This window comes from Malaclemys terrapin, chromosome 7 (genome assembly GCF_027887155.1).
Source record: "Malaclemys terrapin pileata isolate rMalTer1 chromosome 7, rMalTer1.hap1, whole genome shotgun sequence".
NCBI lineage: Eukaryota > Metazoa > Chordata > Testudines > Emydidae > Malaclemys > Malaclemys terrapin.
This window is the reverse complement of record NC_071511.1, coordinates 23,558,489-23,680,384: the sequence shown is the minus strand read 5'-3', so window position 1 is coordinate 23,680,384 and position 121,896 is coordinate 23,558,489. Positions and strand designations below refer to the sequence as shown.

At 45.7% G+C, this 121,896-nt stretch overlaps 5 protein-coding genes across 10 annotated transcripts; 3 read left to right on the top strand and 2 right to left on the bottom strand.

Annotated features, from left to right (window-relative positions):
• Positions 1–518: 518 nt before the first annotated feature.
• On the top strand, positions 519–35,949 carry COPG1 (COPI coat complex subunit gamma 1). Of its 2 annotated transcripts, none has more exons than XM_054033755.1 (24): positions 519–570; positions 5,754–5,806; positions 6,699–6,779; positions 8,076–8,147; positions 9,846–9,925; positions 10,919–10,994; positions 11,199–11,291; positions 12,292–12,378; positions 12,543–12,700; positions 13,390–13,523; positions 14,462–14,529; positions 15,143–15,331; positions 15,816–15,911; positions 21,136–21,379; positions 22,821–22,896; positions 24,580–24,683; positions 25,256–25,381; positions 25,859–25,927; positions 26,659–26,801; positions 28,155–28,326; positions 29,767–29,864; positions 31,826–31,964; positions 33,820–33,918; positions 34,708–35,949. In XM_054033755.1, exons 1-24 carry the CDS (start codon positions 543–545, stop codon positions 34,836–34,838), a joined length of 2,616 nt encoding a protein of 871 aa, XP_053889730.1. In that variant the 5' UTR covers positions 519–542; the 3' UTR covers positions 34,839–35,949. The 2 variants fall into 2 exon arrangements, with proteins under 2 accessions (XP_053889730.1, XP_053889729.1); XM_054033754.1 differs by lacking the exon at positions 519–570 and adding an exon at positions 3,293–3,399.
• Positions 35,950–37,091: 1,142 nt separating this feature from the next.
• HMCES (5-hydroxymethylcytosine binding, ES cell specific) lies at positions 37,092–48,167 on the top strand. The gene is made up of 7 exons (XM_054035182.1): positions 37,092–37,225; positions 39,333–39,529; positions 41,512–41,655; positions 42,841–42,960; positions 43,878–44,038; positions 44,683–44,875; positions 46,304–48,167. Exons 2-7 carry the CDS (start codon positions 39,347–39,349, stop codon positions 46,523–46,525), a joined length of 1,023 nt encoding a protein of 340 aa, XP_053891157.1. The 5' UTR covers positions 37,092–37,225; positions 39,333–39,346; the 3' UTR covers positions 46,526–48,167.
• A 3,464-nt stretch (positions 48,168–51,631) lies between these two features.
• Positions 51,632–54,734, top strand: LOC128840184 (histone H2A type 2-B). Its single transcript, XM_054033854.1, has 2 exons — positions 51,632–51,666; positions 51,948–54,734. The coding sequence occupies exon 2, from the start codon at positions 52,027–52,029 to the stop codon at positions 52,405–52,407; it is 381 nt and encodes a 126-aa protein (XP_053889829.1). The 5' UTR covers positions 51,632–51,666; positions 51,948–52,026; the 3' UTR covers positions 52,408–54,734.
• An 8,157-nt stretch (positions 54,735–62,891) lies between these two features.
• Positions 62,892–64,580, bottom strand: LOC128840142 (histone H1.10). The gene has a single exon (XM_054033756.1). The coding sequence runs from the start codon at positions 64,392–64,394 to the stop codon at positions 63,741–63,743; it is 654 nt and encodes a 217-aa protein (XP_053889731.1). The 5' UTR covers positions 64,395–64,580; the 3' UTR covers positions 62,892–63,740.
• A 14,151-nt stretch (positions 64,581–78,731) lies between these two features.
• Positions 78,732–111,141, bottom strand: RAB7A (RAB7A, member RAS oncogene family). Of its 5 annotated transcripts, none has more exons than XM_054034264.1 (7): positions 111,014–111,132; positions 99,131–99,211; positions 86,593–86,653; positions 84,705–84,831; positions 81,472–81,690; positions 80,393–80,521; positions 78,732–80,049 (listed from the first exon to the last, which is right to left on the bottom strand). In XM_054034264.1, the coding sequence occupies exons 3-7, from the start codon at positions 86,643–86,645 to the stop codon at positions 79,954–79,956; spliced, it is 624 nt and encodes a 207-aa protein (XP_053890239.1). In that variant the 5' UTR covers positions 86,646–86,653; positions 99,131–99,211; positions 111,014–111,132; the 3' UTR covers positions 78,732–79,953. The 5 variants fall into 5 exon arrangements, with proteins under 5 accessions (XP_053890239.1, XP_053890240.1, XP_053890238.1 ...); XM_054034265.1 differs by having other exon boundaries at positions 111,037–111,118; XM_054034263.1 differs by lacking the exon at positions 99,131–99,211 and having other exon boundaries at positions 111,037–111,141.
• Positions 111,142–121,896: the final 10,755 nt, after the last annotated feature.

Below are 121,896 nucleotides of genomic sequence, written 5' to 3'. Positions count from 1 at the left end.
TGCTAAGTATCCCATTGAGTGTGTTTTCTTTCCAGATGGATAAACCACTGCTCTCTGGCTGAGCCAGGCACAGCATTGATGGGCTCTAAAAGCAGCTGTGCCCAGCCTTCCTTGACCAGATTCAGGGGTCAGTGTAGGGAAATAAAAATGAAAGTCAGGGTAATTAAAAGAGAGGGATCATCTAAAAAATGAGACAACAAAACACTGGTCCATTGAAAGAAATGAAGTTACACCAGTTTTCATCAGCAATGGATCTGACTCCCTGCCTCTGGTATTTTGTCTGGGTCCCCTCACCAGCAAGAGATCTAGCAGAATTGCTGGCTTTTACAAGTCATGAATGCAACTGTGTGTAAGTGTGAAGTGTCAGCTTTCCCTGTTGGACCCTGACTCCAACTCCTTCAGTGAGGTTTTGAGATAACAGCAAAGAGCTGGGGCTGACACACTGGTACAAAGTACACAAGCCATTTACACAGAACAAGTAAAGGACAGACCAGAATGAGAAGCTGCCCTCAAACTAGCTGGAGTTTATCCCAGACATTACCATGTTCTCTGAGGACTACTTACTCTACAGTAAGTACATTTCTTATTACATATTTTCCCAGCAGGCATTAAAGCAGAGCTACCGTGTCAGGCTACATTCCCTTGAACAGACCGCCTATGCACTTCTTGATTTAGGGGATCAGGCAGGTGAACAAAACAGTATGCTATTAGCAGGCAACTTTAGGTAAAACACCACTAACTTTGACAATAATAAGATCTGTGGATAGATTCATAACATACCAGGTTTCTTTTTGCAAGCACTTTGAATCCAAGTTGGGATAACTACGGAAGATGATGATGCAATCCACAGCTCAGTGGCAGTATAGGGTGGCTGACCACCCCATTTGTTAAAAGGACTAAATGATCCCACCCAGCACTGAGTGATTTACAGCCATACCAGCTGGTGCTGTGACCAGTCAAATCTTGAATCTCACAAGTTAAGTAGGGCTGGGCTGGATCAGAACTAGTCCTTGATGGCTCACTTGTAAAAGGTAGTGTAGAGTTTCAGTGGTTCGGTAAGTAATGCCCTTCTCCCTGAGTCAGTACTGAACAAATGTGCCATCATGATGATAGGGGGTGCTGTGCTGTGTGGCTGGAGGTGCCATCTGTTAGAATGAGATGTCAAAATTGTCATGATTTCATTTGGTCATTAGCAATCCCATGGTGTTTTTTTACAAGAGCCAGTCTGCTAACCCCAGTGTCTTGGCCAAATTGGACTCGATTAATTCCATTCTGCTTTCCTTAATTTCCCCTGTAGTTTATATAGGATATAGTATGTTTTCTCATATTCCTAAATTGTGTAGTGTTACTGTGCTCTCAACAGCTGTCATGTATCCCAGTATATAACCTAGTATCTGCTTTGGGGGAAAGGAGCAATATAAACCAACTGTGAGATATTACTAGTTATTCCTTGCTTGCCTGAAACAATCCTGACACAATCCAGAAGACTGTTAGAGCTATTCAAGAGGTAGATAAGAGGAGCAAAGTCACCTGTGGGATGCATTACTGCTATTTTGGGGGGTGGGCAGTAGATGGGTTCATGATGCCAGGGAACAGCTGTGGTGTTTCTGGGGGCAAGGCAGGAATGGAAAAGCTTTTAGTTGGGGTTGAACTAGAGCCTAGTTTTTAGAAAGACATCCACTTCTGATTAAAAGATTTCAAATGATGGAGAATCCACCACATCCCCTGATACATTCTTCCAATAGTTAATTACTCTCACTTTTAAAAATTTGCACTTTATTTCCAGTTTGGAGTGTCTAGCTATGAGCACCACCTTCTGTCATAGCTGAGTATTCTATTTTTCTATATTATGCTCACTTACAGTTCTTGTGAGCTCTGCGGGACAGGAACCCTTTACTGCTTTGGTGTGGCTCATGCACTGGACTACAACTTTCAACACGAGGGAAGGGATTCATTTTTTTTAAAGGTTTCAGAGTAGCAGCCCTGTTAGTCTGTATCCGCAAAAAAAACAGGAGTATTTGTGGCACCTTAGAGGCTAACACATTTATTGGAGCATTTGTTAGTCTCCAAGGTGCCACAAGTACTCCTATTTAAAAAAAAAATACACATCAACAGTGGGAAACATTTATTTTTCCTCCTTTAAGCTTTGACTGGGAATGCAAGCTCTACTCAGAGGGGAACTGCACCCCCTGAAATGATGCCTTTAAATATAACCGTGTGAAATCAGCAGCTGGCTTTTAAGCCTAGAATAACAGAACAGTGTATGATTGTAAAGAGCACTCAGGGTGTCCCAATGGCCTATATAGAAAGAAAATAGGCACTGGCCACAATAGGACTGCAGAAATGACCCCAGCAGCCATCCTGGCCTCAGTGATAGCTCACATGTGGCAGCAGGTGTATTATCGCAGAAGGGAACGTGAGCCAAGACCCCTTCAATAATCCCATCAGATTCTCAAAGAACGTCCTGTGATCTTTAATACTCTCCTCCAACAGACCCCTCTAGATATGGGCAGAAAAGACTTTTGTGAAATGTTAAACCAAATCCTAGGTTCAATAAACCTTACAGGTCTCTCACATCCTTCACTATAGGCTGTAAATGTCACCCACTTTTGAGCCCTGCTGCCAATGGAAGGCCCCAGGAAACTGGTGGGGCAGGACCATGGTGCAGTAGGTAAAGGAGATGCCTTGGCCCGACCCTATCAATTATATGTTGCCAGGTCCCACATTTGGCAGGAGTTATTCTCCCTCTAATAGCACTGAGCTTCCCCAGGAAATAGTATTCCTGTCTCCCAAACCCGCTGCAGAGGGGCAGGAGATTAACAAATACAGCATCTGAAATAACCTAGGTCCAGAGAAACTTTTAACTACTCAGGTCATTGCCCCATAGGCTATGTGCCCGCTTCAGTCACTGCCTCACAGGCTCTGTACCCCCCCAGTCACTGCCCCGCCCCAATCACTGTCCCCAGGTTCTGTCCCCCCCCCGTCACTGCCCCCACCCCAATCACTGCCCCCAGGCTCTGGGCCCCTCAGTCACTGCCCCGCCCCCGTCACTGCCCCCAGGCTCTGGGCCCCTCAGTCACTGCCCCGCCCCCGTCACTGCCCCCAGGCTCTGGGCCCCCCTCAGTCACTGCCCCCCCCCCCGCACAGCGCCAACGCCGCCTCCCCTTGTCGGGCGTTGGGCCAGGCAGCCACGTCAGCCCGACCAGCCTCCAGGCCTGAACGCGCGTGCGCGGCGCTGTCCGGCTGAGCTGTCCCAGTGACAGGCTGGCAGGAAGCGGCGCCGCAGCCGGAAGTGGAGGTGCTGGGCTAGAGACCCCCCCGCCCCGCGCGCCCCAGGCCCCGCGCCCCCAGCCCGGGGCAGGATGCTGAAGAAGTTTGATAAGAAGGATGAGGAGGCCGGTGAGTGTGTGACGGGCCCGTCCCGGGGGAATGTGCCGACGTGGGACCCTCTGTCTGTCCCCGTCAGCGCTGCCCGCCTCGGGTCTCCTTCTGAGCTGGGCTCCGGGCCCGGCCTCGCGGCTCCAGGGGTGGGCGCTGCCTTGCCGTGTCCGTTCAGCCCTTTGTCCCGGGTCTCGGCCCCTTCCCGGCTCGGCTGGTGAGGTGCCCCCGGCTAGTGACCTTTCCAGGCGATCTCCTTAACTCTGCCCACAGCGCTCCCCAGGGCTCTGGCTGCCCACGCCAACTTTGCAGACCCAGCCACTTGAAGTTGTGGGGTCCTTTATTTCCTGGGCTGCTCACCTCACCTAGCGCCCCACTGATTTATAGAAGTCCTTATTTACCCGCTGCACTGCAGAGATGTCCCAAAGCCAGCTGCACAGGGAGGGGCAGGTGATTAAAGAGGATGCTCCTGAAATGACATCTAGAGAAAACCTGACTACTCTGTCCCCTCATGCTCTGCCTCCTCTTCTCTCCCTGCCTTGTCTCCTGGCTCTTTGTCCCCCAAATCAGTCACTGGCCTACCTGGCATATATGTGGATAGCTTTTAAAAATAGATGGCTGATATTTCTGATGTCCCAATTGCAAGTTTATAAAGCAGACTTCTTATGTGGTCTGGGTCAAGTGATTTAAGGACATATTTTCAAAAGTGGACTCTAATTTTGGGGGGCCAACTTTAGACATGTAACGGTTCTGAGCACCCCCAACACAAATTGAAGTCAATTTAGAGCACATCTGAAAATCGGACCCAAAGCATATCAAGTTGGTCACCCCAAAACAGAGGCCATGTTTGAAAGTGTAGCCCTTAACTTCTCTGTGCCTCAGTTTTCGCCATCTCTAAAATAGGGATAATTGTTTAGATCAAAATATGTAAAGTGCTTTGAGCTGCTTAGATGGAAGGTGCTAGAGAAGGGTGAAATAATTGCTGGTGATTGTTGCTGTTAATGGCAGATTTTAGAATCACAAATGGAGGTCAGAGTGGCTGTCAGGATGCAGAGTTAGTTGTACGTAGTTGCCAGTAAAATTACTAGGATTTGCTTTTTCAGATCCCTCTTTGGCACATGTGCACATGCACACTCTGGGATTTTATGCTAACCTACTCACTTCTCATTCTTATTTTCCCACTCCAACATATAAGCGTCCAAGCTTTGCCCAGCCAGGTACTGTCTTTATAACTTATTCTGAGCCTAATGGCTGCATCTTACTTCCCTAAGAATCAGCAGAATGCAATGCTCCATTATGATCTGGACTTGAAGCATCACAAACTAGGACCAGTAGTTGTAAGAATCATCCCTATACTAATGCATTTTATGTTACTTTGAGCATTTTGGAGCCCCTGCTGCAGGCAAACACCACAGGAAACTTGTCTTTAGGGATGATTCTTACCAAGACTGTTGAGCCCAGCATGTGATGTTTCAAGTCTAGATCATTGCATGTCAGGAGCTCTACTCTTTCCAGGCAGCATCTCTGTATTAAATATGACCCGGCCATAGGCTGCAGTGTGGAGTTCCATGGGCTGTATCTAGCCTGTGGGCCACACTGAGGTTAGGCACTAATTACATTTGCTTATCAAGAGCTATCATTTTATGAAAGTCTGCAGCTCACTAATAAACACTTAAAGAGGACTAGATACTAATCATAATTGTAGTTCTTGCCTTCTGCTCATTCCAGATCCATTTTTTCCTGTTTTTCATCAGAAAGTAGCATGCAGTCTACTAAATGGAATGATTAAATGCACCTTTTCCAGGCTCTCCAGTCCACTTTTGGCTTTTGTAATTAGCTGCATATCAAAAAATATAGTTTACTGATTAATTCTCTGATTGTTTTTATAATGCAAAGTATAAAGTAGTCCAGATTCGCACAGTCTGGTGTTTAGTGTTTTCTATGGCAGTTGCTACACTGGGTTTAATTTCTGGGCCTGATCATTTGCTCCCATAGCTGGCAGTGCTCTCAGACCTGGAGACTGAAAGTGGGAGCTCTTTATATTCAGCAACCTCCTCTGGCCCATCTAGGAGTAACATTGATTAGCTCTGAAGAAAGTCTCATACAGTTTTCCTTAACTGATGGATAATTGCTGCAGGGTGGGGAGAACCTATTGGACACCCCCAATGAGGAGGGGATAAGGTTGATTAATTAGTAATGCCAAGAAAAACAACAACAATCACTTGATGTTTTTGGAAAATTCTCTGAAAAGTGAGTTCATGTTTAAGCTATTTTAAGATATAGGCATAAAAGGTATGATCAAAAGGGAGGTTTTCTAGTGTCTTTTCACACAGCACAATTCCTGGATTACCGTTATTAATTATCTTATTTTATAGGTGGAGGTTCCAATCCATTCCAGCACCTGGAGAAGAGTGCAGTGTTGCAAGAGGTAAATTGTAAAAATCCTGTCTTTTATGGACATCCTCAGTGGTATAGTTTCCTCTCTGGGGCAGGAAGTTAGAGATCTTTAGAAATTAACTACACTTTTGTCCCAATCCTGCTGGTATTTAAATAAATAGCAAAGGGGAAGTTCACATTGATTTTTTTTGGAGGGGGCACAATTGGATCCTGTTTGTATAACAATGAAAAGAGTTAGTAAACTGTAAATGTGAGTAAATGGATGTATTTTTGTCTGTAGGAAGAATAGATTTTCCGTTTTTCCCAACTCTTCTTACTAGGGGGGAATCTGCCTTGGGCGCCCTAAAATTCTAGTAGGATAGGGAAATTAAAAAACAGGATGTGGTTGTCTATTGGACAATCTTTGCCTTTAAAGGGTGGGTCTGCTCTGAAAAATTACTTTTTGTTTTTAAAAAGGCCTTTTTTTTTTTGGTCCGCAAACCTGCTCCTTGAAATTCAGAGTTATATCTGTTCATTTCAGTGACAGAAATAACATTTTTAGTACTGTTTGCTCTTGTTAGCCCTGCAGAAACAGCTCCGCTCTGAGAGAGGGAGTTAGATTCTATTCTGGTTTGTGCATCGTCACCAGAATTGTTCCTCTTACAGTGGGGTTGCATGAGTGTAGCTGAGATTGAAATTTGGCCTATAGAACCTTTATCACAGTGTGGCTTTCAGATCCCATGGTGAATTAGTAGAGATAGTTGTTGGGAAGGTGCGGGCATCTCTTTTGTCTCAAACTGAGAAAGTCTGATCTGAAGTCATCGAGAGAATCCTAAAATATCCATCTGTAACTTGCATCAGTGGCTCAGTTCACACAATGTGTTAGATAAACTGTCACAGAGACTGTCTTCTGGGCTCTTCTTCATGCTTTTGTTTGTTTCTAGGCTCGGGTATTTAATGAGACGCCAATAAACCCTCGGAAATGTGCTCACATCCTCACCAAGATTCTGTACCTCATAAACCAGGTAATGGAGAGAACAAGAGCTAGGAGTTCTTTAGATTTTAAACGTTTTTCTTTTATAAACTAGTTTGGCCTGCTAATTTTAGCTAGTGCCTTATGAAATGTTACTTAAACAGCTGTTCCAGTAAGTTACCACTTTCTCCAGGCCCAAAGAGTTCTGGAGTGATAGAATGGGCAATTTAAAAAACAAAATGCACAGATTGGTAGCAACTGGAAGTTATTGTCTTACAGCTGTTTGATGACCACCTTGGTTCTAAATCCAATTCCTAGTGATCAGGTATTCACATAGCAGTGGTTACTAAGAACCAGATTTATAAAGGTATTTAGGCACCTAAAGAAGCAGGTAGGCGCCTAGTGGTATTTTATAAATCCCACTCAGTGTCTAATCTGCATCTTTAGGTACCTAACTACTTTTAAAAATCTGGACCTAACTGGCCCCTTATTAGCCATCTCAGATGAGATGGAGTGTTGAATGGGCTACGTAGTCTGAACTCCTCTCTCATCCTTCAGGACATTGGCTTGTTGCTGACAGATGTTGTAATGCTTCTGTAACAGTGCTGAGTAAGGTTTTCTTCCATCTACGCCAGCAATTAAACCACTTTCAGCGCCACATCAGGGGGCCACGCAGGCCAATTTCTAGTGTCGATGGGTAGGGCCCTACCAAATTCACGGTCCATTTTGGCCAATTTCAGAGTCATAGGATTTTTTAAATCGTAAATGTCATGATTTCAGATGTTTAAATCTGAAAGTTCACGGTGTTGTAACTGTGGGGGTCCTGACCCAACTCTGAAGGCAGCAGCGCATAAGGATAGCATGGTATGGTAATGCTGCACTGCTACTGGTGGGGCGCTGCCTTTAGAGCTGAGCGCCTGGCCAGCAGCCACCGCTCTCCGGCCATCCAGCTCTGAAGGCAGCGCAGAAGGAAGGGTGGCAATACCGCGACTCCCCACAATAACCATGCGAATCCCCCCCATGCTTTTTTGGGTTGGGACCCCAGTTTGAGAAATGCTGGTTTCCCCTATGAAATCTGTATATTATAGGGTAAAAGCACACAAAAGACCAGATTTCATGGTCCATGATGCATTTTTCACGGCTGTGAATTTGGTAGGGCCCTATCGATGGGCATTGGAGGTGGTTCCTCCCTGCCAGTGTTGAGGCAAACTTGGGGGGAACTCACCTTGTCATAACCGAAGCTGTACCTGTTCTTTGGATAAATAATCTGTTGTCCTGGAACTTTTAACCTGTACAAAAACTGCTTTTTTGTAAATAAGAATTTCTGTCCCTATTTTGCCCGTTCTAGGGGGAGCACCTGGGTGTGATGGAAGCTACGGAATCCTTCTTTGCCATGACCAAGCTGTTCCAGTCCAATGATGTAAGTCCTATACTTATGCATTTTGTGTGTACATCTGTCTAGCAGGATGTGATGCTGGTGAGAGCCTCACATTCAGCCCTGAGCTATCTCTTTATGTGACAAGCTGCTCTCCCCTGGGTAAAATCACTTGATCCATACCCCCCCACATGCACATGACTGTTATGAAGTGCATCTGTTTCTAGTTACTGACATCTTAGTAGTGCCTCATTTTTTCCTGTTGCTCTTTGGTGACTTGGGGCTTGTCTACATGAAGACTTTGTATGTGGCAAGATGGGGTGTGAATCTAGAGCACACTAGCTTATGGGGGGAGGGATCGCTCAGTGGTTTGAGCATTGGCCTGCTAAACCCAGGGTTGTGAGTTCAATCCTTGAGGATCTGGGGCAAAATCAGTACTTGGTCCTGCTAGTGAAGGCAGGGGGCTGGACTCGATGACCTTTCAGGGTCCCTTCCAGTTCTATGAGATAGGTATATTTCCATATATTATTATTATTTAGCTTGCCACACACACACTGCTCTGTGGACCCTGCTACTGCACATTAAAAGTTCCATAGTGTGCTTTGATTTCCACAAAGTCTGTGTGTAGAGAAGCACTTCTTTGGGAGATTCCTACAGAGGGTGAGAACCTGCACAAAGGTTCTGAAGCTGCATATCAAGGTAGATAGCACTTTAGCTAATGCTAATACAACCTACAGACAAATATATTGAAGGGAAAGGGTGACTCCATTTCCTGGCTGGGAACCTTCCCATTCAAAAATAAAAAGCAAATGAACTTTTTAATTGCTAGTGGTATCAAATAAAGTATTCAGAGAGTCACCGTGTGCAAATGGCTTTCTTCACCATCCCTTCATTCCCAGCTCTTCCAAATGTGTGCTATCTGCATAACCAAACCATCTGATAAGACACACTCATCAGGCTTCACCATCCATCTGGGCTTTTCCATCTTAAGTGCCTTTACTATTTAACATTTATACTGTGGGAATCCTTAAAAGTTATGACCAGCTTGGGCCCCATTGTGCTAAGCACTGTACACTGTAATAGATAATGGTCTGCCTTGCTGTGTGCCCCATGATAAAGTGACCTTCCTCCCTGCCCATAGCAGTACCTGAAGGAGGCAAAGAAGTAGTACCACTTCAGTAACCAACTAGACAAGTGGTGCTGCAGTTCCGGGCAGTCCAGCAGCAAACACTCTGTTGATGCCTCCCTACAGAGTATAATGAGCAGCGGAGTACCCAGTATTGCCAGACCCATGTGTTCAAAATCATGAGTCAGGACTCAAAATCATGAAATTGGCTTAAAAATCTGATCATTTAAAAAAAAAAAAAAAAAGTCTGGTTCTTGTTATTGGCATTCTGGTGTCTGAGCCTTGAGAGTTCCCTCTGGTCACACTTTCAAGCTTTTCTCTGTAACCGTGAGCACCACAAAGCACAGGATGAAATCCTGCCCCCATTTAAGTCAGTGTCAAAATTTCCATTGACTTCAATGGGGGCAGGATTTCACCCTTCCTTTTATTTTTATTTTTATTTTTTAAATGAAAGTTGAGATTCTCACATAGTCACTTGGCTCCAGGACCTGGGATTTAAAGGAAAACGACAAATATCAGATTTTCAATAATAAATCATGAGAGTTGACAACTCTGGCCACCCTGCCAGGGTTGGTGTGCTGCCAGCTAATGCTTGTGTTGCCTGTTTTCCCTGCCAGCCGACTCTTCGCAGGATGTGTTACCTGACCATCAAAGAGATGTCCTCCATCTCTGAGGATGTCATCATTGTGACCAGTAGGTGAGTCCTGCTGGGGTGCCCCCTTCCTTTCACTGCTATTTGCATGTTCCTTGCAACAAGTCTTCTCCGTCCATCTAGATAGCTGTGATCCCTGCAGGGAGGTATGAAGCTGAGGAAATGCTCTTGTTTAAAGGGGGCCATTGAAAGATAGGCACTGAAATCCCAACAATATATGTGAACTGACATGACAGTGCAGCAAATACCATATGCCAGGCCCTTGTGTGTTTGGTTTGTCTCTCTTGGTTCCCATGCTGTGCCCACACTATGGTATCTGATCACCTTCTTTTGTAAAGGGCTATTTTTTAACTCTTGCTTTTCTGTCTGAGCACTTTGACATTTCTCAGGATCTTGAAGTGTTCTCTGGGGGATACATTGTCAAATAAGTAGGCAGGGATTTGGTCATGTGACTTCTGTTCTAACCTCATTGGGCGCTGCTTAACGTACCCCACTACTTGAGCCCAAGCCTTCTCTGACACATCATCTCTGAACCACTGATTTCCCAATGGGAAGTCCTGACCTAAAAGGAGGCTGCTGCAGTGGGAGACAGCAATGATAGAGTTGATGGGGAATTGCAAAGGTACATCCCCACATATAGCATTTAGAAATCAGCCCCCACGTATAGGGACTGTCAGTCCCCTGCCCCACACGTAGAATTGCATCAAACACAGTCCATTGCCTTGGGTAAGGGCAGGATGTTCAGGAAGGAATCCAGACATTACTCTATCCTTTAAGGAGCTGCATTGGTGTTTTGGTCTCTTGAGGTGATCTGAATGGCATAAGGGCTCCTGTCATTCCTCTTGTGACCAAACTTTCCCAATTGGAGCAGGACTAGGCTGAAGGCAGCATTGTCGTATCCTCTTACCCTCTTATTGTGGATTTTGGCTGTGAAATCCAGTGCCCGTGTGTTGGTATGTGCAACACTGTTTGTGTGCTTTTTATAGCACTAGTGGGTAAAATACACAATACTAAAAAACTTCCTTCACGTTTATACAGTTTAACCAAAGACATGACTGGGAAGGACGACAATTACCGAGGCCCTGCTGTGAGAGCACTCTGCCAAATCACTGATGTAAGTGCCACCTGCTACTCAGGCGATTGCGTGTTGCGGGGCCTTTCTCTTCTTGGTCCTGTCTGCCTGCTCCTCCCAACTCTGCCCTTCCATCCCATACCTGGCCTCGCTTTTCCTTTTTCTCTCCCCCCGCCCCCCTTGCAGTCTTGTCAGCTTTCCTTGTAACTCCTCAAAGTAGTTGGTTCTCATTTTCCCTCTCTGCAGAGTACTATGCTGCAGGCCATTGAGCGCTACATGAAGCAGGCGATTGTGGACAAGGTGCCCAGTGTGTCCAGCTCTGCCCTGGTGTCATCATTGGTACGTATGCACCTGCAGGGATTTGTGTGAGGGCCAGTTAAACCAGGAAACAAATATCTGTGTTGGGAGCTGAGCAGCACGTTCTCCAGTCTCCAGTATTTTCACATGTTAAAATAGGAGCCCTCTTTTCAGTAGAGAAAATTTTTTTTAAAATATGAAATATGTTTGACTAGGACCCACACTTGACAACACTGAGTCACATCCTCTGTGGGTCTGCATTGGTCCATTTGGGAAATAGGCATGATAGGAGGAGGAAGCTTACAGGGCTTACTCATATTGGACTAGCTTTTTGACCCATGTTCCTTTGTAATGCTCACATCTCCCATGGACAGCATTTACCCTGAATGTCAGTCTGCAGAATTTGGTCTTGGATTTAAAACTGGACTTGGATCAGAACCCGATGAGAAATAGCATTTGTGCGGGAACAGCCTGGCCGCCAGGAAATCTCCCACTTGTGGTCACTCTGGCAGGAAGTTTACATGGTGCTTTGTGGAGGTGTCATGATATCAGACACAGGGCTTCTCCTCCATTGTGGTGTGTATAATTCTTCCTCTCATTAATGAGAGCTGTAAGACTGGAGCCAGGGGAAAGCAGAAATCACTTCAGGTCTGGTGATTTGTTTTTCTGTAAAAGTAGATTTGAAATTGCTTAACTGAGTCAATGTTGGAATTAGATGGCAAGCTCTTTTGGGCAGGGACTGAGGTTTTATTTGGTGGGGGGTGTTGGTCACCCAGCACAGTGAGGCTTCAATCTTGATTGGGGCCTCAGGGAATTACTGGAATATAAATCCATCATTATCAAGATTCTCCCTTTGTCCTCCATGTACTAATGTTGATGAATAGTGCTCACAACACCCCTATGAAGTAGGTCTATATCATTCTCTTCAGAACTCAAGTTGGAAAAGATGGGGGTTGTTGCTGTTTTTGTGATTCACTGATTCATATTAGTTTATTCTGGACCTTGATGGGCTCTTTTCTTATGAGTTATTCTGTGCCCACAGCACCTGCTGAAGACCAGCTTTGATGTGGTAAAACGCTGGGTGAACGAAGCGCAGGAGGCAGCTTCCAGTGACAATATCATGGTGCAGGTAAGAAACCCTCAGGCGCTTGCAGCAGATCAAAGAGCAGATCAGGGGTTCTGGTATTCTCTAAGCTCAGTTGTACATCTCTGGGCCATAGATGAGTAAATGCATAAATAACATAGCATGTGGTTTGTGAATCCCTTTCTTTTCTCCTTTGCTAATCTGCGCAGTATCATGCTCTCGGCTTACTCTACCACGTGCGTAAGAATGACCGTCTGGCAGTCAACAAGATGCTCAGCAAGTTCATGCGTCATGGCCTGAAGTCGCCCTTTGCCTACTGCATGATGATCCGAGTGGCCAGCAAATTGCTGGAGGAAGAGGCTGGAAGGTGAGGAAGTTATTTTGCCACATTGGAAGACTTACAAAGTGGGATCTGAGGAATCTCCTCTTACAGGCTTGTCCTGTTATCTGGTTTTGTTTAAACCTTTAAGAAATAACATGCAACATGATGCAACCCCTTTCCTTTTATTAATAGTTAAAACATAGCACAGAAAAGGGAGTGGGAGGTGATTCCCTGTCACTTTTATTTTGTAACTGGACAATCTATGTGAGTCTAATCCAGGTGTTAGGATCTGGCACTTTGCTTCCATGTTTATGCTGTCCCCTTGTGTACGGTTCTCACACTTCATTGAAATCTTTCATTTGATTTTCCATAGCCTATTGTAATTAAGTGGCTAGTGTGTATGTATCATTGCCCTCTGCTGGATAGCACCAGAACTGCACTATTGATTGTCATGAGCCCTATATGTCTAACAGCTAATGGAAATTCCCCTTTAGTTCATCAGGGAGGGGTCTATGCTTTTGGAGTAGGAGGGTCTCAGTTCTATCCCTGCAATGCAAATTAGTGAAGCATAGTGACAATCACAAAGCCTTAACTGAACACAAACTGATTACAATCATATTTCTTTTTCATAAAATGCAACTTCCAGTAGCTCTGAGAGCCATTCCTTCTCTGCCAGCCCAGTCTGTCCTCCTAGTGCCTAAGGCTCCTTTTAATTTCTTGACTTTGTCTCCTAGCCATGACAGCCCCTTGTTTGATTTCATTGAGAACTGCTTAAGAAACAAACACGAGATGGTGGTCTATGAAGCTGCTTCTGCCATTGTTAACCTGCCTAGCTGCACTGCCAAAGAGCTGGCACCTGCCGTGTCTGGTAAGTCTAGTGCTATTTAAGGGTGTATCTGGGGGATTGTGGGCCTATGATAATTGCATTTGCTGACTACCCTGCGATGTAAGGCCTTTATCAGTACTGAAGCTTGTTGAGATGTCATTATTGCCTATATATGTCTTTGCTCGTGCTAGAAGGTATTTCTCTGCTGCATTTAGTGTGGATTGTTCTAGGGTCTGTGTCTCTACGATGCAGTCTCATTTTAATTTAGCAACAGCAACAAAAATCCTTTTGCCTTGTGACCTGCCAGCAGCTCTGTGAGAGACCTGGATTCTGAAGCAACCAGGGGGCTCTAGCTTCCCAGCCCTATGGAGTTCAGATGCTCACTGAGGTGTTGCATTTGGGCTCTGGGGAAGGTGTGTGTAGGAGACCTCCATCTGCAATAACAATGCTCTCTGTTGGCCAACATCACATGGAATAGAATGGGATTTAAATTGTAACAAGAAAAAATGGGTTTAAGTAGCAGTCGAAATAAAGGTTCAATGGGAAGATCAACTAGGGGATGGAGATAGAAATTTCTGAATCATGGCTTGATGAGCACCTTTTAGTGATGTTAGGGAAAGGAGGGAGATGGACTCGCTCAGTGATTTTCAATTTCAAATGGAAACGTGGTCCCCTTTGGAAATCTTAGATATAGTCCATGGACCACATGTTGAAAACCACTGTTCTATGGTAACGACAACCTTTCGCAGACCCCTTAGGCATTGTCTGTGGGCCCCCAGGTGTCCGCAGACCGCTTGTTGAAAACCACCGGACTAGCTAACCTTCCATGGGTCCCTATGATTCTGAGAGAGTAAATCCAGAGAGCTTCCAATTATTCCCTGCTCACCATTGCTCTTACAGTGAATCAGAATCTTTTGTGCGGGGTGTGGGGCACTCCTGGTTCATCAATTTCTAAATGTCTGCATTTGATGCTGTTTCAGTGTTACAGTTGTTCTGCAGCTCCCCGAAAGCAGCTCTTAGATATGCAGCTGTCCGCACCCTCAACAAGGTAAGATTGTGTTCTAGGAGTTGGAATAGCTTTCGCCTCCCCTGGATGGTGAGTTCCAGACTCTCCCCCCCGCCCCCCAGGTCCAGGGTCCAGAGAGGAAAAAGGGAGCCAGGCTATGTAAAGATTTGATTTCTATCACTCTTCCCCTCCTTCCTCCCTGTCCCACACACCTTTAATAGCCTTTACTTTGCTCCCTTCAATTCCAAAGGGAAGAGCTACAGAGTCTGTGTAGTGGCTGATCTGAGCCTGGCTCCAAAGACACTGCAGAGCTGAGGTCCATGGAGAACTGAAGTTCAGACCTCCTGCAGGGACTTCTGGCTTCCTGTGTGGCAATGGATAGGGTCTGAGCCTTAATAAATAGAGGGTGGGAAAACGGACACACAGCATTTAAAGGCCATGTTACCAATGTCTGTCTTTCAGAAGGGGGTATATTTCTTTGGGAGAACAAAGCTGATAACTCACCTGAGGGTAAAGTTATCTGGGATGGCCTCTTAGAACCTGTTATTTGGTTTGGTAGACAGGCTTGAGTCTGTATAGGGTCTGTATAGCACTTGGTTCTGTCAGCTGTGCCCTTTCCATGTATTCAGTGAATTCCATTGTTTCTCCTCACTAGGTTGCCATGAAGCATCCATCTGCTGTGACTGCCTGTAACCTGGACCTGGAGAACCTAGTGACCGATTCCAACCGCAGCATTGCTACGCTGGCTATCACCACGCTGCTGAAAACTGGCAGTGAGAGCAGCATTGACCGGCTCATGAAGCAGATCTCCTCCTTCATGTCGGAAATCTCAGATGAGTTCAAGGTATGGAAGGTGTCCCCTGGTGAGAACTGTACTGGGCCTTTGTCTTTCTCTGTGTACACTTGCCTTCTGAAGTCTCGGTCAGGTTACACCACTTTCACTTCCAGAGACTGGTCTTCAAATCTGCTGGAGACATGAGTGCAAGGGGATGATGGTATTGACCTATCCCCAAAGTATCCCACAGTCTCTATAACTTGCCACCATTAGTAGGCTCTGTTCTGGAGACTACCCATAGTAATGAAATCCCTATTCCAATGGGCCCCATTACCAGCCACTCCAGGGACTAACTAGTGCCTGGAGAGAGGAGTCCCCTCTCATCCCTATGGCTGCTTCTCCAGTGCATGCTACCCATCTTGTAGATGAAGGGAGAGCTATGGTCTCCTGGGCTTCTCAGTCTAGTTTAAAATTCATGTAGAGGGGAGAAAAAAACAAATTGAAATTAGACAGAATTCTCACTGTTAAATGCACTGTTTCTAAACCTGGTCAGGTCGTGGTGGTGCAGGCTATCAGTGCCTTGTGTCAGAAGTACCCACGTAAGCATGCAGTCCTCATGAATTTCCTCTTCACTATGCTCCGGGAAGAGGTAAGGCTACTGGCCAGCTACTTTGTATTATTATTATTATTATTATTATTTATTTGTATTGCAGTAAGAACGAGGCCCTGTAGCGTTAAGTGCTGTATAGCAAGTGAATCATAGACTATCAGGGTTGGAAAAGACCTCAGAAGATCATCTAGTCCAACCCCCTGCTCAAAGCAGGACCAATCCCCAGACAGATTTTTGCCCCAGATCCCTAAATGGCCCCTTCAAGGATTGAACTCACAACCCTGGGTTTAGCAGGCCAATGCTCAAACCACTGAACTATCCAGCAGGTGAAAAGCTTGCAATCCCAATGTAAGTGTGGTTAGTAGAAATGACAAGCTTGATATGTGACAATTGTCTCCAAAGTGACATCAAAAAACTATTTATCAATGTGTTTCCGTAATCTGATTTGCAGCATGAGTGGGATTCTGCTGCTGGGCTTTATTAACTTTCAAAGCAAATGCACGTAACAGGAGATCCACTGGCAATACGTGTCTGCATAACATTGAACCAGCTTCTGTTGCTGCCCATTGTATTTTGACATTAAATTCTAAAAAGCCTTGTCTTGTGTCAAAAATCCATTATCAGATGACCTAAAACTATTTTAGTTCTGCTCCCCCTGCTGTTGCAATGAGGGATCGTACCTGAAGCCATTCTCTGTGTGCCTTCAGATACAGAATTTCATAAAGGCACTGTTTGAGATTTTCTGAAACCCTTTCTAAATAATCTCCTATAGCACTCAGGACTCCACATATGCCTGCTACCCAGCTGGCATTAACATTGTCAGTTATGACATCATGTTCTGCCTATTAAAACTTCCCATTTTGGATCATACCAAGACCTCTTATCTTGTACTTTGAAAATAGAATATTCCATTTTTGCAGATTCTGCCTGCGTGGTTGGTATAATTTTGAAATATGGTTTCAGAGTTCAGACCACTTAATTTTATGGCTCTTTCATCCAATGTAGCTCCTAATATATTCAGAGCACCCACAATTGTGCACGTAAATTATAAGAGGACATCACTCTGTTTAATCCCCCATTGTTCAGAATGAACACAAGTAAGTAACATCTGAAGGTAATCTTATGTGTATTTAGTAGCCAGTTGCAGGGTATGCCAGGGTAGGGTTACCATACGTCCTCTTTTTCCCGGACATGTCCGGCTTTTCAGCAATCAAACCCCCGTCCGGGGGGAATTGCTGAAAAGCCACACATGTCCGGGAAAATGGCCGGCACTTCCTCTCCCCCTGTGGCTCTGCTCCACTCCTCCTCTCTCAGATTTACAGAGCCAAGCTGCCCGAGCAAGCGCTACTGGCTTCAGGCAGCCTCCGGACCCCGAGCCCCCAGCCAGGCACTTCTCCTACCCGGCTCCAGCTGAGCTGCTCCCACGGTGCAAGGTCCAGAGGCAGGGGGGGTGCTGCCTGAAGCCGGTAACACTGGCTCCTGCAGCTCTGCTCTGTAAGTCTGAGGGGGCGGAGCCGAGCAGCTCGGCTGGAGCTGGGGAAGGGACGTGTCCAGCCAGCTCTGGGTCCTGAGGTAGGGGAGGGCTGCCAGAAGCCAGCAGCTCGGCTCTTACAGTCTGAGCTGGGAGGAGCAGCTCAGCTGGAGCCCAGGTAGGAGAAGTGCCTGAAGCCGGTAGCACTAGGGCAGCTCGGCTCTTAAACAGAGCCGAAGAGTCAGGGAGCAGCAGCAGTCGCCAGAGCCTGCTCTAAGGTAAGCCAGGGATGCCAGCAAAGCTGGGAGTACCATGCGCTGCTGATTGCACAGGTGGGGGGCAGCGCTGGGGGAGCTGCTCCGGGGAGTCGCCAAAAAGCACTGACTGGTGGGGGAGGAAGGGAGGGCAGTGTGAAAAAGGCAGGAGTGTGCAGAGGGATCAGAGCTCTGGCTGCGATGGGCATCGGGCTGCCTTGCCTGCAAGTGGATCAGAGCTCCTGGGGCTGGGGTGTGCTGTATGGCACTCAGCTCCCCATTTGTGATGAGACACAGCAGTGTGGTGGATCACTGCGAAATACCTGCCCAATCAGAGCTGTGGGGGCAGGACTTGCAGGGGCTGGCTCCGACAGCTCCTATTGGAGCTTTTCCCAGCCAATGGGAGCCACTGAGCTTGCCTTGTGGCGGGCCCAGCACGTGGAGACCCTGGCTGCCCCTGGTCCTAGGAGCAAACACAATGCCAAAACGAAAGTGTAAATTTACTGCAGAACTAAAGACAAAGTTCCCATGTTTTCGAAGTGGTAGAGATGAATGGGAAGCTGAGTGCATGGTATGTAGACCTGGTACTTACATCTCTGTGAAAAATAAAGGTGCTAATGATTTACAAACTCATGTGGACTCAGACAAGCACAAAAAAGCAGTTCAAGGAGAGAGCTCATCAACAAAATTGACAGATTATTTTGTAAAACCAGGCAGCGAATCAGAGGATGCTGTTACTGCAGCAGAGGGTGCGTTTGCATTTCACACTGTTAAGCATCATAATAGCTTTAAGTCAATGGATTGCACATCTGTCTTGTTGAAGAAGACATTCCCTGATTCTGAAGTGGCACGGAAATTTTCAAGTGCTAGAACCAAGACAGAAGCAATTGTTATCTCCGTGCTTGCACCACATTCTGTTGATGTTGTTCTGAAAACATTTGAAGAAAATGACATAGCTTACTGTGGAGTTGCTACAGATGGAAGCAATCACGGTTCAGTGAAAATATTTCCAGTAATTATTCAGTATTTCAACTGGAAGAATGGCGGTTTGCAGTCAAGTTTGATTGAGGTCCAGAACACACCTAATGGGACTGCCGACACAATTGCTCATTACGTAAAAGAAACGCTTGAAAAAAATGGTTTGTTCGAGAAGTGTATTGCATTTACAGGTGACAACTGCAATACAATGTTTGGAGGACTCCGGCGTGATGAAGATGGAAAGAACGTGTTTGCAAACTTAAAGAAGTTGTTGCAGAAGAGAACATTAATTGGTGTGGGTTGCCCAGCACACATTTTGAACAACTGTGTTCACCATGCAGCAGAAAGAATGAACATTGACATTGAGAACATTATTTTTAAAATTTACCAGTACTTTCATATCTACACTGTCCGAACTGAGCGACTGAAGGAGTACTGTGAGTTTGTTGATGTTGAATACAGAAAGCTGCTTTCTCATAGCAAGACACGATGGCTGTCATTATTTCCGGGCATTACAAGGCTGATACAGATGTTTCCAGCCTTGAAGTCATTCTTTCTGTCACAGGACAAACCACCCATAGTGCTTAAGACATTTTTTGAGTATGAATTAAGTGAGATTTACCTCTGGCACATGCATTCACTCATGAGTGTATTCCAAACTTACATCCAAGAAATCGAAAGGGAAAGCAATTCTGTTGTGGAAGTGCTGAACAGTTTGAACTCGGTTCAGACTATCCTTCTTGAACGCAAGACTCACAACTTTATGTCCCTGAAAGTTAAGGGACTACTGGCACAAAAGCGCATGGAAGGAATTGATGAAGAGTGTGACAAATTCTGTGCTGAAGTGAATAATATGTACAGCAGATGCTTAGAATATTTGGAGATGTGGCTTAGACCCCTTGAAGACTTCTCTTGTTTCAGGTGGATTACCCTGAGTGAGACACCGAATTGGAGTGATGTGGAACCTTGTATCAAGTACCTGACCGATAAGGGGATGCAAATTGATGACGTGAAGTGTTTTGATCAGTTCAGCAACCTGAAGAAGTTTACAGAAAGTTGCAACAGTGATGAAGAGTTCAGTAATTTGCTAGCACACCAGAAGTGGACCAAATATTTTGAGAAATCCAAAAACATTGAGTGTCATTCAGAACTGTTAAAGATTGCACAGTTTTTCTTTGCTATTCCTTCTCACAATGCAAATGTAGAGCGAATTTTTTCACTGATGCAAAGCCAGTGGACAAAGGAAAGGACCAACTTGAATGTTGAGTCGTTGAAAGGAATTCTACTTGTACAGTACAACTTCAGACAAACTTCTTGTAAAGACTTTCATGCCTTCTTAAAGAGCAATCAACCACTGCTGAGAAAAATGCGATCTGCAGAGAAGTATGCGTGGGCACATGAGGAGAAAGAAAACTGAAGAACTGTTGAAAGGAAAGGACTCACTACATATAAAGAATTACGTTTTAGAATTAAAGAATTAAATAGCTCAAAATGTCCGGGATTTTACCCGGCAGGGAGGAGAACTGGGTGCTCCAAGGCATCTGGGGAGCTGGGAAACAGAACAGTGTGAGCTGCGTGTCCTGACCGCTCCCAAAAACGGAGCGCTGGGGCAGATCCTCCACTGAGCAGCTTCATTAAAGTCATGGGAGTCTATACTAGTGGAGTGCCTGACTTTAGAATTGGTGCAGTTGTTTCGTGTGGCTGGGAGGGAGGAGGGGGAATGTGGGGTGCTCAGGGGAAGGGGCGGAGACTTTGGGGAAGGGGTTGGAATGGGGGCAGGGAAGGGGCGGAGTTGGGCGGGGCCAGGGGCGGGGAAAGGGGTGGGGCGGGGGAGGGGAAGGGGCGGAGTTGGGGCGGGGCCGGGGCCCCGTGGAGTGTCCTCTTTTTTCAATGTTCAAATATGGTAACCCTATGCCAGGGGAGATACTGATCTTTCATCTTCCCACTCTAATGTATTGTATTTGATTGGCCCTGCATGGTTGATTTGATACCTAATGTATTGCTTTTGTGATTCATACTTGGATGTCTGGTGTGGGAAGAGGGATTATTCCCCTCCCCCCCCCCCCACACCCATATGGTTGTTTTATGTAATGTTTCTACCAGCAGAGTGGCTCAAAATGGGGCCTTTCTTAAGAGATGTAAACCCTTCAGCTGCAGACCCTTCTTTAAGGCTTGCTTTTTAATTGGTGTGTTTGTAATTGTTCTCTGTTTGGAGTGAGCTGCACAGAGACCTTGAATATTAGCAGGTCCTAAGTAAGCACAGAAGTAACTCCAAAGTCCCATTGAAAAACTAAGGGTTGTGATGTGCTTCCAATTCCTGTCATGTTTATAAGAGCTGGACCCAGTATGGTTCTGTCAGTGCAATTTTTTTGAGGTGCAGAACACATATAGAAGTAGCTGAGCAGACCTGACAGAGTAGGGCAGTGTTGCTACCCAAACACAGGTTAAAAGTCAGCAGTTGCAGATGTCTCTTTTAACTAAATCCCTCCCTGGCTGGTTAACATTCCCATTGAGAACTTCTGGCCTCCTTTGAATTTTCTCACTGGCCTTTGCTGCATAGGGTGGTTTTGAATACAAGCGAGCCATCGTGGACTGCATCATCAGCATCATTGAGGAAAACTCTGAGAGCAAAGAGACTGGCCTGTCTCACCTGTGCGAGTTCATTGAGGACTGCGAATTCACTGTTCTGGCCACCCGTATTCTCCACCTGCTGGGGCAGGAAGGGCCCAAGACCAATAACCCTTCAAAATACATTCGCTTCATCTACAACAGGGTCGTCTTGGAGCATGAGGAGGTCCGTGCAGGTAAGGTGCAGGCCTAGAAAGATGCATGTCCTTCAAGGTTGAGTAAATTTCTGTGACTGAACTTCAAGTAAAGGGTTTCTCAGTGGGCTAATCCGCTTGCTTTTTACCTTCTGTGGAATGAGTTCAAATACGATTTGGCACTCGGCTTAGTCCCTAAAAACCCTTTGTCCATAGTAAGAAAACTCCAACATCCCTTAGCAGGAGTGCTGGTCTCCATGTAGAGGAATACACAGTGGGAGGTTTTGATGTTTTGGTTGAGATGGATGGAGGAAGATTTGCTGGCACTTTGCTGCATTATGCCTGGCTCTGTGTTCTACATAAGAATGGCCACAGTGGATCAGAGCAATGGTCCATCTAGCTCATTATCCTGTCTTCCGACAGTGGCTGATGCCAGATGCTTCAGTGAATAGAACAGGGCAGTTTATCGAGTGATCCATCCCAGTCCCAGATTCTAGTAGTTAGGGGCTTAGGGAAACCCAGAGCGTGGGGTTGCATCCCTGAGCATCTTGGCTAATAATCATTGATAGACCTATCCTCCATGAACTTATCTAATTCTTTTTTTAACCCTGTTCTACTTTTGGCTTATACAACATCCCCTGGTAACAGGTTGTTTGTGCATTGTGTGGCGAAGTACTTCCTTATGTTTGTTAAACCTGCTGCATGTTAATTTCATTGGGTGACCACAGGTTCTTGTGTTACATAAAGGGGTAAATAACACTTCCCTATTCACTTTCACCACACCATTCATGATTTTATAGACCTCTATCATGTCCCTCCTCAGTTATCCCTTTTACAAGCTGAACAGTCTTGGTCTTTTTTATCTCTCCTCACAGAGTCATTTTTGTTGCCCTTCTCTATACCTTTTTTCAATTCGAATGTATCTTTTTTTAGATGGATAGACCAGAACTGCACGCAGTATTCCAAGTATGGGCGTAGCATGGATTTATATAGTGGCATTATAATATTTTCTCTTATGAGCCATTAGGAAAGGGATAGATAATAACATTAGCTTTTTTGACAGCTGCTACACGCTGAGCAGATGTTTTCAGAGACCTATCCATGATGACTCCAAGATCTTTCCTGAGTGATAACAGCTAATTTAGATCCCATAATTTTGTATGTATAGTTGGCATTATGATTTCCAATGTGCATTACTTTGCATTTATCACCATTGAATTCCATCTGCCATTTTGTTGCCCTCACCCAGTTTTGTGAGATCCCTTTGTAACTTCACAGTCTGTTTTGGACTTAACTTGAGTAATTTGTATCGTCTGATTGTTTGGCAGGCTTCCTGCTTCTGATTAACTTAAAAAAAAATTTTTTGCTGTTAGTTTTGTCTTTTGTCTCTAAAATGGTTGCATTAAAGTAAGATCACAAAACAGAGGGAACTTTCAGTTGCTAACTTTGCCAGCTGATCCTGTTTTCCTTGCTGTTGCTACAGGTGCAGTAAGTGCTCTGGCTAAATTTGGAGCCCAGAATGAGGATGTGTTACCCAGCATCTTAGTGTTATTGAAAAGGTGAGCTATATAGTCTGCCCTCTGTCCCAGCAGACATTTCAGAGATTTTTCCTAAGAACTTTAAATGTTTGGACAAACCTGGGATTTTCTTGACATATTGGCGCTCCTGACCCACTTGGTAGAATATAATGAGACCTCTGGACTTGCACAGTATTTTGGGTGCAGAGTCCTTGTCATGGTTCCCTCCCCACTCTGAACTCTGGGGTACAGATGTGGGGACCCGCATGAAAGACCCCCTAATCTTATATTCCACCAGTTTAGGTTAAAAACTTCCCCAAGGCACAAATTCCTTTCCTTGTCCTTGGACGGTATTGCTGCCACCAAGTGATTTAAACAAACGTTCAGGGAGTGGCCACTTGGAGCCTTATCCTCACCAAAATATCTCCCAAGCCCCTTCACCCCCTTTCCTGGGGAAGCTTGAGAATAAGATACCAACCAATAGGTTAACAAGGTGAGCACAGACCAGACCCTGGGGTTTTTAGGACACTAAAAACCAATCAGGTTCTTAAAAGAAGAACTTTATTATAAAGAAAAAAGTAAAAGAAGCACCTCTGTAAAATCAGGATGGAAGGTAATTTTACAGGGTAATAAAAAGATTTAAAACACAGAGGATTCACCTCTAGGCTCAACTTCAAAGTTACAAAACAGGAATAAACCTCCCTCTTAGCATAGGGAAAGTTCACAAGCTAAAACAAAAGATAATCTAACACATTTCCTTGCTATTACTTACAATTTCTGTAATTTTAGATGTATCATTTCAGTAGGAGCTGGATTACCGGCTTGGTCTCTCTCTTTGTCCTAAGAGAGAACACTTTCAAATCTCGGGGGGGGGGGAGGGGGGGGGGAGGTTTTGTTTATCTTATTTTCTTATTGGTCCTTTTGGTCAAGTGCCAACCAGGTTATTTGAGCTTCTTAACCCCTTACAGGTAAAGGAGGGATTTGATGCTACCCTTAGCTGTATGTTTATGACAGTCCTAAAGCCACTATTGGGTATATAGAACACTGCCTCCCATGACAGATTGTAATATTGCTGGTTTCAGAGTGGTAGCCGTGTTACTCTGTATCAGCAAAAAAACCGAGGAGTACTTGTGGCACCTTAGAGACTAACAAATTTATTTGAGCATAAGCTTTCGTGGGCTAAAACCCACTTCATTGCATGCAGTGGAGAATACAGTAGGAAGATATATATACACAGAGAACATGAAAAAATGGGTATTGCCATACTAACTATAAGGAGACTAATCAATTAAGGTGGGCTATTATCAGCAGGAGAAAAAAAACTTTTGTAGTGATAATCAGGATGGCCCATTTCCAACAGTTGACAAGAAGGTGTGAATAACAGTAGGGGAAAAAATTAGCATGGGGAAATAGCTTTTAGTTTGTGTAATGACCCATCCATTCCCAGTGTTTATTCAAGCCTAATTTAATGGTGTCCAGTTTGCAAATTAATTCCAATTCTGCAATTTCTCGTTGGAGTCTGTTTTTGAAGTTTTTTTGCCCAGGATGGCTGTCGGAAGGAGGTGAACTATTGATTTATTTATTGCCATATTAGTATGATCACCAGTGCCTCAACTCGCCCTATTCTACAGCGCAGATTTTCAGTTTCTTTAGGCCACCACCAAGTTAGATCAGTCATCTGCATACATTCACAATGCTCACAGCTGGGTTTTGTCTTGCCTTCAGGTGCGTGATGGATGATGATAATGAAGTGAGAGACAGAGCCACGTTCTACCTAAATGTTCTGGAGCAGAAGCAGAAAGCTCTCAATGCTGGCTACATCCTGAATGGTAATGTGGAGGCTTTTCAGAATAAAGATGCATTTTTTTACCCAGGGTCCCTAGGGAACAGATTGGTTCCAGGGAGCTTGAACATCCTTCAGACTGTCACAAATCTGTCAATTGGTCTGTAATTGCATGAATGGTAAGGGCAGGTAAAGACATTTGGTAGGTTACCTCTTGATGTGAAGGACACATGCATTTCTGCTATCCTTTCCAAATCTGCTCATATGTATGCAGTAGGATGGCTGACTTCTCAGGCTGTAGTGCAGTGATGGCTGTGCATCAGAGACCCAGATTCAGGCCCTGAGGAATGTGGTTACAATAGAATTGTCAAATGCATTCCAGATGTTTGCAGCCTACAGGTTTGCTCTGGGGATGATAATCATTTGAATAAATGTCATCATAGTATTTTCAGAAATACTGGATTCAGTGTGTCCAGAACATGAACACTGGGTACATATGCTTTCTACTGCACTAGCCAATTAAGAAGAGCAGAGATGGAGATTTTAGTTGGACTCTGACTCAATGGCTCACAGAGTTGGTGTTTGCTCTGACTTCAGTGATCTCCCTTCTTTCCTCAGGCTTGACAGTATCCATCCCTGGCCTGGAGAGGGCGCTGCAGCAGTATACCCTGGAACCCTCTGAGAAACCCTTTGACCTGAAATCTGTTCCTTTGGCAACTGCTCCCATCACAGAACAAAGATCAGGTACCCATGGAATAACGGGGCACTCCTCTCCAGTATTAAAGCTGATTGCTTCCAACATTCCCTCAGGAGATGGGCTGGATGGGACCTCATGAGCATCTTTATCTCCAGTTTGTGTGATGCTATGAATTGTTAAGATCCATCTTGTTTGAATTTGGGGGTGTTTATTTTCTGTAAAGTCCATGCTGGTAAATTCAGTTGCTCCCAGATTAGGATTCTGTTGTAAACCTCCTGCTAATAATAATAATCGCTCATAATCCTCACTGTAGCTGCTGTTGTTCCAAAGCTATTTTGAAAGTAAAGGTTAGGATTTTGAGTACAATAGGATGCATTACTTGGGTGAGAGTAATGGAGTCTGTAGCAAGACAAAAAATGGGCTTCCTTCATTTCTGAAGGAGTCCCTATCAAGAGGTTTTATGTATGTGAGCTAGTGATCTTCTTAATTAATTTCTCTGTCCCGTTTTGCTTCTGCCCCTGCAGAAAGTATTCCTATCACTGTGGTCAAACAGCCAGAGAAAGTGGCAGCGACAAGGCAAGAAATATTCCAAGGTAAGCAGAATGTGGAGCATCTCTCATTAACCCTGTGTAGGCGGAAGAGGTGCGGATGTAGCGGTCATGTGATTTGTTGGGCCTGCCTAAATCCTGTAGCCTTTCACCATCTGAGTTGACCCTCATGAAAGGGAAATAGACCGTTGTGCTTCAAGCCAACTTCTAACTAGTGGAGTAATGGTTAGGGGAACTTCTCCTGGGGGCAGGTTATCTCACAAGTGCCCACAGCAGTGTTTCTTGCATATCTGCTGAAATTTCCGATACTAGCCACTGATAGAATACAGGGACTAGATGTGCCATTAGATATAACCAATATGGCAATTTCTATATTCCTCATCTGGAGGGGATTCCAAACTTGAAGGGCCAACAATGCTTCTGATTTTGCAGGTTATAAATGCAGCAGGAATGGTGAATGTGTGCACTCAATAACCGATCAATACCAGGCCCAGGAGATTGGCTGATCTAAGCCCCTAATTCCTGTATGTGTGTGGTGTTTTTCTTTCTTTCTTTCATGTTCCCCCTGCTCATGCACACCGTGGGACCAGGTTTGGGGCTTTTCATTGCTCCTGTCAGTGTGGTCACATTCACCCTGACTCTATCTCTGTGCACAGTGTTGGATCAGTGATTTATTACAGAGATGAATAGGAGTTAATTGAGCTTTGAAATCTCTCTCTGTTCTGGGCACTTTCACTCATATGATATTTGGGTTCTTTCTGTTAACTCTGTTTTAGAGCAACTGGCAGCTATCCCAGAGTTCCGAGGGCTGGGCCCACTCTTCAAGTCCTCTCCAGAGCCTGTGGCTCTTACAGAATCTGAGACTGAATACGTGATCCGTTGCACCAAGCACACATTTGTCAACCACATGGTGTTCCAGGTGCGTAGGCTGCTGCTACAGGGTTGTAAAAATAATCTCCTAATTGTTAATTACCCACTGGGCTGTTTCTTCCCAGTGGTGTGTCTTGTTTAGTTCACAATATGTAGCAGAGGTGAATGGTATTGAGACCACTTCTTCCATACTCTGGGCCCAAGTAATCTGAATTTAACCTAAGCGTGTGTGCCTATTGTACATCTAAAGCATGTACACAGTCACTAGGTGCTGTTCTCATTCATAGTGTGTGTGTGAGCAGCGGAGGGCTACTTTGTTTATGGGGTGGGAGGGAAAGGTTCCTCAACCAGAGGCCTCAGAGTCAGGGTCAAGAAAGGATGGAGCTTCCTTAATTTGACAGTGTGAGAAGGTTACAATAGAAAGACAGGCCAAGAGGAGAGAAGACTTAGACTCATTTAAGCCATGAATAATATTTATACTCCCTCTGTATTGCTTGGCTATGCCCCCAGCATGCTCGTGCTATGTCTAAGAGACATTCTTTCTGATGCATGTGCAGCTTTTCACCTGGGCATCTGAGACTGCAAGTGGCCCAGGGCACGAGGAATTTTGCAGCTAGTTAGTTTATGAAGAGTATGACTATTTTATGCTTACCTAACTCCTTTTACAGAGGCTCTCAAAATTCTTTACAGAGACACACATGCATTATCTACATCCATTTTACACCCAGATGAACAGAGAGATGAAGTGACTTGCCTGAGGTCATATAATGAGTCAGTGGCAGAGCCTAAATAGAAGCCAGGTGTCCTGATTCCCCCTCCTCTGCTCTAGCCATTAGAAGGGCCACCTCCAACTCAACTGCACTTGTATGAAATTGAGGAAGGAAAATGTAGGCTATATATATGTCAGTCTAGCCTTCCTTATAGTGAAGATCTTAGAATACTTTCCCTGGGGAAGTGATGGAAAGCTGTCTTTCTGGAGACATTTAAAACTGCCCTGCACAAAGCACTAAGACACAATACTGCACTGAAAGAGAACAACTGCCCTCTGATTTCTCTCAGGCAGAAGGCTAAGATCGAGCCACTGCGCCATTGTGTCTTTATTTATTTTAAATTTCTTTTCCTCTTAAATATTTACAGAGGTCTCTGCATTAATTGGGGTTTTTAACTTCTCAGCTGAAAAAGTAGAAATGCCAACTTCTCTGTGGTACATGTCTCTAACTAAACCTTTGACTACACAAGTTGATATCCAGTAGAACAGAGTTTGTATTTAGGTAGCAGATATTGCAAAAAGGGGTCAGCGTTAAAAATCACACTGAGCAAGTCCTCTGCCTGAAACACTATCTCCTTATATGTCCATCATTAATGGCTTCAAGCTGTTGCTTCCCTTTCCTTCCCTGCATAGTTTGATTGTACAAATACACTGAATGATCAGATCCTGGAGAACGTCACGGTACAGATGGAGCCGACAGAGGGGTATGAGGTCATTAGCTACATACCTGCCAAAAGCCTACTGTATAACCAGCCTGGTATCTGCTACACGCTGGTGGCACTGCCTGAAGAGGACCCCACAGCAGGTAAGCAGTTTGTCCTCGTAAATTGCCATTCCCTTCAAATAACCCAAACTGTATTCCCTACACCCTCCGCCCCATGTACAAGCCATTTACTATCGCTGGTAAGTGAACACACCATCCAACAGCACCGAGTACAGTTTCTCTTTGCTACTCTGTGCAATATAGCCTCTCAAGGCTCCCCTCCTGGAAGAATTCTTCACACTTCTTCTCCTAGGTTAACTTGCTTCAGAGCATTTCAGAGTGAGGCTGTGCACAGCCCTTTGTCTCCCTTCTTTTCAGACACTAGGAAGACTGCTTGGCGTGAATTTAACAATTAATGTGATGCTGGCTACTGATGAGGTCTGTGGGGTGGGCCTGGGAGCTACATTTGGAGGGTCCCACACTAACAGAGCCTAAATTCCTTCCTTGCCTAATCTTACCTCTTAAAAGTAGTCGTCTTTCCCCTGCAGCATAGGCCTGGGACACCCGTTGCACTGGAAGTACCCTTACCAGTACCCTTATGGATTTTATGACTGAAAGCTGAGATTTCTCAGGCAACTTGTAAATAAAGGAAGGTTGGTCTGGTGGTGAGGGCAGTAGCCTGGGACTCAGAAGACGGGGATTTAGTTCCCTGCTCTGCCACCGATATCACTTAGTCTCTCTGTGCTTCAGTTCTCCATGTGTGAAACTGGGATAATAATACTGCTCTGTCTCCCGGGGATGTTATGAGATGTTTGTAGTGCACTCAGACACTGTGGGAATGGGAGCCATGTAAGTGCCTACAGTAAGTGGATAGAAGTTGAAATGCCTACTAGAATGGGTACAGCTGAGTCTCCGGCTCACTTATGCCCTCACCAATCAGCAAGTGAAATGGCCTTTCTCCACGCTTCAGTCTCATTTGGTTTTCTTTGTAGTAACACAACTGATGACTGCTATATCTCTTTTATTGTTCACTGCATAGTTTCTGTTTCATCTGGGATGGTTCATCACTGCCTGTCTTCATTTGTAATGAAGTATTAATCAGCTGCTGTGTTACAATGCAGAAGTGACAACATTTCAGTGGTAGGTGAAGTGACTCCTAGATAATATCTTGAGTATCTCGCAGGGGCAGAGAGGCTTATTTTAACGAGCATTCCTAAAATTATTTGATCCTCTCATGAAGAATAATATAACTTAATCTAAGGATCTCAGTGTTTTACAAACAATTCTCACAACCCCCTGTATCTTTAATCATTTACTAAATCTAAATAAATAGAATGTACACATTTCACATTTGGGAGACTGAAGCACAGAGAGGGGAAGTGACTTGTCCAAGTTCACACAGCAAGTCAGTGGCAGAACTGAGGATAGAACCCAGGACTCTTCCAGTCCCCTATTTTGAACGCTGTACCACGGTCCCCCCCATGAAGATAAATGCATGTCAGATGGTAACATGAGCCTTTCCTTTGCCACCTCCCTCCCCAGTGGCCTGTACATTCAGCTGCATGATGAAATTCACCGTCAAGGATTGTGACCTAAACACTGGTGAAGCGGACGATGAGGGCTATGAGGATGAGTATGTGGTAAGGATCTGATAACTGGAGCTTCAGAGGGTCCAGGGGCTTTTGTTTCCCTTGTATTTTCTGTGCACCAATAGCCTGTTCCTCTGAAATGTAATCTGGCCACAGAAGTTTTGGGCACTTTCTGTGAAGAGGGGTGTGGGGTTCCTCCCATGGAGAGACAGAAGTTCCTTGTCCTGAATTTCCCCAGTCTCTGCAGCTGGTCTTCTGATTTTGGGCCAAGACACACATTTAATGCAGCTCTGCGCTTCACAAGCTGTAAAATCTCAGCATGTACAGGTGGTTTACTCTACCTAACCTGGAGTAACTTCCTATGAGTACTCTTCATGCACATACCTGGCTACACTGGACATCTGTCTTTATGGAGGCTGTGGTGTCTCCCTCAGATTGGGTTGCCCTGGGTTAGCATGCTGTGTCACGCGTCAGGAATGAAAGGTGTTGGCAAAGCTGTGTGGAAAAGCTGGCATGGTTCCTATCCACACCTTAGGCAGCATGGGCAGCCCTCCTGTGAATTAGAACTCTCTGTTGGAGGGTAAATAAAGCTCCTTCTGTTCTTGAACAAGTGCTTTTACTTTAAAAATAACCTGTCGGTGCTCAGGACAGTGGGCTCCACCAACGCAGTAGCTGCTTTAGTGAATGGAGGCTGTTTGGTCAGCTCTGGCACTGAATGAGTTTCACTTTATAGGCCAGAGTCTGACTCTGGTACCAGGAAAATTCCATTCCTGGCTCTTGAGCCTGGAAGGGAACCTTGGCTCCTTCCTCTTGGCAGTGAGACAAGGGCTGTATTAGGGTTCTGTGTAAGGGCTTCTGTCTGAGGCCATTGCTATATCCAAACAGAGCTTTTGAGCACAAAACCAATCTTCGTGCTGAGGTCTCTCTTGCTCATTGGGAGTGAAAAGTTACCTTGAGCTTAACCAACAGCTTTGGGCGCTTCACACAGGGTGGCTTTGTTTCCCTTTTGGAGTAGACGATATGATGTGTCTGAACCTTAACCTGTTCTATTGGCTCCTGTATTTCCTGCCCCTTTCTCATCAGACACTCATGAGTATCTGACTGTAGAAACGACTTGGCAGTAAGTCAGCATGAGCTGTAGTAAGAGCCGGTAGAGCTTTGTCCAAGCAGAGGGAATAGAGGGGATTTTCCAAAAGACACTGCGCGGCTAAACCCTCCTCTGTGCCAAGTTATACGAGACACTCCTCCCTCTCTGCTACGGCACTTGAGCAATTTTAAATAACAACCATAGTCCATCCATTAATTTAAACTAGAATGATGAGGAGATTTTGATCATGCCCCTTCAGAGGAGTGTTTCCAGGTGTATATGCACTGGAGAGATGGGCTTATCCAGGGAGGCAAGTTCCACCTCCCATAAATGTGGCCACAACAACAGCTCAGCTCACTGAACATTCAGTGGTGGATGGTATCAGATATGATACTTCCAGAGAAGGTCTCAAATGTAGGCATGTACCCTTCTCCATTATGGACTCCGATGTCAGTCCTCCTTGGACCTGGGGTTCTCACTGTACATTATTGATCTCAGAAATGATGAGCTGGGATGCAGAATATAGAGAAGTTTCTCAGTATTCCAGAAATGCAAATCTTGCATTAGTCCAAGCCCCTGCCTCTATTTTGTTAAAATTTATTTTTGTGTTGTCCCCTCTTTTGGATCTTTCTCAGACATTTTGATCTTTGGCAGGTTGAGAGCTGTGCTCGGAATGGGAAATACCGTCATAAAACTCTGGGCATGGAAGAGCTGAAGGCTCTTCCAACTCCAATACCCAATCAAAACAGATTGTACCAAAATATCATTGCTCAAATAAATCAGAAGGGAGACAAGAAGCTAATTCTGAGAAAATCCATGATCAAAAGTAAATGTCACCATCTTTACTTGATTGCAGTGAGCCAAGTCTATAGCTTTCCCCCAACAAGAACTATCTTATTTATGTAAAACTTTCTTTCCCTATCAGCTTGAAGACATTGAGGTAACGGTAGCTGATCACATCCAGAGGGTTCTGAAGCCAAACTTTGGAGCAGCCTGGGACGAGGTGGGTGATGAGTTTGAAAAGGAAGAGACCTTCACTTTATCCACCATTAAAACATTGGAAGGTAAGGAAGTCTCTGACCCCCACAGAACTCCCAGCATTTCCCTGCTTGCAAGAGGCAGAGTCTGAACTCTGGCCTTTTAGAATATGTCTGCACTGCAGCAGGGAGGTGTGATTCCCAGCACAGGTAGACAGACTCGCACTAGCTCAGCTCAAGTTAGCATGCTAAAACTAGCAGCGTGGATGTTGCAGCACTAGTGGTGGCTTGGGCTAGCCGCCCAAGTCCAGGCCCCCTGGGTCTGAGCTTGGGAGGCTAGCCCAAGCCATGGCCACTGTTGCAACATCCATACTGCTAGTTTTTGCGCACTAGCTTGAGCTGAGCTAGCAAAAGTCTGGCTGCCCATGCAGGGAATCACACCTCCCAGCTGCAGTGTAGATATACCCTTAGAGCTGTGGCTCCCTATGGTCTGCTGAGGCTCCTTTGGGCCTCTAGTTCTACACTCTGAAATTGGAGTCACAGTTCAGGTCTAAGGTCCAATACAAACCTCTTTCTGAGTGAGCTTGTGACGGGCCAAATTCATCTCCGGCGTAGAATTGGATTTGTCCTGTTGTGCACGGTATTGGCCTTTGGTGACTTTTAATTTCAAAAGAAACCATGTTGGTTTGGTCATTGTTGTGATGGAAACACATCCTAAATTCTGAGTATCCTGAGCCTTTGGGGACTGGGAATGCCATATGGTGAGGAAGGGAGCACCTTGCAATGGTCTTGAGCAACACCCTTTTCAAGAAGCTGGAACATGGTTCAGCCTTAACTCTAGCTGTCCTTGCACAGGAGGAGATAGGCTGCGCCTTAGGGCCCAAGGGCAGGAAGGAGGAGTAAACCATAGAGGTACTATGAAGCTGGGGAGGAGGGATCCTTAAATGACCCCTCTTGTTCTCATCCTCGCACTCAGTTTATTAATTTTAAAGACTCTATCTGTGCCTCTTCCAAAGCCCATTGAAGTCTGTTAGGGTGCCAGCTTCTGGGGGTACTTTTATATTGGGCCCTCATCATGCAGTTTTGTGTTGCTCCCTTTAAGAGTCACTGCCTGATGGGAATTCGTCCTTAGTTTGCTGCCCCTTGTTTCTTCTCTTTGGCTATTTCTGTGCTGTCTTCCATGTCACCTCATGCCTGGAATCAGGGCCGGCTCTAGCATTTTTGCCGCCTAAGGCACCAAAAAAAAAAAAAGGCGCAATCGGCGGCAGCTCTACCGCTGCTTCTTTCTACGGCGGCAATTCAGTGGCAGGTCCTTCGCTCCGAGAGGGAGCGTCGGCCCCGCCGCCGAATTGCCGCCGAACGGCCGGACATGCCGCTCCCCTCTTCATTGGCCGCCCCAGGCACCTGCTTGCTACGCTGGTGCCTGGAGCCGGCCCTGCCTAGAATACCCTCCCTGAGCTGGTACTCAAAGCCACAACCCTCTCCTATTTTAAATCCCTCCTGAAGACCCATGTGTCCTGCAAGGCCTGAAAGAAGCTCATTGTGTCCTTCATTGTATCCACATTTATCTCCTCAAATAAGTTATACCACGGCTGTGCACTAGCCTTGTTGAATTACTGTGGAGTCATCTTGATGCTGTCCATGTCCTCCTTTCTGCTCACCTTCATGTTACCATGCACCCTTGCTGTGTCATGTACAGAATTATTATTTATGATTTGTTTTGCATTAGTGTCCAGAGATCTCTCTCAGAATCCGGGCCCCACTGAGCTGGGCCCTGTACGAACACATATGGAGGCACTGTCTGCCGTTAAGAGCCCGTTGGGGCAGAGACCATATCTCTTCTCTGTACTGGGAGGAGGGCCTTACTGTACCTTTGAACACTGTTAAAATAATGATGTTAAATAAACCCATGAAACTGACCCTCTGTTATTTCTTTTACCAGAGGCAGTCAGTAATATTGTGAAGTTCCTGGGGATGCAGCCGTGTGAGCGATCGGATAAAGTGCCAGACAACAAAAACTCTCACACATTGTACTTGGCAGGTAAACTGTTGGGATTCTCTGTCGGGATCTCTGCCCCAGCTTATGTGACACTCTTAGTGACTCTGGGGATACGCAGGGATTTGTCTGTTTTGAGACTGAACAGTAGTGCTCAGGATGTTAGCCCAACTAGTGCACAGCCTATCGCTCAGTTGCCACAGCCCCAGATAACATTCAGTCGCCTGTTCCTGTTGTGCTCCCCATCCCTTCAAATTCAGGGTAGCTGATAATGTTGGGATCAGAAGAATTACTTGGGGATAGGGATTGGGGACAAGCCCCAAGCTTGTCCCCAATCCCTTGGGATGGTTTGAATTGAGTTCAGAACCGCCCTGCATGATCTTCAGGGAGCTGTTACCTCAATCTTTGTGGGAGTCCCTGGATTTCCAGAATGAGGTGAACTGAGGAATCCTATGGGAGATGCAAGGAGGACTTGAGCAACAACTGAATGTAATTCTAGATGTTAAACTAAGATGCACACTGGATGAGCAATTGATGGTGATATCAGAAATGTCTTGATCTTCTCCCCATTTGAGTCTAAAATATAAATTTAATTTGTGTGTCCGTGGGGTTTTGAAAGATTTATACTAGTGACTAACTCATCTGGGTACCTTAATGTGCTACGGTGGGGTTTATAACTATCCAGCTGCATTGGTGATTTTTTGGACTATGTTCAGCTGATGCTCTTTGGAGAGGGGACCTTGCTCCAGCCACATGAGTATCCTTTGAATTTGATGGATGAGCTAGTGGCATTCAAGCACTTTATTCTCTTCCCTCTTCTCTTCTCTGTTCCAGGTGTGTTTCGGGGTGGCCATGACCTCTTGGTGCGTTCTCGTCTCGTCCTGACAGACACTGTAACAATGCAGGTCACAGCCCGCAGTGGAGAAGAGCTTCCTGTGGACATAATCATGGCCTCGGTTGGCTAAACTGTCTTTCTGAGACTGCACTCTGACATAAGGCCCATAAAGGGAGAATGTTCTTGGTTTTCTTGGTTCCCCTCTGTTCTGGACACTGAATTGGAATCACGTTCACTACAGCAGCTTTTTATCATTAGTAAAAAATAGGACAGTTATTTGGGTTTTTCTAAATAAAATTGTGGTGTTTTTATGCCCTGACAGGAGGTTTTAGGAAGCATTCAGTTTCACTTAAATCTATAAACCCCTCTGAAGAATCAGCCCATTTAATACCAAGTTACTGAACTCTGCAGTCTGGGGGTCCTGTGTTTCCAATGAAGCCTTATTTAACCATTCATATTATGGTAACACTATCAAACCCATTAAGTGGTCACTTGGAATCTGAAATTAGTGTGCTTTTAATTAACACTAATTTTGCTAGTATTTTTATGTCTTTAAAAGACCCTTAAAAACAGGACATGGTAAATAAATAAAATAATAAAATTCCCTCTCCTACAGGTATAGAACTTGGCTGCCTTCCACTACCATCTTCATGGAAAATGACAGGCTGATCTTCTCCCAGGGTACTTATCCCTCAACACAGTGGGCTGGGATTGGCTGTCTTGCAATTATATTCAGTCAAAGAATGGGAAATAAGTGCCTAGCTCTAGCTTTGCACAACCCTGTCAGAAGGAAATAGTCTCTGTAAAGTGCAAATCAATTAACACACTGTCTGTGTATAATTGGTTTGGCTGTTCACATTCCCCTAGTTATCAGTAACTGGTTTCTCAGTTGTTGTTAGATCCAACACTGAAAGCCTACTGTATAAGTGGTATAGGATTATGTGATTTTTGTGTGTGTAGTATCCGGAGGAAAAGTGACCAGTTAGATTTTTGAGTATGAAAGAAGCAATGTGGTGATGTGTAACATCAGACAGTGTGTAATATATCAACCAGAGCTGTTGTCATCCCTCTCTGGAGCCATCATTTTGGTTAACTTGTGAGTTTCAGTTATGCCAGATAAGGGGTAAACAGGAGAGATGTCTGTTTCTAGCACCTGTAATTGATCTTTGTTCTACTCTGCCTGTATTTTTTTATGCAAAATGTCACCATATAATGTAACATTAAACAAAATATTAAAAGATCCTGATGGAATTTAAATAATTATTTATTATTGGCCTAAAGGTGTAGCCAAAGGCATTGCACCAACTCATTCCTGCAAGACTGACCAGGCATGTGCGACTGCTTGGGATATTGTCATAGACAGTGACTGTCTTGCATGCTTTAAAGAGAGGGATTATCTAGGGTAGCACCAGTTTTTTGTCATTGCCTCTTCTGTTCACCTCTCTCACCACCCTAGGAGGGGGGAAGGGGGCTCACTATATCCCACGCTAATACTCAAGGAGTTCTCCTTACTCATCACCTTTTGCATGAGCCTCCCACTTCAGTTTTCTTCCTTTTGTTTTTAAGCAAACCTTGTCTCTCCTGGTCCTGAGCTTTGGCCACTATAGGGAAACACGTGCACCTGTGCAACCCCCGCTGCTAGCCTAAGGCTTCTGCAGCTGTCTGTCCGCTAGGAGAATGAACCCTGTCTCTCCTCTGACTAGAGTGGTCCTATTTCCCATTTCGCTGCATTTGCAGTAGCACTACGGGAATTGCAGCAAAACACAAGGCTGAGTGGGCAGCTGTCCGTGCATCCTGCAGGCACAGAAGGGAGGGCTCGGGAAGGCCTTTGCCAGAGATGTGTAGCTGACAGAAGGGCGGGGAGCCAGGAACGCTCATTCCACCAGCTCAGGCTGGCCCCCGCGCTCCGATGCGGTTGATGAAATGGCCTCACCACCTAGGCCTGACTGAGGGGTTACAAGGTGCTTGTACAGAGCGCTACTGGGGGCAGGTTCGTGGCTGTTGGGTGCATCTGGGCTGTGCCCAGAGCCCCACAGCGGAGCAAAGCTGGGGGCCTACAGCTAGAGAGCGAAGGCAGATCGAGGCACAAGCCCCCCTTCCCTCCCCACCCTGGACAGCTCCCAAACGTGGCCCCTCCCCCAGCCCTAGTGTGACCAGATTTCCGATTTTATAGGGGCAGTCCCGATAATTGGGTCTCTTTCTTATATAGGCTCCTATTACCCGTCCCCTGCCCAGCCCAGCGTGGAGCCCGGCTCTTCCGCAGCGGGTGAGCTGGGGCTGCCCCCGCGCTCACCCCCTGGGGAGCGGAGCCAGCCGGGACCAGAGGCGCGCGCGCCCCCCTCCCTCGCCAGGCCGTGGGGCAGGCCGCGTGCCAGGGGCAGAGCCTTGCGGGGCGCGGCAGCACCCCCGTCACGTGCCCATCGCCGCCCACTCACAGACGGCGGCTCGGACTCGGACCCGCCCCCGCCGGGCTGTTGGCGGCAGCAGCGGGCGGGCTGAGGTGTCGGTAACGGCCGGGTGAGTGGGACCGGGACCGGGACCGGGATCGGGACCTACCCTGGGCTGGGCGGCGGAGGAGGAGCGGCCTGTGGGAGATCGAGGCGAGCCCAATAGAAATCCACCATGGGGCCAGCGTACCCCCGGACAGCCCCCCGGCAGCTTCCCGCAGTCCCTGGGCAGGAACCCCCCCCACAGCGCTCTGCCCCCCACCGGAGACCCCCTCAGTCCCTGGGCAGGAACCCCCCCCACAGCGCTCTGCCCCCCACCGGAGACCCCCTCAGTCCCTGGGCAGGAACCCCCCCCCCAGCCCTCTGCCCCCCACCAGAGATCCCCTCAGTCCCTGGGCAGGAACCCCCACAGTCCTCTGCCCCCCACCAGAGATCCCCTCAGTCCCTGGGCAGGAACCCCCCCCACAGCGCTCTGCCCCCCACCGGAGACCCCCTCAGTCCCTGGGCAGGAACCCCCCCCCCTACAGCCCTCTGCCCCCCACCGGAGACCCCCCCAGTCCCTGGGCAGGAACCCCCCCACAGCGCTCTGCCCCCCACCAGAGATCCCCTCAGTCCCTGGGCAGGAACCCCCACAGCGCTCTGCCCCCCACCAGAGATCCCCTCAGTCCCTGGGCAGGAACTCCCCCCGCCCCACAGCGCTCTGCCCCCCACCAGAGATCCCCTCAGTCCCTGGGCAGGAACCCCCACAGCGCTCTGCCCCCCACCAGAGATCCCCTCAGTCCCTGGGCAGGAACTCCCCCCGCCCCACAGCGCTCTGCCCCCCACCAGAGATCCCCTCAGTCCCTGGGCAGGAACCCCCCCCCTACAGCCCTCTGCCCCCCACCGGAGACCCCCCCAGTCCCTGGGCAGGAACCCCCCCACAGCGCTCTGCCCCCCACCAGAGATCCCCTCAGTCCCTGGGCAGGAACCCCCACAGCGCTCTGCCCCCCACCAGAGATCCCCTCAGTCCCTGGGCAGGAAGACCCCCCCCCCCCAGCAGCATCCCACTGGAAACTCCCTCAGTCCCTGGGCAGGAACCTCCACCCCCCCCACAGCCCTCTGCCCCCCACCGGAAACCCCCTCAGTCCCTGGGCAGGAACCTCCACCCCCCCACAGCCCTCTGCCCCCCACCGGAGACCCCCTCAGTCCCTGGGCAGGAACCCCCCCCCCCACAGCCCTCTGCTCCCCACTGGAGACCCCCTCAGTCCCTGGGCGGGGAGCCCTGCACCCTTCTCCCCTGGCAGGGAGCTCTCCCAGCCCCTTTCTCCCCCACCAGGAACCCCCTACAATTCCCCCTTCCCCCACCAACAGCCCCTCTCAGTCCCCTGAGCAGAAATCCCCAACCCCCTCTCTGTCTGGGCAGGGGACCCCCTTTTCCATACTCCACCAGGCAGGCCCTCAAATCACTCTCATAGTGAAAGACCTCAGTCCAGCAACCAGTGATCCAGAGTAGCAGTTCCCACTCTCCCTTTCCCAGAGCTGTGCTGCTTGGGGCCTCCCCTGACTTCTGATTCCTGTAGATTTAAATGTATGGTTAAAGTAAATACAGGGGAACAAAGGGCTCCCCCAGCCTGTGTCCGGGGCTCTGTTTCAGTGGCTATAGTGGGCAGCAACACCAATCCATCTTATTTTTTTCCCAAGGCACCTATTCCTTCTATCTGAGCATCATGTAACAATTAAAGATAGCTTTGAGCATGTGGCCTCCCAGCCTCCCCTGCTCCACTGAGTGTTACTCAACTGCAATCCTTAGTCATCCCACTGAAAGAAGTATTAACATCATAGATGGAGGAAAAGGTTTGGGGGCATCAAGTATTAAAAAGCCCATGGAACTATGTGGTGTGTATTAAATATGACACTTGCCACTTGTTCTCTCATCTGTTCATTGTATGCTTCCTTAGATTATTAAAGTCTTAGGGCCTTTTTTTACAATATCCAGCAAACTTTTGGGCTCTGTAAATAATAAACCCCTGACACCTTGCCATAGAGTGGACAAGAGGCTGAGTCCTAGGGGAAGACATGCATGTATAGTAAATTGCTCCTTTTGTGTCCAGTGTGAAGGAGAAATGTGATCATGCTTTGTCACCTGAAGTCAGATTTGAGGCCATTGTTCCACAGTATATAATGTCTTCTTCCTTTAGGAAACTTGTGAAGAATGTGTGGGCGTACGGCCTGCGCTCTGGGAGCAGATCGCATCCGCCGGGCCTGTATGTACCGTGATAACCATGGTAGAACAAGACAACCTGAATGGAGAGATGCTGATAAATACAGCCCCTCCTACAACAAGAGTCCCCAGTCCAACAGCCCTGTGCTGGTTTCCCGACGACACTTTGAGAAGGTAACCTTCAAGCAGAACAAATTACTCAGCATGCATTATGGTGCATCGTATACAATGACTAGTAGTTTGAAGGGGGGTAACTGTATATTTCACAACTGTACTTGACCAATTTGGTATAAACGTCTTTATATTTTGGAGTATCACAGTTTGCAGCCTCTTCAAGACTTAGTAGTTTAGTTTTAGTTCTGTATCTCCAGACTCCTACTGCTAGTATGTGCTTTGCAGGAATTCATACTGACATTTCAGGCTTTTCAGTACACATGCTTGCCATATTAATAGTTCCGTATGTGTTCCCACTTCTACAGTAAAAAGGTGTTTTAAATTCTGCTGAAATGTCAGGAATTAGTTATTTATTACAACTGCTTAGATCTGTAGAACCAGAAATGTTTAAAGGTGAAATTTAAAAATATTAACACTTTCTCATCAATACACCTGCACAGCATTTGAAAACTACTTCCTCCTTTACTTTTCTGCTTAAATACTATACTTAAAATTCCACAATTCTCCTGCAATAGCTGATGAGATCACAAAGAAGAAAAAGATAGTGCTTGAAACATATCTATTTATTATTTGTATTACTGTAGTGCTTAGGAGCCCCATTTATGGACTAGGACCCCATTATGCTAGGCGCTATACAAACATAAAACAAAAAAGATTGTCCCTGTCTCAATGAGCTTACAATCAATGTGTAAGACCAGAGACAACAGATGGATGTAGGCAGACTGACGGAGGAGTACAAGGAAACAATGAGATGGTATTGGTATTGGTCAGTATGATAGGTAGTGGTCTCAAGCATACCAGCAACCTAACTATTAACACAGGCAAACATCTGATCATCCAGTCATCTTTATTAAACTACTTTCCATGCTTATTCACTATTTGGGGACAGTGTGACACACTGTATTTACAATGTTGACGCAGAAACAATTGGATTTGTGCTTTTCTTTGCTGCTTTCTGTTCTGCTTGTAGGCTTGAAAGGTTTTACAAAACTGAAGGCCAATAGAAATGTTTCTGTGTAGTTTTGTTCATTGGGAACTTTTTTTAACAAACCATTTCCCTGTGGTATTAGCCACCCAAACATTGCAGCTTTTGGCTAGCACCTGAGAATCAGAAAGTGAATTTGACTAGAAGCAGAAGTGAAACCCACAGTCTGTTTCCATTGTCAAAGCTGAGAAAAAATGCAAAAATGTGAACAGTGAAAGTAAGTTAGACTTTAAAAATGCTCAGATTATTAAAACAAAGTTATTGTTTGTAACGTTTGTAAGATTGTTTTTAAATAAAAAAATATAAGGAACCTAACAGTGTCCTTTTATAATTATTCACTGCATTGGGGAAGGCCCTAAGATGACTATGTTGCTGGGACTTTTTTTAGTAGGACAGAATGTATACTATGCTTAGAGTAGAAGATCCCTGAATAGTAGTAGTTAAATACAAATTGCAAATTTACTATTATACGCAAATATTGTATTATATAGTGAATGTTCCTTATAACCAATGGGGTTTATATTTTTTTTGAAAAATAGCCTTATTGCATATTGCTGGGTCTGAAAATTAATCCCTTGCATATTTTCAATGACTTTCTCAGAGGAGTAATAATTACTGATTACTTTTGAATCATTTTTCGGTTGCAGTCACGTATCAGCACAGAGTGTATTCTCATACCCATACAAAACAGAAGTGATAGAATTGCAAAGAAAAGTAACTAGCAGAACAGCAACAAAAAGTTTCTTTCTTGTCAGAAAGTAACCTTTCTTCGTAAAATATAAGATGTTACTTTAATAAGTTATCTGTAAGCTCCTCTTTTCTTGTTAGGCTCTCTGCCACTAGTTGTAGTGAGTGAGTTTGCTGGGATCTGTTTGTAGTCTCCACTATATAATGGAGAAGGCAGAGAGCTACAATATGCGCTGATTACTTTGTAATTTGCTGTCTGCTCCTGTCTTGCGTGTACTGGCATGAGGTGCTTTTCTATTTTCTGTGACAGGATGCTGACTCTTCTGAGCGTGTCATCGCGGCTATGCGCTGGGGGCTGGTCCCAGCCTGGTTTAGAGAAGCTGACCCTTCCAAAATGCAGTATAAAACATCCAACTGTCGCAGCGATACCATGATGGAGAAACTCTCCTACAAGGTAAGTTTACAATATTACTGCATTTAATGAGTCTTGAGAGAAGGAAGATTTTATAATCATCAGCTCCTAGCAGTGCTACTAATGACTTGTAAACTAGAGATCTAAACCTCTTCCTAACAAGAATTGGACACCACCACCCTGTTGCACAGAAAATAAATCCTTCTGAATGACACATTGTAAAACCTAGCATCTCAGTTTCATTGAAATAGAAGAACCCAACAAACGATAGCTTTTCGCATGCTGTATTTGACCAAGTGGCTTTCAGATAACCCACTGTTTGGTTCAAGTACAGTTCAGACTGGAGAAAACAAAGGCATTGGTTCTATAAAAAGAAAGCTTTGGGAATGGGAATAAAATACTACTTGAAATTAATAAAAAGCTTGTCTGTTAAGCCAATTGAGCAGCAGCACAAAGAGCTCCGTAGGTAGACTTATCCTGCCCCCCCTCAGCCGGAAGGTGGGTGTACTGTTTGGTGGGAGTCTATAAAAGGGGGTTCTGTCGTGCTCTAAATTATGGAAGGTGAGAACATGAAGGATTATTTTGTCTTACTGCTCATAACCTTCAGTGAAATAGAGACTTTCAGAATTACCCTGAGTATTACTTGCAGAACACCTACAACTTAATTTTGGTGTGGGGTGGGGACTTAGGTGCCTATCTCCCATTGATATTAATAAAAGGGAGTAGACGGAGTGCCCATTACTATAGTGACATATTTTAAACTAAATCAAACTTCCTAAATGAGTCGGAATAGAATGACTAGATTTCCATTTTGTGCTAGTGTGGAGTATTCATGCTGCCACCACCATGTATTAATGCATTTTAATTCTTAGGTGGTTAGGGGACACTACTAGATTACTATGTATAAGACACATATACAGTAATTAACTACATAATAAGGCTCTAACTTCCTCAAGAGCTTTTAGTGGTGGCATAAACTCTGATAGCAGAGCATAGTTTTATGTGAGCAGAACCCCAGTGTGGATCTACAGCTTTTATGTCTATGCTTTTTAGGATCAGTTATAGAATACGAAAAGGGTTATAAAGAAATGTGTTCCCTATACTTCAGCCATGGCCTTGTCCTCCCCTCCTTCTCCCACCCCAACAAACATGTTTCTTTTATTTTAATACCTCCCAAGCTGCCATCTTCTTTGATTTGTGACATGGTCAAATCTTCTCTTCCCAAAGGGACCTCTGATAAAGGGCAGACGCTGTGTAGTGCTGGCAGATGGATTCTATGAATGGCAGCAGCACAATGGAAAGAAGCAGCCCTATTTCATTTACTTCCCACAGCCCAAGCAAGAAATGGTACTGGATTCTCAGCAACAATGTTGTTCTAATACTCAGCAGTGCAATATAGCACTTTTTGGTTGGAAAAGGCTTTAGAAATATTAATTAGTTGTCACTTCTCCTGAAGAAAAACTATTTATTTTGTAAATTCCTGCTCACTCCAGCTGTGTTCGTGATTGAGGTTCAGGCATAGGATATTGGAGACAGTGCAGCTTGATTGTGTGGTGAGGCCTAACTTCCAGGCAGGTGGAAAGAGGGCTTTGGCGGTGATGGAAGATGTCCCGCAGTCACGTAGTCATCCCCTATATATTAAAGTCCTGAAATGCAGAAAGATTAACTTCTCTTGTGTTTGTGTTTGTACACCCAAAGCTGCAGTCTGTGCATGGCCTTTTGATCTACAGTGTGCTTCCCATCACTGTTCTAATGTGGGGCTTGATCCTGAGAAGTGCTGAGCACAAAGTGCTCCCATTGAAGTCAATGGCCCTTGCTAAAATTTCACAGAACAGAGTTCTGAATAATCTCAGACACTCTTCTCGGCCTGTTGTGCTTTCTCCCCTTGTTATTTATTTTTTCATGGAAATGTAATCTGTTATATGAAATATCTTATCTGCTACTGTTGCTTATCCTTTCTCTCCTGTGACCTCACAATAATTTCCAAAGTAACAGTTTACAATGCACAGGTGGAGGATATTGACTTTGAGGGGGGAAAAGTATCAATGTAAGATGATGCTCCTAATAAAGTTTTTGGGTAAACATCCCTAGAAATAGAGAATAGTAATTAAAATAGCAAATGAGGCATGGGTAGCTGAACTACACCGGTTTTTAGTGTTTTCTGTGAGGTATCAGATAGCCTTTAAATATCTTTGTATTGAAATTACCTAGCATAGGAAGGAGGTTAGGAAAGATTGTGATCATTCTGTATCTTTCTTTTCCAGGCAGATGGGAAAGATGATGATGAAGAGTGGAAAGGCTGGAGGTTACTCACCATGGCTGGGATTTTTGATTGCTGGGAGCCCCCTGATGGAGGGGATGCATTGTACACCTACACCATCATCACAGTAGATGCTTCTAAAGGCTTAAGTGATATCCATAACAGGCAAGTGAGAATGACTGGCTGTGGCTGGTAGAGTTCAGGATGGCAGAGATTAGTGGGGAGTGTGTGGCAGAAAACCTTCCCTTTACTTCTGTGCTGTGTGGAGCAGGTAGTGTGACTGTATTCCCCTACATACATAGCCTTGGTGGCCAAGAACACACAGGCCAGAAATTCTTCCATGCTTTGTCTACCTGATCCCTTTAGAGAAGTACATTAGAACATTACTGACTTGTTTCAGGTCACTGAATCTTGCTCTTGCCATAAATCACAGTGTTTGGCCCCTTGCTGGTAGCAATAAGAATTAAATTGCTCATAGGGCTGCCTAGTGATTGACAGACCCTTTGCCTTCTCTGGGGAAGCAGGCTGCTTTGGTGAAATTAGCACACTGTTTGCCTCACAGAAAAACATTGTATTGCTTAGTTCTTTCCCCACGGCTTCAGAAATGAGGTCTGTGTGCCTTCTAGCCATTTCTTAACATGATAATAGTTATTGCCAACACAGTTAATCCCCAGATAGCTGGAATCTGGATTATGTTAATTCTGGATCTTTGTTTGGCTTTCACCCAAATCACTCAGTCCTGCGACATGGCGGATAAGTTGTGTCTCTCTACGTGGTCTTAAGATTTCTGCATCTCCTCCCATGTTTAGGATGCCAGCTATCCTGGATGGGGATGAGGCCATCAGGAAATGGTTGGACTTTACAGAGGTATCAACACAGGAAGCCCTTAGGCTCATCCACTCCACAGAGAACATTGCTTTCCACCCGGTTTCCACTATAGTAAACAACTCCAGAAACAATACACCAGAATGCCTCGTTCCCATTGGGTTGGGACCACAGACGGTGAGATCTGATGGTTGACACAAATCAGACTTCCCTACGATAATACTGTTTAATAATAATAAATAGAATTGTACTTTGTCCTCTGTCTAACTGGGGGTTCCACTGCTCTTTCCAAACATTAATGAATTAATCATGCCTGTGAGGTAGATAATTTATACCCATTTCCATATATGCATAGATTGTTCAGGCTGGAAGTGCCTTTTGCAGAGGAGAAAATGGAGGGCCGGATTTAGGGGCAGGTGACTCAGGTGACCGCCTGGGGTGCTGGGCTTAGGGGGCAGCAGGCTCGGGGGGTGCTGTTTTTGTTAATAGCGACAAAAGGAAAAATAGAATGTTTGAAGTAAAATATAAATACAGATTACAGATCCTAGGCATGCAAATTTATCATCTTATATGACAGGATAAATCATGCATCAAAGTTGTGAAATGGGCTACGAATGCAATAAAAATAAGATACTCAAAAGTTTAACAAATGGGGGGAGGCCACTCCATAGAATATAAGAGAATAAATCACATGTTTTGTTAGCTGTTCATTAGGGGCTGGCAGCTCACTCAGCGCCTGAGGATGAGAGGTAGATTATGCCATATAAGATGCTTGAGCTACCCCTTCTAACTGATTCAGGATGGCTCTGAGAAACTCCCAAATCAGGGAGTGTTATTTACTCCTTCTCATAACACAAGAACTAGGGGTCACCAAATGAAATTAATAGGCAGCAGTTTAGAACAAACAAAAGGAAGTATTTTTTCCACACAACACACAGCCAACCTGTGGAACTCCTTGTCAGAGGATGTTGTGAAGGCCAAGTCTATAACAGGGTTCAAAAAAGAACTAGATAAGTTCATGGTGGATAGGTCCATCAATGGCTATTAGCCAGGATGGATAGGGATGGTGTCCTTAGCCTCTGTTCATTAGAAGCTGGGAATAGGCGACAGGATGGATCACTTGGTGATTACCTGTTCTGTTCATTCCCTCTGGGGCACCTGGCATTGGCCATTGTCGGAAGACAGGATATTGGGCTAGATGGACCTTTGGTCTGACCCAGTATGGCTGTTTTTATGTTCCCAAAGGCAGCCATCCATCCCCAGTTGGAGAGAGGGTCACTGCAGTGAAGGCCCCTCAAGGATTCCCATTCCTTTTCCTGCTCTTCCAGAAATAAACCATGTTGTAAAGTCTCAGGATCACTCTGCTTAATATGGTATATTCTTTCCTGAATGGCATTTAGGATTAATCTGACTGGGACTTCCATGGGGACCTTCTGCAAGGCTGTGTAACTGTAGGGAGTGATGCTGCTGCTGCACCTTCCCCATTCTGAAACTGGACCCAGCTCATTGACTTGGTACCCATGTGGGCATTTTCCGATGTGCCTTGAATATATGACCAGCTATTTCTGCAGTTCTTGTTTTTCTTATTGTAATTTGTCCTCCCAGGAAACCAAAGTCAGCACTAGCAGCAAAATGATGTTGGACTGGGTGAAAAACAAGTCTCCCAAGAAAGAGGAAGATGATTTGCCCAGATGGTCCAGCCAGTTCGTCCAAATCACTGCACCCAAGAGAACCAGTGCAGGCTTAATGCACCAGTGGCTGAAGAAGGAAGAAGGGGATCCTTGTGCAAAGAAGCCTAAAACTCAATGGACTGACTTTCAGTTCTGAGTTCCTAAGTAGATGCAGCGTGTTAGCCTGTTAGATCCTGCAGACTGGTAGTGAGACTCCTGTGACTTTGTTGCATTGAGCATTTAAACATGATCTCTAGCACTGATGTGATTTTGTAGCTTGTTGCCCTTCTCTCCTGAATCAGTAAATCATCAGCACAAGCAGTGTTTGTTTTTTAAAACTTTCTTTCTTGTCTTCCATTAGCAGGGACATAGATTTAATGTGCAATGCTCACCTCCCATCAACTTTTTCACTGCAGCCTAGTGGTTGGCACTGACTTGCCTTGGGAACATTTATGAATCAGATACATGTGTGAGAGGCACTAAAACCCAATCCATGCTCTTCCCATTGGATGAAGAACAGAAAAACTGCATGGAATTCTTTCCTGCAGTGGTATTCAGCTGGTTCTCCTTTGTGTTAATTCTCCTATATAGTGTCTGTTCTATACAGATTATTTTGGACACTTTTGATGTTTTGATGCTTGAGAACTTCTGAGGCTGAAAAAATGAACAAAAGAACCTATGTTAAACTGGTATTTAAATCAGAGACAGAGCCCCATTTTCCAAGGCCAGGAAATTCTGGGCTAACACTGCCTTGCTTTGTGTCAGTTCAGCAACATGTATGGGCCTCTGCATACGGGTTCCAGAACAGTGGGATCCTGATGTCATATGTGGAAAGGAGGATGTTCAGCATCCTGGAAGCAAGTGCCATGGGTACAGGTGCCTTTTAAAACTGAGGGAGCATTCTATTGTGGAAATGGGGAGGGTGTGTGTGTGTGTAAGAATAAGAGAGAAATGCCTTGTTAAGTCAGTTTTGCTGGTGAAAGTAAAAAGTGGCCTTACCTTTAAATCCTTTTCCATGCTCATTGTCCCATTTCTGACAGGCTGACCTGCCTTTAAGGAGTCTGTGCGCTATTGTCAAGGTCTGCTTTGAAAACCATTCTCCAGTGGTGGTATAATATGGAAGACTCTAGAAATATCCCCTCAAATTTCCCACTGTTGCTACCACTGGTGGTAGCAATGGAAATTATAATGTAGGCATGAATCAATATTTTAACCATGACACAATGGTAAAATGGCAGCATATTGTCTACACCAGACCTCACGCTGACAGTAGCAACACTGGTAAATTTAAAGAGAAAAAAGTCCTGATGTTCAGAAGTACTGAGTGCCCACAGCTCCAAATGAAGTCAATAGAAGATGCAGGTACTCAGTATCACTGAAAAACCAGCTTTAATGTGTTGGCATGACCTTAGAGAGCAAGTTCCTGGGAATTACTGGGTTTAATCTGTCTCCTGTGGCAGCCATAACTCCTAGCTTTATTATTTTTTGTGGGGAGTTGTGTGGGAAAACTTGTCTTGGCCATAATGTTTGTGCAATCTTTTTATTAATAGGATTTTAAGATTTAGAGAGTATTTTCTGAATTCTTGATCCAGAGAGGGAACAATCACTCTTTTGAGTAGGTAGATCACTGGATTGTCACTAAAGTATATTTTTTTGTCTTTGGGCTGGGACTTGAACAAACAGTGAGAGTCAAATGTTAGAGCAAAGCCCTTAGCATGTGGGAGCTCTCTGGAGAGCATCACTTGTTTGTATTTGAAGTAGTAGTTTGTAGAAAATAAAAAGCAATCAGTTGGCTTGTTGTGATGTGTCCTTGTGTGAGTCTGTCTCTCTGTACTTGTTATCAATCCATACTCATCCATTCCACAAGCAATGTGAATAATGTGTCTTCCTCACCCTTGGGAAAAGAGCGACTTCACAGAGTATAGTGAGCTGTAAGACTTTTGGCTGGATAAAGTTCCTGAAGAGGTAAGAGTTTATTTACAAATTAAAATATTCTCAGAAGGCAGATTGATGGCTCCACTCAGAATTGCTTTGTTCTAAGGGAGCTCCACAGATGCTTCTTAGCCGCTGTGGAGAGTCTTGGGGGATGGGCAGTTGAGCAGCAGCCCTTGGAGTTTCGAATAGGAGTGTGGTGAGATACAGTACCATTAAAACAGGGAGAACCAAATCCAGGCTGCAAGGAAGTGAGTTATTTTAAAAGTATCAAACTGTATCCAAGATATATGAGAATCTTACGGTAACCCGTTACATTACATTCATTGGGAAATGCTCCATTGAGCCCCATTTCTGACACCTTTGAGGAGCTAGGGAATGTCTCCTGCTAGCTGATCAGTAGTTTGGGTGGATTTAGTGTTTCCCCTTGTCTATGCTTAATGTAAACTAGCCAGAAACAGTTTTGCAGTCTATTTCCCTATCATTGCCATCATTAATCTCTCAAGACAAAATAATTTATTATCTAATTTCAGTCCCATTCCAGACTGGAAGAATCAGAGGGCTTGTTTCAGGGACCACAAATCTGTTGCCTCAACACCATCTATGTGCTTCAGCAAGCAACATGCAGAAAGTGAGAAATAGATTTCTTCCTCTGCCAAGTAATCATTTTCTAGACAGAATGATTTTGCTGTCCTTCTTCAGTGCATTGGCTGTAAACAGCAACCATTACAGAACCATTACAAAAAGTCACAAGCGTGCATATAATAATTGTTTTAAAACTACCTGCTGCTACTAATGGAGGGAGGTATGAGGTGAATACAGACCTGGCAATCAGGAATACCTGAATTCTAATCCTCCTCCTAATACTCAATCCTTTATTGCCTTGGACCACTCATCATCCCTCTCTGCCTCAATTTTCCCATCTGTAAAATGGGGAATAATCCTTCCCCCTAACACTCATAAGGGCTGATTATGTGTAGAGCATTTTGCAGGTAGAAAGCCCTGGAAGTGTTATCACTAAATAACTATATTTATATTTATATACTGTTATCTCTAAATAACACCTTTAAACTTACATCTATTTCCAAATCAAATGTGTCTCCATTCAGAAACTCTTAATTTTTTTTTAAATGAACATACTTGGTGCCATAATCTCATCCTGAAGCTCAGATACTTGCTTCAAATGAAGCCCTTCTGTTGAAAGCCAAATGCCAGTTCTGCAGGGCCTAATTTCCCCACTTCCAGTTATGCCAACTGTGTCAGTAACCTTAGAAAACAAATGTATTGGGTTTTTTTAGTGTTGATCTCTCAGGAATGAGGAATTTTTCTTTTACATGTGAGTATAAAACCTAGCACTAAAACCAGGGGCCTGCAAACCCATTGCCAATAGCCAGGGAAGTTTAGAGTTTTGGGAAAGGAAAAAGCCCATCCTGTTAAGGTAGCAGGAGATTGAAATTAAATGAGATTTTCTTTAGGTGTTTGCACAGTGAGACAATAGGCCTTTTTCTAGAAGGGCAGCTAGTGGCATTATCGGTTTGATCAAAGACGGACAATGTGGCCAGGTCTACATTAGCCTTTTTTCTGAAAAGTTTCACATTCCCTCACTGGTGGTAGCAAAATGGAAGCCCTAATATAGAAAAAGTTGGTGGAAGCAGCAGCCACTAGGGTTTTAACCATTGTGTCATGTAGATTTATATGATGATGCAGCTGCTGTACACTAGGGCTCCCAGTGATGGAATTACTCCAATATTAAAAATGGTGGGATTTATTTGCTGAAAAGGGGCTAATGTAAACACAACCTAAGGATTATTGGATAGCAGATTTGCCCTACCAAAATTGGGATCTACAACAAGAGAGTGGGATCCTCTGTATTTTGCTGATTGTCCTTGATTTTACTGAGAATATTTGAGAAGGTGAGAGACTACTTGCTCCTCCGTGGCATTCCCCTAGGGGAAATACAGCTTGCTGAAGTAGGGCGAGTGATCTACTGGCTGCCCTTCTGTTTGTGGTCTACAGTGTCACTGTTGGCACACCTTTAAAAAAACTCTCTTAATTTCAGAGTCCTGCTGCTTTGCAGACAGAAGCTCTCCATCTTCCCAGCACAACCAGGGCAGGTACCAATAGTGGTGGTACTTAACAGCTGTTAAAACTGATAATCTACACATTCCTCTTTTTACTTTAATATAAGGAGCCTGATGGCCGGTTGCTCCCCCTTCCATTGGGTGTGCTTCAACCCACGTTAGCACTTGTATTGCTCGTGAGCAATAGCTGGAGTTTGGAGCTACCCAAAATTAATGATGGCTCAAAATAGCACAGTTGAACAGGAGGGGCAGAGTCTGGGTCATACAGCCAGGTTTGTGTCGGATGTTTATTCCTACTGGAGCATTTAACACTGATACAGCCCTTCCAAATGTTTTATAAACATTTATTCAAGTTAAGTGGTCCACATCTATATGTGGTCCTTATGTACATAAATACTTCATAGCAGCCCTGGGGAAAGTCTTAAAGCTGTGGAAGCTGATGCTTGAGAGAGGTAAAGTGGTGCCAAAGGCTAGAGTGAGGCAGTATTAGATTTGCAATTAGAATTGGAGGCTTCCTCCTTAGTTCCCTGTTTACACAGCTAGGGTGCCCTGTTCTGAAAGACAGGAGCAATAGTCATTTGCCTTGGCACAAAATCTACTTGCCCACATTGTTCATAACAATGGGGGGGGGGAGGAATATATTTTTCTTGCCTGTGACGACTCCCCCCCCCCCCCCCGCGCAAATCCAATACCAAAGTGACTTTGGCCCATACAGGGGCAAGAAGAGAGGAGAATATTGTACACCAAAAGAGAGAGGCGCAGCCGTGAGCCACAGAGCTATTGGGGCACAGTGCAGTGCAAGGAACTGGTGTTTACAGCGGGACTGAAAGGTGAACTCAAGTGTAGAGGGTTTTCTCCGAGCCTGATATGAAGCAGATCAGACGCTAAAGAAGCCTAGCGTGACTACTTGAAGCACTATAGCCGAAGCAGGGGAAGAAATCTCCTTTCCCTAGTGCATCGCTTTGTGAGGCAGCCAAAGATCCCGTCTCCTTACAGCTGCTGTTGCTGCACATTAATATGCTTCACCACCAGCTCCCTTTGCAGGCGGCCCAGCCAGCGTCTCGACTGCCACCCCAGCCCCATCCGAAGCCGAGCATAGGGCGTTGCGAGCCCTATGCAAATCAGGGATCGGAATACCCGCCAATGGAAACTTGGTCGGCTCGCACTGCCGCCAATGGGAAGCGGCCGGCGGCCTAAGCTTTGATTTATATCCGCTAGCGGCTGCGAGTATTATTGTCATTGCAGCTGCGGGCGTCTGGCAGGGCGGATCGGGCTCAGTGCGGTGGTGAGGGCCAGGGCTGTGCCTTGGGTTTTAGTCCCTAGAGGGTTTATTTTAATTGCATGTGCATCGCTGCGCGGGGCGCCTCGAGTATGGCTCGCTGGAGGCTGCAGGCGGGGGCATGTAACCCGCTGGGCTGGGTGCAGGTCACCGGCCTCGCCGGGCCTCTCGGCGCTGCAGCCCGTGGGCACGTTGTAGCCCTGGCGGGCGGCTCCCGGCGCGGTCCCTAGGAGCGGGTCGTGCCCCTCGGGCTGCCCGCTATAACGGTGTTGTGTCCCCCTCCCTAGGCCCCGGGACCGGCTCGGCGCCTCTCCTCCCGGCCGGCAGCTGCCGGCATCGGCCCCTGCTCCCCGCGTCACCCCCGCCATGTCCGGCCGAGGGAAATCCGGCGGCAAAGCGCGAGCCAAAGCCAAGTCTCGCTCCTCCCGGGCCGGCCTGCAGTTCCCGGTGGGCCGCGTGCACCGGCTCCTACGGAAGGGCAACTACGCGGAGCGGGTCGGGGCCGGGGCACCCGTCTACCTGGCCGCCGTGCTCGAGTACCTGTCGGCGGAAATCCTGGAGCTGGCCGGTAACGCCGCTCGGGACAACAAGAAGACGCGGATCATCCCCCGGCACCTGCAGCTCGCCATCCGCAACGACGAGGAGCTCAACAAGCTGCTGGGCGGGGTGACCATCGCCCAGGGCGGCGTCTTGCCCAACATCCAGGCCGTGCTGCTGCCCAAGAAAACCCAGAGCTCCAAGAAATGAGCCCCGAGCCATCCGCATTCCCAGGAGGTCAATCGGTCCGCGATGCGGTGTAGCCAATATTGGCGTTCCCCTCGTATCCTCTCCGTGTGCCCACTCCGCCCCCACGTTCCCTCCATTGCTGCCCTCCTGACCCCCATGTGCTAGCTTTGCAGTCCTGCAGCAGGGGAGGTTGTAGGTCTTATTACAGAATGATTATGAGCCTGTGATTCTTTCCCTTCCTCTCCAGCCCCCAGCAAGGGGGAGGTATGGAAGGAAGGAAGCAAGCAGTCTGAATTTGAAATAATAAAAATCCCTTACCCGGGTACCAGCACCCTGCCTGGTGCTCTTAGGTCGCTTTCTGGACTGTTTGGCTGCAAAGCTATCCTTCCAGGGTTGCTGGTCAACAACTCTGTTCTCAGAGCAGCATCTGTAGGGTCGGTCGCTTGTTTTTCTGGACCTGCTCACATTCGGTTGGAAGAAGCGTTTGGGAGAAAGAAGAATTGGTTGGTTCTTTTTTTTTTTTTTTTTTTTCTCCCCCTTTTCCCCCTCCTCCCCCCGCCCCCCGGAGGGTGTAACTAACTGCAAGGGAAAATATTTTGCGCAGTGAAAGCTCCAACCTGGAGCAGGAAAAGACTGGCTCAGTCAATGCTCTTTTTATTTATGTTGTGTTTGTGGATGTAACTGAAGATACCATGCCTTTCCTTTGTATTGTACCTGGATATTATTTGGGGGGTGGGAGAATCATGAAGGGTGATCTCTCCCTATTGCTTAACTTTTGCACAAATGATCTACTTTACTTTCTCACCTTGCTCCATGCAGCAGGTAGGGAAGTTCAGGAGGGTGATAATTTTACCTGCTGTTGCTGCACATCCCCATAAATGTGATCACAAATGGACTTAGTAAGTACAAGGAGGGTGGGGAGGCCAGAAGACTTTCCAAATGTGAAAAAGAAGTATCTGTTTCTGGGAGGAACTAGTCATTCAGTTACCAAGTCTTGTTTTGTCCAGTGGTATATAAGCTAAGATGTCATCAACTGTAAAAGAGCCCTAACTTGGGTCTCCTGTTACCTTTTGAATCCCTTCTTGCAAAGTCACCTTACTGTAGCTGTTTGGCTGAGTTCATGCACTCAGTGGACTAGTAGGATTTAGTTATTTATCATTAGTGTGGGTCCTGTATGATTTGGGGGAAAGGGTGCACTTGAAAATACTCTAAAAGAGCATTACACGGTCATGAGTTTACCATTGGTAGGGAATGGAAGCTGCCATTGGTTTCTTTCCTTTTTTTTTTTTTTTTTTTTTTGGGTCAGATTAATAGCCTTATGTTGCAGAACCTCTTACTTTTATTGAGAACTTAGCACTTGTACCCTAATTGCACTTTATAATGACATGCAGTGTTTTTGTTCCTCACTACTTCTGGGTCTTAAAATGAAGTGCTAATTATACATCTGTTAATAGTAATCCTCCTTAATGGATTAATGTTTCTTTTTTAAAAAACCTATAATTTACATAAAGCAAATATATAGTTAATGTGGTGGTTATTAAATGGCTATTTGGATAATGTATGAGCATGAAAGTCAGCCTAGCAGTCCCTGTGACACATAGTAGCTGTGATCTTATAGAAATTGGTATAAAGAGCAACCTTGTTCCTTATTGTGAGGGCAGCTTGTTTATGTGGAAGGTTGATAGAATCATGTGCATGCAGCAGTGTCCAGGCTGTTGGACAGTAGAACTTCATAATCTTCTTAAAGTGCAATGGACAACTGTGTCTGTGCTGTAAGTAGCATGTGTTCCACCTATCAAATCAGCTCTTAATTTTGTAGATGAAGTAACTTGCTCTGATTCAGTTATGTTATTATCTAGAGTAGATGAATTTGGATGCCTGTAAGTGATTTTATGAAGGGGTTTTTCACTCCATTGTAGAATGTGGAAAAGGTATGTTACTAGAGTACTGATTCGTAATAATGGAGAAGTAAACTTGATATGGCGCTGGCTATCTGGGGAATTCTGTGGTTTCACCCCTCCTCAGTGCAGGCCTGGGGGAAACAGTCTTACTGCTGTTGCACGGGACCCATTTGGGTTTTTCCTTCTGTAAACTGAGCATCACGTCATACTGGGGTGGATGCGGGAGGCAATTAGGAATTTTTCTTTATATACAAACCACTGTTTAGAGAATGGAGATTCTAAAATGTCTCTGTATCTTAGTGTCTTGTGTTCTTTTGTTTCTCTAGGACCAGCATTCTATACAAAACAATCTCCTTTGAGTTGTATTTCTTAGAAAATGCAGAACTTGTGATACTGAAAAAAGAACAATGCAAACCCAAAATCTGATTAAACTGGTTCAGTATTGAATGTATATCAAACTTGCTGTCTGTTATCACCACAAATACCTAACTCTTGCTTGCATTGGAATAGTCATATCTGAGGAAACAGGCTTATATTTTTATGTCAATGACTTTGTATTTGGATTCAGTCTTCCTGGGAGGGATGGGGGGGAGATAACTGACTTAGGCCAGCAATCCCAGTTGCCATGGGCGTTATATTTATTTTTTCACTCCAGATTGATCCCCCTCGCCTATCTGTGTGAACAAACATAATAGTCATCCTCCAAATTTTTCTCCCCGCTGCTGGCAATGTAGAGTTACTCGATGACCCAGCCAGTGAGGCAGATGCAAAGAAATTTTGAATCTCCCTCAGAAGGTGTGACCTGCAAGGAAAAGCAGAGATGGACTGGAACACTTACTCAGCTGGCTGATAAGAAGCTTGAGACTCTACACGAGCAGTTCAGCTCCTGTGCAGACTTAAGTTTCATATACCCTTTTCCACTTGTACTTAGGTGGAGAGCTCACAATAGATATGCCAGGAGACATCTAGGATGTCATTCTGCAAAGCCAGGAAAGGCAAAACTTGTAATCCTGACTTTCTCTTCCATGGGTGGGCAGCCAATTGAAAGAAAACAGGGTGGGATGGAGAAGGGTGCAGGGGAGAGGACCATAGGTGCTGCACCCCCTGGCTTGAAGTGGTTTCCATCATATGCCGGGTTGACAGTTTGGTTCAATGGCTCTCAGCACCCCCACTGAACAAACTGTTCCAGCACCCCTGGAGAGCATGCAGGCAAGCTTGGGGGGGGGGGGGGGGCAGAAAATGCTGGTTCTTTGTTTTTTTTAAAGAACCTGTAAATAGAAGATATTGAGCAACTTAATTATTTGTATGCCACTAAGTAAGGATTGGGGCCCCTTTGCTCTGGGCACTAGACAAACACAAATAAGGCTGTCCCTGTTGTGAAGAGCTTACAGTTTAGGACAGGATGTTCTGTGTGTGTGAGAGAGACAAACAATTGAAGGAATGGGGGTTGGAAACCTGGCAATGGAGGAAGGGGGGGCAATAATGAAAACATTACCCACTACTGGGTCTTCTGTCTGTTAAATTCTAGGTAAGTGTCAGAAGTGCCTGACTAGCCACCTATTTTTCCTAAATTGAAAGAGCCAGAGTTTTGGTTTCTCTTGTGCGCTGCATCCAGTGGAAGGCAGGCTGATGTGTTCTTAACAGATATATTTATTATAGTTGATAAAAGCAGGTGATTTATTTATTTTTTATTAGCTGGGGTTTGGCTTTAGCATAGGTAGGTACACTTTATTTGTGCGTATTTAAACTCCATCCCAGTCCGCGCTAGTCAAATAACAATACTGTGCAATTTTGGATTCCAAACCCACTTTAAAAACTTCTCCTATTTTTTTTTTTTTTAAACTGTCAGATTTTAATAGTATTGTGACTTCAACTGGTAGCATGCCATGAGATTTTTTTATTATTATTATTGCTCAAAGGGGGAAGAAAATGTTTTCCTCAATTTCCTTTAGTCTACCTTGTGCATTTGGCAGCATTTTATGCACAGTTACCCACAAATACATGCAGGAAGCTATTTTGCATAGCAACATGGGAGAAGAAAAGTTCCATTAATAGGAAAAACACCAATTATCAGAAGAGAATTGGACAGGTCTGGCAACTGAAACTGCTTCTAACTCTTCTAAAACTCATTAGATTTCAAATTAATAGTGTCCTTTTAATTCTGCAAAAACTTGTGGTATCGTCTAGGCCCAGATTAGGGTTGGGCAAATCAAATATTTGAAAGCACTAATTTATTAAAACAGTAACTAAGAGTAAGATTTTTATGGTCTCCGATAGACTTATCCTTAAATAGTTATGCCTAGTAAGTTAACTGAGTTATTTTAACTCAGAAAAATGCAAAACAGTCAAAAAGGTAGGCTGCTGCCTACATCAGGGCATTCTTGCTGGAATACTTGACCATATTTTACCATAAGCAAATAATTGGTGGTCTGTTGACTACTTGGTTGAGCTCCTCAAAGGTATGTAGATGCCTAGCTCCCATTGTGTTCGGGAACCCAACTGCCACTGTAATCCTTTGAGGATTTGTGCCCTAGTGATTAAGGAAACTACCCCAGGCCTGCTTTTATAGTGCCACAATAACCTTGGCAGAGGGTAATAAAAGTGAAAACTGCATTAGGAGAATGGACTGAAGTGACTGACTCAACCTAGCAAATCTCTTGTATTTTAGCTTCTCCGTGATTGCAGGTTTATATCCACCAGCCCTGCAACTCCACCTGGGATTTGAAAATCAAGCTATGTTCTTCTGCATGTCAATTACAAAGATTCTGTAATCCGAATTTAGCTGATAGAATAGAATTCACCCCTCCTCATTCTGTATAGTTGTTCCACAAGGAGCACAAGTTGTGGCAGTAAATCAGAGGGCTCTGACGTAAAGGGAGTAGCTACACTGAGTTAGGAAGGGCCATTTTCATCTAGTCATTTACTTGGCCTCTGTGCTGTGATAGTGTAGTAGACTGCAGTCCTGTCTGCCCACAGATTGTATACACCATGGGCAGTGACAGTGCAAGTTTTGTACTGTTTCTTTGTGCTCCCTGTCTGTCTCCAACTGCTGTCTCTTGTTTTTATACAGTAAAGTCTTTGTTCTCTTGGTACAGGGCCTAGCACAATGGAGTGCTGGTCCATGACTTGGGTTTCCATGTGTAACTGCAGTAATTGTCTTCTCTGTGCTGTCCTATCAATGGGCCTGCCCTTGCCTGCAGAAACCAGTGCTGCAGGTGATGGGGGAGTGCAGTCTCTGCTGAGACTGCTAATGCTCTTGTGAGGCAAGCTCCTAGGGCTTTACCCAAAGCTTGCTGATGCCTGGGGGGGGTGTTTCTACTGATTTCTGCATACATTTAATCAGGGGCCCTTATTCATTATGACACTAGGGAAACTGGCAGGGTCGTTAAGTGAAGGAGAAACTGGGAAGGAGTCATGCTGTATGTCCAGCGAGCTCTGCTTTTCTGTTGGCTGCCCAGATCTTCAAGTCTTTTTAGATTATAATTTCTTTGGAGCAAGGGCTGTGCGCACACGCGCGCACACACAAACATTGCCTAGAACTGTGGGGTTCCAATCAGGAATGCAAATAGTCCAGTTCATAGCTTTATTATCAGACTGATGAGCCCTTGGAAATAAGCTCAATCAGATGACTTTTTTTTTTTTTTTTTTTTTCTCCTCCTTTTCTACTACTACTACTACTAACCTGGGCTAGATTTAAAGCAATGATGTAGAGATGAGATGAGCGCCTAGTCAGGAAGCCAACCCGTCCTTTTTATGACACACTTGCCTTCTAGGGCTCGGGCTTTTGGGCAGAAAAGAATGATGACTAAGTTCACTTAAAGATGAATCACACAGGTTTTATTTTTGTTTTTTAAACTGGGTTTGTATTGCCTCTTGGTCTTTTTGCTTCTATATATTATACAGGAAAAGCCTGACAGGTGGGCTGGGAGGGGAGTTGGAGTGGCTTGTTTTTAAATTATTGCTGGGGGGGGGTTGTGTGGTTTTCTAGGTGTCTATGGGGAAGCTGTAGCAGCATAACCAATACGTGAATTTAAACCAGTGCAAACTCCTCTGTGGCCATGCTTATTTTGGTGTACGAGTGGCTCCTTTTGATTTTTAGCAAAAGTCTGTTGGGAACGGAGTTAAGTTTAAAGTGCAATAAGCCACTCTCAAACCAAACTAAGTGAACATGTAGAGGTTTGCATTGGCTTAACTACACTGGTTAAAAATGTTTAAGCTGGTGCAACTTTCCCCTGTAGACTAGCCCTTAAATATCAGGAATATCTCATCTGGTTCCCCTGGTTTTGAGGAAAAATATCTTGAATGGATACTGTGAGCTCCCTACCTCTTTCATGACCAGGAATAGGGTTGTTCAATCTTTAACATTTGATCAACACTTTGGAGAAAACATAAGAGTTAAACAGGTTTAAATAAAAAAGCGAACTCAAATCACAGAACTTTAAATGGCCTGCCTAAAAATCCCTCTTGTTCTCTTGACTCTTGTAATGTTGTTAGGCCTCTGGTCACCATAGTCTTCCAGGTTAGAAAGGAGATGAATTTCTAATGGAAAAAAAATCTGCCTTTATCACTCATAAGCAAAAGAAGGGTGTGCTACTAATTCCAAGGAACATTTGGCTGCAGGAGCTGGCCTCTGAAGTTTTTATCCCACAGTCCTTCCTAAACCAGATTCTAGTAGGACTCTTAGATCCTGAAAGCTTGTTCCTCTCAAACAAGTTCTGACTACTGCCATGAACACTGTACTTCCCTTCACCTAATGATTATGGGTTCTTTTTTTGCCTGGAGCTTTTTATAGCAAAGGAAAACACTTATTTTCAGGAGACCATAGATACCTATAGCACTTCAAATGAGTAAGAGACTTTTCTTCTGCCAGACACACTACTAGGCCTCTTCATTTTTGCTTTCTCACACTCCTTTCCTAGCTGAATCTGTCCTGACTAGAGCCTACTTTAGATACAAAAGTATATTCTACTGTAATAGTCCACAGCTGTCCGTCTTACAGCATGCAAGGTGGTTGCTTGTTGCAGAATACTCTTGATGTGGCAGAGGTCATGTAATCCCCCATTTTATGAGAGTTGGACATAAGATTTGAGAACTGCACTCATCTTTTCTATATCCTAGATATCTCCCACCCACTTTTTTTTTTTTTTTTTTTTTTCCTTCCTGCATTTTATTACAGATTCTGTAGACTGCTGCTCAGAAAGGATCTGGAATAAAAGGGCTGGAATGAAATCTTGCCAGGTGCCATGATTAAAAACCCAAGTAGATAGGAGGAGAAGGCCGTGCTCTAGCCAGAGATGAGTGCAGTTCTTCCTGTGCATCAGTTCCTCTGCCTTGTTATAGTATAGGAAGGGAGATGCTTAAAGCTTGCTGCTTATGCTCTAGCTTTCCCTTTTTAGGTGCTCTGGCTCTGCTCCTGAAGGATGAGGTTGAAGCAATTGGCTCATCTCTCTAAAAACTTCACATTTTAGCAACCTTACGCGTGGTGTTGGCTGTAAAGGAGCAGCCATAGACTAACTGTCATGCTGCCTGTACCTTTCCAAAAAAACAACGCACAGAAAAAAACATTCTGTGTTATTCCTGGGCTCCAAACTAAGGAAAACTCTGCCTGGATGTCCTTGATGTTTTATGTGAAATGATGAGTCTATTACACTGAACCACGAATCAGTGAAGTGCAAAAATGCTGAGAGTAAGATGGATGGGCAAAGGCTTAAAACCTAGACAAAACTCTACAGCGAGTGAAGTCGAGCTACAATCAATTCCACTCAAGTTTGATGGGGCGTTGTAGGCAAATACTGTGCCCAGTGTGGGTGGGTGTGTAAGGTAGTATAGAGGACAAATCCAAATGTTGCCATATCGGCTGTGTTACAGTTGTAAAGTCCTGCTTAAAAGTAATGAGGAAAGGGCATCAGTCCTCACCTTACTGCTAGCTGAACTCTTTACAATAATTTATTACTGTGACCTCTGCTAAGCCCAGGGACAGGCTATGATGCTGCTGGGGGAAGGGAGCATGGGAGTGAATCTAAGCCCTAGTTTCTTAAAGATTATTCCTAGGTCTACAAAGCTGTGCTTAGAATGTGAAGGCATACAATTTACTAACTACCACCCCCCAAGAAAGCATGCCCAGTAGAGCAAGCTGAAGATGGCAGTAGTGGGGCTGCTGCATTATCCAGCAGTCAAGTCAGCTTGGGGCTTTATCTCTTTTTAATTGAATTAAAGGTGAATGTGAACAACAGTCTGTGTAGTATACTTTGTTTTTTGGGGGGGAGGGGGAGAGAAGAAATCTGCTGGGATTGGCAATGGGGGAGGATAGTCTCTCCTCACTGTCCTACCTGGCAGCAGCGCTGCAAGAACTACTCTAAACTGTCATTAAACTTGACCTAATCCCCTTTCAAGCAGTGGTGTCATCCTACTTTGCAGTGAGTGAAGGGCTGGAAGCATGTGCACTCTTTCCAACTATTGGCCTGGGACCTCTTTTCAATAGCTTGTAGTTGACATAAATGTGGTGCAAGTAAGGGCATAATGCTCGGTGCTGTACAGGCACCTATGCTAAAGAGCAGCTCTGTCTCAGACCCAGCCATCCTTCTGAGGCTTTATAGCAGCAGTTCTCAAACTAGAGGCTGTGAGGGTACTCCAGTCTGAGAGGCATGCCAAGGACCTGTAGCACTGCTGCTCAACTCCTCCCCCTCCTCCTGCAGCCTTGGAACAGTTGTTGAGCTGTGTGCCAGGGGGAGGAGCAGGCATGGGGTGTACCGTACTCAGGGAGTGGGCAGAAAGAAAAGGGGCATAGGGTTCACTTTAGAGAGCTGGCAAACACATGTGTCCTGCCTCCTGCCCTTGGCTGAGGCAGGGGTATGGGAGGAGGTGCAGGCACTGGGCTGGGGCATATGGGAGGGGGCTCTGGGCTGAGCCTGATGCAGGAGGGCGGTGTGGGGCAAGCTCTGGGAGGGGACTCATGGCTGGGGCAGGGGATTGGGGTGCAGGCTGTGGCTGGACAGTGCTTACCTTAGGTGGCTCCTTGTTGGTGATGCAGCAGGGCTAAGGCAGGCTCCCTGCCTGCCCTGGGGGGAGGGGCCTCTGTGTGCTGCCTCTGCCAGCAGGCACCACCCTCAGAGCGCCCATTGGCTGCAGTTCCCAGCCAATGGGAGTTGTGGAGTTGATGCGCAGGGTGAGGGCATTGCATATTGAACTCCTGACCCCTTCTCCGCCCCCTACCCACCCCAGGGCTGCAGAGATGTACTGGCCGCTTCTGGGAGCGGCTTGGGACCAGGGCAGGCAGGGAGCCTGTCTTAGCCCTGCTGTGCCACTGGATTTTTAGCAGGCTAAAATCTGGTTTGGCCTCAGTATCCTCCGGGCAGTAGGGGCTGATGTCGAGAGCCTCCCAGTGCACCAGGGGAGTGTTGGCAACTGTAACCCTAGGGAAAATGAGAAGATGTGTAGCAGGGTCTGTGAAAATTTTTAATTCAAAATGGGGGTCATTGGGTTGTTAAAGTTTGAGAACTGCTGCTGCTTTACAGAATGCAAATGAGGCTGGGGGGTAGATGAGGGGTCTAGAGCTGCAGTAGTAGTTGGGGGGGGGGGAGAAGGGTATGTGTTATTTTTCTTCTCACATCAGGTATGAGACAGCTGCTTTTAAAACGTTTATATTATTGTACAGGTAGGGCCATGGCTGGTGTGCTGCTGTTGCCCCTGCTCCCCTCTGGACAGTTAGAAGAGCATAATCTAGGCCAGGGCCCTGCTTTTACCCTCTCTACGAGCAAACAGCTCAAATGACAGAGGTGTGGGTGGAAAGCTGAGCCCACAGCCACTGCAAGGTGCTCACAGCCCAGCTGGGTTTCTGACAAGGGCTGCCCCCCCCCCCCCCCCCGCCCCTCCAAAGGCCCCTGGCACCAGACAGCTTGCTCCTAGCTTAGCAGCTGGACATGAGAGGGGGCTAGAGCAGGGTCACCCGTTTCTATCATAATGGGGGGGGGGGGGGGGGGGCTTGGTCCTGTGCGGGAGAGGAGCGGACGGGACCAGACCCAGGGGAAGAAATGGCCCCTCTGGCTCTCTAGCCCTGAGCTGCGTTGATGCGCCAGCCCCCGCCACGCCGGCTCCCGCAGGCAGGGCAGAGGTTTAAACCGGTTCACACCAGCCTCGAGCTAGCCGGGACGGGACACTCAGGCATGAGCTGTGGGGGGAACAAGCTCGCACCCAAGGAGAGGGGGGCACGAGAGGGGGAAAGGTCGAATCTGAGCCGCGACACACACAGACCCAGCCCCGCCTTCCCCCCAGGGACAGGGGGACGGACTGGCGCTTCTCCCCACCCCTCACCCACCGTCTCCGCTGCAGCGCCAAGCGCATCAACCCGCCCCCGCCAAATTTCCCAGAGCCCATCCCCCGCTAAGCGCCGGTCCTGAGCCCATCTCCCCCGGCCCTGCTAAGCGCCGGTCCAGTCCCCAAGCCCATTCACCGCCATCCCCGCCGCGCTAAGCGCCGATCCACTCCCGAGCACATTCCCGCCCCCGCTAAGCGCCGATCCACTCCCGAGCACATTCCCGCCCCCGCTAAGCGCCGATCCACTCCCCCAGCCCATCCCACTCCCGCACACACGGAGAAAACAAGTCAAAGGTTTAAACAATTTATTGACCAACAACAAAAAAGGCCATTGACTCTGAATCCTGAACACGTGATACAAGCGCTTGAGGTCGTAGGGCCGCCCCACCTTCCCCAGGACGCGCACAACCAGCGTCACCCCGCACCAGGGTACAAGACTCCCAAGGCTGCGGCAGCCCCGCTGCTGCTAACGACGCTTGGTCCCGCACATAGCACCCCAGGCACTGCCCGCAGGCCAGGCTGCGGCTCACCGAACGGGGGGAGGTGCCCTTTAAGAGGTACCCAGGCGCCATTAGAACGAACTGGCGCCTAACTGGCCGTTTCCATGGCGAGAACCAATAGAGGGCGTGGTCACTGTTCGAAAAATTCTAAAGTAGGCCAAAAAAACCACCATCCCCCGCTACAGTGCACCAGTGCCGGGACCTGTGGGACCCACGTGGCATCGCCCCCTACTGGGGGTGGAGCAGGGAACATAAAAGCGAAGAGGCTTATGAAAAATAGCTACTATGGAAACTAAGGGGGGCGGGACCTAGCCCTGTAAATATGGGGCTGCGGCGGGGGCGAACAGAAAAACCTTCGCGGGTGGGGGTTGGGCGCTGCCAAGTAAGAAAACAAGGGGGATGGGCTGCGAGGCTGGGGCAGCCCTGACCCCCGTTTCCCTGCCCGCGGCGACGGCTACAGAGCGAGGCCAGCAATACAAATACAACGCGGATAACCTGGGTCTGTCCTCAGAGCAGAGTCTGTCTTAGAGCTCAAAGCCCCGGATGGCTGGGGAGCTGGAGAGGGGGTGAAGGGTGGGGGGAAATGTTCTCTCTCCCCGCCCCAGCGTGGTGGGGCGATGGGGGCGCCCTGCCCCCTCCCTCATGCCTTCCTGCTCTTCAGCGCCTTGGGCTTTGCAGACTTCTTGACCTTTTTGCCCCCCGGGGAGGCGGCTTTCTTGGTAGCCTTCTTGGCTTTGCCCTTGTCTTTCCTGGCGGCTGCGCTGCTGGCGCCTTTCTTGTGAGATTTCTTCTCGGGCTTCTTGCTCTTGGAGGCCGGTTTCTTGTCCGCCCTCCGGGAGGTGGAGGCTGCAGCCTTCTTGTGGGACTTCGGGGCGCTGCTGCCAGGGCTCCCCTCGCTGCCCCCTTCCAGCTTCTTCCTGTTGAGCTTGAAGGAGCCGTTGGCGCCGGTGCCCTTGACCTGGAGCAGGGTGTCGTTCTGCACCAGCGCCTTGATGGAGTATTTCAGGTAGGTCCGCCCGTTCTGCTGGTCGAACCACGACACCTTCTTGGCCTCATTGTAGATCTTGGCTAGCGAGGAGCCGTTGCGCTCGCCCAGCTTCCGGATCGTCTCCACCACCAGCTGGCTGTACTTGCCCGGCTGGTTCTTCTTCTTGTTGTTTTTCTTCTTTTTGGAGGGAGACAGGGACGAGCCCCCACCCTTAGCTTTTTTGGCGCCACCTTTCTTCTCCGGGGCTAGGGGCGCTTCCTCCGCTTCAGTCAAAGGCAGGTCGGCTTCTTCCAACTCCACCGACATGCTGGCCGGGACTGCGCAGACTGCAAGGAAAAGAGGCCGATCGATGTCGCAGCAAATCGGTACACGGACTTGGGGCTGCCCTGGGCTGGTTGGCTGTCTGCTCGCCGGCTTCAGGGGGGGAAGCACCAGGGTCTGCTCGCTCCGCTCTCACTCAGAGATGCAATCCGCCTGCCTGCCTGGGCGGGCTCCGAGGCAGCCCTTTATATGCACAATGAGCGGACCACGTTGAGAACAACAACAGCCTGGGCCAGGGCCAGCTCCAACTTGTGCTTCTTGGAGCCCCTTTGCGGGGCCCTAGCTCCCAGGCCCGACACCCCAGCGCTGAGACGGCCCCACAAAACCCTGCCCCTGACGGTGCCTGACCCCGCTGCCCTGCAGCCGGGGCTCTCTGGGCCCGAGAAAGGTCCCAGAGAAGCGATTTAAAGAGCACACCCTATGCTGGGGAGAGACAGAGGAGGGGGGCGCCCCGAATAGGGGGGTCTGGGCCTCCCAGGCGGACTTATCCGGCCGCACAATCCCACAGGCCAGGCAGCAAAGAGGGGGTTCTTGGGCTGGGTCCCCTCTGCGGGTGGCGGCGGTCCCCGGCGGCTTTGCTGTCCCGGGGATAATTTGTTGTAACTAACACACTGGACGCCCTCACGTGGTCGGCAGCAGCAGCACGGAGCAAGCAAGACGCTTCCAGGGGGGTCCCCGCCCGATATGGAGGGGCCGAGGCTCTGTGAAGCCGGGGTCTCCGTGGCAGGGACCCCGCTGCTAGAAGGACCCCACCGGGCGGTTGAGCGGAGTCACCCAGTTTGTGTCTGGGGTGGTTAGATTTCCGTCCCCCCCCCCAGGCGCTGCTTGTACCTATATTAAAATACAGGGGTTCGGGGGGCAGGAGCCCTCGATCATAGCTATAGGGTGGGGTGCGTGTGCATGGCTGCGGGCTGCGTCCCAGATAATCTCGGGGGGGGGGGGTACAGCGAGGGGGTTGTATCGTTGGGGGCTTGCGGAAAGAGGGGGAGCTCTCAGGCGTGTCGCTCAGGAAAGAGGGGTTAACCCCTCCCCATACACACATCGTGCCCCTCGCACGGGTGTCTGTGCACTGCTGCCCCGTGCCCACTGGAAGGTGCGACGTACATGGTTCCCCCCCCGCCCCGCCAGCTCCCTTCCCGGCACAGAGCGTGGCTGCGGGCTCCCCTATGGCGCTGCAGTGGCAAGGGGGATACCGCACGAAAGATCGTGTCCCCCCCCCCCCCCCCCATATATCTAAATCTCCTCGCCAGATCGCTGCTGCCTGGGTCACCTTGGGAGGGGGCCACGCCTCCTCTTCTGTCCTGGGGAGCGGGGCACTGACCCTGCATCTCCAGCCAGAGCCAGTCCCCCGCCGGGGGCATCAGGCCCTGGTGCACCCCCGCCTCTCTCCGCCTGGGGCCGGGCGGGGGCGCAGGGCCGGGGTGATGTAGAGGGCTAGGGCCGTGGGAGGGCAGAATATCACTGGCACTGGCCGCCGCCTCCCCCGCAGAAAGGGGCGCGTCTGCAGCGCGGCGGGCGGCTCTTTGCAGGCTGCCCCCGCCGCCCAAGCCCGCCCCCGAGCCACCTGGGCAGGGGACGATGCGGTGACCGGAGCGCCCGCTGAGCGATGCCCCCATGCCACGAGGGGAGCGCAGTGGGGGGCTGCCGCTGGGTTCCCCGCCCGCCGCCCCTACAGGTGGGCGTCGGTGCGTGCTCGGGGGCAGCGCGGGGAGGGGCGCTGCGGAGTTACACGGCACAGAGCAGTGTGTGGGGAAAGCGGTGACTCCCCTCGGCCGCCGCCAAACTGGGGGGAAGGCCCGCCGGAACGCCAGTCCTGTCAGCCCCGCTTCGGGGCCAAGGGAAACCTGCTCCCCTCGCTCCTCAGCTGCACCCCCAGATCCCCTTACATGAGAGGAGCAGCGCCCCGTCCCCCAAAGTCCGCCACTCACTCCGGCGGCGGGACAAATCCTGAGAATCCCTGCAGCCCCTCTCCCCACTCCCTTCCACCTTCTTGTCTATCCCCCACAGTACCGCCCCACGCCCTTCCCGTCTACCCCTGTACTGCCGCCTCCCCCATGTCCCATTCCCGGCTGCCCCCCAATCTGCCCCGACACCCTCTCCCTTCCTGTCTGCCCCCCTCCCCCTCACAGTGACCAGACGTCCCGATTTTATAGGGCCAGTACCAATTTTGGGGTCTTTTTCTTATATAGGCTCCTATTACCCCCAACCCCCTGTCCCGATTTTTCACATTTTCACATTCCAGTCCCTCTTCCTGTCTGCCCCACCACCTCCCCCACTCTCTTCTACCCGGTCTCCCTTCCACCCCACTTCCCATCTGCCCCACCGCCTCCTCCATTCCCTTCCCATCTGCCCCCCCACATCGCCTCCATCTGCTCCACTATCTCCTCCACTCCCTTGCCCCTCTGCCCCCACATCCTCTTCCTTTTAACCCCCCTTCCTGTCAGCTCCTCACACTGCCTCCCCCACTCCCTTATACCTCCGTCATGTTTGCCCCCCCAACCATTCCCATCTGTCCCACCGCCTTCCCCACTCCCTTCTACCGTCTTCCCATCTAACCCCCCACACCTTCCCTCCCCATCTGCCCCACCACCGATCTCTGCTCCCTTCTCTGCTGTCGGGGGACAGCCACCCACCACCTGCCTCACCGCCGCTCTACTCCCCTCTGTGCACAGAAACACCCCCTCCTCCATCTTTTCCGTTACACCCACCCTTCTTTCCCGTAGTTCCCATTGCACTTTCCCTCGCTCTCTTTCCATAGCAAATGATAATTCTCTGATGGACTCAGCTATCTCAGGGCTTGGTCTGCTGTATGTGCTGCCGTCCCGCCTTTGTTCTCTCTGTGACTGAATGTAGCACACTACTGTATGATGCATTGGGTCTCAGCTGATGCCCCATCATACACAGAATGGTACTGTCCCGAAGTGAAGCAGGAGAGCAGTCAGGCCCAGCCCCTGCTGGCCTCCCTACCTCCTCCCCTTACTTGTCTCCGGATAAATCAAAGTTTTGTTGAGCCCTGCATCCCACAACAGTTTAGGGGTAATCTGTGCTTAATCTGACAGAGCTTGTGGGGGACAGCTTGTGAGTTTCTGTGTGAGAGCTGAGGTCCCTTTCTCTCCCCCCCCCCTTTATGTCGGAGATGTGTATGCCCTCTGGGCAGAGGCATTAGAGACGGGCCACCTCACAGCCTGTGCCCCTTGGCACCAGGTCTTCTTAGGTCCCCCTCTCAGACATGGCTGAAGAAATACAGGGAAGAAAAGGCAAAAGTAAGCTAGTGGGAAATGTCCCTAAGAGATCTGTTACTGGGCTAATAATGCTAAATACATCTCTAGCCAATCAGTGCAGGATCTCTTCCTTTACAAACACTAATGAATTAAGCCTGGTGGCAGCCCTGGGAACTGGTGAGCATCAATAAAGCTCTTGTATATCAAGTTCCATCCCTGACAGAGTTTATCTAGCTGAGTCATATCCCTCTGAAAATTACGGGGTCAACACATACAGGCCAACATTTCAAAGCAACCTTTGAGTGCCTTGATTTCTAGGTACTCAACTTGCATCTAAGAAGCTGCAGCTCCCATTGACTCCATATAGCTATGGTGCTCACTGTCTCTGAAAATCTGATCCTTACCCTCAATGCCTCAGTTTCCCTGTTTGTACACTAGGGATTAAAAATAGTTCATTGGTGATTGAAGTCATACATACAAGGGAGGCAGCGTGGCTAGCACATGGAGCTGGGATGCAGAACACCTCTGCCACTGGTTTGTTGGGTGACCTTGGTCAAACCATTTCACCTCCTTTTGCCTTAGTTTCCCTATCTGTAAAATAGGGATAAGGATGTAAAGCACTTGGAGATCGCCTCTTGAAAACTGCTATGTAGGAGTTAAATATTATTACTACATGTCCATGACATACTTTGACAGTTTCTAGTGGGTGGGGGCACTAAAGAATTACTAATAACTCAGCTCCAATAACTAACATAGCTTGTCAGAATGTTCTTACATTACAATCACAGAACAAATCTCAGACCTCACTGCAAATCTGGGAGAAATGACATTTCCCGTGATCTAGGACCCAACCTTCAACTCCTGACAATCCCGGGGGGAGATCACATCCGATTGTTCCGACATTTGTAATGGCGATTTTCAAATGCATCCTGTATGACAGCACTCAGCTCTTATTAGTCACTGTCCCCCAGTCCTGCCTGCATTGAACTAAATGGGTTCTGCATCTTGCAGGATTGGGTACATTATCGCTGACTGTGGCAGAAACCAGGGTTCTACAGCAGGCAGCATCTCTGTCGCCATGCCTTGCATGTATAAAGATCACTTCTTTCAGAGAGACCAGGAAAATGGGTCGTGAAGTACCAAGACACTGCAATGTCCGTTCCCAGATTCTAGTGCTACCGCTGAATCAACCTCCTGAGCTGTCAATCCGTTTCTTTCATGTATGGGGAAACTGTGCATTTAATAAGCTCTCCTCCACCACAGCCCAGCAGAGATGGAGACACTTAAAAATGGGCATGTGCCAAAACCACAATTATCAGCTGAAGGCAGCACAGCTGTATCCTGTATACACACCCAGACCTCGGCTCCCAAGCCACACCACACCAGGCCCCTCAACTACCCTTTGATCCCAGATAGAAAGTGGGAAAGAAATGCTTTATCAATCAGTAAATCCAGCTCCCACTTCAATGCTCCCAAATAGCAGTTAGCACAGATTCTCAATAACAATGGAATTGACTATGGGGAATCTTAGCAAGTCGATTTAGATTTAGATTTGTCCTTAATTATGGTAAAAAGAACAGGAGTACTTGTGGCACCTTAGAGACTAACAAATTTATTAGAGCATAAGCTTTCGTGGACTACAGCCCACTTCTTTGGATGCATACAGAGTGGAATAAATATTGAGGAGATATATACACACACATACAGAGAGCATGAACAGGTGGGAGTTGTCTTACCAACTCTGAGAGGCCAATTAAGTAAGAGAAAAAAAACTTTTGAAGTGATAATCAAGATAGCCCAGTACAGACAGTTTGATAAGAAGTGTGAGAATACTTACAAGGGGAGATAGATTCAATGTTTGTAATGGCTCAGCCATTCCCAGTCCTTATTCAATCCTTTAAAAAGAAGAACAGGAGTACTTGTGGCACCTTAGAGACTAACAAATTTTTTAGAGCATAAGCTTTCGTGGACTACAGCCCACTTCATCGGATGCATATAGAATGGAACATATATGCATCCGAAGAAGTGGGCTGTAGTCCACGAAAGGTTATGCTCTAATAAATTTGTTAGTCTCTAAGGTGCCACAAGTACTCCTGTTCTTTTTGCAGATACAGACTAACACGGCTGCTACTTTGAAACCTTAATTATGGTGTTATCCAAGTGAAGAGCCAGCCCCAGGCACCTGTGGCCCACAGGGCTTGGCTGAAAACATTTATCATCCTGTTATCTAGCTATACCCTGTGCTGGTTAGAGGACATGGAAGTAAAAATGCCAGAGGCTGGTCTCTGCTAACACTGCCCACTGTTCCTGGCAGTTGCAGTAGGGACAGAGAAGAAAAAGGGGACAATCCAGTACTGCTGTGTTTTGCTAAGCAGTCATTCTGTATGGGCACTAGTAACCTGAGATGGGAGCCAGAACTGAAATTAGCAGAACCTCGCTTACACTGGCCATGTTGCATCAACAATAATAAATGATCAATGGCCTCAAGAGAAGAATGATGGTTTTGCAGTTAAGGCTTTAGACTGGGACTCAGATCTGGGTTCAGTTCCTGACTCTGCCACCAGCCTGCTGAATGCAAGTTACTTAGGTCCAGATCCACAAAGGGACATAGGTGCCTAAGTCCCCATTTTAGACACTACTGCACTCCACAAACCCCCACATGGCCGACACCCACCCCTAGAGGCACCTACCTTTCCACTGTAAATGGTCTCTCGGCAGGTATCTTGCTGCATCTGGGGATGTGCGCTGCTGCCTCCCTCTAGGCATCTGGATACCTAGCGGCCACAAACCGGGGAAGACTGTCAGAGGTGCACCTAACTTGCTTGTGGGGCCTGAGCCACCAGTAGGCATGCTAAGAGGCCACCTCACCCCACACAGCCATAAGTGTGGGGAGACAAGGCAATGACCTCCCTTATAACTTGTGCACCAGTGGTTTGGGCACTCACCCAGTTTGTAAGAGACTCCCCCCCACAGTTCAAGTCCCACTCTGCCAGATGAGAAGAGATTTGTATGGGGCTATGCCAGATTTCAGGTGAGTACCCTAGCCCCTGGGCTATGGAATAGTCTGATGTTTGTCTCCCGCTATCTCTACAATTTAAGTTGTTCCACTCTAATTAAATAAATTAATTGAATAATTAAATATTAATTGCACCAGAGAAAGCATGAGAATCCCTCCATAGTCCAGTGCACTCACCTGAGAGGTGGGAGATCCATTCACATCAGGCAGCAGGGGGATCTGAACTGAGGGTTTCCCACATCGCATGTGAGTACGCTAATCACTGAGACAAAAGTTATAAGAATGATCTTCCGCCCCCTGCGACTTTGTGTGGAGCGAGACCAAGGGTGCTGGAACAATGTGTACAGTAGGGGTGCTGAGAACAGGGCCGGCTCTAACTTTTTTGCCGCCTCCAAGCAAAAAAAAAAGAGCGCCGAGCCGCCGAAACACCCTCCCCTCCCCCAGCGCCGCGCCACCAAAAACCAACAACAACCCTGAGCGCCTCCCCCCCCCCACCCGCCACTCCAAGATTGGCCACCCCTTACAAGGTGCCGCCCCAAGCATGTGCTTGGTCGGCTGGTGCCAGGAGCTGGCCCTGGCTGAGAACCATTGAACCAAACTGTAAACCCTGTGTATGATAGAAACCACTTCAAGCCAGCAGGTGCAGCAGTATCCCCAGCACCCCAGGTCCAGCACCTATGACTGAGAGAGGTGCCTCTCAACAAATGGCTAAGGTACTGAAGCCCTCTGATGCCAGGAGAGCGGTTCTGGCTGTGAGTCACAAGCAAAAACAGACTTCTCCTTCAGCCTGGACTTGATTTAAGAGCAAGAGAAGACTCTGTGAGGGACAGAGTTTAGGACACACCCCTCTTGTCAGCATGTCCCAGTGGCTAATTTAGGCAGCCCCCACCTAGCATGCTGGTTGTGTGGCTCATCTTCTAAGCTGCTTGTCTCTTCCCTTTCATTGTATAGGGAGCCCAGGTGCCTAACTTGTGGATCCCATTGTTGTACCAGTGATTTGCTAGGTGCCTAAGTATGTCATTTTGTAGATCTGGACCTTAACTTCTCTATACTTCAGTCCCCCCTCCTCCCCTCCCCCCCATCATAAGCCTTCCTTTTTCCAGCTTGTCTGCTGAGATAGCTCTTTGGGACAGGGATTGTATTTATGTCTGTGTGCAGTGCCTAACACAATAGAGCCCTGATCTCAGCTGGGGCATCTAGGTACTATTGGAATACAAATAATTGGCTGGCTAGTGGGACAGTACCCTAAACAATATCAGTGTGGCGGCAGCTCAAGCATCTGCTTCATGCCAAAGAAAAGGATAGAGGAGATAAGCTAATTGGGAGGGACTGGCTGGAAGGTTTACATCAAAGTCCCAGCCTGAGAGAGTCACACTGGATTCCATCAGACTGAACCCAGGCATGGAGTTTGAGTCCCACAGACAGGGCAATAGGATGCTGCCTGCAAGAAAAGCCTGCAGTCCTGGTGCACAGGATGGAAATATGTGAATCGCTCTCAGCTCTGCACGCTAGGAACGGGTTCCCAGAGCCAAGGGCTCTTTTGAGCCAGCTACTTCACCAGGTGGCTGACCCCTTCCTGTTACTGCTACTCAGGTGATGGAGTTCAGGAGCACTAGCTTCCAATCCCTGCACCACGGATGTTGTGATGCAGGTTGCGAGTTGAGTTCACTGTGAATTTCTTGGGCTTCACCCACCCAAAGTATCAAATGGTAGCACCCAGAGGAAAAGGTGCAGCCATCATCAGATGTCAATGGTCTAGTTAGAGCAGGGGCCTGGGAGGCAGGCCTGCTCAGTGTATTTCTGAGCTCTGCTGCTGACTAACTCTGCGTGGGCAAGTCACTCAACTTCTCTGTGCCTCAAGTTCCCCATCTGTAAAATGGGGCTATGATATCTACCCACCTCCCAGGAGGCCAAGAGACTTAAATAGCCGTTTGAAAATCCCTTTGAGCCGGTATAAATATCATCTAGTGCGCTCCCTACAGCTTAACATAGCCGGCAAAAGCTATTTGTCTCAGGCGGGAGTCTCCCTTCCGCCCCGGGAGAGACGAAAAACTCCCTTCTCCAGATACCCAGCTGCTCTGAGTCAGTCACTCAGTGCTGAGCTGGGGAATAGCCTTGTGGCTGTGCCCAGGCCCATCAGGGGGTTCCTGTCAGGGCCGGCTCCAGGCACCAGCCGACCAAGCACGTGCTTGGGGCGGCACCTTGTAAAGGGCAGCCAATCTTGGGGTGGCGGGGGGTGCTCGGGTTTTTTTTTTTTTTTTTTTTTTGGTTTAGCAGGGCAGTGCTTGAGGGGGATGGGTTGTTTTTGTTTCGGCAGCGTGGCGCGGCGCTCGGGGGGTGTTTCGGCGACGTGGCGCTGGGGTGGGTGTTTCGGCAGCGCGGCACAGCATTGGGGGGTGTTTTGGCGGTTCGGCGCTCGGGGGAGTGTTTCGTCGGCACGGCGTGGTGCACGGGGGGGCGGTGTTTCGGCGTGGTGGCGCTCGGGGGGTGTTTCGGCGGTTCGGCACTTTTTTTTTGCTTGGGGCGGCAAAAAAGTTAGAGCCGGCCCTCGTTCCCATGTCCCTCCGCTGACACTGAAACCCCCGATGAGGCTGGAATGTTGTGCATTGGCCACCTGGGGCCCCAGGCATTGTGATGTCACCATCTCCATGGAGGTAGGGCACTTTACTCATGACTATGCATGAGGCGGTGCGCGAGCTGGGAAGCCTCAGCGCAGAGAACGGAGGGGAACGGCAGCAGCAGCAATGGAAACATGTCAGCTCACCACAGTGGGCTGAGGGTGCATAAAGGGCAGGAATGCCTACTCCCATGGTGCCAGAGCACCCTGCTCCTCCACCACGCAGGGACCCAGCTGGCTCAGGGAGGGAGCAGTGGGATGCTGGAGAGACTCTTCTCTGGAGCTGCGAAGGGCAGACAGGGCCCATGCCAGGACTACGATCCGGCATTGGGTCACCCATCTATCTCCAGAGCAGCCCGGAGCCCTGCCATCATCTCCTCAGGGGAGTGAATTCACCCGGGGGGTACGGTGGAGTTTTATAGTTAAAGGGTCAAGCTGCAATTCCTGCCCACCCCTTCCCCCTTGGGCCCAGGAGCAGCACTTAGGCCCACTTCCCACCCCTACAGCGACCAGCAATTCCCTCCCCCAGAGCTGACTCAGTGTTCGTGTCTTTAGAGGGCTAGGACAGGGTGTGTTCAGCCACCTTAGGAGACACCACAATACGATAGTGAAGGACCACCACTGCCCAGCCACACACACAGATTTAAAGGTGTGGTGCTAGATCCTGTTATCCAGCTCAGTCTAATGACCACCTTCCACAGCCCTGTCTGGCCTACGGAAAAAATTGTGTGTTTTTGTTTTCCAATAGAGTTAGCTCAACTGAGCTAGCTTAACTCTACTGAAAACCTCCCTTAACACCAGTGTGGCAAACACACCGGCACTCCCACGGGCGCGATGCTCACCACAGTGGGCTGAGGGTGCTGAAAGGGCAGGAATGCCTACCCCCATAGTGCCATCACCAGCTCACCCAGCCCCTGGGCTACACTGAGCCACATTTCCAGGCTTGCCCTCACCACCACGAGGGTTAGAAACATGTGGTGTTTCAATGTAAGAGATTCTCACATTAACTGCATCATCCAGACCTAAGGCTTTAAGAAAAGCTCTATTGCAAGGCTTTCGTGAAAATCACAAGAATGGCAGCCCTGGCAGCAAACGCCAACACAGTAAGATTTAGAGTTGCTCTTTCATAAGCAAAGGATGTTCATAGAGCTAGGGACCCAATGCAGCCCATTCAACCCATCAGCTGGTCACATTCTCCAGCTGGCATACTCATGGGCAGTGAATAGTACAAAGTCTGGCGTACACAAACCCTCAGGCTAGGCCTACACTGCAGTGGGAAGTGAGCCCGGGTACACAGACTTGCACTAGCTCAGCTTGAGTTATCACACTAGAAAGAGCAGGATGGATGTTGTGGTGAAGGAAGCAGCTCAGGTTTGCTGGCCCACCTGAGCCCATCAGTTGAAACTCAGGTGGCTAACCCAAGTCTCTGCTGGAGCTACAATGTCCACACGCGGCTATTATTAATGTGCCAGCTCAAGCCTGTTGACATGGGCTGGGAGGCTCACTTCCAGCTGCAGTGTAAACATACCCTTATAGGCCCTGTCCTCAGCAGCCAGGCAAACTGGATTAAAACTCAGTGCCTTGCATGGTGTCACGTATCAGGGGGTAGCCGTGTTAGTCTGTATCCACAAAAACAACAAGGAGAAGAATCTGAAGAAGTGGGTTTTTTACCCACAAAAGCTTATGCCCAAATAAATCTGTTAGTCTTTAAGGTGCCACCAGACTCCTTGTTGTTTTTGTGGATTAAAACTGTATTGCTAGTCAGTTCCACATCCTATTTTGTCGGCCGTTTGTAGATTGGCACTTTAGGATTCACACTAGAGCTGAAAATCTCTTAGTAACAGTTAGCAGGCACAGCTTCACTGACCTGTGTGTCCTGAATGGGGTTTAAAGCATAACACAGCTATACTACAGAAACAGTGCTAGATGGCTGCTAACAGCAGCTGTTCTTACAAAACGCTGGGGCTAGCCCAGAGACAACCCTAGTGTGGACAGCAGCTTAATGGAGAGTTAGTAACTTTGTCCCCCATATTAGAGCTGAGATCAGAATCATTTCCCTCCTCACCAATCCTCTTCTTCAGAAAACCTAATTATGGGTACCTGTACTCAAACCAAACTTGCCCCCCTCCCCAAACTCAAAAGCATCCCTTCTTTCTAGGCTGACACACATGGGTGATGATCCCTAGAAATTCTCTCATACATTTGTTGGACGTTGGAGCTTTCCACATAGTCTGATTCTTTTCGGTGTTGGTTTCTAACTCAAGGCCAACAGCAAATCTCCGCAGCATTGGGCAAATAAAGTAGAGATTTTTGCTCCAGATCTATAAATCATTCACTTCACCTAACGTATGTCACTGTTGCGCTGGTTGCTCACAAATGAAGCAGGCCTGGGAGGTCTGGCTATTGATCAACTCCCCCACCCATGATCCAACATTTAAGAGTGCATCCCCATCCAAACAACAAGGTACTCAATCAAACGTTAAACTGCACATGGTGAAATAGGTGTCCTGAGTGCAGACCTGAACTTGGTTTACTAGGGACTGAGGCATCAGGAAACAGAATAGAGGCAGGTGGTGGTTTGGGTGTGCCAGTTGCTGCCCTTTTCTCCACACTAGCTGAACAGCAGAAGAGGCTTGTTTCTTTAGACTAGAAGCAATATCAAATACTATTCAAGTGCATGAGAGGGGCTGAATGAGCTTGCTCCCATGCTGCTCAGGACAGTGATTAAGTCTTCCTATATTTGTACAGCACCTAGCACAACAAAACCCTGATCCTAAGAAGCTGGCAGATGCTGTTACAATACAGATAATAAATCAAACAGGGAAGCATTATTGAAAGCTCTCTTTGGTGCCTTCTGGACTTAAAATCTATGACCAATCACAGTGTACAATGAGGTTCAGGGAGGTTGAAATTCCCTCGGCCTTTAAATGAGACAATAGAATATAATTTGAGACTAAGGAGAGGCCCACATAAGGGGGCTCCTGAGTTATTTGAAAAATAACTTGATCGAGGTAGTTTTAACTTCAGTGTAATCTATTAGTAACTGAAAGGATGTGCTGCTGCTCATTCCAAGCCAGCCTTACCACTTGCATCCTAGAGTTGTTTTAAATTTGATCTCCAGGCCCAGCCCAGGATTGGAGGTCATGACCCAACAGCAATTCTGCTACTGGTGGGCATGAACGGCTGCACGTGACTTTCCCTTTGCTGATCAGCAATTGCATTTCAATGGACTAGGTAAGTCTCTAACACTGTATTGCAGGCAGCCGGCAGCCCTATGAGTATTCAAAAACATTTTATTTGCTGGGCTGCATAACTTACTGAGCACATCAGTTACACTCCCACTCATTGGGCAAAAAGTCTTGCTTTTTTGGGGCAGAGAAATTAATTAGCCTAGACAGGAGCTGATTTACCTAGCACCCACTGTGAGTCTAGATTATGCAAAGCAGTGTAAAGAGGAGACACTAAATTAAAGCAAAGGTGGTACTGAGAGGAAAGAAATTAAGAGATGGTTTGAAGGGGGATTTGGAGAGATGGGCCTAGCAGCAGAATGTGCCTGAGACTAGAGAAGATTTTAGAAAAGAACATGTGGCAGACAGACATAAGGACTATTTAATAGTTACTTTGACTTATGAACAGCAGCAGCTCTTGCCCAGGAAGGGCCTGTGTTTTGAAAGCCATCAGACCAGCCTAAAGCCTTTGCAACATGTGTTTTTGTTGTGGAACACTGGGCTACTGCCATCAGCCAGGCCATAAGGTACTGAGATGAGAGTCTCAAGCTTCATTCTTATGCCTTTTGACTCTGTTATGGACCAAGAAGTTACACCCTGAGCCAGGATACCTTGGTCTAAGTCCACCTGAAGGCTCTGCAAGCCATCTTGCATTCCATGTTATGCCTTTAGCACAAAAGGTGCCTGGTGGAGGGGAAAGAACAGATGGCCCTTATATTTAGCCAGTGCAGTCTACACTATCAAGTAAAGTATCAGAGGGGTAGCTGTTAACCTGCCTTCCTAAATGTGCCAGTATATTTCCACCTGCATCTGTAATTTTCACTCCATGCCTCTGAACTGGATTTTTTACCCATGAAAGCTTATACCTAAATAAATCAGTTAGTCTAAGGTGCAACTGGACTCCTCATTGTTCTACCAAGTAAGGGGCTCACAGTGCTACAACGGCACCACACACCACTATGGGAAAGAGCAGCAGGAGAGAACACACTGCACCAGCACAGCCCTCAGGGATTTAAGTACTGCTTTAATGGATTAAAAGGAACTGTGGAGTGGCCTGTAGCACTATAAAGCCATCACAGAAAGAAGACAGAGTTCTGAAGGAGTCCCTGTCTCCAATGGGGGGGGGGGGGGGGAGGAGAGAGGAGGAGAAGAGGATGCTCTCCTCACTGTGGAGAGGAGTTGGTTGTAGAGGTAAGAGGCTTCCTACACTAGAAGTAAGCTCCAGCCAGCAGCTTTGCTTTAAATGCTGATAGCCATAGGAGACAGGGGTCTGCTCTGGTCTGTTTATGATTAACTAAGATAGTGCCTTGGCACTGGTCTCCCTCCCCACAACACGAACTGAGTTTTACTCAGTCTAGACTTTATCTGTAAAGCAGGGGAAAAGGGATATATCCTTCCCTCCTCAGAAAAGTTCTACCCCACTACATTTGCTTGCTGTATTAAGCCATGGTCCTGCCTCTGCAGCTTTGGCAGCCAGTCACGCTACTTAAGCTTAGAATATTCACTTTAACCCTAGTGTGGGTTCTTAGTGTAAAAAGCTAGTGTTGGAATTTGAGGCCTTGTAGATATTGAAGCAGAGGAAAGTCAGTTGGAGCTGGGTTGCCCTTCCCTCTTCTCCCCCCACCCCTCCCAAGACCTTGACTTGGTGTATCTGTCTTGGTGTAGCAGTAGGCTAGTACTGTGGTTAACAGTTCATGCAAAGATGGCAGGAGAGGGGAGTGTCAAGAAGATTCCACAGCACTCAAGTGTAGTGCCCACTGCTTCCTGCAGACAGAAGAGTGCCTGGGTGTAGCATTTAGACACCACTTGTTCTGCAGAGCACCACTACCCTGCAGGGATTGCACACCAGGCAATTGCATTATGTTCATGTTTGCATGATCTTCCAGGAATTGCCTAGGGCTCCCCAAGAGGATCAGACATCAGGGGTACAATGAAGCTGACTGTCCACTTGCTGTACAGCAGATGATGCAATTAGAGCCCTAGCTTCCCCATAACCTGTTCCATCATCTGCTGGAGTCTCTAGAAGACAGCTCCACTTAAACGGTTTCTAGGAGTTTTATCAAGCAGTTAAAAGGCTTGCTCATTTCCATTATTCAAAAGTTTAAAGCTACAGAGATCACTGCTGTTTTCTATAGATTTTCTCTAGTATAAAGCATGGTAGACAAGGCCCTTCATTTAGGAAGGGGGACAGTGTAGTAATAGGGAAGATAATCAGAAACAGGGAGGAAAACCACCAAGAAGTTTGTTCTCATTAAGTTTATTGGCATCATGTTTTTCTCTTTACAGAACCGCTCAGCCTACGTACTAGAATGTAGACCTCTGGAAAACAGGTAGAAGTGTTCCATTGAAGCAAGCTACAAATGCAAGAACAAGGACTAGGGAAGAGAGGAGGAAAGGGAGGGGACAACCAAGTTTTTCCATACCAAAAATTCCCCGATTAGTGGTCAGCCAGAAGGGAGGAAAGATTTATGACTACCTCAACCCAGTAAAGGGAAAGATGAGCTCCTTCCTCAAAGGTGGGAGTGACTGGAACACCTCAGACTCCTTTTTGCATTCTTTACAGAACATTAAAAAAAGTTAAGTGGGCAGGGAAGGTGAACAAACAAGGTGAGCATTTGATAGTTGCATTTAATTTTTTGAATCCAATAATCCAGTATGCATATCATCCTCTGAAAATTTAACTACAAGGAAGCCAGACAGATTTTCCAGGAGATGAAGTTTTTTTTTCCAGCTCTCAAAGTCAATAAAAAGGCTTACATAATTCTTGCTTCTACTGTACAGAATACTGCCTCTATCTGGACTTCATTGCTAGCACACTGCATTTCAGCGTCCTCCTCACTTTCTAGTGAATCTGTGTTTCAGTACTTAAACATGTAATTCAAGAATTTTACACTAATTTATACATTTTTAATTGGTTGCATATATTAACATGTACTATAAGATTTTTCCTAAAGAAGCATTACATAATACATGGATACTGTAAAAAGATCTGATTAGTTAAAAGTAACAAGCATTAACAGAGATACATACAAAACTCAACCTAATTGGACTGAGTGCTGAGCTTGCGATGAACTATGGGTAATCAGCCTTTCCAGTTGCAGCCTTCACAGGGGAACACAAGACAGTTAAAAATGTATGTCACTTGTTACACAGATTACCTGTAAACAGTTTCTTTCCATTGGACACCTGAAATTAGCTTACGTTCCAAACATACATAAGAATTTCCATTTTAAACTAAGAGAAAGGCCTGTTACCATGAAGTGATGTGGAAGGATGTAGGGACATGGAGGAGTTCTGTGCAGAGGAATGGGCTTACAGTTGCGGTAGATGGGGAGGATTTTGGCAGCTGGAGATGGGAGTTTTATTTTTTTTGTTTGTTTTTACACAGAAGAGGGGCTTTGTGTTTGAAGGCCTAAGTGTGATCGGTTTGTGAAGGACTGTGCTCAACCCCTCCATCTCCATCTCAGCAGCTGCAGGACTCTGCAGTGGCCTTTGCTCGGTCATTCTTGTCTAGTTTGATGGGTTCAGGGAATTCGTTGTAAAGCTCCACCTCCGTTTCCTAAGAAGAGAGAAGAGAGTCACCAGTTAGATTTTACTTCTTATTCTCAGCTAGGACCACACCACTGAAGGGAAGGGGGTAATGTGGAGTGTTACAGATAGCCTGCTTCCTCAACAGCTTTCTGCTGGGAAGAGGATTGCCTGAAGAGGGGGTAGGGAATGCTATCTTTGGTGTCTTCCAGACTTGGAGTGTGCCAAGTCAGCACTTGACACAGGGAAGGCAAATTCAGCATGTCTCTTGCTAGTGGCATTAGCTTAAATACAACATCAATTGCTTAGCTTCTACATGCAGCATTGTGACTGGACAGCCACTAGAGGGCACTAGATATTTCTTCATATCATACCTGTTTAAGTGCATTTCGTGCAATGGTCTGGAAAGCTTGTTCCACATTAATGGCCTCCTTGGCACTGGTTTCGAAGTAAGGGATGTTATTTTTGCTGTAGCACCAGGCCTGTGCTCGTTTTGTGGTAACCTGTATGAGGAACAGGGAAGAAATCACCACCTTCATCTATGCAAAGGGCACTCAGTGCCAGTGTTGGTTGCCAAGTGGAGATATTTTTAAATTAAGAAAACACCTACCACACCTATGGACAGAAAGCTAGCATCCAATTTGACCAGCCACAGCTGCTGCCTTAGGTAGAAGGCCAACATGGTATGGTTTAAATCCTAATTGCAGTAAGATTTTGCTACAGCTGTAGTAAGTGTTAGATACTTTGTCTAGAATGCAGCTAGATTAACCCCACTGCCTAGCATTTTGGTATCAGTTCCCCAAGAACTGTGGAGTCACCTGCATGGTCAAACTCTCCCTAGCCCTTGGGGGATACAAAGGGTCAGGTATATGCTGGATGTTACAATGTACTTCCTAACTTTCACTGCACGGGCAACATGCAAGAGAACTGCTTTAGCAAACCCAGTCAGTCATTGAGAATGGCTGGGGTTTTAGGGCAGAGATTAAACCTTTGCTTGAGGGTATTCTGAAGGATGTTCACCCATCCCCTCCTGCCCCCAATTCCTGAGAGGAAGCCTCCTCTTTATGTATGTTGGACACCCCTCTCCTCCACACAGCATGCAAGACAGACCAGCAACATTTTCTCCAATGTCAGAGGTGACCAGGAACTGCATGGAGTAAGAATCTTTTAGATGGCTTGGAGCAGCTAAATAAGACTGAACTAGCATCTGTGCTGCACATCCTGAATCACTGCCTCATATTTCCTTTAATATATTATTCCCTTTCTCTCCAAGGGAACGTATGCCTCTGTAGAGGCCAGATGGGTAGCTCTCTTCCCAAGGACCCAGGTTAAACAGTGTTAGCTGTGACTCTTTATAAGCCGCCCTGATGCTTTGGGCAAGACTAAGCTGCCGCTTAGAATTGTCCTGACAAGCTCTCCAATTCAGTAGCTTTAAAGAAAGGCTGTGACTTACTTGTCTGTTTTCTAGGTCAATCTTGTTGCCCAATACAACAAAAGGGAAGTTCTCAGGATCTCTTGGACTGGCCTGAATGAGAAACTCATCCCTCCAGCTGTCTAGGGTTTTAAATGTATTAGGAGCCGTCACATCGAATACCAGCACGCAGCAGTCTGCTCCTCTGTAGAAGGCCACACCCAGAGACTGAAACCGTTCCTGTCCTGCTGTATCCCATATCTACAGAAAAAGCAGAGGGACAAGTTAGTAGAGGTTACTTACTAGCCCAGATGTGGGTCTTGGGGCAGCTCTAGTGCCATTGTTCAAATGGAGGGATCTAGCATGTTTGCTCATTGAATGCTCCTTGGAATTCTGCAGTCCTCAACCAGCCTCGTGGCAGTGTTGAGAGAAATGAGGGACTTTTCCTTACATCTCCTGCACATATATAGCGTCCAAGAAGTCACTATAAGCTGAGCAGAAAGGGCCTTTTCTAAAGACCTCTGGCTCCTTGTATGAGGCAAGACTACTGTAGTTTCAGAGTTGTATCAAATTTCAGAATCCTGTCTCAGTCTTGATAAACTGCTCTAAAAAGGGGTTTTTAAAATAAGTGACACTTTGCTTTTGAAAGCCAATTTATGTATAATCTCTCAACTATCAAATCCCAAAGTGTATTGCACTGTTACAAGAGGTACAGGAGTAAGCAGCCACAGGGAGTCTAGATCTGAGCAGCATTGAGTCATATTTGGAAGGTAAGTTTTCCCCTTGAGCTTTTCAGACAAATTTGTTGTTAGATTTGAGAATTCAGTAGTGCTTTCATATGTTCATGCATCTCTTGTACAAGTTTCACCAGGTACCTCAACCCCACCAATAGCCAAGCAACCAGCAGAAACAAGCTAAGACAACTCTACAAGCTAGTTGCTTCCCTACAAGCCAATGTGACTTGGTCAGGAATTCTATGCACTAATATTCTACCATGCAATTCCTTCTCCTGCTCCCAGAGTGATTTCCAGTCAGACTCAATCCATATCTTGTTTCCACAACACAGCTAGAAGTTCTTATTTAGAATTCCTGCCTGCAGCTGGTTTGAGTTTAATTGCAAGCTGGAAGTTCAACAGCAGGTTCTGTTAAAGTCTCTTCCCTGCCTTGTCTCACTCCCATTTAAGGAACAGAGCAAAATCTGCAGCAAAGTTGGGAAAAGTCAAGTATGATGGCAGTTGTGTTTTAGCCCATTTGAAGTTGGGTGGACAGGTTGTCCACAGCAGAGCATCCATACTAGAGGGCTACCCCCTGAAATACTTCAATGGAACATGAGTTTCCAGTAGATATGTCCTGTCTATAGCTTTTTATATTTGAAGAAGAGATTAGGATTTGAGAAGACTGACTTTGGCTAATGAGAGCATCAGAATAAGAAGTTGAGGGATACAAGTCTTCATGCTTCAGAGGGTAAGCCAACCATTAGTTGACGATGTTGGGGGAAGAGCTTCCCTCAGCTGCCTATTTCATAACCTTTCAATGGCGGATTTATTGACTCTTCCTACAGAGGATCTAGTTTAGTTACCAGTACTAGAGACCGGACTAGTGACCTGGCAGTTGTTACCCACTCATCAGGAATATTGCCATTTGGTATGGGAAGAGTTAAGCCAGTTGTGTTCTATTCTAGAAGATAGTCCACCCATCACTGATTGGTTTGAATCTACTGCACACTCCCTCTTAACCTCTACCCTCTGCCAGAGGCCTAGGGCAGTGATCCACAAACTGTGGGGGGTCAGCCTCCTTAGGGAGGTGCAGAGGAATGTTTGGGAGGAAGGGAGCAGGGCCTGGGCCAGCTTCCACAGGGGGTGGGGAAGGAGTGCAGGCTTCTAGTCCTGCTTTGCCCCAGCCTTGCTCCTCCCCTTGCCCTGTCCCATGGGGCAGGGAGGGAGCACCACACTTCCAGCCCAATTCTGCCCCCAATCCTGCTCCACTCCCCCTGTAGCCCCAGCTCCTCCTCAATCCCCAGCTCCACCTTCAGCCCAAGCTCCGCTGCTGAGGAAGCCTTGGCTGTGCAGTAGTAAAGGAAGGGTACAGAGATTCTGTTAAGGAGGGGGAGGGAAGAGAGAAGTGGAAAAGTTATGAAAAAAAAAAAAAAGCAGCAATCTCCAAGCCAAACTGGTCATGGTTAGCCACTCTAACGGCAGTAGTGTTCTAGCCTAGAACATTAAGGGTATGCATACATTAAAAGTCTAGACATGCTATTGTATCCTTGGGGCATCCTTGTATTAGTGTGTTTAAGGAATCAAGTCCAGTAGTGTTCCAGCCTGGGACCTAGTGGGAATACTACCCCAACAGCTCTATAAAAGTGTCCCATATGCAAAGAAAGTAGTGTTAGAACATCCCAAACTACTAAGCACTGGTGTTATTAGGCTGCATAGAGAGTCCTGTTTACATTGCTCCTCCACATAGGATGGGAAGCTATTTTGGCTGGAATGGTTGGTAAACAAGTCTCCCAACTTACTGTCTAGGCCACTGAATACAGGGTCTTACAAGCAGAAGAAGGTTAGACTTATGTACAGTCTGCTAGAGAAAGGGGCAATTCCCGTAAAGGGCCTTTCATGGATGCCTGGCTCAAAGTACTCAGCCTTCTCCTCCCTCCCATGTGAGGAAGATTTATTCATTTGATAAATGGGAAGTATCCTTGACTTATCCAGTTAAGAAAGTTGGGACTGTATCTGAACTAAAGTTCTTTGATCTTAACCCAGGAGACTGTCTTCCTTATGACACCTTTGTACTCTGCTCAGTCACTAAAAGGCCTTCTGTTTTGATTGGTTACAGCCAGCCTTCAGAACTCCCCACCATGTGATGGCTTCACCTTGGAGGCCTTCCTCTGATCTCTACTTCTTGCCCCTTGAGAAAGGCTTCTCCCTCCTTCCCTTAAATGGAACTCTGAGGAGCTGCATTTAATATCTGAGGTGGTTAGAAACTGATGGCCAAATGGTGAAGATTAGCTAAGAAATGCAAAAGATCCAAGGAGCCAGCATAGATTTGTAGAATCATTATGGCTACGGGTCACCTGCAGTTAATCCAATCCTGAGCCAACATGCAGGGAATTGCATTACTATGAAGTTGAGCACAGAAATGCTGACCTCAGCTGCTTACATTTGGCATGAATGTGTACTTCTGCACAATTCTCACTCTACATAGGAGCTGTGAAAGCCTCTTAAAAATAGGCAAGTAAACAAGAGATGAGGAGCTAGCAGCCCAGTCACTACCCTTACCTGCATTGTGACTAATCTATCATCCACCATCACCTCCTTTGTCAGGAAGTCTGCTCCTATTGTTGCTTTGTATTGGTTACTGAATTTCTTGTTCACATACTGGTTCATGAGTGATGTCTTCCCCACCCTGTAGGAAGGAGAAAAAGCCAAGACTAATCAAGAAGTAGTTTCCACAGACAGCATTTTGATATACATGGCAGATTCAGTCCAAGTGTTTTTGCTTTATTTAGTATCATGGAGGCACCAAGACTTTCACTCTGAAGCGTGCTGACCTACATGTCCAGCTCACTGATCAGGTATTTGAAGACACTTGCATTATCCTAGACAGGAGAAGTGACTATGAAGCTCCTTGAGCTAGAGAGATGTTCAAGCTGCATAATATAGTTCGTTTTGGGGGCTGTGTAAGCTCAACCAGCCCATTTGGTTCTGACCTGGAAAGGGAGTAATTGCAAGCACTTTTGGAAGTGTTGCTTTAGGACAGACGTTCCTAAACCTTTGCTGCACCATCTCCTCCCTCCACGGAGAAGGCTTTCCCAGGGACAGAAAGACCCACTGGGGGAGTGGGTAGCTCATGCCTAGAGCAGCAGCAGGGCTTGGCTGGCACCCATCCCCAAAGAACTACTTGGTGCAGACCAGGGCTCTTTGCCCTCTCCCCCGGCATAGGGCCAAGCTCTGGCCAGTCAGTGTCTGGGCTAGGGCAGCAGCAGGGAGTGGAGTCTAGCAGACTACAATTGGAGCAGGGCAGCTCTCCCCCATCCCTGACCACTGGGGACTCCTGTGCACTCTGCTGCCCTGGCCCAGACAGCCCCATGCCACCCCTCCCCCACCATAGGCTTGTTGCACCTCTCCCCTGGCCTGGAAGTATGTGCCAGTTTGAAGATGCTGCTTTAGAAGATTCTAGTCCTCAGAAAGGATGTTGAGGTAGTACCGAGTGCAAAGGAGACCCCCTTCCTCCTCCCCCCCCACCCCCAACATGATTTTAGGCCTTCAGACAAGGGGCAGGGACTGGCTTCCCATAGAAATTAGCTATACTGCTCACCTCAAGTTGCTTCAGGTTATGAAGTGACCCTTGCCCCAGGTAGTGAAAACAGCTAATGGAATCTAACATTATGAATAAGGCAGTTTCAATGATATTGCTACAGTAGCCAAGCAACTCCTTCATGTCCAGTGGTAACATCAGACCTTAACATACTTGTTTAGTGAAGTAGCCTAGGGAGTGGAGATTCTCCTAGAGATACCAGATTATATCCACTCCCTCAAGATTGCCAAGTGTTCTCTGTTCAGCAGCTTGCTGGATGTGGTGGTGGGACAGATTTGTTTATCTGATGAGATTCAGGGTCAAATTACTGTTTGTGCAGTAAATCCAGGAACAAAAAGCAAGTGTCTGCTTCACTGATTAACAGGAACCTGAAGTTTTACACCTTTGCTCAAGGTATCACTGAAGTGTATTGTTGAATACTCCCAGATCACAACATTTAAGCCAAACTGAGTGGCTAGCACAGTATATTTTGTATTAGTTGTTTTAGGACCCCATTCCTCATTGTCCAATGAGAAGGTAAAAGCTTTATGAGATCTGAAGTCTTATTCCTGGGAGATTTAGAAGATTATTATTTTTACCGAGTTACCATAGAAGTTTTGGCATGACTGTAGATTGCCAGTACTTTAAGTACTGAATTGGGGGCAAACACTGGGAACAAGGGGCAATCAAGTGTCCTTAAAGCCATAAAGGCAGCGTAGTAGTCAGCTGCTTTCCACAACCCAAATATCCATCTCACTCCAATACTTCACTGGCCCTACCTAGGACAGAACACAAGCATTTGCAAACCACATTATGGGACACTTCAGCTGGACAAGTTATTTACATTAATTTCATAAAGGCTCCACTTACCCAGAGTCTCCAAGGATGATGACTTTCAGTAACACTTTCTTCCTAGAAGTCATCTTTCAAACTAAAAGGAAAGAGATGAGTTTCCATCACTCAGATGAGGAAGTGACTGCACACAGTTATCACAAAAAGTGAGGCAGTTAACATGGAATTGAAACAGCTCATAGAAATCCTATGGCTCTCCTAGCTAAAACATGTTAGAGGGAAAGCCATCCTGTATGCCTGAAAGTTTTAAGTGCAACCAGAGACTTCTGGAGCTTTAGAGTACAATTAGTACTTGGCTCACCAAGTTACTAATTAGTGGTTGCTCATTGGTTTATGCTGCTTTGATTGCCTCACACCATTTATACCAAGTTTATGGCATAGAGGTGCAGATTGTCTGCTACTGTAGACTGAACTACAGCCCCCACTACATTTTAAGGCTGTCCAGTTTGGCCCAAACTGACTCACCTGGTAGTGCTGAGCTTAACTAGTGTAGCCTAATGGCACCAGTTGGCAGGGACAAGCAGCCCACCTCTAAGTCTCCTTGTGAGGACACAGACAGTACAGAGTAGAGTTCTATTTCTAGGTAAGTCATGCTAAGAGGGAAGTATTAGGTGTTCTAGAGTAAGGTTAGAGGATACATGCAATAGCAAGGGAACCAGGATGGGGAGCTTTACTAGTACCATTTCTATAAGGATTTGTCACATGTGTTTTCAACTGGAGTCTAGATCACTATGGTATGTGCAGGGGCACTGAGTAATGGCACTCTATAGAGCAGCCTATGTTAAGGCTAGAAAAAGTGATTCTTGACTGCTCAGCAAAAAAACCATCCCCTCACCCCAATGAGACTCCAATGCAAATAAAACCAAAATCCTTGCATGCAAGGAGTGTCTCAATTTCATTTTAAATGTTTAAAAGTTTTAGCAAAAATGGTGCTAAGGGTCTGTCAATTTTCTGACAGGAACTTCCCCCACGGTAAGCTTCTTAGAAGAATCAGCTGTGGCATCAGGAGGTTTTGAAGTGTACTTGGAGTAACTAACTGGAGCTGAACAGTTGATAGAATTTCTGCTTCTGAGGTCCTCTAGCCTAGTGAAGAAGTTTGAGGACCCAAGTTTAGATACTACTCTAGCTCCACTGCTTTCTAAAGCATGTGGTTGGCCAGCATAGATGGGATTATACTAGATTTAGCTTAGGGCCCTTAATGGCATTTTTAATGTTGCTCTCAGCACAGATGGGGGTATACTCCGTTGCCATTTTGAGCTTATCTACATACCATAGTTTCCTTGTGCTCCCTATCAGTCTACATCCATCTGTTGTCTTAGATTATAGACTTAGTAGGGCCTAGTACAAAGGAGCACCAGCCCTCATCTAAGACCCATAGGCACTAGCACAATATAAAGAAGTCTGGGTTAAACCAGTGTAAAACCCTTTAGGAACAATGAAACCAGTTAAAGTAGATTCAGTACTGCTTTGTGTTTATAAAAAAAGTCTGACTGCTGCAGAACAATCTCACATGTTTATTGGTCCCATAAAGCCAGAGGGCGCCCCATAATTCACCAGTTTAGCATTCTGCTGAGGCCTACACATTTCTCAATCTGTTTTCTAGAGAGAAAAGGAGTATTTTGCAGTTGAATGCACTAGCATATTAAGCTAAATTTTAAAAGTTACTCATCTTCATGTTTCATCCAGTTTTACAGAGCTTCTCTCCCCCATCCAACTACCCCCTTTTCAGGGCAAGGAGGCTCTGTTGGGGTTAACTGCTTGCATTGAATTAATCATTCTAGTGTCACAGCAGATTCTGATCCAATCTTCAGTAATCACACAGTTCAGTGTAGGAAACCGTCATGGTATAATTCATTAGAGACAGACAGAAGTGGGATGGACCTGAGATTTGGACTCGACAACTGATAGGAATGTGTCAGGAGTGATTTTTAGAGTTTCTTATTTGGAAGAAGAGTTTGAAGAGCATTCACTGATACCATTTGCCATTGACCAGCACAGTCAACTGCTTAATACTCTTAGCAAGAGAAGGGTACACAGAGGTTTACTCATAGCACTGCTGAGTGGTGTCAATGTAAATACAGACTTATGCCTTATAATCAAGCCTGTGAGAGTAAATTTCATGGACTGCAAGAAAATTGTTAGCCCCAATACTGTCATTTTCCCTCCCAACAGCAAGGAGGCTGAAGCAGGCATCACTGATTCCACCTCCCCATTGAGGCCCCAGCTACTTGTGGGCAGGGGGAGAAAGGGACAGCAGGCCAGGGGGCATCTCACCATGCAGTACTGTCCAGCAGCCCTGACAATCTGACTGTTAGGAGTTGCTACCCCCTACCCCTGGTCACACCCAGGAAGACACTGCTATAACAGCTGACAAGGAGCTAAGACTTCCCCACCAGGATCCATCCCCCCCACTTTGATCCCATCACAGGGGCAAGGACCCCCATAACACCTACTCAGGTTACAAATGGTAGTGGTGCTTGCTATTGTGCTGACTAGTAACAATGGAGCTCAGTCTCAGCTCCTGTGGTGCCTCCTTTGGGTCTGACGGGTGCTGCTGTGGGGCACCATTCCCATCCCACTCCCCCTGCTGGCTTGACAAACAGCAGCAGCCTGGGCTGGAGATGAATATGGAGTGGGCCAGGCCTTGATCCCTTCCCCAAGGGAGAGCCGTGAGAACAAACAGCATTGCTCCACCTCAAGGATAGGACCAGCTCAGTAGCTGCTGTGCCCCCTCAAGCAGCCACAGCCAGAAGGTGGAAGCTGGGATGCTGGCTTCCACCTCCCTGTGTTGGAAAAACTGCAGTAGTTGGCAGCTATGTGAAATCTGAGCTTTCACTCATGCTACTACTAGTAGTATGATTTTCCAAGCCTTACAGTCCACCCTACCTTTTTCACCGCAGAAGGGTGATACGGTACCCTGAAGTAGCAGCTTGCAGAGAACTAACTGTATGGCACAGTTTAGACTAACTTTGGTTTATAAAACTACTTTACTTTGTACATCATGAATCTTTACAGAGATTAGTCTTACTGGTGTGCCCTCAATTACTGAGGAGTCACTTCTCTAGGAAAAAGTAAAGAGTTTTCAAAAAAACGGAAAGTAAATTCTACATGTAAACAAGTTACTAGAGTTTCTGTTTTACTCCTACCGGAAAGAGTTCAGTACCGCTGCCAATACACTTTTTCCTGGCATTTAGAGGCAGTGTTTGTCACTTCAGATGTATTGTGTCAAGTAAATTGAAGTGGTGTTTGTGGAGCTCCCAGTAACTTAGAAAGTTACGTATACTCTGGCTGTACAGCGACTTGACTTACTGCTCCATTGGGAGCCCTGCAGTTCTGATACTGAAGATTAAGAGGGAAATTAAGAGGTTATGAATCGCTTTAGACAACATGTGAATTGCTAGGCAGACACCTCACTTAGAAATTAAGTACCAGTCATTGGCATTACAGCCCTTCAGGAGGCTGGCTGTACTGCTCAAAGTGGCAATGTGAAGTTCTGATGATATTAAAACACTCTTTGATGCAACTGCCAAACTGAAATTATGGCATTTTAAGGGACTGCCCCATCTAGAATTCTATAGACCAAATAGGGTACCAAGTTTAGTTGCATATTCTGTTCCATTGACGCCCATCTGAAGTAACTGAGTATTACGGCTCTGGTGCCCAGGAAGGTAGCAAGCGCTATGGAACAGCGAGTGTAGAGATCTGGAGCACTGAGTTCTGCAGCTGACAGATCCCTCTTGCTTGAAAGAAATTAAGATGTGCCTCATCTTTAAGAGCCATGTCTTATTTACTGAGCACCCTGTGCATGGACAGTCCTACTACATTCTGACCAGGACATTAAGCCAGTGTCCATTCTTTGAAGACTGTATTCATTGCTGCTTGTGCATGAACAGCTGGGTCCCTTATTCATAAACATGAACTGACAGCTTTAAAAGCTATAGCTAAGCCATACGGAACCCATCTGAGTTGAAATGTAGTCAGTGACCTGTGCACTGAAGCCTTTCTGGCCAGGTTTGGTGTTGGATCAGTGCATTACTACTACAAGCAGGCCAGGAGAGCATGAAGAGGGTACGGAAGTGTGGCTTTATTACATTGATGATCAAAATTCCTGTTCTCCATTTGTTGTTCATGGCAGGTACAGCCATCTGTTACTTATTTGGGTTACACCAGATTTGCTTTGCAGTCTCTACAGAATGATTGGTGGAGCTGCCCTGGTGTACAACAGGAGATTTTAAACAAGAGTACAGATGAGCCTGACATCCCCTCCAACTGTGCTTTCTTCCTTAGTCTGTTTCTCCCCTTGCTTGGGCCACAGCCTGATGGGAATACAAGTCACTTGGAACAGGCACCTGTCTATGCCCAAGACCAAAGGGGCATAACTTCTAGAAACTTCACCTTTCTGCACCTTAGTAGGTGGTTCTTGTCTTTGGGGATACCTGTGTGATTTACTGAGTTTCAGTCTCATGGCAAGACATCCTCATATGGAAGGAGTTGCACGCTTAAGCAGGTTCTCATACACCAGTGCTGTAGTGTTATGGAAAGCCTTCTATGGGACATTCATTCTTCCAATAGGTTTGAGAGATTTTACAAAGGCTATTCCAAGCTAAGTTTGATATTGTGTCTTTAGTATCAACATAAAAGGATTTAGGATATTTGCGTTCTTTTAAATCAGTGGTGGAGGATTGTGAAGGTGCAGCTTCTTAAACTACCTCCTCTTTAGTGAAACTTGCATTTGAATAGATTTTCACTGTCAGTCATGAATCTACTCTAAGGCTACGTCTTCAGTATGGGGTGGGGGGGGGGGGGAGAGAAGAGGTCGATTTAAGATACGCAAGTTCAGCTATGCGAATAGCATAGCTGAATTCGACGTATCCAAGCTGACTTACCCCGCTGTGAGGACGGCGGCAAAGTCGACCTCTGCAGCTCTTACATCGATGACGCTTACTCCTACCTGCACTGGTGGAGTACAAGCGTCGATTTGGGGATCGATTGTTGCATCCCAACGAGACACGATCATTCAATCCCTGAGAGATTTCTACCTGCCAATTCAGGTGGTTAGTGAAGACAGCCTCAGAACCAAAGCTTTGTTAAAGCACTTCAAGCAGCAAAGTGCCACTCCCCCCCACCCTTCGTTGGGGGGGGGGGGGGGGCGGCACGAGAGAAGAATGTGGTATCTCCTCCCTGGCCCCCAGCTATGTCTACACTACACAGCTTTTAGCAACACAGCTGTGTTGCTACAGCTGTGCCGCTAAAAATTGGGCAGTGTAGCTGCTGTCTGTCGGCTCTCCTGCTGACAAAAAGCTTCCACACCCAACAAGTGGTGTTTGTCAACAATGCACTGTTCACAGTGGCACTTGTTGCCAAAATGTTTGTCGGGGGGGGGGGGGGGGGGAAGAGAAGAGAGAAAGAAGAGGTTTAATACCTCTTAAGACAGAAGCCGTGTTGTTCAATTGGCAATATATAGACATAGGCTCAGAGATGGATAGTGTTCATGCATTTTGGAAGACAAAAACCTGAGGGTATTGTCAAGAGCATGCCCATATGGAGTAGTTTTGCAAAACTGCTCTAGTTGAGGCCTGGTCTAGGCTTAGTTTTGCTGGTCTAGCATGTGTGGTGTGGTGAGGGAAAGGAGAAAGTGCACATACTAGTGAAAAGCCACCCCTCACTGATATAGCTCTGCTGGGAAGAGTGCCGATGGAGATGCAGTTATACTAGCATAAGCACTCTTGCTGGTATAAGCTTTTGTTGTTCAGGGAACTGGTGTAATCTACACCACCGAAAGTCAGCATAAACTGCATCTGCACTAGGACGGAGTGCCAGTTCAGCTACAGTGGCAAATCCTTAGTGATTCTCTTCCTCTCCAGAATATCACAGCCTGTGCTCCATGTTTGTCAGTTTAGTCAAAGCAAAGGTAAGCATGGTATGACCTGGTCCCTTTACTGAAGTAAACCTGTTACACCTAATCTGAACTGTTTCAGAGTAACAGCGGTGTTAGTCTGTATCCGCAAAAAGAAGAACAGGAGTACTTGTGGCACCTTAGAGACTAACAAATTTATTAGAGCATAACCTTTCGTGGACTACAGCCCACTTCTTCGGATGCATATATGCATCTATATGCATCCGAAGAAGTGGGCTGTAGTCCACGAAAGCTTATGCTCTAATAAATTTGAGAGTCTAAGGTGCCACAAGTACTCCTGTTCTTCTAATCTGAACTGGTTCAAGTTTTACCAAGTTTACATAATCACAAACAAGTCAGTAGTAATAGGTTCCAGGAACCTATTACTTTAGAGAACAAGAGCATACAAGACAGTTTGCTGTATGTTTATAAAAAGAACAGGAGTACTTGTGGCACCTTAGAGACTAACAAATTGGAGCATAAGCTTTTGGGGGTTACAACCCACTTCATTGGAAGCTCTCCTCACTATGTTACATTCTATGCAAACACACACACACACACTATGAAAAGGTGGGAGTTGCCCAACCAACTCTAAGAGGCTAATTAAGATGAACTGTTAGCAGGAGAAAAAAAAACTTTAGTGATAATCAAGATAGCCGATTGAAGACTGTTTGACAAGAAGCTGTGAGGATACTTAACATGGGGGAAATAGATTCAGTGTGTAATGGCTCAGCCATTCCCAGTCACTATTTAAGCCTAAATTGATAGTATCTAATTTGCATATCAATTAGAGTTTGGCAGTTTCTCTTTGGAGTCTGTTTCTGAAGCTTTTCTATTGCAAAACTGCCCCCTTTAAATCTGTTACTGAATGGCCAGAGAGGTTGAAGTGTTCTCCTACTGGTTTTTTGAATGTTATGATTCCTGATGTCAGATAGTTCTTGCATTTCTACTATAAATGCAAAAGAATAAATGGACACTATCAATTGCTATTCCAAAGCAGCTTCGTTTGTTTGCAAGTCTTGTTCTCTAAGAAGGCTGTGCTGGCCTGGATAAGCAAGTTAGTTATCAGAATAGCTATGCAGGCCCAAAGAAGAGATTTACATTGGATAAATAGTAGTCCAATTGCCCAGTCTAGATAACTTTTGACAACTATCAAACTAGAAATGTTGAGCCGAAATAAAACAAAGTTGATATACCAAGTGTGTAGACCCTCCTAGTGTGGAATTAGACTTTGTTCTAATAAGAGTCATTCAGCTCTGATAGTGTTACTATCTTGTAGGAGAGCATATTCACATTTCTTGCACTACTGGCTCCAGCTAGCCATTCTTGGAGACCATCTGAAAACTCCTGTCAGTCACTAAACCAGTCAGCAGTATTCCTTTCTGCTGGCTTAATCATTGCTAGGGGAACTAGGTAGTCTCTAAACAAGAAAGAGTCCTTTGCTGTATTCATGACTTAGGAAGTTCTCCCTCCCAAGTGCACAGGTTGATCCAGCAGCCTTGGAGGCTAAATCTAAAAGCCATACTGAAATGTGCCTAATTCAGATATCTACATTCTCAAAAGATAAAACCCTATAGCTCAAATCTCCTAGCCAGGCAAGGAGCAGAGCTGTGTCTTTACTAGTTCTGATTTCAGATAAGCTTCATAGCTAAAACTGTTGGATAGTTCCCAAGAAAAGTCAGAAGTTACCTAGGAAGTTGTGTTCCCCCAACTCCACTCAGTATACTACAGAATGGTGTAATGGTCATTAGAGAAAAATATAAGTGCTTATGTAAAGTGCAATTTATTAGAAATTCCTCTGCAATTGTCAAGAGGCAGCATGAGATGATACCATTGTGATTGTACCCTTTTGTTTCCTGTCCCTGGGGACAGGAACAGCTGTTTAAACATGCATCTCTACATCAAGACAAAAGGATGCCCTAGAGATGCTCACATAAGAATGTTAAGTGAAAGTTTGAGGCTAAGTTATTTGATAATCAACTGGATTGATGCACAAGATGAAAGGCCAGTTCCCCAAAACATCTGTATCTGTTACCTTTACAGTACTCTGTCTAATGGGTGTAGTGCACACGGATGTTTGATGACTCTGCCTTGTACTACTGTGCAGAATCTGTTTCCTAGAACAGTGGTACTTACTCAGAGATACATACACTTGGGGGCAAGCAGAGGTCTTCCAGATGGTACATCAACTCATCTAGGTATTTGCCTAGTTTTAAAGCATTAGTGAAGGCAGTGGAAACTACAATTTCCTGAGACACTGACTTGTTGTGCACACACACACAATTTATCTTCAAGTTGATTCTATGATAAAAAGTGAGAAAGCAGTTTCTCATTAATAGTGTGCTGTAACTTTTGTAAGCAACTAGTTAAGTGAGGTGAAACTTGGGGTATGCAAGACAGACTCCTGAAAGAGGTACAGTAGTCTGGAAAGGTTGGGAGCCTTGGCCCTAGAACACGAAGGGGGCTTGAAAAGTTAGTTTTCAGGGCAAGGAAAAAGCACTCTCCTGAGAAAGCCATCAGCTCCTGCCAAGTCTAAGCTTTCAATTGGGACCTGTGTAAGTAATGCATTGCTGTTGTCTTAAGGTCTGAAGAGAGTCTCAGTGATTGCTTGTAGCATTGCCAAGCTGCATGGTTACCAGTTTTCCACTCCAAGCAATGGAAGCATGGAGAAACTGAAAATACTGCCAAGAACAGCCCAAAAATGGAGGGCAGAGTGGCAGGGACATTCATGACAATAGCTAGGAAGCTCTGAGGTTGGAAGTGGAACAGTGTTTTCCCTTCTGCAGAGTGTGGAAAAGATAGCCTTGGGTATTACTAGTAGAGATTCATACAAGGGTTAGAACCAGAGCAATTTGAACCCTTACCTCCTCCCCTTGCAAGCCAACAGAAAGAGGGAAGACAGTTGCTTCCCACCTGTATCTTCAGTGGTGGCAAAGTGCGTTTAAGCCATCTGACTATGAATCTTCTGGTAAATTTTAAGTTCTAGGTGAGTGGCTATGATGCACAAAATTGTGGGTGAGCAAGTGTTAAACAGCAGAGAGAAAAAGGACTGTCACTGAATGTGTGGGGCAGATGGAACAATACAGTACAAGTGTTCTTTGGTGCCTCCATGTGAGGCAGAGGATGGACGGAGTTAAGGAAGAGGAAACTAAACAGGTAGTATCCATTACACTAATCAGTGCTCTGTTAGGTCTTTAAAATGTAGGAAACAGAGTGGTACAGGTATTCATCCTGCCTGAGGAATACTATGGGATCTTTGACCAAGCAGGCGTCCCAGTAGCAGAGTAACTGAAAATCATGCCAGGTTATTTGAAGATAGTATTACAGTAAGTGATGCAACAAAACCTCACACGCAACTGCTTACAGTCAAGGCTTATACTGTGACTCTTCCACTCCAGGGCTAGTGTAGGGAATACCAAGACATTTCCCTATCATGCTAAGTTACCCATAAGTTGAGCTAAACATTCAGAGGATGGTGTCTGCTTCTAGATCTATTACTCACTAGTCAAGACATTCTGCATAGGGAAAGTAGTTTAAGAGACATTAAAGTGGAAAGAGTATGTGTGGATTTTTTGACAAATAATAATACAGAATAAAAAGGTATACTAAGCTAAGTGGACACTCATGGTCCTGAATCATTCTTCCAGCTTGCAATGTGACTGAATTTCCCATTACTCCATCCTATAAGTGGCAAGATCATGGGAGGTGACCAGGCCTCCGGGTAAAGAGGTCTATTTACAATACTTCGCAAGAGAGCAGCATAACTTTGCTAACTGGGCAGCCGAGAAAGCAATTTCTTAGGAATTTAATACTTGATGGGTTAACTGAAGTGCCTTTCTATTCCGACTTGTGCTGTCAGAAATAAAGTCTACCATAGGTTCAACATATGCCACCAGTGGAAACTGTGACCTTTTGGTGAATAAAGTTACATTTGAAGTTTAGATGCTCATTTGACACCAGATATCAGAACTAGAGTTGATGGTAGCTGTTCAGTCAGTCAAAGGACAATCTTGAACAGCACACATTGTTGCAGCAGGATTCAGCCACATTAGGCAGTTAGTGTGACCTAATCCAGAGGTGGTTTAGAGATGAAGCAAATTGAGTGATTGAACTAATTAACTGGCTGCTTGTTAAAACAGCTTTGTTAACAGCTAGTCTGACCCATGCATTTAGAGGTTTTGGGCAGGATGTGATATCCATTATAACCAATCCAGTTTTGATGCCATTAAGTAGAGAGCCCAATACAAGAAACCTAACTGAATGAGCAGATCCATGTGACATGATTTGATGCAGTTGAGTGGCAACCCAGAATGGCATGTCACAGTTAAGCATTAGGTACAGCCTTGCTTATTCTGTTAAGACTCAGACATTAGAGAGCTCTGGCCAGGCAAACATTCCTTGACCCTATTGAGTCACTGTGCATACAGAGTACTTTTAAATGGATTATAAACTACCTTGAGAACATTGTCCAGAGGTCCACAGAGCAGAACACTTCTTGCTGGCATGTTAAGAAAATGCCTTCTGTTCATCTGTAAGTACCCTTCAGGCATCATTTACAACAGTTAGACTTAATTTGTTCCATAAGGGAAACTATGCCATTAGAATTACACAACTACTGTAACTAAAGCCAAAATATGAAGATTTCTTTAGGAGGCTCCTGAGTTATTTACATTGAAGTCAGTTAACAGCTACTGTTTGGATGATGAAATGCTCCTTAAACTCAAATATAATAATTATTACAGGCAAATTGTATGTGTGCTGTTATAGTTACACAAAAACAACCTCACTTTAAGCTTTTCTCCAAACACTTAAGTATCTAGTACCATCCTTGAGGAACTCACTATGCTTGTCCAGCACCTCAGATGGTGCCTGTACATTCAGATGCATCTGTATAGTAGCAACAGGAGATGGCAACTTCCTGTCAGATGTATGAGACTAATTAAATCTCCCAAATTACAGGAAGTGTTAATGGTATTTTAAGTGGACTGGGTGTTTCTGTAGAAATTGATATCCTAATTGGCAAGAGGATACTAAAGATAGACCTCTTGATGAGCAGTAGCACAAAAATATGAATCAAGCAGGTTTTGAGAAAGTTGGTAATTTGAGAAGCTTCACCAAGTTGGGTTTAAGATTTGATGTGGGCAACGTTTTAATTCAGTGTTTCATAGACTACTTCCCCTCTCAAATCATATTACTACCCACCTGTTTTGTTCCCTTTACTGTGCTCTTCCCCCCACCACAGTGGTAGCTGGCAGCTCCAGTCCCAAATGAAGAAATAGCAGCCACCCTAAGGAACAGATAGGCTGGCTGCGACTTGTTTCCATTCTCTTTGCAGATTAGACACCCATAGATACAGCTGAAAATGAGCAGCTAGCACCATGAGACCAGTTAGTGCCTCATGGGTCAACAAGTGATCAGTAGACTTGTTTTAGGAGAAATGTTAAAACTAATTACTGCAATTTTCAGTTAGTCTAGAGCAGTGGTCCCCAACCTTTTCCATGTGGTGGGTGCTGGCCTGAGGCCGCTGGACAAGCAGCTGCTGAAAAGCAGCAGCATCAAGAGGCGTCGCTGCTGAAATTTGGCAGCATTTCGGTGGCAACGCTTCTTGGCCTTGCCGCTTATCAGTGGCATTTTGGTGGCTGCTTGTCTGGCGGCCAGTAGGTGGGCACACAGATGCACCCCTGGGCGCTGCGTTGGGGACCCCTGGTCTAGAGCCTCAGTTTCCAGTCAGCTTTTGAAATGCTGCTAGCAAGACATGCTGCTGGAGTTCTTTGTTTTACAGAGGGTACTACATCCTGCAGGGTTCCAACCAACCAGGTTTCAGAAGCCAATACTCAGAAAAGATGCAACAAGGCAGCCATTGTAACTTAAGATTCAGCCACATGGTCTTAAATGATGCCTGAAGACAATCCAGTGGCCAGTTTCTTGTGGACATTTAAAGGAGTGTCATCTTAGACAAGGTGGGTGAACTGATACTTCTGTGGGTGGAAGGGAAAAGTTTTCAAACATGGCTACAACATTACTTTAAGATGTTATATGCTGAAGAAGACATGGAGTCCAGTAGTTAGAGGACAGGATGGGAGCCAGGACTAGGATTTTCACTTTGGACAACTTCTTGTGACTCAGTTTATCTGTACATCATGGATAAGGCATGCTAAAGAGTAGCTTTTTCCAAGGGTCCCAAAAGAATTACTTGCAAGTATCTAGTAAGTTCCTTGAGGCAGAGTCTTATCTAGTACTCAACACATTTAACTTTAAATTTCCTGCTTTACTAGGAAGAGACTTGATTTGCTATTCTGTTTTGATAGTTAGTTGGTATATGCCAAACAGCAAGTACTGATGTGGGCATACAATTAAGTTAGAGATACATAGCAGTTCCATCTAATACCAATATAGAAATAGTATTCATAAAATTACATATTTAGACTTTCCCATACAAACATTAAACTAGCTTAATGGGGAAGGGGGTGTAGGGTGACCAGATGTCCCGATTTTATAGGGACAGTCCCAATTTTTAGGTCTTATATTTGGCTCCCATTACACCCCACCCCCTGTCCCAGTTTTTCACACTTGCTATCTGGTCACCGTAAGGGGGTGGGACAGGGGACTGATAGGAAAAAGCAAGCACGACAACACAATAGTGATAGAAAAGCAACTTACACACTGGGGGAAACTACAGGACAATGGCTTACTTCCAAGCTCCAGTCAGAAGTTGCAAGGCTGCTTTGCCAGGCTGGGAGACTAGAGATCAAGAGGACAAAGCAGTTAAAAAGCCATCTCAGGAGGCAACAGATGCCATAGGTTGTCGAGAGAGAGACAGCCGACTTTAGACTGACTGCTTATCAGACGAACATCAAGGAGATGGTAAGCAGTAAGTAGACAAGTCGCCTGTATGCAGGGCTACTTTAAGATCCACTTTCTCCAAAATACTTGGACTTCTTAACGCATAGTATTTAGAAGCAGTTTTGTTACTATACACCGCTGTCACGGGGGAATAGAATCCTAGGTCCTGAACACAAGTCAGACCTGCCAAGATAAAAATCATTGATGCACAGGAGGGGACTGCAGCAGCAGCCTGGTGCTGAAGTCAGGTGACTGCATATCAAGAGAGACTTCAGCGTGTGAGGCCCAAGGGGGATGTACTTGAAGAAACCAGAAGGGAATCAGAGGTGCAGTTAACCCTGTAACTGACACCCAGGATTTGAAGTTTACAGAATTCTTGGACACAGCACCTGTGATTAGTCTGTCTCAAAATTGTGAAAGATTTAGAATCAAAATTATACCATGGCTCAGTTATACCTTCTGCTGCCCTCCAAATATGGGTGGGAGTCAACATTAGACACTTGTGCGCAGCTAAGTTATTTTAGAGTCAAATATAAAGCTGCACCATACAGCAACAAGTTTGTTAAAATTGTGGATTACAGATAAGATTATGTCAGAGGTCATGGATTGTGTCTTTCAGAGACCTCCATGACATTTTCCATGCCCAGCCACAGTGGGCCATAGGTGCTGGAACACCCTCCCCCCCGCCCTCGGTGGGGCTCATGTTCTCACTTCCCCCCCTCCTTCTGCTTGGGCTTTAGTCATTCCCCCCAAAATCAGCCATGCCCCCCCCCCCCCCCCAATTATTTTTAGTAAAAAAGTCAGACAGATAGATCATGGGCTTCTGTAAGCCTTTGGTTATTGACTGTGACCTGTCTGACTTACTAAAAGCAACTGACAAAATCGTAACCTTACGGATTATGGACAAGTGTAAGAGTCAAAACTTGAATTAAGCATTTCGCAGTTTGAGGGACATCAAATCTAAAATTGAGCCTAAAGGTTCAAGTCCAATAAGAGTGTTTGCAATCCAGAAAGACAGGAGGGGGAATCAACTGGAGATACTGTAAACATTACAACACTGAACCTGGAAGTGAAATTGTCTAGATAGATTTGTCCAACCCAAAAAACTAGTGAGACATTAGATTTAAAACACTGCTGAGTTAAAAACAGGCAAATTTGCTGGTTTACAGGATAATGTAGGTTGGTGTCCCTTTGTCAGGAGATTTGTTTCTGTACAGGTTGAATCAGATTGCCAACTACATTTTTATTTTGTGTTTTCCCCTACTGCCATTGCTCCCTCCCTTTGGTGTCCATAGGAACAGTACTTGGCTCACTCTGTTGCACAGCCTGAGATTACAGCATCATGTGTGGGCTCAGCATGTTTAATCACCTGAAAACTCCCTCACTGTGGAAGCAAGTGCAGTAAAAAGTCAGCCTTGCCTGAGAACCAAAAAATTCACAACTGCTGTCCTTAGGTTTGTTTTTAATACCAATAACATCACTCCGTTTGAAGAACACACCCCATATAAGATTTTCTTCAGCATTAGCAAAGGATGTCTACCAGATCAACACAACTTTTACAGGGTGTTTTCAAGCAAGATTTCAAAGGTCTCAGTCAGTGAGATGGAATACGGCAGAAGCAAAAAGATGAGTACTTCTACACTGCAGTAAGAGACCCATTGCCCAAGTCAGCTGACTCAAACTTCCAGGGCTAAACATTGCAGTGTAGAGGTTTGGACTTGGTCTGGAGCCCAGACTTTAAGACCCCACAAGGGGAAGGGCCTCAAGCCTGGCTCCAGCCTGAGCCCAGATGTTCACACTGCAATTTTTAGCCCTGCAGCCTTAGCCCAAGCCAGCTGATCTGGGCTCCAAGCCTCAGTGCTGTGGGTTTAATTGCAGTATAGACAGACCCTTGTAAGATTCTTCTCCCACCAGGGAGAGGGGAAGTCCTTGCAATTTTAGAATGGATTCACAGAATGAGCAATTTTAGCAAGGCTACACATACTACTCCATTAGATAAGGGTTGCCATACCCCATCCCCACCCTATGAGGAACATCCAATGAGAAGCCTAGCCCCTAGCTGCTTAGAAAGAAAAGGTCCTGGGTTTCCACCCCTTCTCCCCCAATGTTATTCCTAGTCCTTGCTAGCTCCTTCTCCTGGATAAACTCTAGTAAGAAGTCCTAAACACTTTCTGGGAGAAAGAGTTATCTTCCCCACTCTCTAGAACCTTGAACAACTAGTGGGGAGCTAATTTAAAATGAATAAATGTCCATCTGTATCCTTGTTCCCCAAAATAAAAAACCCTAAAACTTCCTAGCAGTTTAAATGTTGGTGTCATCCTCACCAACAGTGTTCTTGCCCAGTACTCTGCTGTGCCACCAGCAGGTGGCATTTTCTCCTCCTCCCCCCACAGAATGTTAAAGCAGGGGTTCTCAAACTGGGGATTGAGACCCCTCAGGGGGTCATGAGGTTATTACATGGGGGTTTGCGAGCTGTCAGCCTCCATCCCAAACCCCACTTTGCCTACAGCATTTATAATGGTGTTAAATATATTTTTGTCTTTAATTTATAAGGGTGTGTGTCACACTCCGAGGCTTGCTATTTGAAACGGGTCACCAGTACAAAAGTTGGAGAACCACCAGCTTAAAGAGATCAGGTACCAGTGAAGTCTTCCATTCACCATGCATCCAATACCTGCTTTTTGCTTCAACAGGTATTCTACAAAACCCCTCACCCTAGTACCTAAGGTGACAACTTCCCAGAAGTCTTACAAGATGTGAAAGAAAAGCATTTCTTGAATGCATTTCTGGATCTTGGGAGACCAAGCAATGAGCCAAGTTTACTGTTAATGGTGTTCTCTATGCAGGAAAATTTACCAGCATGACTCCCACGTGGGAACTTATTCCAGTACAAGAGTAGCCTTTTTTGGTTCAGCTTAAGCCCATTCCCCAGAGACAAAGTCACTCATACAGGAATAAGTGCTTACATGAGAATTATGCAGGTAAAGCTATATCAGTTTAAATTCACACCTTAGCTTATTCTAGTAAGACTTGCTCAGATGGACAAGCCCTAAGGAAGGCTGAATCAGGACCAAACACTAAAATGGCTGAGATTGAGCCCTTATCCAGCCTTAAGCCTTGCTGCATTATGTGCATGTTCTAGGGAAGTCCTGCTGGATAAGAATTGTCCTCAGAGCATCACTAGGGTCTTGCCTATACCAGTAGGTATTACTACCATGGAAAATAGGATATCCCCTATCCCTTTCTAGATTAGATAAGGCTGCAGGAATGCACCAGGTTTTAACCCTCATGTCTGTTTAGGTAGGGTTAGCCAATAGAGTGCTCAACACCGCCTGCCATTTTTAGCCATATCAACACTAGTTTCCCCCACTAGACGAGATTAACTGGTAGTAACAGTGGGAAAGTTTTATGGAGTTGAAGGCGGACTCCAGAGACAGAATTAAAGTTGCTTAGATGTTTAACATGTGTTTATCTATTGCAAAGGAATTGGATTTCTTTCAAGTTTAGACTCTAGATTTCCTGGGTTTCTAACACTGCATAGTACCTTAAGACTGTATGACAGAAGAAATTTCTATTTAAACTCTATGCTACAAAGGAGGCCCTAGATAGGCAAGCCGGCACAGTTTTAAGACTACCAAATGACATGCATGGGTTGTCTACCCCATCTTAAAGGCTAAAATCCAACTATGGATGGCTGGAGAACTAAAGTAGTGAAACCTGACTGAGGGCTTGGGGCGGGGGTATGCGCAAGTGAAGAGAAAGGAGAAGGAGAAGTGATTTTCTTTCAGTTTGACTCAGGCCCTTGAGCTAAGCAAGCTATTGTTAGCAAAGGCATATCCAATGAGTCTTCGAGGGCTGAGAGAGAGAGAGCTACAAATACATCTGAGTTTTCCAAGAAAGCCTTAAAAATAGTATTATGAGACACTGAGGTTTCTAATGGTAGAAACTAGACATCAAGAAGATCTTAACATTGTTTCCAAAGCAAATAAGGTGCTCAGATCCAGTGATGAACATAGTACACCTACACAGAAGTGAGGGCACTGACTCCTCATCACCTTTAAGTTACTCACAGTTCTTCTCCCCTCTCTCTAACCCCTTAATTACAGGAGGAAGAAGTTTGTCTGGGAAACAAGTAGTGGTTCTTTTCCCTTTACTTGGGTGTCTTACTCCACAGACTGGTAGAATCAGAGGTACCACATCCTGATATTAAATTGTCTGCCCTTGCTGCATTATGTGCATGTTCTAGGGAAGTCCTGCTCTGGGTCACTTGAACCAGGGGAGTTACTGCAGTATGAAGCCACAGAGGAACACTAGGAGACTATTTATTCCAGAAGAGTAAACTTGCATCCTTCAAGGGCTCTGGAGGCCAGCTATACAAGACTGAACCTGCAGCTGCACCAGAAGAGTTCATGGAGCAGAACATTGTTTCAGGACCAGTTGCTATGTTGACAGTTAAGGTTATTTGTCCTTATTTTTCCTGAAAGCTTTTAGGTTTGGAGCAAGCCAAGACAACTTAATGTGAAATGGTCCTGTGACACAAGATTAACAGCTCAAAACAAGGACAATTGTAACTTCTTACTGATGAGACATCTTTAGCTGCAGAGTCATTTACTTGGTACATCAGTTCAATTCTATGCAGCTTTACTAGTCTCACCCTACTAGCTCAGGTGCAATAGTAGTGTGCTCCAACACAAGACAACTTGTGGCAAAAAGCCTAAATCAAGCATTCTATTTAGCTAAATGAAACAGTGATTGAGACCCAACCATAACAGAAGACATCTTGTTCTTAGATGAGAACTAACAGCTACCCATTTCCTCTTCATATTTGATTTTTTCTTTAAAAGTCACTCTTAAACAGTACAAAATATCCTATCCTATTTAACTGTATCTAAGAACTTGTACAATAGATAATACAGATAACAGAAATAGTGTCATCTGGTCCACTCCAAAGCCAAATAAACCAACCTGTCTAAAACCTAGTACACAAGTACAATTTTAAAGCAGTACATTTTATAAGATAGGGTTATACAGCAGAAAGTGTTTAATGAAGCATCTGTTACAGAATACCAGGAATGCTATTTTAATTAGCCAAATTAAACCTCATTGTTGGTCAGTTTAGTTTCTTACTGCTTATATTTACAGGCTCAAATCAGCCCCCTCTTAAGTTTATTCACTCAAATCTGGTACTACTGGGAATTTGTAATGTTTTCCTAGGAAAAATGGCCACTATTTGTCAGTAGTGGGGGGAAAAAACACCCCCCCACAAAAAGCCAATATGTATGCCTATCTCAGATCAGAAGAGGAATATTTCAGCTATTACTACTACTACCAATTTAAGTATGGGGTGTACAATCCAAATCCTAGAGAAAGCTAGAAGTGTAGCTACATAAAATGTTGAATTAGTCACAAAGGATCTTCTGCATGGAGACTTGTGGATACTCTAAGGCAGTGGTTCCCAAACTTTAGCAACCTGTGAACCCCTTTCACAAAAAAATGTCAAGTCTTGTGAACCCCCTCTTAAAAATGAATATTTCCAGGGCTTCTCTCCTTTACCCAAGTATAAATTATAAAAGGCAAATCTTGGAAATATAACATTTGTTTTTGTGACATGATTACACACTATGTATAATCAATCATTCCAGTATTTTTACTGCATTAGGAAAACAGCAACACTCTTCCAAGATCTCACTTTCGTAGCTTGTATCACTTTGAATAAGCCTGTTATAAGACAAGGCTCCTATGTTTCATCAAGGAGTATGGGATGTGAAACAACATGAAGGTATTTAAGAAGAAGAAGTCAACTCAAAGAGTTCCTCCTACACAAGCATTCAGGTCTTGAGCAGTCCAGGCAAACAACGCACGTTACAAAGCTTAAATTTGTTCTTTATAATAATTTTAAAAACACTAGCTGCCTATTTAATTTTAAAAGCCAGCAAAAAAATATCAACCTTCAATACTCCTTATAAGAAATGGAAAGGGAGGTGAAGTCTCCCCAGTGTGCTAGATATGCTTGCTTTAATCTGCTTAGCTCTTGGAAGTCTAGGGGCTCCGGCTGTTGACCCCATGCTGCCTGGGGTCCCTAGGGACAGCTCTGTCCGCCATTAGGGAATCCCCTCCCCCCCAAAAAAAACCCCCTGTAACATTTTGCAAACCCCAGTTTGGAAACCACTGCTCTAAGGCCACTGAGCTGACTAAGCTCTGGTTGAAAAACATTTGCAAAAAGAAATTGAAAACTGTCAAACAGCAATACCATAATGGGCAGACGCCACTAACAGGCTACATGTAGGACTACATTGCATCAGGGAGTCCAAGAGGCCGAAGATAGGTAGTATGTGTGGGCATGCACGAGCAAAGTGAAGTGCTAGTAGTATACCAGTTTCATCTTCTGGCCCTGTGCCTCCATTATCTGTGGTGAGGTCTGTTACTTAAAAAATTGGACTTTTTAAGCTACTCACAATGCTGCAGTGTGACAGCAACTCCACTGCTTTGATGCTTACACCATTGTCTTTGGGGCAAACTGATGCCATAAAGAGGTAATTGATGTAAAAAACAGCCTTTGTTGTAAGCGTACAGGCAAAAAACAAAGACTCATCCCCAAATAGTTTGTAGGAGGGATTTATGTTGTAGTTTTGTACAATATTTACTTTAACCTTGTCTCACTGAAAGCTGCATGTATGAAGTTTATTATACTAAGAGAATAGCTAGTGCTGTCTAAGAAAAGGTTCCCCAGGGACAAAACCCAAGGTCATGAGATTAGCTATAAACTGACGTATCTGTGGCCTTGACAAGTCTTGCTTTCCTCACCATCACTGCAAGTATGCATTAGCAAAAGCACTGTTTGAGAAACAACTTGCCTCATGCATGGAATTTCTCATTCCTGGCTGTAGAAGCAATGGAGCAGTCTCACAGGAACACTGGGCTAAAACAGCAACAATGACATCACTGAGGCAGATCTGTACTGAGCAGAAAATGTAACAGCAAACTGAACCTTAAGAGCTGCTTGCTCAAGAAAGGAGCACAAGATCAGCAAGGACATATGAATTAGGGAACATCAGGGAAGAAAATCCAACATGTGACAAAAAACCATGCTGTCTGTATTTTCTAAGAAACATTGGGTTACTGTGTTTGTACATTGGCTAAGAAAACCTAGTCAGGACAAAGTTTAGAAATTTACTTGATCCTCTGTGCTTCTAATAAGTCATGCTTCCAACTGTTTAAAGATGCCCTATTTCAGTATTTAGCTGCAGGACAGTAATTTTATCAACTATGTCTTTTAACTACACAGTAAACAGGACCAGACAGGGACATGGTCTTCAATTTGACCAGGCTAATTTAAAATTTGTGAGCTCTATTCTCTAAAGAGGGAAAAATTAAGTTTAGCCTTGATAGAGGCGGTTGCTAAGAGATCATTGTTTTAGAAGACCACGTAGATGAAAAGCAAGCGGATATTAATAGTTGACAGTGATTACCAATACAATGTTGTGTTTGAACAGAAGTAGCATATTCTTCATATGTGAAACTTTGCCTTCAGACAGCTAGATTAGGGCACAGTTTTTAACTGTAAAGTCAGCATTTGAAGACTAATATTACCACTGAAATGCTTGCTATGTTGTCATGCCAATTCAGAGTCTTTTACCTAAACTGCAACTGCTCCAGCGTTTGTCTGCACCAGGTTTTCCTCAGTACAGAATACTGAACTTAAGCGGCACTTGACGTTTCCTACTCTGGCTGCATAATGAAAGCAAGCTTTTTAGGGAGAGGTGGGAAGAGTGTTACTTTCTGCAAGTCACAGCCCTGAGATTTTTTTGACACTAGGAAAGACAATTCTACTACTGGTAATGTGACCCAGTGATAAGACACCAAGTTTTCGCAGAAAAGCCTGAAGTAGACAGCCTTAGCTAGAAGAGAGTCTATATTGTATGTTTATAGTATAAAGATATGTCTGCACCACAGAGTCTACGCCAGCATAGCGACACTGCCATTTATCTATGCTGACTGAAGGGGTTTTTCCCAGTTGGTGTAAAACCACCATCCTTGAGCAAAAGTAGTTAGGCCAGTGGAGGCATTCTTATCTGGGTCTCCCCTGGAGGTTACCTCAGCATAGCTCTATCAGCCAGGGGTATATTCACCCCCAACCCAATCATGACCAGCATAGCTATGTTGACTTCAAAATTAAGTGTAGACTAGTCCTGTTTTCTCTAGGTTTGTCTACAAAAACAGCACCATTTTAAACAAAATGGATTCCAAAATGGAATAACTAAACTGGTGCACATTTTGTATAGAGTAGCCTATAGTCAGAAAGCCCAAAGTTTTTTGGCATCCTGCTACACAGCAATCCACCACCGTTCTAGAGGATCAGTAGTTTCTTCATGCACCTTAGTAGTATGGTGGCATCCTTTGCCCTATTCCTTAATCTTTAGTTTTAGACCAGGCTTTGTAGACCACCTACATCAAAATAATTTGTGTCTGTCACAACTGCCTCTAACAGCAGTGAAGTAGGCAGTTGTGTACACCCTACATAATGGTATTTTATACCAGTCCAAAGGTAAGACACTAAAGTTTCACAGCATGACATTACGAACACTTGCAAATATTCTGCAGCAACTGTTAATTTTCTAGGAAGAGCCATTCTCCTCTTCCCTAGGAGAGAGATAGCTTTCAATTTCTAACTTGTATTAGACTCTATCTATAAAATTTCACACAACAATGGGCTTTCCCCAAAGACAAGTTTTGCCCATAAATTTGTTCCTGACAGGTAAGTCACATAAACTGCCTACACAGAAGATGTAATCTTACAGCATGAAACTCTTAATAGAACCTGCTACTGAAGTTCAGAGTCCAAAGGCAATCTTGTCCTTGGACATTGAGTATGGTCCAAAAGCAAATAGGCATTAAGCTAGAAGCCACTTTGACTTAACAACAAAAAAGAAAACTACACACCACACAAACAGCTATGGAGAAGCTAGTTAGATTTTTATTTCAGAGCTGTTCCAGTGTGACCAATTACATTAGAGTTTGAGTGTTTTAAGCCATGCTTCACAATATCTAGTGTTCTGCCTTAAACATCTTCGTAGAGTAGTACTCTAGAAAGAACAATTTGTTATACTGTACTTTAAGAGTCTGAGAAGTGTTTTTTGACCTTACTAATTGATTACAATTTCTGAAGATAGTCATATATTAGATTCTGCAGTTGCAGTAGATTACTTGTTGACAAAGCCAAAGACTGTTGTATGGCTTTATAGCTTAACCCAATCTTGTACCTTTCTGCAATAGAAGTCTGGAATCGCATTAGAATATAACAGCACATGTAGTTTGGGATTACATTTTAAGTGCCTAAGCATTTTACTTTTACACTTTGAAAACAAGATACTTCATATTCTGACCTTGATCCATCAAATGGAGACAAAGTATTAGTTTGTGGATAACAAGTCATGTGTTTTGTCAGCTGCTGAAGTCACAAGGAAAAGACAGAATATGCGTTCTGACTATGAGGGCATGGCATAGAACTACTGATTTAAACAGTGAATACATACTCGTCTATTTAACCAAACTTCACTCCAACAGATTATTATAAACAAGACTTAGTACACTCCAGACAGCCATGCTTATTAAGTGCAGAGGCCAAGCTGAGATGTAAAGCATTTATCAAATACTAGCTGTCTTGGCTGTAAACAAGAGTTCTAAGTTAGTTATTTAAAGCCATAACCTGACAAATGAATTCAGATACTCTAGTAGAGTGGGCTGGATTATGTACATATTTTTATTATCCCATCTATGTTTCTTTATCAGGTGCAAGATGTTGACTTGCAATTTGCATAGCACAGAAGAGGTGGGTAGTGTCTGGTAACAGTTCACTACTAAACATGTTATTGCAGTAGCATTGCTAGTGACAAAAACTATTTTAGTCTTTAAGTCTTTAGCCCTTATAATTCTTGTACAAAAGTAAATGTCCTTTGTGTTTGGGAGAAGTTTATGCCACCCTGTGTTTTCAGTTTGTGTGTTTGCACACAGTCCCTTATATGTTATAGCAGCTTAGTTCTACCAGGAAGAGTTTTTGAAAAATTATGCAAGGGAAAAAAGTTAAAACAAAGGCCAGCATGTTTATGTCTTACCAAGACTCTTTAAGACTTAAAGAGTTTTAGAATACATACATACACACCCACACCCCAACTAACTAGCCTGGAGCTAAAAAGCTCGTAACAAAAGTAAGTATGATCAGAACTTGTTTTAAGATACAGCTAAACCAATACAATATGAATATCAAGTACTTAAGTCCCTCATTAACTTAGCTTCTATACATTTAAAAAAGTTAAATATTGCTATCATGCTTAATTTACCCCATAAGATACTATCACAGCCTACAGCACTCTAGCATCTAGTTTAATTCTTTCCATCATTGACTCAGTACTTACGCATGCAAAGAAGTTACTTGCACAATAACTGCCAGTCTTTTCAGCTGCCTGTGTTGTCCTGTTATTAATTTATTAAGGGCAGTCTGCTAGTAAGATAATTATGTCCCCTGATTACACGGAGTAAGATTTCAAGCAAATGATTACAGTATTTCTTTCTGAAGAACACTTAAGGAATATTCCTAGCCTCTAGCTGCCCCCCTCCTTTATCTGGAGGATTTGCAGGAATCTGAGCACAAAATATGGTAGCTATGGGTGACCAAAAAAAAAAAAAGAAACTCATTCCTATCATAAATGTCATCCTCAATCCTACTTCAGCTCTTACTGATTTTCATGTAGACCACAATTCACCTGAACAATACAGACAGCTAGAAAGGCTGAAGGGATAGCCTCTTCCCCCAAAAAGAACTAAATTTAGCTACAGCATCCACATTGATCACAGGTGGTTTACATTCAAAACAATCTGTTCTCTTATTAATGATTCTGAAGCATTAAGAAAGCTTCATTGTTACACAGGAGGGCTGAGAGAAAAAGAAATCCCTAAGCCTGTCTCAGTCCTTATACACTCCACCTCTGTCAGCCCCACAACGCCTAGCTCAATGAGCTCTCAATCATGCAAATCCCACTATTAGGGAAGAGTCCCTTTCTCTAGCACAGCACGACACACAAAGGAACAAGCTTCCGGGTCCATCAACTCCCCCTTTAGTGCCTGCAGCTGGGAAGAGAAGGCCCCCTCACAGGCCCGCTCCCCCTCCCACTCCAACAAGGGAGGAGCCCCGCTGCCGCCTCCTCCCGGAGCCCCTCCTCTCGCTTTAGTCCTAGATATCGGGACCTACTGCCTCCCGCTCCTCAGAGAGGGTAGGGTGGAGCCGCCTGCCTTCCCCCTAGCCTCAGAAGACGTGTGTGTGTGTGTGTGTGTATGTGTATGTGTATGTGTGTGGGGAGGAGAAGCAGCTGCCCCCCACCCCCCGCCCTCCGATTCGGGAGAGTGAGCTCCGCTACCTCCTTCGCTCGCAGCGCCGGGCCTACGTTCCCGGCCCGAGTGAAACACTACCCGCAACACAAACCCCGGCGACAGCCCGCTACCTCTGCCCAGCCACAGCCGCCCCGCCGGGAGCCGCCCCCCCGGGCCGCTCCCAAGAGGAGAACCCCCCCACCCCGCCTCCATCCCCCCCTCAAAGCCCCAAGGGAAGAGAGGGGAAGCAGAGAGTAGGCCACGGCCCTAGGCCCACCTCCCTCCCCGGAAAGAAGAGAGGCCGCCGGCGCCGACCCCGCCAGCTCGGCCACTCACCGCGCTCAGTATCCCCACGATACCTGCTCCAAGCCTCGCTACCTCCTCTGCTCCCTTCGGCTCCGCTTTAATGGGGCCAAACAGCCTCCCCGCTTTCACTTCCGCCTCTCCCTCGCCAGCTTCCGGTCACGGGACCATCCGGCGCTGCGACGTCAGCACGCACGGGATAGGCCGTGGGGCAGTCTCCAGCTAGACCTGCGTCACATGTACAAGCACGCTCGCCTTGGCGTCACCTGGGTGGCCATCTTGGATTCCAGGCCCTGGTGTGGATCGTCCGAGTCAGCCCCGCCCTCGCCCCGTTGCTGTGTCACGTGCACATCGTGGGGCCTGGGCCCTCGGCGTGAGGCACGTGCATTCCGACGGTGGCCTGGAGCAGCCCGCCCGAGGGGCATGGTCCCGGCCCAGTGGCCCGCACGGCTCAGCCCGCTGTGGGCAGCCCCGCATGGCACAGGGTTCCTCGTCCCTTCTGGGCCAGCAGTGGATTTGGCCCTCCTGGAAGAGCAGAAAGTGCAGCTTTTGCAAGGGCCTGGGGGACATTGAGGGCTCGGCTACAGGGGTGTAGTCACACCACCATAGCTATAGTGGTATCCCTGCCCACGTGGATGTACCCCGAAATGTGTCCGTCTGGGGGGAGTTGCACGGCATAACTTGGGGGGTACCAGCACGCTGGTGAATTTCCCCATGTAGCCACACTTTTCGTCATTATGGTTAAGGGCTAACTAGAAATACCATGTTAGGATGACCAGATATCCTGATTTTATAGGGATAGTCTTGATTTTTGGGTCTTTTTCTTATATAGGTTCCTATTACCCACCACCCCAATCCTGATTTTTTTACACTGGGTGTCTGGTCACCCTACCATGGATAGATGAGTGACCAGGCAGATAAGTGGGATAGAAAAGATGGATAAGGACAGATATGATGGATTAAATAGATAAATCCACACCAGTGTTAATTAATTTGATCCCTTGCTTTTCATTACATCCCATCTCTCATAATTTGTATGTAGTTCTCTATATAGGTTCAACGTGGCCCCTCCTTTTTCCTGCTATACAAGATAGTTCATTCTCTCCATTGTATCAGTGCAAATAAGAGTAAATGTATCAATACAATTCTATTTATGTAAACCAGACAATGTGCTATTTTTTTCTTGGATGAACGCATGTGTGATGAAATGCACCTCTGTATTCATACCCTGCACACTAATCTTTGTACAAAATATGCCTTGTAAAGTATCATTTGAAAACCGATAACTTGCTGGTCAATAATATGGCAAAATGTATGTAACAACATTATATGTAAAATTATGAACATAAGATGAAATCGCAACTGAAGTGTGTTTACCAGACAAGTCTGGGAAGTAGGTAAACCTGTTTCTCAAAGACAAAGGACAAGTTTGTCTAGTCAGGTGTCATCAAAGCTTATGGGCAGTCACCTATCAAGTGGCCATTCTTTGGCATTGAAGGGGGGTAAGGCAAGAGACAAACAGATCTGCAGCTTAGCAAACAGAGGTGAACAGCAACAGCATAACATCTCTTCTTCCACCAGACTCCATATCTCCTTATTCTCAGCTGAAAAGAATTCTATCTAGGGGGTCACTCTCAGGAAAATGCATTTCAAAGGGTGACTGAACTATAAAAGTGAGGGGCAAAAAAACCCCGAGTTATCTCTCCCTTTCCATTTCTCTTTTTGCAACTAAGATGACAAAAGAAACAGCCGTTGGACCTTGGGAGTAGATCCAGACCTAAAATTTGGTCATGAATGCTACTGAAAACCTTGTGGTAAGAATTCCACCCTGACCCAAGTCTAGTTTGTTAAGTTCAGTAATAGGAAGTATTTTATCTTTATTTTTCTTTTAACCATTTCTGACAACAAAGCCTCATTACTTGTACTCCCTTAAAAGCTTTTCTTGTTTTGTTAAATACACTTATTTTATTCTTTAATCAAAACAATCCCAGTGTTGTGAACGGTGTGGGTACGTTCATTTAAAAGGAGCAAGTTGTATCTTGATCCCTGTAGAGGGGCAAGAGACAGAATATAAATCATCTGTCCATCACAGGTCTGGACAGTACAGAACATATGTTTTTTGGGAAAAATCCAGGACTGGGTGTGTGTTGGGGTTATCCTGCAGGTGGTAACCAAGACTGGTGGAAGCCAGAGTGTGACTGACACGTGTTGACAGGCTGCAGCTATAGACAGACACTCAGGGTGTTACCTGCCTGCTGGCAGGCTGTTTATTAGCTATCCAGGTGGGATCTACAGCAGTAAAGCATTGTGAGGCACCGCAGGTTGCAGGGGAGATGGTGATAGCCCCTCACTGGTCTGGATTCATCCTGGAATGTCATAGCATATTAGAACATATTCAACGTTTTAATAGAAGAATCAGCAGAAAAGTCCATCTGTATCTAATCTTATTTCGATTTAATGGACCCAGTCCCTGTTGTATCTTGAATTCCAACTCATGGCATGGTATTGGACCTTCAATTGGTGCTTTTGGCTGTAAATCTCTCAAATTCTCAATGGTGCCTACATTTATAATGCACTTTTCATCTTAATATTCACTTTACCAATATTAAATAATTATTGTTGGTATAAATTGTTTATTAACTTTAAAATAGATCTCTGCAAAAAACTACAACTAGATATTCAGGCAATGCTAGATAGTATGGAGCTACAGTTTAGGGGCATTCCACAGTTAAGATCTGGCCCCAAACAGGGAGTGCACATTAAGGGTCCAATTCTGGACCCTAGTTCTATAACGCAGTCTGAATGTTCAAAGTTCAGAGGATTACAAAGATGCTGGCCTACAGCTAGCCCATGTCTGGGCACATGCGACATATTTTATCAAAAGACTGGACTAATTCTGTTCATTTTCATTTTTTCCCCTCCAGAGCACATTAATCCACCCCCTTCAGATGGCTGCAATCCTTTGCTCCAGTACATCACCGAATAGCTCCTCAAGAACTTCCCTGGGTGTTTAGCCTGACCTACCGAGAAGGAAGAGACAGACTTGTGGATTGTGAATGTTGGGAATATTAAGCACCAGCTATAAAAAGATTTAACCGTTCTCAATGAAACCTCACTCCCCTCCTCCAAATCCCTCCTTAAGACTCACTTCTCTTGACTAGCTTTCCAATGTTAATCTCAATTCCACCACCTCTACCCTCTGACTGACTTCCTCAAACTAACATTATATTTTAACTTACTTAAAAAAAAAAAGGAAGCAACAAGATGTGAACACAAGATCTCTTACTTTTGTAACTCTGGAGTAGTCTAGTTTTCTCCCGACTCAATCCTTTATTTGTCATCCTTTGATTCATTTTGGCTAATCGAAGCTGTGACCTCACTAGCATATTTCTTAAAAATCTTCCATTGTTGCATTACCACTTATGCAATTCCACTGGTGGAAGCTGCTGTAGGTTGATCACCTGCCTTTTCACCACCGTATTGTCTAATCCCTGTTTGCAGTATGAATGCTGAGCTAGTGGTCAGCACTAGTGCTTTCACTGTGGCTACCATGGATGGATCTACACTGGTACTACAACAATGGCAGATTGAAGTGAAAAGCCTGTGTACACAAGGCTTTAGGGTCTGGGCTAGTGTGGTTTTGAGTACTCATTGCAAGGTATACAATGCCTTCAATTCCAATTGACTTTTATAGCAGTGAGAATTCTGAGTACCTCATAGGGGCTGCTTACAACCTGTACACCTCAGTTCCGGTCTTCTCGCTTTGTCTGAAAAAGTCATGACCATCTATCCTGCTGAACAGATACTACGGTAATAACAACAGCATATCCTCCCTTCTGGTCTCAGTTTGATGCTTATTACATTTCTCATTGTGGTCTTTATTGCTTGTGTCATATGTTCTGTTAATACACTTATCCTTTATTCATGGAAGCTCTCTGGACTTGTTCACACGTATCTGACCACTTGTCATAAGCATATACTCTCCTTAAATCCCTCTCTCACTCAATATTTTTTCATCCTAACCCTTAATGTTTCCCGATCAGAAATGAATTACTGCTGGGTGATGGTTACTCTGGAGGGTATCTACTCCAAAGGGTTGAAAATTTGGCGCATCAGACATTCTCAGTTTAGTTTCTTCTTCTAGGAAATGACCTAACAGTAAGAACTTATAGAAGTGAGTTTTGGAGATATTGAATTGTTCTCCAATGGCATTACATTGACAAAGTTTGAATCCTAAGATCTTTCCACTGTCTAAAAAAAATTTCCCTGGAAAATTTGAGAAAATTGTATTATATTCTTAATAATGACTAGTGCTTGAGCACTTGACACCAAATACTGACAGCAGTTCTTATTCATGTTTCTGTTAATGTAGAGGGAGTGTGATAGAGTGAGGAAGGGATTATTAGCTGATAGAAAAGTATACTCTTTCCCCTTTCTAAAGGGAGCTGCTGGCTGCTCCATGTATCAAAAGCAGGTCACTTATTCAGGAGCCTAAATATGGACTTAGAAACCTAAATTTGGCTCCTCCTTTTGAAGCTCTTGCCTGTCAACTCTAAATTTCTCTGAGCAAACCAAATACCCAAACATTTATACTTACCTGACATCCATCTCAGTGGCATTTACACAGAAGAGTCACCACTGACTGGAATAACTGATTTTAAGGAGTCTGTGTAGTATCTAAAAGAGAGCATTTAAAATATAGGAGTCTGTCATCAGCATATAGTGAAATTATGAGGTTTAGATTTCCCAGTGCAACAGGTTCTGTGATGATTTCCTGTTTTACACTCTCGTGTGCCACAGGTTTTAGTAATACAGCAAATTAGGGTGAAAGAATTACACCCTTCCTTTACACCTCATGCTGAATATTAGATAATTAATCTTTACAAGTGCCTAGGAGCTACTTTACAAATGGGGAAACAGAGACACAGAGAGGTGAAGTAACTTGCCTGAGGTCACACATTGAGTCAGTGGCAAAGTCAGAATTAGAACCTTGGAGTTCCTAGGCCACATCTATCTAAATATAGACACTATGAAAAACTGTATATAAATACAGGAAGTCATCCAGATAAGTACACAGGGAGGTATTTGATATGGTGTATTTGTAGAGATTATTACAAAATATGTATGCAATAAACATGTAAGTAGGTGATGCTTTTATAAACATAGTAAAGGGCATTCTTTTTAAGTAAAGTGTTTGCTATTGCAGCAGGTAACCTATGTAGTAGATTCTGCCTGTTACTGTTATATAGCACTGTAAGCAGACATGATCTTTACAAGGTAGGAGTGTACATATTTGTTCAAATTCTACATGATGGGGGCCAGATAAATAGATAGATAAGACAGAGATAATGTGCCAAATCCTTGCCCCAAAGAACTTACAGTCCAACAGTTCAAATGGGTACAAGACAATCCAAGGTACTATGGTCAGATAGTACATACTGGAAAACAGAAAAGCATGTGGCCATTGTAAATGGAATGCTTTGTGTGATGGGTGGATTGTGTCATGTTGCTATTGCACCCAAAGTGTTTTGTGTGACAGGTGGAATAGTCACATCACCACTCTGAACTGGAATGTTTCCTGAACCAGGTGGATTGTGTCATGTTGCTGTTGTACCCAGAATGCTTCATGTGACAGGTGCATTGTGCTATGTGACCACTGTAAATTGAATCTTTCATGGGATAGGTGGACTCTGTCATGTTGCTATTCCTGAATAATAGTATTGATTTTGTCACGTGAGATCACAGTCTCAGTGTTGAAAGGCATCCTTTCAGAGACTACTAGCTGAAAAAAAGTGCCTTGAAGATTCTCAGAGGTGGACTATATGAGCATATGATACCAACTGTCAACAAGGACTAATAGTCACACTTTTCAAGATCTGTTGGTCCCAGTTTTTAAATCTGTACACTTAGGAACAAACTCTGTCCTTAGATACACACATGCAATTCCTGTTGAAGTCAGGGGGAATTGCTAGCCTATCTGAAGGCACAATTTAACCTCCCGTACTCAAAATACCTTTCTGACAGGTTCAGCAAGGAGAGAGAGGCTGCAATTACATGCCATTTGGCCATGCATACGTGCCCAATACCTATCTGCCATTGCTATACTCCAATGTTTCTCAACCTTTTGAGGTTGTTGACCACTTATACAAAGTCAAAAATGTTCATAACCCCCTACGTTTGTTATAAAAGTAAGAGCAAATAAGGTGTCAGTGATAATAATGATAAGCTTGTGTCATTTATTTGTGTGTGTTTCGAAAGGTTGAAAGAGATTACTTAGTCTTAAAGGGAACTCAATATTGAAGGTAACTCAAGAGTGTGCGGGGACTGCGGGGGTGGGGGTGAGATTTTCTTTGCTTTAGTTTGTAATACATTTTTCAGTGCCTTATTCCTCCCGGATTGCTTTTTTATCCCCCCTTGAGGTCATGACCCACTGCTTCAGAAACACTGATCTACCAAGTTGAAGTGATGCTCTTTGAAAAGCTGCTGACTTATTAAAAATATCTGTTAAAGGTGATCTGTAAAGCTTCAGTTACTACATGTCAAAACAGTAGTTTATGGTTCCAAATTGCTGACAAAATCAATGTGTACATTGAAAATTATACTTCTTTGTTCTCCGTTTGTTTGGGTGGAGAGATATTCACTAGGACAGTGGTTCCCAAACTTGTTCCGCCGCTTGTGCAGGGAAAGCCCCTGGCGGGCCGGGCCGGTCTGTGTACCTGCCACGTCCGCAGGTTCGGCCGATCGTGGCTCCCAGTGGCTGCGGTTCGCTGCTCCGGGCCAATGGAAGCTGCTGGAAGCAGTGCGGGCCAAGCCACTAGGATTTTCTCCTTGTTTTCCTTGTCTTTCCTGCAGTCAATCCAAGAGCAATTAGGCTCTGAAAAGTGCCACACCAAGCCCACATCAGCCCAAAGGACAGACGTAGGGGCTCAGAATGCAGAATGTGGGGAACATGCCACATGGGAGCATCTGCTCTGGAGTCCTGCCTTCTGTCACATTGTTGCAAACAACAGGGTTATCCTAACAGCCCTTCTGCTACCTTGGATCAGTCCATTGAACAATACCAAATGCTTCAGAAAAGGACAACACAAACTTCACAAAATACATCCGTCATCAATTTGGCAGGGTATAGGTGAGTTGTCCATGATGATCTCCACACCTGCAAAGAAGAAAAAAAAAAAAAAAAAACGACATTTTTCTGGCACTCAGTTTTGATTTTCACAGCCGATCAACAGTTTCTGTAATCAGGAAATGGTATACGACACCCTGCCAGTGCCAGACAACACTGAAGGGTGGCTTGTGTACACAGAGAGTTAATGCTCTCCTGTTTGATAGTCTCTATGGAATCCTTATCAGACATTTGACATGACACAGCCAAATCTCCCCCAGGAGAGGAGTTATTGCAGCTCATGAAGGACAAACATATTGATAGGACCATGAAAAGGTCTTCCTGGCAAATAGCCAGGCTCGGTCCAGAGGTTTTAATTGTATACCTTCATAGGAATTAGGTCTCCCTTTCCTAGCGAAAAATAATTTGAATGGTACCATCTAATCAAATCCACTATTTGTTGCTTCCAAATAACAAACAACACACTACTTAATAATCTGGCATGAATTTCACATTATCTCAGTCAGACTGAAAACAGTACAGCCACAATTTTCCTTAATGAGACCCAAAGCAAGTCAATAATTGTAAGCCAGTTAACTACACCCTGTAAAGAAACCCACCAGTTTCCATGCAAGCCAGAGTAGGTTTTGCAAACTTGAGCATCCCTTACAACATTCTGGTTAGGCACAGTCCTTGCCAACAACTATAGCCTACTGTAATGCATTAACAGCACAGGTTCGCCACACTCCTTATATCAGGGGTTCTCAAACTGGGGGTCGGGACCCCTCAGGGGGTCATGAAGTTATTACATCAGGGGTCACGAGCTGTCAGCCCCCACCCCAAAACCCACTTTGCCTCCAGTATTTATAATGGTGTTAAATATATTAAAAAGTGTTTTTAATTTATAAGGGGGGTCATACTCAGAGGCTTGCTGTGTGAAAGAGGTCACCAGTACAAAACTTTGAGAACCACTGCTTTATATGCATATGTTGTGTTCCAAGGTAAATACAACAGCAACCTCTTCTCCTTCCACAAATATACAACTATGACAGATGAGCGTTGTTCTCTCAATGAAAAAGATTCCATTAGAAAATGGAAACTCACATATTCCACAGAAAATCAGAATAGTGTAGCAATTGTTCCACAGGCTTTACTAACAAGGAAGGGTTGCATTTCTGGGACTGCACCAGCTCTGAATTGTGATCTGGCATCCTCATTTGCAGAGTGCTAAAGGATCAGAAAATAACCAATTTGAGCCATCAAGCAAAATAAACACAGCAATGTTTTGTCGCACCACATTCTTACATTAAGTTGTCATGTTCTTATACATGAGTTTGTCTTGTCAAGCAGGGAAAAGTGGCAACCCTCATTACTTCTCTCCTTGATAGAGGCGTTTTCGTTCTGCCCTTTCTCTAAAGAACAAGGGCCCAATTCTCAAAAGATATTTGACCATCTAATTTGATTGATTTCAGTGGAAGTTAGGAGCCTAATATCTCGGAGGATCTGAGCCAAAATGTTTCCCTTGCAATGTTGTAACGCGACGACATTGAATCTAACCTGAAGTCACATTGGGTGCTCCAAACATCCTGAAAGTCTGGCTGTTCTGAAGACCTGTGAAATCAGTACTGCCCTGGAAACTTCAGAATGGTGTACTTGGGACCCAAAATTTGAACCTTTTAATGAGCAAGGGGTGTGTATTTAGGAAGTAAATAGTTCCCCTGCCCAGCCCAATTTCTTGCTCCTGTTTTGCAGGTGTACTGGGAAGTTGTGTATGTTTAGAGCCAGATTGTCTATGTGTATTGTGACAAAGTTCCTCCTCTACCTTGGTGGGTCCTGCGCTTATTAGCGAATTTGCTCGCCTCACAGATTCACCATGTGGGTCGGTAGAAGCCACAGTCCAGATCAATTCCTCCTGTGTCTGATCAGGAATTGGGAGGTTTGGGGGGAACCCGGGCCCGCCCTCTACTCCGGGTTCCAGCCCAGGGCCCTGTGGACTGCAGCTGTCTAGAGTGCCTCTTGGTATAGCTGCGTGACAGCTACAACTCCCTGGGCTACTTCACCATGGCCTCCTCCCAACACCTTCTTTATCCTCACCACAGGACCTTTCTCCTGGTGTTTGATAATGCTTGTACTCCTCAGTCTTCCAGCAATATGGCTTCTCACTCTCAGCTCCTAGTGCCCCTTGCTCCCAGCTCCTCGCATGCACACCACAAACTGAAGTGAGGTCCTTTTTAAACTCAGGTGCCCTGATTAGCTACCCTGTCCTAATTGATTCTAGCAGTTTCTTAATTGGCTCCAGGTGTCTTAATTATCCTGCCTGTCTTAATTGGTTCTAGCAGGTTCCTGATTACTCTAGTGCAGCCCCTGCTCTGGTCACTCAGGGAACAGAAAACTACTCATCCAATGACCAGTATATTTTCTCTCTACCAGACTCCTGTACCCCACTGGTCTGGGTCTGCACAGTATATACATATTATAATTTATAAGCGAATTCACTGAAAACTGGTAATTCACATACCACTTGTTTAGAACAAAATAAATGCAGTTCACCTCAACTTTTCAAAAGCACAATAGTAATTAGTGTTTGCAGTGTTGTTGTAGCCAGTTGGCAACAGGATATGAGAAAGACAAAGTAGGTGAGGTACTACCTTTTTTTGGACCAACTTCTGTTGGTAGGAAGGACAAGCTTTCAAGCTTCACAGAGCTCTTCTTCAGGTCTGGGGAAGGTAGGTAACTATAAACCAGAGTGTCTAAGCTAACTACAAGCTGGGGCACATTGTTAAGCATAAAGGGTTCAAACATGCTGTAGGAAACCACTTCAGGGCAACTGAGGGTTAGATTGTATTGACATTTGTAAACCATAAGGATTGGGAGGAGCGAAAGGTGGGGAATCAACCTTATCAGACTAAGGGCTGGTCTACACTGGAAACTTACATCCCCCTGGTGTAGACAGTGCTAGGTCAACGGAAAAATTATTCTGTCAGCCTAGCTACCGACTCTCGGAAAGGTGGATTACCTACGCCAATGGGAGAACCCCTCCTGTTGGCACAGGTAGTGTCTACACTGAAGCACTACAATGCTGCAGCAATGCAACTATGCGACTGTAGTGGTTTAAGGGTGACTTTTGATGGTTTAAAAAGACTTTAGTTTTAATTTCTAATGACAGAAGGCTTAGAACAGCTTACTCTTCAGCACCGGACCTGAAGAAGAGCTCTGTGTAGCTCGAAAGCATCTCTCTTTCACCAACAGAAGTTGGTCCAATAAAAGGACTTGGTGGTGATGGGGGACCTCAAGTACCCAGACAGACATCTGTTGAGAAAATAATACGGCAGGGCACAGATTGTCCAACAAGCCTATGTGCCAACATTTAGTTTTCTGAGGGGGTGCTCCACCCCCACTCCACCCCAAGGCCCCGCCCCCACTCCACCCTTCCCCCAAGGCCCTGCACTTGCTCCACCTCTTCCTGCCCATGCTCCACCCCCGAGGTCCCACCCTCACTCCACTTCTTCCCACCTCTGCTCCACTCCCTCACCGAGACCCCCACCTGCTCACTGCCCTCTGCCCTCCCCCAAACCCCTCCCCAAGCCACCGATCAGCTATTTGGCAGCGTTGCTGAAGAGCTGTTTGGCAGTGCTCCCGATTAGTTGATTGGGCGTGCCGCCAAACAGCTGTGGCTGGTAGGTTCTGAACATCCACTGTTTTTTTTCCATGGGTGCTCCAGCTTGGGGCACCCATGGAATCGGTGCCTCTGCCAACAAGTTCTTGAAATGTATTGGAGACATTTTTTTTATGTCAGAAGGTGGAAAGCAAC

What these genes read in the sequence shown, in the direction of transcription:
- COPG1 (XM_054033754.1), top strand. Translation starts at nt 3,363, where the DNA reads ATGCTGAAGAAGTTTGATAAGAAGGATGAGGAGGCCG. An exon ending in TAAGAAGGATGAGGAGGCCG is followed by an intron (nt 3,400 to 5,753) that starts GTGAGTGTGTGA and finishes CTTATTTTATAG; the next exon opens with GTGGAGGTTCCAATCCATTC. An exon ending in CTGTCCGCACCCTCAACAAG is followed by an intron (nt 14,530 to 15,142) that starts GTAAGATTGTGT and finishes TCTCCTCACTAG; the next exon opens with GTTGCCATGAAGCATCCATC.
- HMCES (XM_054035182.1), top strand. Translation starts at nt 39,347, where the DNA reads ATGTGTGGGCGTACGGCCTGCGCTCTGGGAGCAGATCGCATCCGCCGG. An exon ending in CCCGACGACACTTTGAGAAG is followed by an intron (nt 39,530 to 41,511) that starts GTAACCTTCAAG and finishes TTTCTGTGACAG; the next exon opens with GATGCTGACTCTTCTGAGCG. An exon ending in TTGGGTTGGGACCACAGACG is followed by an intron (nt 44,876 to 46,303) that starts GTGAGATCTGAT and finishes TTGTCCTCCCAG; the next exon opens with GAAACCAAAGTCAGCACTAG.
- LOC128840184 (XM_054033854.1), top strand. Translation starts at nt 52,027, where the DNA reads ATGTCCGGCCGAGGGAAATCCGGCGGCAAAGCGCGAGCCAAAGCCAAG.
- LOC128840142 (XM_054033756.1), bottom strand. Translation starts at nt 64,394, where the DNA reads ATGTCGGTGGAGTTGGAAGAAGCCGACCTGCCTTTGACTGAAGCGGAG.
- RAB7A (XM_054034263.1), bottom strand. Translation starts at nt 86,645, where the DNA reads ATGACTTCTAGGAAGAAAGTGTTACTGAAAGTCATCATCCTTGGAGAC. An exon ending in ATCATCCTTGGAGACTCTGG is followed by an intron (nt 84,832 to 86,592) that starts GTAAGTGGAGCC and finishes TCCTTCCTACAG; the next exon opens with GGTGGGGAAGACATCACTCA. An exon ending in TTGACCTAGAAAACAGACAA is followed by an intron (nt 80,522 to 81,471) that starts GTAAGTCACAGC and finishes TTCCTCATACAG; the next exon opens with GTTACCACAAAACGAGCACA.